The sequence below is a fragment of the Antechinus flavipes genome, chromosome 2 (assembly GCF_016432865.1).
Source record: "Antechinus flavipes isolate AdamAnt ecotype Samford, QLD, Australia chromosome 2, AdamAnt_v2, whole genome shotgun sequence".
NCBI lineage: Eukaryota > Metazoa > Chordata > Mammalia > Dasyuromorphia > Dasyuridae > Antechinus > Antechinus flavipes.
This window is the reverse complement of record NC_067399.1, coordinates 110,336,877-110,462,360: the sequence shown is the minus strand read 5'-3', so window position 1 is coordinate 110,462,360 and position 125,484 is coordinate 110,336,877. Positions and strand designations below refer to the sequence as shown.

Genomic DNA, 125,484 nt, shown 5'->3' with positions numbered 1-125,484 from the left:
GAGATCACTCAGTTCTCGCTTCAATATTATGAAGAGAAATCAGAATTGTAGACATTAAGCAACTCCTCAAAATCTGTCAAAAATAGTTGCCAGTCTATATTAGTAGAGTCACCTCTTAGCTTTGAACATGTTTAATAAAATATATAATTGATAATAAATGTTAGTCATTATGAGGAAAAATTATGGCCATTACTATTGGGGGGAGATGATTTTTGTTTTTTTAAAGAGGTTATTTACTTAAAGAAAAAGAACATTGATAGGTCATTGAGAGACGGTCATTTCACCTACTAGGGTTTGTCGTCAAGTGGCCATTTGTTTGGATGTTTAATGTTCAGAAGAGTGGTGACTAGATTTCATAATGAGCAGATCTTGCCTTCAAATTTCACTTTTAAGAGCATTTTCCATTGTAATTTCCTTTGTCCCAATTTGAGTACCGAAGCTTATTTTAGAACACGTGTGACTTTTACATTGCTGAATTAGTCATTTTTTCCCATCTCTGCAAAAAAAATAGATACTAAAAATTAAGCTTGTTCCTTTGAAAGTGAGAGTGTATTTTACTGTAGCTGAATATAGCAAATTTAAAAATTTACCTTACCACTCACAAAATGTTAATAACCTTCAAAGCTTGAAAAGAAAAAAATAGAAAAGAGCTTTTAATGTAGATAGGAACTTGATTACTGAATATTGCTTATTTTCTAAGGAAAACTTTATAGAATTTTTCAATCTTTCATAAAATTAAAGTTTGCAAAACTGTGTCAACTCAGCATAAGGCCCCAGAAATGGAAGAAGTGACCTGAGTTTGATAAGAAGAAATCTTAAATTTTTTTTAATTACTTAGAAATTTGAGTAAGGATTAAAGAATAACATAAAATACCACATTTCTGTCAATACTTACATGTAAAGCGAGGCAGAGATTGTTAAATTAGTTTTCCCAAGTTTATCTCATATGCAAGAATTAGAACAGGGAGAATGAAATTCACTTTAATTTTTGTCCATAAAAGCAAATTTTAAAAGCATATTATGAATTGTTTTATGATTTCTTTATGAATTTGTTTAACAAACTTTTAAATAAAATGTTCATAATTCTTTAGGCCTCTGCACTTGTATAATATCATTTTTATTCTATGACTAATTATCTCAAGTATACTTTGTAGCTTAGCTTTTAGAAAATGGAGAGGGAAAAGCTTATATAAAATTTAAAAAATCATAACATTGAAAGGCAATTTCACTTCATTGATCTTTCTGTGTTTACATGTTAGGTCAAATTCAAGAACAGGAATAGGAATTTGAGCTTTCTTTGGGACAGAAAATTCTCAGAAGAGAAAACTTCCCTTCCCATTGCAGGTTTAGCACCTTCTCTGCAATACTATAGTCTTGGAGATTTTGCCATAAGATAGTCACAGAATTGTTAAATTCTGAATAAATCACAAATTTCTTTTATTACAAGAGTACCACATCTGAACATTTTGTGAAGACTAGTTAAGACAATAGGATGATAAAAATTATTTACAAATTCTATAATGAAAAGTACAACAAAGAATGAAGTATAGGCCAATATTAGTAAAATTTCATTTTGGTGAATAATGCTTAAAATTAAAATCTAAAATTATTATTTTTCCTTTAGGTTTATGACTTGTTCATTAACAATTTACTAAGCATCTATAATCCATGCTAGGTACATTGGAAAATGTAAATGAATGTAAGACCAGATCTAAGCCTAAAGAATTTGCAATCTAGTAGAAGAATTATATGTACTTGAATAAAAATACAGTACTGAACTTTCCTGAAAAGAGATGCTACCATTCAGCAGACTTTTTTTGAAGTGAATGGTAATGACATTCAGAGAAGGGAAGAAAAAACTAGTAAAGGTTATAATATCATAATGAAGATTGTACAACGGATTCCTGTTTGTTCCATGTTGTAAAACAAAAGCTTGACTGTGACCAATCAAACATTTATTAAAGCAACTTGCAATTAGCTAAAATCTTGGGATTAATTGGAAGTAAGATTATGAGAAACCAATTTTTCCTTTTTCAATTCAATTTGATGATAGTTTACCAGAAACTTGTGTGTCCAACTGGTTAATCTGAGCATTAATAGCTGTAAGTGAATGGCAAGTCAATTTACACAATAAAAAATTGATTTAAATATTTTTTTAAAAAAAAACCTTTTAAAAAAAGAATCAAATGTCATCTTTAGCTTAACCTTGGGAAATTTTTTTTTCCTATTAAACTATAAGAACCAATTTTTTTCTTTTTTGGACTTATATAATGGTTTTTTTTTTTTAATTTTTCAAATACCAGCAGAGATAGTTTTCAACATTCATCTGTGTAAAACTTTTGTGTTCCCAGTTTTTCTCCTTTCCTCCCCCTCCTCTTCTCTGGACAGCAAGCAATCCAATATAAATTAAACACGTGCAATTCTAAACATTTCCATGTTTGTCATGTTGTGCAAAACATGAAAAAGGGGAGAAAAAAGCAGCAACAAAAAAGGTAAATTACTATGCTTTCACCCACATTCCATCTCTAGTTCTTTCTCTGAATGCTAATGGATCTTTCCATCACAAGTCTATTGGAATTATTTTGAATCACCTCATTGTTGAAAAAAGCCAAAACTAGTTGATCCATCACATAATCTTGTTGCCATTGTGTGCAATGTTCTCTTGGTAAGAACTATTTTTTAAAGAGATGCTTGATTATATTAATGGCCATACAACAAAAAACTTTTAAAGAAAAACATTTGGAAAAAGTCATAGAAATTCAATAGAACTTGATATCTAATACACATATACACAACAGACCAGTTTAGAAATTAACAAAACTCCTAGTCCATGATACATAAAGTCAGAGGATATTGGCATTTTCATTGGAGAAAAAAATAAATTATTGATAATTATCAATGAAGAAATATTCAGTCTCATTTAGTAAAGAATTAGTTTACCTGAAAGCTATGACCAAAAAAAGAAACCGGAACAAAATAATACAAGAAATAGAGAAAATTATCCTGAACTTATAGAACGGGAGGGAAAAATAAAAATAGAAAAAAAAAATCCACCAATTGCCACCTCAAAGAGCTACAAGGAAAACAGGAACAAGACTACTAAATTTCAAAACCCCCAGATCAAAGAGAAAATCTTCATCAACAGCAACAGTTCAAGTATGTTGGAGCTACAATTAGAATTGCACAGAATTTAGCCCTGGCTACAATAAAGACCCATAAGCCCTGGAATATTATATATTGACAATCAAAAGAATGAAGATTGTAATAGAAAATATATCAAACCAAATTATAATATTGAATGAAAAAAATATTCAGTGAACTGTCAGATTTACAAGATTTTGTCTCAAACCTGAACTCAATAAGAGCCAACATCAAAGACTAATTTTTTTTATTAGTTTGATTTTCGATAAACATTGATATTTCAACATAATTTTCAAATTCCAAAACTGCATGTTCCAAATTTTTCCCTCTTCCCCCCACTTCCCTAGGGCAAGCAATTCAACATATATTAAAAAGACTAATTTCAAGGCTCAAGGCAAAATGTTTTATATGTGGAAATGTAAACCATATGTCTAAGACTGTCATTAGTAATCGAGTAGTCCAAAGGAAAGATTGGGGTAGAGTTGAGTATGTTAATTCTAAAAAGCAGAACTGTGGGAAAAAATAAATCAACACAAAGGGAATTAGATTGGGGAGGAAGTTGGTAGTTCTGAAATCCTACTCTTATCAGGAAAGGCTGTAAGAGGGAACAATACACACACACACACACACACACACACACACACACACGTATAAAAGGATATGTCCTCTAAATCTGCTGAGAAGGGGGGAAAGTAAGAAGGAACGTAGAGGTGTGTATAGATTAATGGGAGTGTAAAAAGATGAGATGTATGGATTATTGAGTATGGAATAAAGAGGAAAGGAAAAGGTGTGGGGAGAACATAAGGGAGAGTGTAGAGGCGTTAAGTAATAGCTATGCAAGTTAACATATAAGTGAAGTAGAAGAGTTAGCAGGGATGGGAAATAAATACTAACAAAATAACAATGATAGGAGTAGAATTTGTTAGAAAAAATAGGAGTAGTAATCATTTATCTCAGACAAAGACAAACTAAAAAGATTCAGTTGAGAGACATCTACATTATATGTGTAGGGGCAAGGAAAGGGGAAGAAAAAAATAAAAGTACATAGCAAGGAAAAAAAGTCTATAAGGAAGCAAAGATGGACAGTTGGAACCATTATATGTGCTTTCTTGAAATGGAAATTTATTATTTTGAATTTTCCCATATGTTCTGCTGGGCACATGGCAATGTTTTTTTTTTTTTCTTTTTCTATTTTTTTTTAAATTTTGCTTTTAAGTTTCAAATAAATACATATTAAAAAATTCTGATAGCATCGTAGAGACACTTAAAACTTATCTACCATAGTATAATTTCAAATCGGTCTCATTCTTTTAGATACCAACTTAGAAATATGCAAAAAGCAATACAAAATAGCCATGCCCTTTAACTTAATATACTCTGAAATTGTAAATAATATACTCTGAAAGTATTCGGTTTGGAGTTTTTTTTTAAGAGTTAATCTGTTCAAAGATTTTCATAGGAACACTATTATTTTTGTGGAATATAGTTTACGGGAAATAATCTACAAGTCCTGTGATAAAGAAATGGTTTGATAAATTGGGCTACCTTAATATAATGGAGTTTTCTCTAATGTAAGACCAGTGAGTATGAGGAATGTAAAAAAAGTCTTGATTTTTATGAAATGATGCCAAGCTTAAAAAAAAAAAGCAACAATAACATTATATATGACTAAATAAGAGGAAAATTGAATGAAAATAGACTTAGAGAAAATAAGTAGAAAGTTGTTAGTCTTTTATTATACTGAAATATAAGTCACAAAGAACCTGTAATTGTATTTGATGTGTAACAATTTCTTAATTTTTAACAACTTAAGTCATGAATACCTCAATGCTTAAGAACTGGAGGATGTTGATTTGCTTAAATTTTCTGTTTATCTTAGGTTTGGCCAGAAAAACATTTCAACCCAGTTGTTTTAGACCTTTATAAAAAGAATCGGAAATAGCAAATACAAGTACAAAACTAGACAATCTGATTTTTCTTTGATTATTATTCACGGTCATTGTTACAAATTTAAGTGTAGAATATTGAGCTTTAAATATATGCCAATTCTGATATATATTTTTAAAAATCTTTGTTACAATTTTTAATAAATCCTTACTATCACTTTGTCTTGTGATTTTGCTCTTTATTCCAAAAGCTCAAGAAAGGGGGCCGGGGAGAGAGTTGATTGAGATTTCCGGTAAATTGTATTCTGGGCATATGATAAGTTTCATTTATGTCCAATAATATCAAAACTAGTACTTAAAATTTCTTTCCCCTTTCAAACTTCTAGGAAATCAACAAAGTAAGAATTCTCAATCCAAAAGCATTTATTAAGTGCCCCTGTCAGACACTCTCTGCTGAGTATTGCAGATACAAAGACAATATGAATCAATCCATGCCCTCTGGGAGCTTACATTCTAATCTGGGGAAACAACATGTATACATATAAGTATATGTAAAGTAAATATAAAACAGTTTAGGGTTCAGTGAAGAGCTGCTGATAGTTAAACTTCCGAATCACATAAAAGGAACAAGGAGTAAATGAATTTGAAAGAAACACTTTTGAACCATCAATGGCTTTGTACCCCTATAAGTATATGGAATTGCATTCCCATCAATTAAATACTTAACGAAAGCCTAAGAATGCTGGTAGACCTAGAATTAGAATAATAATCTAATTAGGGACAATGTAGGGCAGAGTACAGTGGTCATGAGAATTGGGGACTAAGGAAAGAATAGAGGTCCTGCAGCTTCTGAGAGTACTCTCATGTAATGAGTGAACAACTTCAAGCAGAAGGGAAAAGTCTCCTAACTTTTCCTCTGACCTCTTGTATGGACCCTGAAGGGTACTTGAATAAGTAGAAGCTAGCTAGGGAGATCAGCATATCCTGGAAAGAAGAACCAGTTTATGGGGACAAGAGGCTGTTCCCTCACTAAACGATTTCTTGAGGCTTGGCCCCTGGGGTTACAAGAACAGTGAGCCTCGAATGCTATCTTCCTTTGGAGAATCATCTTCAAGGATGCTTTCTGTAAATTTAGGGTGATCATCAAGGCATTAGAGCCAGGACAATATTTTTGTTCTGGAAAAAATTTCCACAGGATAACTGGGCTGGGATTTATTATTGGGAAATTACTTGAGATGTGTGGCCTAATATAATTCTGTCAGTCTAGGGAGAATCTGGTGCTCTTCTATGCTGCTTATAGGTGCTGTTCTACCTAGACTATGAGATCCCAATGGAACCACATATTCCAGTTCATGAAGAATATTCTGTTCAGGAAAACATATGACAAGGTAATTCAATAAATATTAATTGAGCTTACATCTTGTTCCATATTCTACTATTTCTTAAATGAAGAAATCGTCTTGAAAAATCCTGATGCCATTTTTGACTATTGCACTATTCATATATACAAATGTACATAAGTACATATGAGTATATAAATATATAATGTATCGCTGAGATAACCCACTAGAAAAGTTTCTGGAGGATTGTTCAAAGTGTCAATTGAAATACTAGAAATGTGACAATCATAAGATATTTTAGAAAAATATTTTCAAATATTTTAGCCAGTATTACAGATTATATTTTAAATATACATTCATGTGATTTGATTTTTCACATCAGTTGCCTTTAAGCAGTTCAATTAGCAGTTACACCGTTTAAGGTTATATTTGTCTCCTCTACCAACTGAAATGCCAGCTTGAAAAGTTTCCAAAAAGTGGAAATTTAAAATTAGATATTATAAAATTCCAAGATGCATCTCTACCACTAGGCTCAAAGACAATGAGATAAAAAAAAGCTTTGTATTTAAAATACAGAAAGCACCCTATGCCAAATTACAAATGCAAAACTTTCCATACTACAAGAACAAGACTGTAGTCCTACTCTACGGTAGCTGATTAGATTCATTTTGGCTTGGCAAACATTTATTAAGCACTTGTCAGCATCTAGATACTGTGCTAAGTTTGGGGATACAAAGTCAACAACATTCCTTGTGCTCAAGGAGCTTACATTCTTCTGGTCAGTCAGTATCAGCTTCACCTGATTTAAAATTCACTTTTTGGTGAGATGAAATAATTTCACTTTCAATTACATAAAAGTCATTTATTTACTCAAATGAAAAGTGGGAAGAATTAAAGAATCTGAGGAAAATTAGATAATAAAGGTCTCTAAATCATTTCCAGAGGTGAGAGAAGCTATGATAAATGCTTCCACCATAATACCAAACATAATCTAACTTCTTTGAAGGAGCAGTGAAATATTAAAGAGACATTCAACAATTACAAAGAAACAGCTTTATCCAATGAACAGCCAGTTATGAAATAGTATAATTTCTTGGAAACTTGCTGCCTACTCCAGATGATCCCAATCCTCTATTCTTCAGGCCCAGGCTTTATTAACAACCAGCAAATCTACACATTATATCAAATGGCCACAAGAGACCCCTTGGGGGCACCTGCTGCCTATAATAATAATGCTGAAATTTTTTTTTCAATGACATGGTCATTACAGTATCTATGTAAAATTTGCTTCAAAGCAAATTTGAGATAATTCATTAAAAACACAGGCATATATAAAGTTGTTAGAGTGAAATGTCTTTGAAGTACCTTTTTTTGGGGGGCAAGTTTATTTGCTTGTGTACTGGAACCTTGATATAAGCACCCTCTTCAAGTAATCCCTTCAATAAAACCAAAGCCATAGGTGAAACCTTATTGCAAAGAATACTTTGGACACTTCTATGGCAACCTCCTCTGCTACATGATCCATTAAAAGACATCAAATTTATATACCATATATTATAGCATCTATATTATAGCAAGGCTCCAGTGCATAAGATAAGTATAAAATGATGCATCTTAAAATTCAAAACAGAATCTTAAAATGATATGCAATTATGTATTCAAAAGATATACACTCCATTTCAATTAGACAAGTCCTGCACTAAAAAAATCTAAATTGACTTCAAAGGAATTAAAATGATCTTCACTTTGCATATTATCATTAACATAACACTGACTATTAGGCATAAAACTTGGGTTATTTGAATTAGGATTGCCTGATGATTTAGATTCACTTACTGTACTGTTCTCTAGACAAGTAAAATCTACGGCATCAAACACATCTGCCTGTGGCACAAGGAGAGGAGGGCTGGTGCTGGAGCCCACTGCAGACACCCTGGCAGAAGATGTCAGATGCAGTGGCCGCCTGTAGTCTCTTGGGGTTAACACAGAGTTGTACGATGAGCTCTCAAGTTTCATGCTCACAAATGGCGTCTCGGTCTCCATCATACTGTCACTGTTGGGCGTCGTAATATTCATGGGACGATTCTGCAACATACTGGTATTCACACTAAAAAGGTCAGCCTGGGATAGGGACTGAGCTCCAATTCCATTTGTACCATTGTTGAAAAGGCAAGGATCAGAAGTATCTAGACTATTTGAAACATTAGCTGTTTCCAGGTATGACCGGCAACTCTGTGATCCAGAGGAAAGTGTCCCTGTTGGAAAACCATTTGGTGAATGTGTATTAATTGAGTTTATTGATGTAGGAAGAGTCATTGAAGGCCAGCTTGAAGAAGGATAAGTTCCCATTGAAGATAAAGATGAAGCTGGATGTGACATTGTATTTGAACTTGACACAAAGGATGAAGGAAAGTAAGATGGGACTTGATGCATAGTTCCTGGAGTTCTTGACATTTCTGTTAGAGGTACAAATTTAAATTTTTTTAAAAAAATAAGTCATTTTTATGAAAAAAGTATAAAAAATTAAAAGAATATTTTCAAAGAATCTTAACATCCAATTATAGATAAAAGAATTCATAACATATTATTTAAGTAATGTGGTTCACATACATCTACAGTTCATATACATCTTTGGGCACAAAACAGCCAAAATCCCTTTAGGTAAAACTATTCTACTAGTCTTTGAATATAGCTGTTTACACTGAATTTAAGCAAATGTTTTTGTAAGAATATATTCTAAGTATTAAAGTGTAATCTCATTTAGGAAATTATGAAAATCTAGTTCTTGAAGCCCTGTGAGAAAATTGGGCATATTTCACATAAATATTTAAGTGGAACCATTGTGAATTCAAATCTAAATAACCAGAAATGTTTTACTAAAAGACAGCATCAAAAAAGTAGATGAAGCATGACACCAATAAATTTCAATATGATATGTATTTTAAATTTGTGGGGAAACATCAAATAAACAATTTTTTCTACATCTAGAATGATGTAAGAATATATAAAGCACAGTGGTCTTTCTGATTTTCACATCTGTACAAAAGATCAGCTACCTTTTTTGATGATGGTAAATACCTTTTTTGATGATTCTCACTTCTCCAGTTGATCGGGGAGGACCAGCTTTTGATCTTTCTGGAAAGCTAACTATAATTTTAAAAATTTCAGTTAGTAATTTACATTTTAAAATCAGATGACTTTAAAAAAAAAGTTAGAAAAACCTGTCATTTTGTGGCCCTTTTCAACAGTAAGGTGATTCAGGCCAGTTTCAATGGTCTTGTGATGGAGAGAGCCATCTGTACCCAGAGAGAGGACTGTGGGGACTAAGTATGAATCACAACATAACTTTTTTTTGTTGTTCTGTGCTTGCATTTTGTATTTTTTCTCATTTTTTTCCCTTTTTGATCTGATTTCTCTTGTGCAGCATAATAATTGTGGAAATATGTATGGAAAAACTGCACATATTTAACAGATATTGGATTACTTGCCATTTAAGGGAGGGGGTAAAGGGAAAGGAAGAAAAAAAACATTCAGAATACATGGTGAATGTTGAAAACTATGCATGTATATGTTTTGAAAATAAAAAGATTTTAAATTTTAAAAAAGGAAAAGAAAAATCTGTCATTTGATTTTGAAAATTTGGTTAAGTGATTAAAAGTTTAAAAAAAAAAAAAGCCTTACCTTGGAGCAGCTTCTGGAGATCTAAAGTTGTTTTTTGTTTCTTTGATTTATTACCATATGGATCTGGTTGGGTAAGGAAGGAGGGGAATGCATTAATCACACAATTATGTTTCTACCCTTTTAAAAATAAATGTGGTGCTTAAATCCCAAATATGTAGAAAGTATGCTTTAAATCAGTGCACATAGGAAAGCAGGAGAAAAAGAGAATAAGCATTTATTTACTATATGCCAAGCACGGTGCTAAGCACTCTTTAAATATTTCATTGGATTCTCACAATAATCCCATAAGGTTGGTGTTATCAATATTGCCATTTTACAACTGAGGAAATTGAGATGGACAGAGGTTAAATAATCTACATAGCTAGTAAGCGTCTGAGGCTGGATTTGAACTCGGGTTTTCCTGATTCCAGGTCCAGCACTCTAGCCATTGCACACCTAGCTTCCTAGGAGTAATTTAATAACTACTGATACATTAGATCAGTGTCAACATAAGATTTTTCTCTTAATTGTAAAAAGTATTCATTTCTTCTGTAGGATTTGTTGGGGGGGGTGAGGAGGAGGGAAGAAAGATTTAAAAGTTGGTATTGGAAAAATTCATATACAACATTCTAAAATTTATAGTTTGTTAAAATCACAAATAAGTTGATAGTTGGAATCCTAATATAATCATAAAGGCTCTTTCGTCATACATACGTACAGAAGAATTTCTATCAAGCTGACCCTGATTTACTTTTACTTGTTTAAAAAGGTTTAAAGTAAGTATTGTTAAGAAGATAGCATGAATTAGTTTCCAAAACATCTGCAGCTTTTAAAAACTGTTATGTTTTGAATCTATAGTTACTTAATAAATTATCTTAATTCAAAATGATTGTTTAAAAATTGAACTTAGATAAAAATACAAGGTTTCACCTGACATCTAGGGGAAGGAGTCGGGGGAAGGAGGGGAAAAGGTTTTGCAAGGGTCAATGCTGAAAAATTACCCATGCATATTTCTTGTAAATAAAAAGCTAAAAAAAATTACTGAAGATCCTCAAAGAACTTTTGTTTATGTTGCATATATTTATTAAAAATGAAAAAATCTTAAAAAAAATAGAAGGTTTCTTTTTCACATAAGAAAGTAGTGCTTTTCTCATGTTAGCTACATAATATGATCTTTATAAATAAATGGGTAGGGGGCAGCTAGTTGGTGCAGTGGATAGAGTACCAGCCCTTTAGTCAGAAAGACCTGAGTTCAAATCTGGTCTGAGACAACACTTCCTAGCTGTGTGACCCTGGGCAAATCCCTTAACCCCAGTAGCCTCAGAAATAAACAAATAAATAAATAAATAAATGAGTAAGATAGAAATTTAATCAGTGCAAAGGAAAAATAAGTACTAGGTACTTTTAGTAATGATTAATTCATAAATGTATATAAATAAGTTAAAGAAAAGATATTTTATCAAGTATTTAAAATGTTTATACTTACTTGGATTCTTTCCCCAAAATTAATTTTAAAAGAATTTAGGATTAGTGAGCTAATTAATAAAGAATTATTAAATGTCCATTATTCAATTAATGAGGACAAAGAATCATAAAAAACACTACACATGTGGCAGCAAATAACTGCTACTGATTTGATGAATGTTCATTTCAAAAAAGTAAAAAAGAATTTACAGTGATTTTGTTTGCTTTCACAAGGTTAGTGGGAGGATCACAGACTCCTATATTTAGAGCAAGAAGGGACCTCAGAGCTCATGTGCATGTGGTTCAATCTCCTCATTTTACAAATAAGCTCTCTGAAGTTGAAGGGACTTGCCCACAGTGGGCACAGGTGGTGGAACTGGAATCTGAATTCACAATTTCCAAAATCAATTGCTCTTTCCACTACACTAAGAAAATAACACAGTGTACATAAAAGTGTTTTTTAAAATAAGGTATGATTCTATATCCAAACACATAAAATGCATAAATGTGATCTGTAATCAGTTAAATGTATTATATGTGTGTGTGTATATGTATACACACACACACACATATAAAAAATTAGTAGTTTAATTTCCTAATTGCAAAAAAAAAGCAAATGCAAAAATTTGCTTTACATCATATATATATATATACACACACAAACACACACACACACATATAAAAAATTAGTAGTTTAATTTCCTAATTGTAAAAAAAAAAAAAGCAAATGCAAAAATTTGCTTTACATCTGATAAATTCATCTTAAGTAAAAACGAAAGCCATAGATTATTTTCAGTAAAACCCTTTTTAGTACCTTCTTAGCTCCTAATTCCTAACTCCTCTTTTCCATGACCTATCTACCTGGCTCAAAGCCTTTCCCAATGACATAGATCTGAATCCTATTTGACACACCAGAGATATGACTAAGCACAAGTGATCGAGAATTCTTTATATGTAATTAATGTGGGAAAGGCTGCATCTGGAAGACAAACTTTACTAGATATCAAAGAATTCATACTGGAGAAAAACCCTTTCCATGTCATAAATATGAAAACACTTACTCAAAAGCCAACCTTTTGACCTTCATGCTCATCAGAGATCTCAAACTAGTGAGAAATCCCTTAAATCTGATCACTGTAGGAAAACATGCATCGAAAATTAAGCACTCCAAAGCCTTCAGGAAACTCAGACTGACACAAGCCCTTTGCTAATTATGAATGTGGGGAAGCAGCATGGGGCAGTGTGGCAGAGGCCGTTTCCCTCTCTTATCTCTGTGACCTTTCACAAGTCCCTTAAGTTACCGGGAAGGGGGAGGAGGTTGGACATGATGTCTCTAAAGTCCCTTCAAACTCTAAATCCTTGCTCCTCAGACGTCTTTGAGCCTCAGTTCTCCATCTGTAAAATGGAGATCATCATGTGAGTCTGTTAATGCTAAGCCCACAGGATTGTTTTTAGGTTCAAAGCAAATGATGCACTTCAAGTACTCTGAAAATCTTAAAGCTCTTTAAATCTCACTTCTTAATAACCCTAAACTACAAAATCTCATCCAACTTCCTGTTTCTTAAACCTGTCCTATACTTTACTGGCCCTAGGCCTTAGCCTGGGGCTTGGCTTCTCCCACCCTGGACTCTCCCCTAGCACATTCTCCTCACAGCATGATGTCGAGCTCAAATTCCACTCCTTCCATGGAAGTTTCCCCACTTCTAACCCCTCCTCACTCTGGACGAGACTGCTTTCTCTCTAAGAACTCTGTACCTCTCCTATGCTCTTTGTATTTGTTGTTCTTTGGGTCTACAGATACTCTTCCTACTACAAATTGGAAGCTCCAATAAAAACAAGGTGCATTTTTTGTTTTATATATGCCTCACAGCAAATAAGAGTGCAGTGGCCTTATGATGTAATATTTATAATATTTAGCGGTCACATAGTTCTTGAATGAATGATAATTTGCAAAGGAAAACAAAAATACAGGGAGTACTTCCGAACTCAGATTTCAATCAAAATCATAAGCAAAACTATCTTTTAGGTGATAAAACTTTTCCTGTGGCAAAATAGTACCTTTTTCATCTGGCAGATATCGAAAGTCCATGGATTCACTAACTTCCTGGTCCGAAGGTCTTCGAAGCTGCATTTTTACTGTTATGGGTTCAGTTATTTCTTTATAAAATGGTGGTGTTCTGAATACAATGGCTACCTGCCGATGTACATCTGCTTGGGAAAAGCTACCTTTAGCTTCCCACTCATTCAACACAAATCGAACTTCTATGTCATCTAGAAAATAAGAAGCAAAAATATTTAACAGCAGAAGATTAAGATGTAAAATGTGTATATTCACATGAAATAAATTCAATGAAAGAACACAAATAGAAGTACCTTTCTGAACTTTGTCACAGAGTAGGAATATCTCATCCCCTCCTTTGACACTTCCACAATTCTTGTTTACCCGACAGATCCTTAATTCTGCAGTATTAGGTGCTCCTAAAAAAGAAACAGAGAAAAAACTGAATGGATATTTCCACAAAATCTTCTACATTTCAAGATTAAAGCTGTAATAATCATGATGATGACAGCTAACATTTATATCATATATGTTTGTGCAGCCCTTTTCACAGTGGCTAGAAACTGGGCATCCATTCCATTTCCATCAAGTGGAGATTGGCTGAGTATATTAGGGTATATGAATGTATTGGAATATTATTGTTCTGTAAGAAATGACAAGTAGGATGATTTTCAGAGAGGCTTGGAGAGACTTACATGAACTCATGCTGAGTGAAATAAACAGAACCAGGAGATCATTATACACTTCAACAAGAAGACTATATGTGGATCAATTCTGATGGAAGTGACTATCTTCGGTAATGAGAGGATCCAGTTCAGTTCCAATTGATCAGTGATAAACAGAACCAGCTACACCGAGAGAAGGAACACTGGGAAATGAGCATGGACTGCTCACATTTTTGTTTTTCTTCCCAGGTTATTTTTACCTTCTTTCTAAATCCAATTTTTCTTGTGCAACAAGAGAACTGTATAAATATGTACACATATATTGTATTTAACATATACTTTAACCTGTTTAACATGTATGAGACTGCCTGTCATCTAGGGGAGGAAGTGGAGGGAAAGAAAGGAAAAGTTGGAAACAGAAGTGTTTGCAAGGGTCAATGTTGAAAAATTACCCACGCATATGTTCTGTCAATAAAAAGCTATGATAAAAAAAATTTATATCACACTATGTGCCAAGCATTGTGCTAGGTGCTTCCTAATCATTTCATGTGATCCTCACAACAACCCTGAGAGGCAGGTGCTGTTACTATCCTATAGATGAGGGTTCCACAGACATGAAGGGACAAGCCAAGAGTCACCCAGCCAGCATGCAATGGAGGCTGGATTCGAATTTGAGTTTTCTGGACTCGAGGCCCTACACTCTCCATACACACCTAGAGGCTGGCGACTTGAACATCAGATAAACAGAATCACATCTTTTAAACAATAATAAGGCATTAAAGATCACGTCTGCCTCTGCTAGCTTCAGGATACTCCCCGAGACCGCCAGGGCCCGCCAAATCTCACAGCACCCTCCTAGCTGGCCCCCTGGCTCTCCTCCTTCTAGCTGCTGCAACACCACCTGAGCTGCCCTCAGGATAAGGTGATCCACTGAAATCCCATCTTTCTTGTGGCCTGTCTCAGTTTCTGATCCTCAGCACGCTGCTGGTCTCAGCTCCCCGGGGCTGCCTCTCCCGCGTGATTGCAGGGAAGAATAAGAAGCTCTGCTCTTACAAAGGGCTCAAACTTTCCAGAGAACTCTCCATTTTCCACCAGTGGTTCTGCTTAATTTCTGACACAAGCGTCATGCCCTGGCCCCAGTCCCCACTTCCCTTTCTGCTTCCTCTTGTATACAGTCTCCTCTTGCAGGGTACAATGGTCACTCTTTTTATCACTTGTATCCCTAGAACTGAACATATAATGCCTGGCACAGAGAATTCAATTCAAAAAACTTTAATGAACTGAACTGAAAATTACCATAACTGACATTTCTGCTACACTTTTAAAATTTTACAAAATTCTTTACAATGAGATCCTGAGTCACTGGTGGGGTTGGCCCTGATAGGGATGAACTTCATCTTAGAGGCCCATCCCCTGTGGGGTTATGGGTAATCCCACTTTCCTATATCAAATGAGAAAGCCAAGTGATGATGTCAGACCCTGACATCCCCATGGATCCTCCCATCTTTGATGAGCCCCTTTGAAGTTAAACTTTCCATGGTGTTCTGCCTCACAGTGTCTTTTTCTTTCTAGCTAACTCTTAGAGTGCTAAACTCCTCTATGGAGTTAATCTGCCAGTAAGGACATACTCCTACCTCAAGGAGTATTCCCTTTCTTTCAGTTAATTGTGAGTTTCAATGGGGAACTTGTCCTTTTCACTGTGAACTGTTAAAACTCCAATACTATTTCAAATTTACCATACCTGATGTCTATTGTATCTCTTCATTTTTGTCTGCAACCTCCTCTCATAAATGAGCCTACCTTTTGCCAAAGAGAATGGCTATTGTGAATTCATCGCATGACCAAAACCCAAACTTAAGTACCAATTGCTCCCCCCAATTTCATCATTTGGTGCTGTACTTCAATCATGTAACTTTACATATATTATCTCAGTTGATCTTCGCAACAATCCTATAAAACAGGCACTACTGGTAATTTTTACACCCATTTTATGGATGATGAAACTAAGTTTCTTTTATTATTATTATTATAGCTTTTTATTTACAAGATATATGCATGGGTAATTTTTCAACATTGACCCTTGCAAAAACTTTTGTACCCAATTTCCCTCTCCTTCCCCTTACCTCCTCCCCTACATGGCAGATAGTCCAATACATGTTAAATATGTGGAAATATATGTTAGATCCAATATATGTATACATATTTATACAGTTATCTTGCTGCACAAGAAAAATCAGATCTAGAAAGAAAGAAAAAAAAAACCTAAGAAGGAAAACAAAAATGCAAGCAAACAATAACAGAAAGGGTGGAAATGCTATGTTGTGGTCCACACTCATATCCCAGTGTTCTTTTGCTGGATGTAGCTGGTTCTGTTCATTATTGATAAACTGGAACTATTTGGTTCATCTCACTGCTGGAGATGGCCACTTCCATCAGAACTGATCCTCATATATTGTTGTTGAAGTATATAATGATCTCCTGGTTCTGCTCATTTCACTTAGCATCAGTTCATGTAGGTCTCTCTAAATCTCTCTGAAATCATTCTGCTGGTCATTTCTTACAGAAAAATAATATTCCATAACATTCACATACCATAACTTATTCAGCCACTCTCCAACTGATGAGCATCTACTCACTTTCCAGTTTCTAGCCACTACAAACAGGGCTGCCACAAACATTTTTGCACATGTGGGTCCCTTTCCCTTTTTTATGATCTCTTTGGGATATAAGACCAGTAGTAACATGCTGGATCAAAGGGTATGCATGATTTGACAATTTTTTGATCATAGTTCCAAACTGCTCTCCAGAATGGTTGGATGTGTTCACGATTCCACCAACAATGTGTCATTGTCCCAGTTTTCCCACATCCTCTCCGACATTTGTTATTATCTTTTCCTGTCATCTTAGCCAAACTGAGAGGTGTGTAGTGGTATCTCACAGTTGTCTTAATTTGCATTTCTCTGATCAATAATAATTTGGAGCACCTTTGATTAAACTAAGTTTCAAAGAAATTAAGTGACTTGCCCAGAGTCACACAGATAATTGTCAGAAACTGATTCAAACCTGTGTCTTGTCTACCACCTGGCTGAATCTTTCCCCAGAATACTGCCTTCTGCTAAATACTATACAATTCCACAATGTGAAAACCTTCAATGTCTCCTCAATGCCTTCCTAATAAAAGACCTTTTAGTCAATCTATTTTATTTACTGTTTTTCCAAAGTACCCATGACATTTTCCTGCTTTTGCTTATTCTATTTTTTTTTTAAACTGGGACTGCCCCCTTCTGACTCCAACCCAGAAATTCTACTCTCCTTTGATGTCTGAAGAGATCCCTCTTTGTTCTGTGCTATTAAAGAACTGACCCCTCTCTGTAAGTACATCTACCCTATTTGTCTGTAAGTTCCCAGAGCCTATGTCTTTCACAATTTGAGGTGGTGGAGTTGGCAAATATATTGTTGGTTTAGTCTTGTTTATAGTTGCATAACCATTATAAGTATTCAAATATTCAAACAATAACAAGAAAGTACAAATCAAAAGCCTTGAAACCATAAAACTACACAAAAAATTGTAAACTACTTTGTGTGTGCTGCTGCTTTCTGACTGTTTAAAGGAAACAAAAGCTGAGCATATTAACTTTAATAAGAGTAATCAACTTATCCAATGTATTTCATATGGATTATATTTCTGTTTAATGTCAGAGAACACATTCTATTGCATTTTTTTATTCTGTAATTCTTCAGATTCATCATTTATTATAACACAATGATATTATATTTATAAACCATAACTCTTTCAACCACTCCCCAACAGCTAGATGTAGAGTTAGCTTCTAGGTTTTTCCAAGTTATTATTAATAGTGACGGTGCTCCTACTTATCTTCTCATTAAATTTTGTATCAGTTCTAGTACCTTGTGCAATAAACTTTGTTACTTAATAAACATTAGCTGAATCAAAGACTATTGATTATATGAATGAATGGATGGATGAATAAATTTATTAAATATTGAACAGTGATTATGATTTTAAAACTTTATTAACAGCTAGAAGAGACACAAACCCAAGTCTTATTTATATTACTGCTCTCACGGTCATATACAGAGTCAAACATATGTAATAACTGTCAATACAAGTATGTTAACATTTCATAATCTTTCACTAGAGAAACTTACAAAACAAGAAATAAAATTATATTGAAAGAGATGGCAATATCCTAGTAAAACATCAATTCCTCATCTATTCTGAACAGAAAATATGGACAGACTAAAAGTCCAAGACACCATAAATTACAACTGAAGAAAATAAACACTTATTTAACATGAAATAATGTTCAGGAAAAGAAGCAAACAGCACAATTTAGAAGAACTGTGTAATTTATTACTTATACTTGTTACCATAAATCTTAACATTTAATCTGGCTTTAGAGGAAAATAAGTAGCAAATTAATGAGTCATATATATATATATATAATATATATATATACACATATACACACACACACACACACACACACACACATATATATATATATATATATATTATATATATATATATATATATATATATATATATATTCAGTGCAGCAATTCCCTTTATAGTATCTCAAATGGAAGCATCTCTACTTAATTATAGCTAGTTCCAACTTTTCATGATCCCTTATGGGGTTTTCATGGCAAATATTCTGTAGTGATTTGCCATTTCCTTCTGCTCATTTTATAGACGTGGAAACTGAGGCAAACAAGGTCAAGGGATTTGCCCAAGATCACATAGCTAGAAGGTGTATGAGAATTTATTGAGTTCATTATTTCATAAGGCATCGCATTCATTTTAAAACCACTAATTCTTTTGACATTACTCTTTATTGCTGAGTTGCAATCTGCCTTGTGACTTCTATCTACCAGTCCTATTTGATCTGATTACATTATCATAAGTTAAGAGGTAGAAGGGATCTGGAGACAACTGAGGTCAGATCCTCATTTTACAGATAAAGGAAACTAAGGCTCAAAGAGATTAAGTGCCCAAGGACACAACAGCTAAGGAGAATCATAATTCAGATCCTGACCCAAAACTAGTGCCTTTTCTACAATACTCTAAAATGACAACAAAGTCTTTCTTATTAATCAGACTGTCAGTAAGACAAATTAAGAATTTATCAGATGTCCTGCTGCTCAGTGAGAGGTTTTCCTGTAAATTTCCAGAGTTTGACGTCTCCTATATCTTATCTCTGTCCATTTTGTAATGAAGGTTCAGAAAATATCAAGCATTCCTTCCATCCAAGTAAGCAGCCTGAAGTATACTTTCATAAATATTACTTTTATTATCTTCTCCTTTTACTTTGATATTTCAATGGATTTATAATTTGAATGTGGGCAGTCCCCCCACCAATGTACTACAGCCCATCTATGCCTTCATTACTGGTAAGAGTCCATATCTTTTCCTAAAATTCCCAATAGACTCCCAATGCTCAGGAGGTTTTCCTGTTGTTTTTAAGGATTTGTGTGAAAAAAAAAAAAAAAAAAAAAAAAAGGATTTGTGTGGACACACAGTACAGTGGTCAAACTGCCCATCTATTACGCCTTCTTGTTACATAACCAGTACTCCTTCTCTGGACTCTCATATCTTTGATAGTGCTTTTATACCCTTTTTTAAATACAAATAAGGGATATAATGTAGCCTATCAACACTGACTATGTGTCTGTTTCCATTGCCCTTCAGGCCATCTGTGACTTTAGTTTTCTGAGACTGTGGTTTTATGCATTCACACAAAATCAACAGGAAAAATACACGTATTAAAAAAGGGGGAGGTCATTTCTAGTGGTTAGCAGCTCCCCTAACTCAATCCACTCTGATGTCCACTTCCTATTCACTTCTGGACCCATGTTTAATTAAATGGCACAATGTGGACAATAAGCAGTGCACCAAAGGAGTTAGCTGGCCTGGGGGACAGGAATACAGTGATTCAAGGCCCATCTCTAACACATACTGAGTGAGGGATCATGAGCAGGTCGCAATGCCCCCAGCAACCCCCTCAGGCCCTATGTTGTAGAACATGTGCTAATCAACACAGATGGAGGAAGCTTCTCTTCAGGAACTCCCTATACTTAAGTATACACTTAAAATCACACCTCTCCTTACCAAAAAATTAAGACAATATGTATTTTCAACCATTCTATTTTTAAATAAGGTATACAAAATAGTTTTTTACAACCACCATAGGAAGTGAACAAAGAAGAATTCAAGCCCAATTCTTCTGAATGCTGTTGACACAATTTACCAAGATTTTGGGAAAGCATTTGACAAAGTCTCTTCTCTTAACCTTGTATGTGGGTGTGATGGAGCTATGGGGGCCAGATTGATGGTTATGGAACTATCTGACTGGACTCAAAGAAGAGCAACCAGAGAGAGCTATTTGACCCGAGCTTGCTGAATTGCCTAGGGCTGAGGAGGGCACTCTTGGGTCAGACCTTACCTTTGGAATTATGCTCAATAAGAAACTGACCAAAAGAAAGCAACAAGCTCAGTGGAAGGAACTTTAACCCAGACAAGAGAGTTTTTGAGGAGCATGATCACCACCAAATACATGATGGGCTGTCATATAGAAAAGGAATCAGACTTGTTCTACATGTCTCCAGAGAGCAGGATTAAAACAAAAGGGTAAAAATTACATATTTTGGCTTGATATAAGGAAGTTTAATTAATAATCTTAATGATTAGAGACACTTGGAAAGAACTATTATACAAATAGGCTGTTAAACCTTTGCCTTCATTAATGCCTGTTTTCTATTATATAAAATACAAATTTGTATTTCATATAATACAATTACATTAGTCATACCTACCTGATTGTGCCTTTTTAGGTATCTAGTGGAAGCCATATTTTCATAACTTGCAGGGATAGATTTCAGTTTCCACCACTTAAATACATAATTTGCATCAATAAATAAATCTGGGTTCCTTAAAGATAATTGTTCTGAAGTTTCTAGTAGCAATAACATAAACTGTTCTCATAAACCTCTCCATTTCTAGTAACAAATAGGCATAGCTCCAGTTATTTGTTCAAAGCTCCTTTGCTGACATTATCTATTGAATTCTCAATCGAGTATGTGTGTTTTTGTTTTTTAAACTATGCTCTTACTAGATGCTTGTGTATCTATCTGCACATTACAAAGAATGAAATATCTATTTAAAAGGAGCTTGTACTCTAGAAGGGATACAAGTACATATAAAAATATATGCAGTACAAATATGAAATTAATAAATATATACATCCACCAAAGTAGTCAAATACAAAGCACTCTGGAAGGGAATGTTGAAGAGTTCATATGGATGTTGCCCATGGAGCTCTGTTCAATCCCACTCTTAGATATTAGTCACTTCACAGGATCCAAATGGCAATAAACCACCGTGGATTATATTTCACAAATCCAATGGTTTATAACTGTTATCATTTTTTGCATTTTCTTTTGGGAAGTAAGGTTTGTCTGTTCTTCCAATTCATCTCTGACTTCAAGATGCCAGTAAATCTCTTAACATAATCCATCACAGCATTCTCTTTGATATGTTTGTGCTGAATGTATCATTTTATTATTTCTATTAGTAATTTAAATCAAATAATAATTATAATACATAAACTTCTAAATCAAGCATTTAAATCTACAGCATACCTCTCAAGCCTTATTTACATTATTCTCTTATGTAGCATATGAGAACCAAACTAGAGTACTGGCTACTTCCTAAACCTGAATGCCATCTCCAACTTCTATGTACTGATGTAAGTTGCTCCTTATGCCTGAATATATTTCTTTACTCCTTTTAGCTTCTGAGAATAATCATTCTTTAATTCAGATGCTATCAACTCAGTGGAGTTTAGTTTGTCTCTCCCCTTCAATTGATATCTTTTCCTTCAGAAAAAGCCTTCTGTCCTAGTCTATCCCCTGCCCTCATGATTGCCTATTTTGTGTTTACATGTGTACATTTTGTATTCTATACTCCTCCTACAACATTAAATGTAGGAGTAAGCTCACTGAAGGACAGGATGATATACTGTTTTAATCTTTGCATGCTTAGCACTAACAAACCCTTTGCATATATACTAGGCACTTAAATTGTTGTTGAATTGGAGTGACTCTTCAATTAGAAGAATGACAAAAACACCAATTCAATTCTTTGAATCTTTCAGGAATTCAAAGTTATTATGCTTAGCACAAAGTTGATGTTTAATAAATGACTAATTGAATCCAGATATATTCATTTTTTTTTTTCTGGCTGTAACATTTGTTCTTAAATGATAAGTAAAAATAAATATCAGTTGGTAGGCTGCTGAATCTTTCAATACTCTCCATCACATTTCAGATATTCATTCTAGTAAGATGATAGACTTGCCTTTCAGCCATGATAGGCACAGAGATGACCAATTATGTATCTCCCTCAGAAAGGAGTATAATCACAATTAATAAACAATATTATGCTTGCATCTTATAGTCTAACAGATAGTTTTTGACAGTTGTAGTGGCCAAAAAATTTGTCACGTGGCTAACCTGAGAATGAGTTATTCTGAATTTAGGCAGACTGGTCTTCAGACATACAATTCTCCATGGGTTTAGGTTTAAGTATTTCAAACAAGGTAGAAATCTGCCAGACTTTGCACTTCAGGAACCCAGGATCACCTCTACTTGTTATGAGACATCTGATTAGAATTTATATTTTCCTTTAGAATTTTTACTTTTTATTTGTAGACCACAAGCGAACCAATTCTTCCTTTCACGAATTCTTATGACTCAAGAGGTCTGTGCTTTTTTTTTTCTGAGTGTTCGGGGAAGAGTTGAGTCATCAGTTCCAAAATTACATCCTCCACCTACTCAAGCATACAAAATTATCACTTTGCTTATTTACTTGTTTGACATAAAAGTTTAAACCAAAGTTTAAAAGAGAGTATAATCTAGAAAACATTCAATATACAAATTTTTCATACAGATCAACTCAAAAGAATATATACATTAAATTCTTTCATATTTTAAGAAACAGCATTAGATTTTCATTAAATTTCATTTTATTTGAATAAAACTGAATGTCGTACATATTATGAATCTTATTTTTAGGCTCGGTAGCTATTAAAATTATGAAAAGAATAAATGTTTTAAAAGCAGGCAGAATTTTCTTTTCAGGACAAATTCAATTTCTAGCTCTTCAACAGAAATGACAGAACCAGAAATTTGTTTTCCAAAAAAGAAATCAATAGAATCTATCACAAACACATATTCAACTTATAGACATCCCCACAAAATATAGAGTTAAAATAACAGGGTCTTACTTTTTGGGACATATATAAACTGCAAATTATATCAATGAACCACAAATTGCATACCCAATTTTGTATATTATATTAAAGTTTCTTTTATCAAAAACTTCTCAGAATGAAAGGGCAATTTAGTTGAAGTTCAACAGTCTTCTCTTAACTGAAAATGTTCATTATGATGTTATTTGTTATGTAAAACCTAATCAATCTTTTTAAACAATCCAATTTATGTCATTTTGTAAAAATTATATAAACTTATTCATACAATGTCTGTGGATACCATTAAGTTGTCACTGAAACATATCCATATCAGTTTAAAAAGTAGAAAGCAAAATACAGAAAAAATAAACTAGAATATTAGAAAGCAAAAGAAAATATGATCCCCTTTGCAAATACTATATTAAAAGAGGGTGCTAGACAATTTCTCTAATTTGTTATGTACTATGCTTGTCCCAAATGAATGAAAGCTTTAATAAAAATAATTTGTAATTGGCAATTCGTGACAAGTAGATTTTTATATGGAGAATCTTCTTTGTATAATCATTTCCTATTAACTTTTAACATTTGATACTTAATTCATCCCTTCTTATAAACAAATTCTATATAAATCCAATGTGTCTCATTAGGAGACCTCCAATGATATAATGAAATATCTGTCTTCCTGTAACCAAAAGTTCATTTCCTATTCTATTGTCATACTAAATTAAAAATATCTGTTGACTGTCATGAGCTCTACCACTTCATCACCAACATTAAAATCATAATTTTGCTCATTTTCAGTCCTGAATTAATCTGTATAAATTCTTGTATTATTTAGTATATAATATATAAATTTCTTATAAATGAACGTTTATCACCCTTTTTTTTTTTTGCACAATCTTTAATTCAAATTCTAGTAATCAAAGCAATTTAAAGAGAACCAGGAATAATCTTGTGTAAAGAAAATCAAGACAGTGTGCCACACAAATCCAATTTGCAAATGAGAGTTAAAAAACTACTGAAACATTTTATTTTACAAAAGGATTTCTGTTTAGTCTACCTTTAGGGAATAACTTGAATCAAAAGCATGAAAGGGATGACTTTGACGAAAATTCAAAATCAGTAACACAACTGAACTTGTGGTTAAAGGCAGATAACATTTATTTATGTCATAGATGAAGTGTAATGGAGGAAGACTCTAAATACCCCAAGTCACCCACATAAAAACCCAGACTAAGATAAAATAAAGCTGAACCTCCTCCACAATACGTACAAATTTCTCTTGCTTAGGAAGTGATGACATCAATTCAAATGTGTATTTAATAAAGATAAGATATTTTCATGTTAAGTTCATAGTAAATTATTTAGATTTCTTATATGCCAGAGTAAAAATTATATAAGATCTGAACATGGATTGTTCACTTATTCAGTAGTTATAACTAAGTTTTAAACCAATAAAATTACGAAAAATCTCTTATTTTATCATAGTCATAAAAACTCTTTTTTTTTTTTAAAGCAAACTTATAAATCAATCATGGACTTTCCTCATCACTAACCTAGTAAATTACTTTTAAATTCCTTGTTACTGAAGTTTAATATGACATGGCATGATTAGAAACTTATTAAAGCAAGACAAAAATAGATGGCTTCTCCCCAATGTAATAAATATAAAAAAGTGAGTTAAAATCAAAACATTACTACTACTTCTTAACTAATGACAACATTTATTTAATTTACTTAATCACATTATGATTAATAGATGTATCCACCTTTCAATGTGTTGAGAAGATCTTAGGGCAAAAAATTAAAATAATTACAGCTAGAAACAAGAAACTTTTCAAAAACATGTGGCCAAGAGTGAGAACAAGGACATCAGGATGACAGGCCTGATTCAAGTCATCTAAAAATGTCTTAAACATGTCACAATGACCATGAAGTATTAATTTTTAATTATTCTTGTAGTGCTAATATGACCTCAACATAGAATAATTTGTCAGTCCTAATCCACTTCACCAATAAACACAAAGATTCAACCTTCATATCATTTTCATCTCATCTAATGAAATTAAAATACAAATCCCTCTTTTTGTTTTTAAAAAATTTTCCTAATCTGGACTACCTGCCATCTCTCCAAGTTTATTTCCTATTGCTCTTCTTGTATGCATTTATGGTCCTGTCAAAATATCCTACCTGCTCCTCCCTGAACACAAAATTCCATCCCCTGTCAAAACCTTTGTACTGAGTACAGCTCCCTTTCCTCCTAATTCCAGGACTACACTGCCTATTCATCTGCCATCTCCTGTATAAGAAGTCTTATCCTGATTCTCTTGACTATCTTCTCAATAATTCTTTATGGAAATTTCTTTGTCTCTCCTTTGAATGTATTTTGCCATGTATTTGTCATCTTTCTACTCCTCTCACCAAAGAATGTACAAGACTTGAGGGCAAGTACTGTCTCACTTTTGTCTTTTTATTATCAAATCTTAATTTCTAGACCCCATCTTAGTATCTAGGGGCCATCTAGATCCCTATGCTTAATAAATGCTTGCAGAATAAATGGATCTTCTATTGACTTTCAACGCACTTGTCCACCTTCTCTAATGACTTTCCCCATTAGTAACTCCTGGTGATTTTGGCATTCATAATGACAATTTTTCTAACATCCATCAATCTCTTTAACTCCTATGACACCAGCTTTACAAAGATGGTAACCACTCAGGATACATCATCACTTGTAAATCCACCTGTTCTACCTCCAAGTTTTTAACCTGTAGATTTTCTCTGATTACAATCTCCTCTCTTTCCACTTCTTCCACTGTCCTCTCCTCCTGAGACTGCTGTCCACATTATGCCTTCTGCTCTCTAGGTTCTATCCCACTCTCCCAGAATATTCTGCTATCAGCTTTCTTCTTTAAGAGCCTTTGCTTTACAGCTAGTCATTTTAATATAGTGTTATCCTTCATTCTTGAATCTCTTTTCCCCTTTTCCTTCTACTATTGCTAATCTAACCAAATTTTGGATCACTCAATCTTGATCTATCCTCTTTATTCCCAATCCACTAATGTTGCTAGAAGAAATCACAAAACCAGGCCAACTAGATGGTGTAGTGGATAAAGTGCCCCTGAGTTCAAATCTGGCCTCAGACACTTAAAATTTCCTAGTTATGTGATCCTGGGCAAGTCACTTAACCCCAACTGTCTCTAAAAAAAGAAAAAATAAATCACAAAACTGTGTTGACTGGGTCCATTACAAATTTATATGACCTAGCTTTAATCAGGCACTTACTGCCACAGAGCAAACCTTTTTAGATTGTTTTAGAATCCACTCAGATTGAGATGGTGGAGAAGTCATAGATTTGTCCTGCCATGAATTAGAGGGCAGAATGAGGAAAGGTTGATAAAAATTCCAGGTGCTGAGGCAAACCGGTTTGATTTAAGAAATACCATTCTAAACCCTAGACCGAGGGATAGAGGGGATATTGATTTATATAAATAAGAAAACCAAGATGCAGAGAAGGAAGTGTGTGTCCCTGGCTTTCAGGCACTAAGGACAGAGGGAGGAATTGGTGCCCAGATCCTCTGACTCTGTATTCAGAGTCCTGGGCTACCCCAGGGGATGAGAGCTCCTCTCTACTCTGGGTCCGCCAGCAAAGGCAGGACGCCACTTGTGAAGGATGTCACTGAAATGACGTCACGTCAGCTATTGCTTAGACTAGATGGTGTCTAACGTCCCCTCCAAGCGCTTAGAAATTTTGTTATACAGTTTTTGAGTTTACTAATAATAACCCAGTTGGATTTTTCTTCCCAACAATTCTCTTACCTACAGTGTGACTGAAAAATGTTTTCTGGATATGGAAACTAATAAACAAAAGCTTCCTCTCTCCTGATTTTTTTACTACACATATAGATCACTCTTAAAGGTCTTGAAGAACTGAGAAAACAGGCATATTGATCAGGAGACAACAATACCTTTGATATTGTGACAACAATATGACAAATATGGAAATATGTTTAAAAGAACTCACATGTTTAACCTATATCAGATTATTTGCTGTCTTGGATAGGAGGGAAGCAACGGAGAAAAATTTAGAAACCAATACAAAAATGAATGCTGAAAACTATCTTTACATGTATTTGGAAAAATAAATACTATTGAAAAAATATTGTGACAGGTAATTATAGAAGATTATAGAAACTTATTTTCTAAAGAACTTCAAAACCGCAATAGATTCCCATTTACTTGAGATGGTATAGGTAGAAATAATTGTTAGCTTCCAGAGAATCCTCAGAGTTCTTAATAACACCAAACACTGCTCCCATTTCCAGCTAATGAAGCAAAAGATATGACTAAAAACAATCCATTTATTTCTGCTTTCTAAATATTAATAAACATCTAATTTAGTGTAAAACATATATCTATCCAGCATTAATTAAAATTATGGAAATGTCACTACAATTCCAAATTAAACATCAAGAAAACAAGCTGGGGCAATAAACACAAGATAGAAAATAAATACTTACGATTATCATAAATTGGGTTGGAGACAACAGGAGGAAGAGCTGATGTTAAATTGCCATGTTCATCCAGAAGAAAAACTTGAAAACAGAGTCTTACCACATTGAGATCACAGTCTTCGATGTTGAGTAACTCTTGATCTGGAACTGCATAAGAAAATTATTTTAAGGAAATTTAAATAATCATGAAGATTTTTTAAATATACAAATTCTTTCCTCCTATAATTCCCTCCAACTGATGTGAAAAGAGGTTAGATAAATATGTTCTTTTAAAAAATGAATAGCACACTTTAAATTCTATAATATACCATTTTCCTGCTCCTGACCAATCATTCATCATTCAATTACTTCCAATCATAACCACTATGCTAGGCATTGTATAAAAGTAGAAAAACAGAAACTGAGCCTTCCCCTTCTTGGAAGAATACAGAAAAATAAAAAATTAACATTGGTAGTATAAATGCTGATTGTGATATATCAAAAATGGATATATATATAGATATAGATATAGATATAGATAGATAGATAGTACACAGTGGTGACTGTGAGATATATATATATATATATATATATATATATATAGTACACAGTGGTGACTGTGAGATATTCCAATATAATATAGAGGAAAGAATGCTAGATTTGGAATCAAGGATTTGGTTCTCAATCTTAAGTTTTGCTACTTATTACTCTGTGATGTTCTTGGGAAAATCACTTAAAGATTTGATAAAATAATTTACTCTAAGGTATTAGTAATACGATTTTTAAAAACCACTCCAACTAAAGAGGCAGCAAGGCACCTTAGAATGAATCTGAAATCAAAGGATGGATTTAAATCATTTCTGATTTGGCCAAACACTTAACATATCCAGGCCTCTCTTCCTTGTCTGTAAAGTGAAGAGCTTTGGACTGCCTTCTATCTATTCCTTTCCCAGTTCTAAATCTATGATCCCATAAGATGATTATATTGTATGTAAAGATTTAAGAAGAAATTATTTGCATACAGGATAAAAATAACTAGCATTTATACAAGGCCATCTATGTGCCTGGCACTTTACTAAGTGTTTTACAAATATTGTCTCATTTGATTCTCACAACAACCCTGGGAGGTAGGTGTATTATCAATCACATCTTACAACTAAGGAAATTGAGGCAAACAAAGGCTAGCCTGAGATTACATAGGATATACAGGAATGACGAGCACTGTGTTTTGGGAGATAATGTACAGATGTTTAAAGAAGACATACTTAGTTTACACATATGAGGAAAAAAATCAAGATTTTATTATGGAACTTTTAGGCACAAATAAAAAATTAAGAGAAACAAATTTCTAAAGTCAAAAGCTAACACTTTTGTAGATTTGCAGCAATAGAAAAACCTTAATAATGAACCAAAATATGTATTCAATTTGTATTTGAAAGCAACTCAGTTCCTATTAGAAATATATTTCTGTCCTTTTTTTGTCCTTATACTATTATCATATAAACAATTACTAAAATTCTGACTTTTATGGCTTTTAATACTGGAAGAAACAAGTTCTTACATTGTTTACATTCATTGTCTGGAAGAGTACTTAAATTGAAAGCATATACACATTCATATGTGTGTGTATACATGTGTATATATACATATATTTATAAATTCTTTCACTAAAAGTCCTACCTTTGTATGTTATAGTAACTATTAAATAATTGTGACTTTCTATTAACATTTTCATGGCTGTATACAGCAAAAAAGCATATGCAAATCTCAATATGACAGCTATATAAAATGTTTCTCATTTTTATATATCCCTAACTTTTTACCAGAACTACACTATGGTGCAGAGATCCTCAAGACTAGCATCTGAAATATGAGATACTATGAGTTAGCACATTTAAACACCTAAAGGTCAAAACAGTACCATTATCTGCATCATAATGGTGTAGTCTGCCCCCTCAATATGGGGGTGGTAAGAATGCATACTCACTAAAACATTTTAAACAATACTGTAGCATAATGATATGTAGAAAATGTAAATGATTTTGTTTTTGAATTAAAAATACTGAACAATAAAGATTAACCTGACATAAGATAAATATATTTGTAAATTTCCTATATATGCAAAATAACTTAAAATAATGGTATATCTAATATAAATATATAACATAAAAATATCTAATCTTTTTATAAAATAAAAAAATACAATCATCCAGTTTATTGAATTATAAAATTCTTAAATCTGATCTCAAAATCAGAATTAAAAGATATCAGAGACCTGTATTTCTTTTTCTGCCTTTTCATTTTGTAGGTAGAGTGAAAAAATTAGTTGCTTTTGTTCTTCATAAAACAATTATGCTATGAAATTTAGTACTTGATAACTATTTATACTAATATACCTTTTACTGCCCTTTTCACATTGCTAGGCTGCCATCAAAATGCAGAAGCTTCTTTTCTTTCTACATCAGGTTGGTAGCAAATTCACCTCTGAGTATCATAACCTACCATATAAGTTTAATGAAACACCACTTTTAATACTTTAACCACTTTGACACTTTTAACATTCTCCTCCTCTGCCTATATGATAAGATCCAAACTCCTTACCATGGCCTTACACAATGGAATTCCAAGTTGCCCTTTGAAACTGCTTTCTCACTATTCTGCAATATTAATCAATCAGTAAGCTTTTATCAGAAGTTTACTATGTCTAACATAGGTATTGTGCCACTAACAATACAAACTAAAATAGAACTATTTCCTTCCCCTAAAGAGCTTACATTCTATTGGGTAAGCAAAATGTACACAAACAAATGACATACACTCTAGGTGACCAAAGGGGGAAAAGACTAGCATCACTTGAGAAACTAGAAAAGGGTTCCTTCCAGTAAATGTCTTTGAGTTTTGCCTTAAAAGAAGCTAGGATTTTAAGAAGCCAAAGTGAAAAAGGGGAATATTCCAAGCATTGAATGGGAAAGGGCAGTCAATGCAAAGGAACAAAGAAGAGAGATGGAGCATCCTATGTGGAAAAACAGCAAACAGGTCGAGGTGACACAATTGCGGAATTTGTAGAGGGGAATAGTGTTTAAAGACACTGGAAAGATAGGGAGGGTCTCGATTGTGACAAGTCCTAACCAACAAACACAAGTTTATCTTTGATCCTAGAAGTAGCAGGGAACCACTGGAATTATTGAGGAAATGGGGAGTGTCATTAACTTTACTCAAGTTAGACTTCATGGTCCCTTAAGCAAATTTCACACTCTTGCCTATGATGCTTTTTGGTTAGCTCCACTTTTCCTCTCCACTTTTCCACTATTATTCATGTTTAAAGGACCTATTCAAGACCAATTCCTCTGTAAACCAATCTTAACCCCTCCCCAATCCAGACTGCTCTCTCCTATATTTCTATTGCTATCAATTTCTGTATTTCACATACTTTTCACATACTACTCAATTAATTCTCAATTATGATTATCATCCTCCAACTAAATAATATATTCCCTAAGGGTAAGGTTACCTTAGGCATCACTCTAACTCATATAATGCCTAATTATCTTATATATATTTATATGGGTATGTGTTGTTTCCCTAGAAAACTATTACTGGCTTTGTATTCCCAATGCCTAGCATGGCATACACCTAATAAATGTAAACTAGCTGAATGCCTCAGCCAAAGTGCCTTAGACAATAAGCATTTTTTGTTTGTACCTGGCCTGTAATTACACAGGTTTAGGAAAGTCCCTGGGAGGAAACTTCCTCTTCCAATGTAGATCAGCATCTATGCTGCAATGTATAGTCTTATAGAAACTGCTTTCAATTAATACTAGTAAATTCACAATGCACAAAAATAACTTAAAGGAATATGAGGCTCTAGAGGACTATTAAATATGTTTGTCAACCTTATGCCAAAAAGGGACATGACTGAAGAACAGTGAGAAGAGACTTTCAGAGAAGAATTTAGTTATAAACCCAAAAGGTAAGTAATTTTAAAATATGACATAAAGGTTATATTTCTGGGAAAAGAGGGTAAAAGAGTTGTCTGGCTTATATAATAATATTAAGGGTACTATAGAGTAATTCCAAGCATGAATTATTCTTAGTAAATTTTTATTTATAAATAACATTTATTAACTATTTATTAATTTATGTATTTATTAACTTCATTCAGTTTTGCCCCTACAATACTCATTCTGCCTAGTCCCTTTATGATATCCCATTATTTATGTCCTAAAAGGAAAAAGCGGTAAAAGAGGAAAATTTTAGTGAAACCAATCAATATAAAACCTGCCATTATGTTCAATGTCCCATCACTACTTCAGCAAAGAAGCACCAGATGTAAGGGAAAGTGGAGAGAGGGGTCTTCCCATGGCTCTTCTCTGGGGCCAACCTTATTCTTTATAATTTCTCAACATTCATTTTCAATTGTTTTGTGGTTATTGTCCTTTCTATTTATGTCACTGCTATCACAGTGTATATTGTTTTCCTGGCCCTGCTAATTTTTACTTCCCCTTTTTTACTTTATGTCTTTCCATGCTTCTCTGTATTCATCATCTCTACAATTTCTCACAGCACAGTAACAATCCCCAATCAAATGAGGAGCATCTACTTAGTTTCTCAAAAAAAAAAATACTGCAATAAGTATTTTTGGGGTATAATAAGACCTTTCTTTTGGACAAAATAACTCAAAATAATGGCACATTTAATACAAATTTAGGGCATAATATAAACATATTCAATGTTTACACAAATATAAAGATACCATACCTTAACTTACCTATTAGCAATAATACAAAAGATTCAATCAACAAACATTTATTAAATGCTTACTATGTTTAAGGCAAAATAATCAAATATATCAAGCTATATACAGGAAAAATAGGAGATAATTAACAGAGGGAAGGTGCTGAGAATTAGAATGAGTTAGGAAAGACTTCCTTTAGAAGATGAGATTTTGGTTGGGACTTACAGGAAATCAGTAATTGGTGTGGAGGAGGGAGAACATTCCAGGCATGTGGGATAGACAAATAGAAAGCAATTCCCCTGAGAATTTTATTCATATTTATTGATCACATCTCGACTTTTCAGTCTCATTACCAGTTGTCTGTACATTTTAGGTACAAAATTCTAAAAGTTAAGCATCAATAATTTAAAAGATCATAGATTCACTGTTCTAGGTCTGAAAAGGAGCTGGGAGCTCAACTAGTTCCTAATCTTGTTTTACAAATAAGGAAGAAGCAACATTGAAAGATTTGGTGACAATGATCAATAAATATCAAAGCTGTGATTTCCACCAGATCCTTTGCTTCCAAATCCAGTCGTTTTTTCCAGTGTATTATAGTGCTTTAACATGTTTTAAAAACTGAAGTTGAACATGAAATTATGATAACATAAAGAAAAAGAAAAAAATTGTCAAGAAATCGTAAAACAGGTAAGTTATATAACATAAAAGAGCCAAGTTTAGATTACAGGAATGTTTGTGTGTATATGTATATATACACAGATATGTCACCTATGTAGATCTAGATATGTAAACATATCAAGATCTATACAGATATGGATATGTACCTACATAAAATGTTTATACACACACACACACACACACACACACATTGCTATGTGTGTATGTATGTGGGAATGTGTATATAAAACTGGCTGTGACATATTAATCTTAAGTTTATAAAAATATAATGTCAAAGTGTTAAAAATTAGTGATGTGGAGAAAATTCTGGGAAGATGGAGTAGGTTGGTAGATTTCAAGCTCTCCTGATTTCCTTCACAAATAAAATAAATTTGTGCTTCAGGGCTACTATAGACTGGTGAAAAATGGAGAAGACTTGGGGCAGAAAAAGGGTTCTTAAAGTACAATCCGAGAAGAAGCACAGGTTGGGGATTCAGCAAAAACTGGGTATGACTGGAGTCTCAGCAGGAACCATAGAGAGTTTCACCTAAGACTGTGGAGTCCAGGGTTGAATCTAGGAAGACTGAGTGGCCAGACCCAGCTGTGCTGCAGAAAGGAGATATAGTACTGGGGGAGAAGGAATCAGCTACCAATGAGTGCAGAGACAATGGGGCAGGGACACTGCTGGATAAATTGTTTCAACACGGACAAATTATTTATGTTTTTTCATACATGTACATATGTATGTGAAATGTTTAAAATTCACAACAACAATAGCGTAGCTCAAAGGAAAGATTGGCAGAGTTAAGGTAAAAATAGTAATCATGTTATACAAATGAGGTACAGAGGAAGAATAGACACAGAGGCATGGGGGATAAGGGGAGGGCTCATAGTTCTGAAAATCTATTCACATTGGAAATGGGTGCTATAGAGAACCCATATATATTTCATATATATCATGAAGAGTATAGCACCTCCAAAATCTATACAGAAATAAAGGGGGAGGGATGGGCAGATGGGGAAGCAAAGATTGAGGGAAGGAGACAAGGAAGGAATCTTTGGGTGAGGGAAGGTTAAGAAAATATTAAGAAAATAAAACATTATAAAGAATGAGAATACAAAACAGAATGTGAAATAGTTTATAAGAAAAACAACATATCTAGATAATAGAGCAAGAGAAAATATAAGAATAATTGAAATTCCAGAAAGTTGTGACCAATAAGAAAATGTTGACACAACAACAAATGTTGACAAATAATCCAAAGAAATTATCCTGAAGTGATAGAACACGAGAGAAAAGTAGAAATAGGAAAAAAATCCGCCAATCACTACCTCAAAGAGACACTTTGTGGAAAACACACAGGAATATCATTGCCAAATTTTGAAATCCCCAGGTCAAAAAAAAATTTACAAGAAAATAAAGCAAATACGCTGGAGCTACAATTAGAATTGCACAAGACTTAGTAGCTACAATAAAAGACCACAGATCCTGGAATCATATCTACCGACAATAAAAAGAACCAGGCCTGTGGCCAAAAGTATCATATCCAACAAAATTATTTATAATTTTGAATGAGAAAAAATGGACATTCAACGAATTTGCAGATTTTCAGGACTTTCAACCAAATCTAAAATATTGGAAATTTAACATATAAGAGGCAATATGAAAGATAAATTTTACGGAACCTCAACATTGACAAACTATTTCAACATGGACAAATTATTTATGTTTTTTCATATGTATATATGTATACTCATGTTTAAGATTCACATCAATAATAGTGTAGCGCAAAGGAAAGATTGGCAGAGTTAATGTAAAAATAGTAATCATGTTATACAAATGAGGTACAGAGGAAGAATAGACAAAAAGGCACGGGGGAGAGGGGGTGGTGGTGGTGGTGATGGTGGAGGGCTCATAGTTCTGAAAACCTATTCACATGGGGAATGGGTTTAATAGACACCACCACATATATATCATGAAGGGTATAGCACCCTCCAAAATCTATAAAAAAATAAAGGGGGAGGAATGGGCAGATGGGGAAACAAAGGAGGAGGGAAGAAGACAAGGGAAGAATCTTTGGGTGGGAGGAGGTTAAGTAATAGCAATGCAAGTTATGGAGCAGAATTAATTAAGTAATCAACAGGGATAGGAAAGACATGATGTTCTTCTGGGCACATAATAATGTTCTTTTTTGTTTTGCTTTATTTTGTTTTGTATTTCTTTTTTTGTTTCTCTCTTTTTCTTATTCTGTTTTTCCAAATAAAATAATTTTTTTAAAAAGGGGGAGCAGTTGGATGGCACAGTGGGGCAAAGCACCAAACCTGGAGTCAGAAGGACCTGAGTTCAAATCCGGCCACTTACCACTTACTAGCTGTGTGATGCTGAACAAGTCACTTAATCCCAACTGCCTCACAAAAAATAAATAAATCTTTTTTAAAAATGAGTGATTTTTAGTAATTTAGTAATGGTATAATGAAGTTTAAACTCACACACATTAGCTATGTGGCCTTGAAAAAAGACAATTTCTCTGAGTTTTCAACTGTAAAATGTCTCACAGGGTTGCATGGAAAAGCTTTGTAAAACAAATTATCATTACAAGATACCTCCTGCAAGAAGTCTTCCCTAACAATTATTGAGCACTTTTTAAGAGCAAGGTAGTGTTAGCCTGGGAATAAAAGTAATAGTCTTTACCCTCAAGAAACTTACTGTTTGCTGGGTCCATGCCACAAGCACACAGAGAGGTGTGATAGAGCAAAGAAGAAATGTAACAAAATGTTCTAGGAAAAAAGAAGTTGAGAATACCTAAGGGGAAACCTTCATAGAAAGAAGCACCTACAACGAAGACTTTAAAGAAGAGAAGATTGGCTGATTGGAGGCAACAAAGGTGTTTTTTCAACACATAAGCCAAAACTGGCACAAATCCTGAGAAGTTAGAGCTTTAGTGCTGAATTTGGGAAACAATGGTTAATCCAGTGTGATTATGCCCACAGGTTACAAAAACAGAATGTGAAAGAAGGTGGAAACATCACAGGATTTCACAACTGAATCAGCTGTCCTGTGCACCAGCAACAGGACCTGGAGTCAGGAACTTAGAGAACTTCTACTGGCTCCCTCTTCTCACCAGCCTCCTAAGGTTGTTGTAAGGATCAAATGTAAATTTGTAATTGTAAAGTGGTTAGCACAGTGCCTGGCATAAAGTATGAGGTATATAAATGTTAGTTATTACCATTATTATTATATCAATTCCTTCATTTTACAGATGAAGTCACAGAGGCCCAAAGAAGCTCAGGTCTAAAGGTTATGCAAGCAGCAGTCAATCCAATGGGACTTCAAACCCAGCCCTTTTCCCACTGCACTTCTCTCTTAGAAAAAGGGAACCAAGGATGATGGAGTTGCCTGGATTTGAACTTTTTGGTTGGCAGTCCAAAGCTCTTCCCTGGAGCCATACTCCCTGGCACACTGAGGCCAGATTGTGGAGACTACTTTAGCATTAAGCTAAGGAGCTTATATTTTACTATACAGATAATAGGCATCAGGGATTGTCCAACTTAATCCACTCCTTAGGTAGGCAAACAGGGTAGGGTCAGGAATGGTTTAGCCTTCTTTAATAATTCCAACCTTTCAAAATTTTTACATTCTTTATTTAACAAATTTGCATTAATTTAAGTAACTTAAAAACTGAAGTTACCACACATGCCAAATATTAATTCCTTTTTTTTCTGTCAACATTTAGACAATTCATATTGAAAGCAGATCAGTGTCAAGTTCTCACTAGCCCTTACCAGTTCTTACCAGACCCTATAAATGTATTAAAGAAATCTATAAACTATCATGAAAGAGGAAGCATGCATCCAGCCAATTCCTCTTAAACTATTTTTAAATTCTATTTCATACTTGATCAACAGAATATGATGTAACATTCATGTTCTCTCTTTTTTAATTAAAAGTTTAAAACATGCCTTTAAAACCCAAATAATATAGAAATGCCTTACTCAAAAACAATCATAATACACATATAGTGACAGAACAGGAAAGAAAAAAAGTAACTTTTTATAATGCATCACTATGCCAGGCTTTTTGAAATTGAGAATGTAAATTAAAAACAAATTAAAATATTCCCTAGCTTCATAGACATAAACTTTTTAAAATTCTAAGAATACTAAATATCATTAGTGTGAAACAAGATGAATAGAATTGGGTATACTGTACATTAATAAAGCATTTTATAAATGTTATAAGAAAAAAGTAAAGTTTAATTATAATTCAATTTATTCTTATTATGATACTAATCTTTTGGAAATGAGAGGGAAGAAGGAGAACAGACTCCACAGTAGAGTACAAGGGGAGAGAGATGAAGATATTGGCCTAAAAGCAGAAATTAAAATGTGTAGACTGCCACAAAGTGATTTGGAGGCAAGATAAGTATTCATCTATGTGGGGAATGAAAAGGGAAAAGAAAGGATCTAAAAACAGAATCCAAAGTTACAGGGGGAGGAAGATGAGGGTGATAGGTAGAAGGCAAAGTATAAGAGATGACCAGGAAGTGGTGTGATTTAATAAAAGCTTATTGATTGGTATCTACATCAATGTGGATAAAAATTTCTAATGCCAAATTGCTTTGCTGAAACAACACAAACATTAATATACTTGCTAAAAGCCTAAAATGAAATTGAAAACTGATCTGATTAAACTGATTCAAATTAAGAATTGATTAGAAACATTTTTCAGTAAATCATAGAAACTTCAATAACAACAAAACAACTAAGGATTTTTGGTTTCTATAGTCATATTCTTCAATGCTTAAAAGATCTATGATTTAATTTGTATAGCTATTTCTAACAATGCAAAACAAGACAAAACAAAATATAACTACAAAAACAAAAACCACTCTGATTTAGTAGAAAATGATCTTGATGAACTATGATCAAGAAAAAAAAAATCCCTATGACTTATTTGGTGATCTGCCTCTCTGAATGTAACTAGACAGGTCCAAGAAGACAGGTACATCATCTATTTTCAGTACCATATTTAAATTCTTTCTACCTTGGTAAGATGGGTTGAACCCAGGATCGCCTCCCTATCATAAGAATGTAAAGGAAGATCTTAGCTTAAAAATGTAAAATGAAATTACTGGTCAGCAGTAACAAATGTTAAAAGCATCCTATATTTCAAACTATATAATAAAGATTCTATTTTCTCTTTTCTATATACAAGGTTACCAAAACCATCCTGCACTGCCCTCCCGCCCATTACTAGGAGGAAACAAAGCCACTATCTTGCACACTTGGAAAACAGAAAACTGAAATATAGGACAGAAGTGCAAATTCTACAGTAAAGTGTCAAAGAACATGCTAGGTCAATGTTATATATTCCTCTCCTATGTATAGTGTCAAAGTGTCCTTTGAGAACTTAACAAAGAGACACATTAGTGTAATAAACAGAACCCAGTTACTAAATATTTACAAATACTGAGAGTTGACTCTAAATATTTAAGATGAGGCAACCTTCAACAATAATACAGTAGTATTACCACATATGTTCATTTTCAATATATGCTGACAGTAGATTCTAATTAAAATAGGGAAGAGATTTAAATTAAAGATCTCAAATACCAAACTTTAATTCTGGAAAACCAAATTTGCAACCCTTGTGAGTCTAGTATATAACACTTCACAAGAAACCCCAAACTATGTAACCTTGATGGGTATCAGTTGACAGGACCTAGTTTCAAATCTAAAACAATTATGACAAGGCACTGGCCTCAATTCATGCTAGATGCCATAATATATACAAGAGTAACTGATCCTGGAGGAAACATAATTTGGTCCCCAACTGTAACAGGAGCCTTGTGGCTTTGCTTGGTTGTTTTGGATTTTTTTTTTTGGGGGGGGTGGGCAGGGAGAGATAAGGGTGTATAGGTTAATCTGGTAAGATAAAAGGTTTTTTATCCTGCCAGAACTGTACACAGATCTTATTCTGGGTTTTACCACATATGTTCATTTTCAATATATGCTGACAGTAGATTCTAATTAAAATAGGGAAGAGATTTAAATTAAAGATCTCAAAACACGTATCACACTTTTGAAAAGGATCTACTAGTTATTCTGACCAAATTACAAAAGACTACAGTCACTCATGACTTGGCCAGTAAGACTATTTTTGCCTATTTGTTGAATTGATTACTCATTGTGATCCCATTTGAGGTTTTCTTGGCAAATGGCAGAGTGGTCTGCCATTTCTTTCTCCAACTCATTTTAAAGATGAGGAAACTAAGGCAAACAGGTTAAATGACTTTTCCAGAATTACCCAGTTAGTAAGTATCAAGTCTCAGGTCCTCCTGATTTCAGGACCAATGCTCTATATCCACTGTGACAACTAGCTGCCCATTCATCTATTTAAAAATATACAAAAAGAAAATCCATTTCTTCTCTTACCAATTGCTATAGAAATAAAGCTTCTAAAGATAAAATTTGCACTATTGATTACAGAAATGCAAACTAAAGCAATTCTGAGGTACCATCTCAGACCTTTCAGATTAGCCATTATGACAAAGGATAAATATTGGAAAGGAAGTGGGGAAAGTGTAACACTAATGCATTGTTGGGAGAATTGTGAACTGATCCACGCATTCTGGAGAGCAATTTGGAACTATGCCCAAAGAGCTATAAAACAATGCATAACCTTTGAATATCAGCAATACCACTTCTAAGCATTCCAAAGAGATTTTTTTAAAAGGGAAAAGGATCTATTTATACAAAAATATTCAGAGCAGCACTTTTTGTGGTGACTAAGAATTGGAAATCAAAGGGATGTCTATGAATTGGGAAATGACTGAACAAGCTGTGGTATATGATTGTAATGGAATATTATTGTTCTATGAGAAATGATAAGCAGTATGAATCTCAGAAAAACCTGGAAAGACTTACACAAACTACTGCAGAGTAAAATAATCAGAACCAGGAGATCATTGTACACAACAACAGCAACATAAGAATTGTGAACAACTTAGCTATTTTCAGCAATACAGTGATCCAACTTGGCTCTTTTCAACAGTGAGGTGATTTGGGCCAGTTCTAATGATTTTGTGATGAAGAAAGCCATCTACACCCAAGGACTGCAGGAACTGAATATGGATCACAGCATAGTATTTTCACTTTTGTTCTTGTTGTTTGGTTGCATTTTGTTTTCTTTTTCATTTTTTTCCTTTTTGATGTGATTTTTCTTGTGCAGCATGATTATTGTAGAAATATGTGTAGAAAAATTGCACATGTTTAACATATATTGGATTACTTGCTATCTAGGGGATGGGATAGGAGGAAGGGAGGGAAAAAAATTTGGAAGACAAGGTTTTGCAAGGGTCAATGTTGAAAATTATCTATGCACATGTGTTGAAAATAAAAAAAAGCTTTTAAAAAAATACAGTGATCCAAGACAATTCCAAAGACTCAGGATGAAATATGGTATTCAACTCCAAAGAAAGAACTTACATTGTCTGAATATAATTTTGAAGAATATTTTTTCTTCTCTCTCTTTTACTCTCTCCCTTTTTTCTTCTTTCCTTTCTCCATCTATACTTCCCCTTCCTTCCTCTTTCCCTCTCCCTCTTTCTCTCTCTCTCCTATTCTTTCTTCCTTTCATTCTTTGAGTCTTCTTGTAAAAAATAATTAATATGGAAATGATTGCACATGTATAACTTATATCAGATTGTTTGCCATCTTAGAGAGGCGGAAAGAAAAGAATAAGAGGAAAAATTTGAAACTCAAAACTTTTTTCAAAATGTAAAAAAATTGTTCTAACATATAATTGGAGAAAAAATAAAATATTTTAAAAAAATAATTTAAATTAATGGATGACATCTATATCTTGAGGATATCAAAAACATTTTTAAAAACCTCACCTTATCTGTAGTACAGGAGATATAAAATAGCTCAAATGATCAAGAAGAGAAATAAACACAACATAAAACTAAGTTCCAAAATTTTTAGAATTTTGAGATTTCAAATAAACATTTTAGTCTTTTATCCTAATTTTTTTTTTTAAATCACATGATAATCATTACCACAACTATAAAATTCCTATCAGAATACAGAATGAAGCCAACCTGGGGAAAGGTAAGTGACTTAATGTGACTTCTTTGAAATAAGATCTACTTAATGAATTTTCTACAAAAACTCAATTTTTCACTTAGATAAAAATAATTATCAAAATATATCATACAATTTGAGAAACCACTCAACAATACATCTAGATGACATACTACATATATGAGGACAGTCCTACCCTCATTTTGCAATTTCTCTGTCACCACAAACTCACTGTGACTTTGAACAAATAAGTTAGCTTCTCTAGGCCTCCATCTCCTCATCTATAAACATAAGAATACTGGGACTAGAAATGATCTCTAAGGCTCAGCTCAGCTCAGAATAATGGTATGATTCATATCCAGAACAAGCATCTTTCCTCCCACAAAACTGCCTTTCCATCCCAATTATTGTCCTTGTCATTAGCAGTTTCCCTAAGCACCTATTGGTACCACATTGGAATTATCATCAAATTAGCTTTCTTTTCTATTAATCAAGCAAAATTCTTTTTTATCTATTATGTGCAGCAAATTCTTAAGTACTATGAGGAATACAAAAAATTAAGATTTATAATCCAGATGAGATAAGACAAATACATGAAAATCTAATAACATAAAAATTCAACAACAATAAAATAAAGTTTATATGTGACTAATTTGACAAGTGAGCTATATATTAACTAGAGGAAGCTTCATGAGGGAGATGGATCTTGAGCAAGGCTTTGATAATGTCCCAGGCAGGAAAACAACTGGAGTAAATAAAGCACAGCAGCAAACAATGTTTGGGAGAAGTAAATGGGGTGTGTGTGCGCAAGCGCGCGTGTGTGTGAGAAATTGGAGGCAGATAATCATCATGGCTTTGAATGCCAAGCTAAGAAAGTCACACTTTATTCTGAGGGCAAGGGGAAACCGCAAGCAGAAAAATAATATGATAAAAGTGTTGAAGAAACTTAGTCTGGCAGTAAGGAATAGGGTATTTTGAAGAAGGAAAGACTAAAGTACATAAACTAGTCTGGAGGTCATTTCAATAGAAAAGGCCTCAAATGGAAGTTTCTGAATTAAAGGGGCTCTGCAGCAGGAAGCAGGCAGAAGACAAAGCCTGGGACAAGTGCCCAAGACCTGGTGAATGGTGCCCCAGCCACACAGGCCTGAGTACTGCATCATGTAGTTGACATCATCCTGGCCTAGAAACCCATTCCCAAATTATTCATTATGAGATTCTGAGGGTTCTCACTTGCCTCCAGCTTCCCCCTCAGTCATTCTGCATATTACTCTCTGACTGATTTTCACCCAAAGGCCATGTTTATCATTCTATTTTCATGGTCAAAAACATTTCATCTTACTTTCTCCTGCATCAAATTTAAATTCAAATTCTAGATTTTCAAGACATGGTTCCTCATTAATTGCTCAAATCTCATTTTCTACTCTTCCTCAACACATTCCCTTCATTCAAAACAGAATGATCTTGTCCCTGTAAAACACAGTGCTCATTCCTGCCTAAGCTTTGCCTGGAAGATTTATTCTCAGAGTACTGGCCTTGAAGTCAGGAGGACATGAGTTCAAATCTGTTTTCAGACACTTAACACTTCCTAGCTGTGTGACCCTGGGTAAGTCAAAAAAAAAAAAAAAAAAAAAAAAAGGCATTCTTCCCTTCTGCTAACCATCTAAATCCAACCCAATCCAACCAAACAGGCCACTTCAAATCTCATTTCTGCAGCCAACTAATCCAGACCTCACTAATCTACTTCTTCTGTGGGTTTCTATAATATTTGTGATCTGTAATATACAATTTAATTACTGATTAAAATATCTCATATCATTTACTATCAATTCATATGTTAATCTTGTCTCAACATTAAGACCTATATGCTTTTTAAGGACAGAAAGGTATGTTCCTGTTTATAACAATATTCATTTTCTAAAACTTTTTCTTTAACTTTGAACCTTGGCAGTTCAGAGAAAATGGTAGAGAAAAAAGGAATTTGGTTCATCTTACACAGCTATTGTAATACTCATACATTTCTGAGAAAAATTTTGCAAAACATTGCCTATCAGATGAATCATGACATCAATAAGTCTTGTAAAATACACTTACCATTGAAAGGGTTAATTTCTGCTGAAATTCGTGAAATGATGGCTTCTTTAACTTCTTTTTTCTTTACACATCGAATCCCCAAATTCTGAAAACTAGAACAGAGTAAAATGAAGAACTATCAAGTAAATGTTTTTTAATCACAAAAACAAAAGGTCCTAAGACCTACTGAATACTGCAATTAGTCAATTTAATACTAACAGATGTAGAACTAAGTGACAGAAAGCAAAAATGATGTTAAATTTCTAAAGTACACATTAAAAGGAAAAAAACAGAATATACATTTTTGCATAGAGATATTTGTAACTGCATTCTCTCAGTATTTCCAAGTCAAATTTACCAATTTAGAAAACAAAATGTAATCCCAAAGATCAGAAGGGACTTGAAGGTACTTGCAAAGAATTTGAATAGTTGACATTATGTTGCCTTTGAATGTGTAGTCCAGTCCTAGACAACAGTGGAATAGCTTTTGTTGCACTCAACTACAACATTATTTATTAGAAATATTATCAGAGAATATAACTCATTTTGAAAAATCAATGGGAAATTTAAGAGATTTTTATATTTAAAAATTAAACATTTATAAAGTTTCAAAATGTCACATTTATGGAAAAGTTCTGAATAGCTATCAACACTACTCATTTGCATGTGACAAGTAGAGATCACTGCCAGGGGACTCCCCCACCACCACCACCAGCAGTAATACATAGTCCCACATGGAAAAACCATTACATCATTAAAGTTTGGTGGATATGAACAAGGAAGCAAAGTTCTACTATCATAATACTATTGTTCTTGTAAACTTTACTTAGCAATTCACATTAAGCTTTTCTTATGGATCCTCTCAAAATCAATAATCTTTTCCTCCAAATACTCTAAAAAAACACCCAATTCATATGTACTAAACTTTGCTTAATAACACCTGAAATTAACTTTGACATTTCCTTTCTCTATATCTTCTAATGAAGTTGTGTTTTCTGTAAAAGATTTTACTCTTGTTGAAATTCCTGAAACCATATAACTTTTTCCTCATGAATATTCCTAGATTCACCCAGAGGCTCTAAAGATATTTTTTAATTTTTCTAAACAAAAGGGCTCTTCGGTGAAATACTCATTCAAAAACAAAGTCAAATAATTTCTAATATATTATTTGATTAGACTTCACTGTTTTTCACATAATTTTAGACCAATAATAACTGTAACCTCATAGATTAAGAACATATATAGTCTGACCTCTTTCAGCTATGAAGACATTGAGACTCAGAACTTAAATAATTTATTAAGGTCCAAACTTCTTTAACCCATCTAGTTAGTGGCAGAACCAGAATTCCAACCTCTATTCACTGTTTTGATTTTCAAGCCAGTGCTCTTTCCATTAGATTATACTGCCTCTCACTATATCCTTTCAGGTAAATACACATTCAGATTTTATTTTTTTCCAAAATAAATGAATTCATTTTTTCCCACAAAAGATAAAAGATATACCACTAGTATTACTGATATTATAACAAGATGTGTGTGTGTGTGCGTGTGTATTGTGTGTTCACAAAAATCAACTGAAAATCCTAAGCACTGTTTTACCAGTATACATTAAAACTTTTTTTTCATCTTAGGAATGGAAAAAAGAAGGCAATCTAATCAACTCAATATTTCAGTAACAAATATTATACATTCAGTTAACAGGAATATTAAGAACAGTGTTTGTTCATGAACCAGATTCTCCTTAGTTCTATTCATAGTTGAGCATAACCAAAGAAACATGGGATATGAAATGAAATGAAATGATATCCAAGCAACTACAAATCTACAAAATATTTATACTAATAATAAATTATAAAGTATAAATATCATATCCTCTATATGGATAAATAGTTGATGTGTTATGGCTAATATATATACAAAGCCAAAAATGACAAATTAGCAAATTCATTAATTACAGTGCTATTTTATACTTCTACTATCAATTGTAATATTTGCTTGAAAATAGTCTGCTACTCCTTATTATAGTCATAAGTACCTGTCAGGAATATCAATGCACAAGCTTACACATTTTGTTTCTGCAGTCATAGAAGCATATTCATGGATGGAAAAACAAATGCTTCCTAATAAAAACAATTTCAAAGACTCCAGGCTAATTTCCTGGTCCTCTAAAAAACATCAGTTTGCTAGAACAAAAAACTTGTGTTTTGGGTTTTTTTTTTTTAAAGCTTTTATCACAATGAATATGCAAATTCTTCTACTTCTCTTTCTTCTCCTTCCCAGACTACTCTTACAAATACTTTAAGTATTATAGTTATTAAACCTTAGCAAAAATGGATTTTAAATATCTTTCTAAGAACTGGTTTTAACTAGGAATGGAGGAGCCTGGCAAGAGTGAGGAAGAGTGGCAGAGATGAAGGAGAAAAGAAGATGAAGATTCGAAGGACTGGAGAAAGAGGGACATGGAAGAGAGAGAAGGGCACATAACTGAGAGCCTGAAGGCAACAGACACTAGCTAGATTCGTTATTTTCAACAATGTTGGCCAGAGTGAATTTCACATAATCTAGGCACAGGTTTTCATATAAGTCACTGAACCATTACACCTTAAAGAAAAGAATGAGGCTTGAATTTGCTAAATGCATTGTCCTGAATGGATTTTAACTTTTGATAGGTTATTTTAGTAAGAATTATGTAATAACAGAGTCTAAAGGACATTAAACTAAAAGATACTTAGACTAACCAAACATCATTTAGTTAACATTTAGATATCAAAAAAAAAAAATGTCTATAGTAAATGCTACTACTCTTTTCACCAGTCATCTACTACAATCAGTTTAGTTTTTAGTACTCTGATTTCTAGAGATGAATAATTTATTTTCAAAGGCAAATCCATGGATTAGAAGAAACAAGGCATTAAACTAAGATTAATAAAATGAAAAGAATTTTGGAGGGACAAAAATTAGAAAGGATTGGAGAGATAGATGAAGGTAAAGAGAGAAAGGGATGTGATAAGAGTAAATGGATATTCACAAAAGAAAACAATCAATTTAAAAAGTAATCAACATCTAAAAAGTATTTTTAATGTACAAATACTCAAAAAAAAGAAAGGAAAAATAACTCATAAACATGAAAAGATATTCAGTGGAATATTTACTACACTAGAGCAAAATATTATTGTAATACTTTTAAATTATGAATCTTCTTAAAGATTCAATAGTATTTTCATCAATGTATATCACAATCATTTCAAGCTTTAGTAAATTCACTTATTTAAATTCTCTAGAGAAAAATAAAACGTGACTTACTAATTTACTCCTTTGCACAATGTCTATGCCAAAAGAGTTCAAGCTTTGGCAGGCCATATACTAAATTGGAAAGGCTTTAAGTTATTTACTTAATAACTTAAGTTATTAATATTTATTATTAATTAACTAAAGTTATTTATTTGCTGGTTATCTCACTAGAAAACTTAAACTCTTAACCTAGAATTCACATGTATGCCTGACAAATCATGATAGGAGGAAATGTCTTGTTCAAAATAGGTAAATCTTTAATTTTATTATTAGGGATCCTCTGTCTCCATCAACGTTCCACATTATCCTGTGATCAAACTAGTAAACAGATTATGATTTAAGTTGTGATATTTTTATAGCTTATTTAGGTCAGCTGTCAAACACATATCTATTGTCCATCACAAGGTCTAAATTATTTTTAAATGCATATTTTTATTATCAGAGAAATCAGTAGATGAAAGAAACAAAAAAAGATAAAAGATAGTTCATATCAAATATTAATCAACTTAAAAAAATCAATTCATTTTGTAAAACTACCATTTACATACAAAATTTTCAAGTCACATGGTTTCTTTAAAGATTTTAAAACAAATTTAAGTCTCAAAAAAGTCCCTGAAATGATATAAAAAGATATAATCTCTTAGTTCTTCAAAATAAATAACGTTTATAGACTTAGAAATCTAAATCTATTTCAAGGAAAGTTAAATCAAATATCTAGGTGTAAAAACAGGATAATGTGTATAATAACTCCTAGTAATTTTATGATGTAACATTTTAAGTGCAAAGCAATTAATCACTGGCCAAAGTGAAGCAGGAAATTAGGAAAAATAGGAGGCCAAAATTTCAACACTGAGACATGTAGAATATACCATCAATCACCAAAAAAATATTAATCGCAGCTGCTATGTTCCTTTCATTTCTCCCATAAGATGTATGGTGATTTAATTCAGCTACTGTAGAAGGAAAAAGTAATTAGAATACAACAGGAAAGGAAACATTGCCTATTAGTCAACAAGAATAATTATCTTCTTAGTGATGAATGGACATGGGAGGAATTGGTTTCTAATCATCTTCTTGCTTCTGAAAGTTCTGGGAGGGTGTATTTCACACAAACACCAGCTTATGAGAGAGAATGGTCACTTACATCAGAGCTCTGCGTTCCTGACCAAATTCAGCCTCATAGTAGCCATCTTTACAGTCTTTTCCAACTAGATCGTGGGGATGTGGTTTGTATGGCTCATTCTTTGTTACCAGAGTTATCCTCACTTTTCCTTTTCCTTTCCCATAGCAATTCATTATCTGAAAAAGGAAAGAAATTTCAAGTAGTAAAGTAACTTCATGAACAGCTGATCTATTCACTACTGGAATTCTCTCCTCCCCCAATAGTTTTATTTAGGCTATATTCAAATACTACATGAATGGAACTAAATAGAGATTTCTAATAATGTATCAGATTGGAACAATTAACCTTTTCTTGGCTTTGGGCTCTTGCTTCTAATGTTGAACTGTAAAGACACCTGACCCATGGTGTTTTGATGTCCTGACTTTTAAAAATGGATAAAACAATTTAAAATTACCATTATATAAAGTTATGAGAAACTCAAGTGTAATAGAGAATAAATTATCACTGCCTAAATGTATATGAAAATAAAGCAAGCTGATTATAATAAAGAACATTTACTGTGATACCCCAAAAATTCCTTGAATTTGTGTATTTAAATGACAGTAACTATCAATTTCACCTCAAAAACTACTATTTAAATATAGCTAAAATTAACCATTTATTAAGATGATTTGGGAAAATATTTATGGTAGTCCTCATTTATTGAATACTAAATATAGACTCTTTCAAGATAAAGAAGTTACCAGAACAACAAAACAAGTAAGTTTTCCAAAAATTGTTTAAATAAAATATGACTTGAACAGAGTTTCAGTAAGATGGTGAAGCAGTTTGGTGGAGATAAGGAAAGACAATTTTAGAACAGTGGTTCTCAAACTTTTTGGTCTCAGGATCCCTTTACATTCTTAAAAAAATTTACAGAAGCTCTCTAAAGAGCTTTTATTTTGTGAGTTAAATTACCTATCAAAATTTGCCATATTTGAAATTAAACATCTTATCATAATTAAGAAAATTATTTTGACCTTGTAGACCCTCTACCAAGAGAGATGTGGATCCTTTGGACTCCCAGGAGTCCCAAAACCATGCTTTCGAAAGCACCAATTTAGAGGAAGGGATAGATGGATGAAAGTAGGAGTACAAACTTGGGAAGAGCAAAATAGAGGTCAGTTAGTGATGTAAGGGGAAATGTATGATAACTTCAAAACTGCAAATTTTTAACTTAACATTTCAAAATTCTATAGGAATTTGATAATGGGAGTGGCCTAATCACAATGACACCAGAAAGATCTAGTAAAGAAGTTGTTCTCGTTATGTTCCTACATCCTATTATAAGGTCTAAATGCCTGTATATAGGTGAAGAGCCTAAAGCAAAGAATGAAAAATGACTCTTAGAGGACTGGGAGAAACAGTAATATTCCTGATAATAAACTGACGTTGAAAAGAGATAAGAACTTGGGTATGTATACTAATGGAATAAATGAACTGATGGAAAGTGAAGAAAACAAAACTAGAATATACAAAATGACTACCAAAAAATAAATGGAAATAATGGGAGCAAAAAAATACAAAGGGGCATTTTGTAATTACAATAAATAAGTTTGGTCCCAGAAAAAAAAAGATATGAGAATACACTTCCTTCCTTACTTCCAGACATGGGTAACTATGAAGGTGGGACAAAGCACATACTGTCAGACTTGACTACTGGCTGGTTTTGATAAACTGTTTTTTTACTCCCTCTTTTAGAGTTCTCTGAGTAAGGAGGTAAATATTAGAAAGAAAAGGTAATACAGAAACAAATCAATAAAAATTTAAAAGAAAAATTAGTTTGGATATTTTAAAATTAGATAAAAGTCATCATTGCCTAGTGGTTAGAAAGCTGGCCTTGGAACCAGGAAGGCCTGGGTTCAATTTCTACCTCTCATACAAACTGGATACATGCTTTGGGAAAGCTCTATAGAGGTCTGAGAAGTTTTTTAAGATTAAAATTTTCAGGAACGATACTAATCTGTGTTGGTACATAGATTTTCCTCATTTGGAAGTTCCCTGTACCAATGAAATTACAGATCTGGCTCCTATCACCTCTTCTTATATTAAGATTTTGTTGTAAAAAATTACTATTTGAATAATCACTTTAAATCAAGAATTTATTCTTTTTTTTTATTCTGGATTGGTATAAAATAAATTCAACATATATAAAGTGATAATATTTCCAATCAGCAAGTGCAGGCATAAGTCAGAGACAAACATGTAGGCAGGAAAAAAAAAGAAAGAATTTTTCCTCTTCCTTCTCCTGAGACCAGATTTTAGGAAAAAAGAACAGGAATTATGGCTAAAACAGACACTAACTTTTTTTTTAGCTGTAGAGTAGCTCTGAGCCCAAGGGGAAGGAAGATGTTTTCTTTCTATGCTCTTCAAAAAAGGTCATGATGTACAACTTGTTTTAATATGAATTGCTTTACCATACTACACTTCTAATAAAACAATTCATGTATCAAAACATACCATGCCAGCCATAATCTGTCTATAAAGAAACCTTGAGAAAACATTCCTGAACATCTAGTCACTTGGTATGCACTATCAAAAACTCACCCAAGTTCTCACCCAAAAAGAATGATATCTAATATCTTAAGCATACAGTATTTTAAAAAGTTGCAAGAAGAAAATTATTGGTGACCATAAGAAATGTACCTTTTATAAAATTGTAATGCTAAACTATGAAGCCTGTCTGACTGTATGAACAAGAAAACAGTAGTCAATTACCTGTATAGATGGGTATGTTCGGTTATTATCTGTACTGTGTTCTCCTGGAATGCTCCCTGCTGACCGTCCTTCACATTTATAACGAAAACGCATGCCCCTTTGCCTAGGCTGTTCAATTATTTCTACATATGGTTCATGTCCACCTAAAATGAAAACAAAACAAACAAAAAAAACCTGATGATGTTGGAATAGTAACAGCATTACATTTTTAACAATCTTTTTCAACAGACAGAAATGTAAATTTTTTTTACAAGTAAATGGAAAGTTAAAAGTCAAATAAGCTGTGATATTGGGAGAGGGAAGAGTGAGGAAAGGTTTTTGTTTTTGTTTTTGTTTTTTAATAAAATCAAGCTTTTATATAATGGCAAGGCAAGTTATTTTTAAAAATTAGTTGGTAGCATTAATTTGTCCCTAGATATCTCAAAAATTTATGCTGGTATCAATTATGAGATCATCTTATCTGAGTTTTCCAAATGAGTGCCAGAGGTTCCCCCAAGATTCTCACAAAAATGCTGAGAAGATAGTAGTGCTCAAGTTTTTTTTGTTTTTTTGTTTTTGTTTTTTTTTTTTAGCACTTAGCAAGTCTTTAGGGGAAATCAGTTCACTAAGATTTCAGATCAAATGGATTTTTCAATAAAATTCCTTGAAATGCTTTGTTACAAAATGTAGGAGAAACTAATACACACACACACACACACACACACACACACACAGACACAGATTTTAACTTGTATAATATTAAAATTCATAATATACATTTTTTATCCTTTTTTTTATCAGTTACCAAGTTTTCTTAGCAAAAAAAAAAAAATTTTGATCAAGAATACTGGTTTTACTTTATAAGTAGTTGGCTACTTTCAATTATTCCTCTTAACTCCCCAAATATACTCCATCACCCTATCTCACCCCAGTCCCAGCCCAGGGAAATCTGAAATGGACAAATTTTAATTCAATCAGTATTAAGACTTACTATATATAAAACTAAGGGTTATCAGCCATCAACTAAGCCAAACAGTTTCCTTAGGCATAAAAGGAGAAACTGAAGATCCTTATGATTTGGTCTTTCCTTCAAAGAGTATATTCTATTTGGAGGTCAGACTATGTACACAAAGAAGGATCCTAAAGAAGAAGAGGAATCAGGAAAGGCCTCCTTATTCCTCATAGGCTCAAGGTTGGTAACTGATTTTGTTTCAAGATTTTGGCATCTGTTAAAATGCAAGGACTATTGAAAGAGATACCAAATGACATTATTACTAGGAGAGAGGTAGCACTTAATTTACTTTAAGAATATAGTAATTTGTGCTATAAGATATAATGTGCAAATATATATAGAAGAATTGGACATGTTTAACATATATTGAATTACTTGCCCTCTACGGGAGGAAGTGGGGAGAAGGAATGGAAAAAATTTGGCATACAAGGTTTTACAAGGATGAATGTTGAAAATTACCTATGCATATGTTTTGAAAATAAAAAGCTTTAATAAAAAAAGAAAAAGTTGTCTATAAGTATAGAAAAATTTTTTTAAAGAATAAAAAAAGAATACATAGCACTACTATAGTTTTATTATATAAGAAATGAATAGGATTTGTGGCCAAAAAGTTGATTATTAAAGAACACAACATTAACTTTCTGTTATTTCTATAAATTTCTAAAAATTTACATGCATTTTATTTTACTGATTGTGAATCAAGTTTTTTGGGGCCTTGTTGGCATTTTTACTGAGGGGTTAGTGCTTCAACAGGTTATGTTATTACTTATGTGTACCCCATTAGCACAAGAATAAGTAATTACTTAAGAGATACAACTCAGGAGGACAAGAGATTTGAGTCTTGGTTCTGACACAAAAACAGCAAAGTGAAGTCATAAGCAGGCTCCCCAAGCAACTCTTTAAGACTAAATTACAGTAGGAAGAAGTTTCCACACTGAGAGTCCTTTATACTGATGAAATCACAAGTAAAGAAGCAAGAAGTTCAGAGAAAAATACAGTAAAACAATCTCAGTAAGCCCATTTAAAGCAGTATTTGCATTTGCTGAATTCAGGTAGCTTCAGAGTGTATGTATATGTGTGTAAAATGATGAATTGGGTAAAGGTTGTCTTCTGGCCTTCCAAAAGACATTTCTTTACTTGGTGAAGCTGCCTTCTCCTCCTCCCCAATTCTCAATCTGTCTTAGTGCTTCTCTCTTTACATGATAAAAACTTATGCTTGAGAAAAAAATTGAATAAACTCATTCATGTTAAGTTATAATAAGGAAATCTAACCATTTACTTTTACTTTTAATCATATCATTAGATAGATAGGCCTTTTCCTCCTAGGCAATTTTAACTAGGTAGTGTGAAAGAGTTATTTGACCTTTAGTCTGACCATATAATACATTTTGCTGATCTTATCAGTTAATAAAGAAGAAAGTAGGTTTTTTTTTTTTTGGGGGGGGAGGGGGGAATGAGGGTGGGAGATGTAGATTGGATCTATGATTTCATCATTGAAGGGAAATCCTAGTATGGAAACTCCATCTATGATAACTTACTGTCTTATTGAACTGCTTTGGGGGATCTGAGAGGTGGTGACACTTGCCTGTGGTCACACAGCTAGTTTGTATTACAGTGGGAAATTTAGAGGGCACTAAATTTGGGAGGAATGAAAGTCTTGGCTTAATAACTCTGCTCCTTCAGCAGAGTAGAAGGGGAGGAGAGGTAAAGGCAGAGAGAAGGAGGAAGGTGGTTACAGGCAGCTGAAAGAGTATAGCAGCCTGTTTGTTCCCACAAAGAAATCCCTAATTCACCATGCTCTACCCTTACTCTCCCTCTTTGGGATTTCCCCTTCTGGCTCTCCCTTACAGGAAGAAGAACCTTTTTCTGGCCCTCCTTCTACAAACAGCGTCACCTTCCCCACAGCCTCTGGGGTGGGAAGAAATCTTGCTGGGTCTTTTATAGTGGAGCAGAAATTACAAATCATTACAAAAATCCATTTATTGGACCAGAAGAAATATATCATCCTTTCCAAAATGCAGATTCTAAACCATTCAAGAAATTATAGTAATTTTCTCTCACTCTAATGAATTTGTCTTTATTATTTCTTTATTTTTTTTCAATGATGAATTACTGATTTGAGTGTACATTTCTTGGTGCCTCCTCCAAGCAGCATTATCCTAGAGTCAAACTACAGGTTTAAACTTCCCAGTGCTTTAGTTGCATCCATAAAATGGGGAAGTTGAATTAAATAATATCCAGAAATATATCTCTAACATTCCAAGGTTATCATTCTTCCTCTAAAACTGATGTCTAATTCTGTGGAGGCCATAAGAGAAACTAAACCTATGATTAATAAGACCTTTACTTAATAAAAGAAAATTTAAAGTTTTATATAAGAAACTGTCTATATCCTCATATTTTCACATCCCACCCTTGTCTTGATTTCTTTATGTCTATTCCATTATATTGAGATATGTTTACCTCTCTTAATAAACAAGTTTTTTTTTTTAATTTCCCAACTATAAATCATTAACCATAAGGAACAAAAGAATAACATATACCGGTTATTTCCACCAGATAATTAAATATTTTGTTATATCAAAGCACTTTTCTTTGAAAGAATGAAAAGAAGGGTGCTAAAGTATATCTGTCTGTGGAACAGAGAAAGAAAATACTTTCCATAAGCCAGTAAAAAACAAGAAAAGTGAAATGTTTTACCAAGAATATTCCCAAAGAATCACAAAATCTTAGAGTTGAAGGAAAAAGACAAGTTCACCTTTAAAAGTGATCCTACATACGGCTTTTCCTATGAGAATTATGTTACAGAGCAAAATGCCACTTATATTAGAATAAACGGTTATAGAAGCATTTAGGCAAATAATTAATAGGCATCATTGGCAGTGCCTTCCTCATAAACTCTAAAGAATATGAAGAATCAAAAATATTAATTTTCTTTGATACTGATTTTTAAAAATACAAAACCCTCTAAATTGGAAGAAATATGTAATACTATACTAATGAAACATTGCCCAGTTATCTATATTTATAACTTTGGAGCCAGTTTTGATCCCTCTATCCAGTTGAAAGCAATAATTCAAATACACAAATCAGTTATCCTATCTCTGAAGTATTTTTTGTAACAACCCTTACTCCCACTCTCCTACTTTAGACACTCATGTTGAATTTAATTGCCAGGACTACAAAAACAGAAAACTACTGAAACTGAGGCAGCTAGATGGCTCTAGATAAAGGGCTGGGCCTGGAGACCCAAGTTCAAATTTCGCCTCAGGCAAAGCCAAATACTGTTTCCTTTAAACCACTGAAGAAAAAAAAATTGGCATTCCACTCCGGGATCTTTGTCAAGAAAACCCCATGGCTATTATGGTCCATGGGGTCACAAACAGTTGGATATGACTGAACAACAAAACTTGAATAGCTAAATAGGTCTCCCTCTATCCCATCTCCATCCCACCATAACCAATCCCACACTTCTATTCCCAGACTGATCTTGTCATTGCTCAATTCTGACTACCTTAAAAGGCTCCCTATTATATATCAATTTAGACCCAAACCTATATGGACAATCTGATTTAACATCAGCTTCTCTCAGATACTTTACAATCTAACAAAACCATACTACTTGTTTAGTGAAAAACTGAACCATTAAACGAGTGCCATGCTTTCCTATTTCCATACCTATGTCTGTGCTATCCCCTGTGTCTATAATCCCCTTCTCATTTATCTTCACCCATCATCTACCTATCCCTCCATGCTCAGCTCAAAGATGACACCTTCCAAGAAGCCTTCTCTAATTTCTCCCTTATCTGTTCTCATATCACTTTGTACCTCTCTTACAAATGAACTACATCCTAACTTGGACTGTGTACTTTACTACCTCTGACCTGATAACTATAAACTCCTTGAGGAATGGAATGAATATTGATCTCTGCATCTCCTTCAGCACCATCACAGCTCACTGTATGCTGGAGAAGCTTCCTAAATATTTGCTGAATAAATGATTAACATTAGTGATACAGTAAACTACATCAATATATGCTACCTCCTCCAGGCTAACTGCCCAGCTAATTATGACTGCAAACTCTAATACTGAAACCTGGCACATCCATGTTTTATAGCTTTCAAAGCATTCTCACATAAATACCCTCCTCAAAACCTCACAATAATTCTGTGTTACCTTAAAGAACACGTTTCATTTCTTGCCAGTTTAAAGCTTGAAAAGCTTGAGTTTCTGATTTGCTCAAAGTCCCCTTAACTAGTAGTGAGCTCTCTTAGAACCCATATATTCTGACTCCTAGTCCCGTGGAACTCTTTTCTCATATCAGATAGAACAGGTGACTTTATCTGGTAAGTGATCCATTCCACCAATTTCATCAACACACCTTACCACTCTTTCTTATGCCTTCTCATATTCCATTCATGATATACCATAAAGAATATTTACCAAAAGGGATCTTTCTAGACTGATTCATCTTATCAATTCATCCATAGCTGGTTAATTGCTAAAAAGAAAAAGCACAATGAAAGTGCTAATAGCTAAACTAATTTAGCAGGTCTTGAAACTATAGCCTATTTCCATATTCCATAAGTAAAAGAGAACCATGTTACTATGGCCAACTTGTAGCCAATCTATTGATAATAAGAACTGAATTTAACTGAGCTGAGTTCATACATAGTCCATCACCCAAATCCTAAACTCTTCCATTTTGGAAAGACCCACCAAATTTTGTATTCTGCTTCTATGGCAGCCTAAAAGAATTCAAGGTCACCTTCACACTTTCAGGCCTTTCTAAAACAAAAAAGTATTTCCCTTCATATGTGCAATATAAATTATAAGTGACATATTAGAGAATTGATGTTCTAGGACGATTAATTTTCTTTAAGCTAGAATAAAAATTGTTTCAAGAACAATGCTTATTAATAGGTAACTAAAATGGAATCTAATCCAAGTGCAACTAATGTTGAAAGTTTTAGAAGTTGAAGCATTTTGGTAGCAGTAAGATACAATTTAGTTTCTGTACAGACCTTGAAACACAAAAGAGAAGAGGCAGCAACCTGACTGAGAGAGATGACCCAAGTTGTAGAGATGGAGCTTTCCCAATCATCCTATACACAAAATCTAGAGAAAGAAGAAATGACTGATTTCAATCTTCCCCCTAAGACCCAGGAACTAGTTTCATTAGTAAAGATCAGTTTTCTGTTACCTTTGCCTTTTTTGGACGTTAAAAACTATCTTTCTTTCTCAGTTTCTTCTATAAATATGAAGTACCTACCATAGTATTATGCTAGATATTGAAGAATATAAAAATATAAATAATTCCTTAAGAACTTCTCACAATGTGGGATGATAAAAGTAAAAGAAAATAATATATGGTAAGTGGCCAAATTAAAATACAATAAAGGATGTACTAAGAAATCAAATTAAGGAGAAAGAAAAAAAATCATATTGGGAAGGGAGGGAGAAAGATCAGAGAAGCCTTTATGAAAAAGATGGCTTTTAAACTGGACCTGATAATGATTTCAACAAGTAGAACTGAACAGAGGAGAGCATTCCAAGTATAAGGAATAATATGAGCAAATACAGAGGAGTCAGGGAAATCCCTGAGTAAGGTCAAAGGGAGGGCAAGTAATCCACTTTGACTACAATGCTGCAGATTGTTATTTTTGTATCACTGTCTATCTATCAGAAGTTATTGTGCGTTATGGAATATTATTGTTCTGTAAGGAATGACCAGCAGGATGAATACAGAGAGGACTGGCGAGACTTACATGAACTGATGCTAAGTGAAATGAGCAGAACCAGGAGATCATTATATACCTCAACAATGATACTGTTTGAGGATGTAATCTGATGGAAGTGGATCTCTTCGATAAAGAGAGCTAATTCAGTTTCAATTGATTAAAGATGGACAGAAGCAGCTACACCCAAAGAAAGAACACTGGGAGATGAATATAAACTTCTTGCATTTTTGTTTTTCTTCCCGGATTATTTATACCCTCTGAATTCAATTCTCCCTGTGCAACAAGAAAACTGTTCGGTTCTGCACATGTATATTGTATCCAGGATATACACTGTAACCTATTCAACATGTAAAGGGTTGCTTGCCATCTGGGGGAGGGGGTGGAGGGAGGGAGGGGAAAAATCAGAACAGAAGCGAGTGCAAGGGATAATGTTGTAAAAAATTACCCTGCCATGAGTTCTATCAATAAAAAGTTATTAAAAAAGAAAAAAAAAAGAAAAAAAAGAAGTTATTGTGAGCCACCAACACTTGGAGATAAAGGACTTGAATCCAAATCCCAGCTCTATCACTTATTAGAATATGACCCTGAACAAGTCATTTAATATTCTGGGACTTGATTTGCTCAAATGGTAAAACAAGAAGAGAGGGCTGCACTAAAAAGGTCTTTGAGTTCTACAATGCACAATTTATATCACCTTAATTCCCTTTTCCCACTCTTAATTTCCATGTAGTTTTCCATATTGATCCATTTCTGAAACAATATTTCAATTTGTTGCCTTCATCCCTTTCATATAACTCTTTAAACTAATATATCCTTGAAGTAGCCTCTCCTAAAACATCTGCTCTAAGGTACTTTACCAACAACTACTTTCTGTATTTCTCAGAAATAACAAAAAAATAATTCTCTTGAAACCTAAGACTACTTTTAGTGTATTAAGTATTTACAGAAATAATTTCTTGATGTATCTTCTATTAATACATGACAAAACAGAATTCCAAGCAGGAAAAAAAAAAAAAAACAAACTAACTCCTTAACTAGATGGGGAAAAAAAAATTATTTGGATATTTATCAGAAAATAGTGCTTCAAATATGATGTTTTTGTTCTCCATAATTAAGTAACACAAAATTAAAAAGGAGACAAATTTCTATTAGATATATTAATGCATAGGACAACAAAAACAATTTTCTTCCCTTGTATTTCAATGAAGTTCAAAAACAAACAGGAACACTAATTGCTCAACCATAATACCTTAGTCAGGTTTGGGAACATTTTTCTTTATACTTCCTATCCTAATTAATTATGTCAACAGATTTGAAAGGAAGTTTTAAAATCCTTATTTAAACTAGTTTAATGGGCTGCGAGATCCTAACCATCTGTCTTAACCACTTAGAAAAGCTTGAACTTCAGAGTAATTTGCAAAAATTATCCATTTTTTTACTTTCTCCAGAAATTTTCTGATACTTAAAAAATTATGATCTATATGGTACTTTTATATTAGCTGAACTATACATAACTTAACTATACAGACTTGCTTCCATGTCAAAGTCAGTAAGAAATAAAAGTATTAAAATCTGAGAAAGTAGTATTACCTACTTTGTTACTCTATTAAAATACTTTGAAGATTTTTTGTTATGGCAATGTTAATAGAGTCTTACTACAGATGATAATAAACCTTAATCAATTAAGCAAAGCTTTCTTATAATTTTCTAAAGATACATGAATAACAAATGTTGAAATACAGGTACAAAAGCTTTCACCAATGATAATGGTACCAACCTGCCAAAGTTGTTGGAAGGAAGAAATGAGATAAGAATTTTAAAGTTCTTAATGGCATCTGACACATTTGTTGTTCTGTTGTTTTCTGTGTCTGACTTCATGTCCCCATTTGGGATTTTCTTGGTAAAGATACTGGAATGGTTTGCCATTTCCTTTTGCTCATTTGACAGATGAGGAAACTGAGGCAAACAGGATGAAGTGACTTGCCAGGGGTCACATAACTAGTAAGTATCTTAGGCCAGAATATGAGCTCTGGAAGATGAGTCTTTCTGAGTCTTAGCTGGGCCACCTAGCTGCTTTTATACTTTGTACTCTAGTGAGCAAATCTGTACAATTGTTTTCTCCAGTATCTGTTAGAATCACTCTAATGAAATCTTTACTTGCTGTACTGTTGATTCTGTACAAAAAAAGATTGAGTAGTGCTATATCACCAAGGGCAGCTAGGTGATACAAATGATAAGATTGCAGGGCCTGGAGTCAGAAAGGTTCATCTTTGTGAATTCAAATCTGGCTTCAAACACTTTGTAGCTCTGTGAGCCTGGTTAAGTCACTTAACTCTATCTGCTTCAGTTTCCTCATCTGTAAAATGACATAAGGAAGGTAATGACCAACACTATCATTTCCAAGAAAACCCCCAAATAGTCATGAAGAGACAGACACAACTGAACAAATATCATTATAAAGATCAGAACAAAGCAGCAGATTTTTCCTTTTAAATTACTGTTTCAGACTTCAAGGTTATGAATCAAACCATAATTCATTCTAAAAGATATTTTCTTTGTTGACAAATTTGTTTTTAAAATATCAGATTACATTTAAATAATTTTTAAAATACTCCTGTAGACATCCTTTTTGTTTATTTATAATTTTGGCACTTGTGGGAAAGAAAGAAAACCACCTTTAGTTTTGAATTCTTTTAAAAAATCCCATCAAAAACAGTATATTGTTACAGTAGTTTTTTTAATAGTATGAAACTCAAATCAGTCAACAGATTACAAATTCATTAAGAAAACTACTTGACCATCATTTTCATTATAATGTGAGGTTTTAAATACATTACATATAAATATGGTTAATTTTATGTTGCCCATTTAAAAAGTATCACATACTTGACAAATTCATACTTCCTGAAAAGGTTAAATTTCCAGCATGTTGCCCCATTTTATTTGTGAAATATGTCTTCTATATTCTCATAGTATTTTTTAGATAATCAAATGTTTAACACCAAAAGTTAGTTTTTTTCATGCTAGTCATCTTAATGTATTTTAATATTATTAATCCAATTATATAGTATTTTCAGGTCAATGATATGGGCAAAGGGAAAGTTTTAATATTTTAAACTATACACATATTCTCACACTAAAACCGCAAACACAGCCAAAAGCATATGTCATTTGAAACAATCTTACTTCCTTTTCAGCTTACAATGATTGCAATAATATAGTTCTGTTTAAAAAAGAAAAAAAAAATCCTTTCTCCTTTTACTTCCTCTTCAATACTTTAAAACAGGGGTGGGAGACCTTTTTTTATTGAGAGTCACTCACAGCAGTGGAGGGGAAAAATCAAAAACCATATAAGTAAAACAAGTGTCCTATATTTTAGTGGAGTTTAAGTGTTCCATGAGTTTTTTTTTTTTTTTTTTTTTTGTTTTGATATAGGGGACAGAGGAGATAAAATATATAATGTTCCTCTCAAATACTTTTAAAATTAAGATTAAGAACTATAAAAACTATTTCAAGAAAAGTAAATAATTTCACTACTTCAGTTTTAAAATAATGTCTAGTTAGGAGAGCCAGGGGAATGGAGAGAGAACTAAAAGAAAAGAATATAAGATAGATAGATACAAGCAAGATTAATATTTGCCATGAGACATAAAGCTCTAACTCATTTATTAATCTCAAAGCAGTCAAATGGAGCTCAAGAAGTAAGTGTACTCTCCAATGATGCAGTGAGATCCATCTAATTCATATCATCCTATACAACTCTTCTATAACCTCTCAAAATCTCACCATGAGAGTCACACCTTTTCTCCTGACCCTTAAAAAAAACACAATTTTCTAGATGGGAAAAAAATTAATATTGGCCAAACTGGTTATTTTTAAAATGTATATATTTCTAAGCATGCTTTGAATTCTCATTTTCCTCTCCATTTTAAATAGAAAAACCTTAGCTTAATTTAGGGGAAAGTGGATACAAACTATTTCATTTTACACATTTCAAAAAAGATGCATTCTTAATATTACTATCTCATATCCTTTTAAGGACTAATACAAAACACTTTTAGAGCCAGGCTGGTTTAGACAATTAATGGCATAAATAGGATCAAACATACTATCATCCGTCCAATGAAGAAAAAAAGAATTTTAAATTATGAAAGCATGCTTTACTGCTTTTATGCAATGGCAAAGGAACTAGAGGGAATTGCCTCTTGTGGACCCCCCTGGGGAGGCCTTAAGGGGAGACCATGGGTTAAAAATCACATGGGATAAGAATGTATGAAGGGTCTGCACCAACTGAGCCAAGTACCTGTCTGAGATTTCTCAGACCCATTTAGAGATCCAAGAATTATTATTAGATCAACTCCCCGAAGTTATAAAAAAAGTTTACTTTTTCAAAGCACTTCAAAGATAAGGCAAGGCCGGAGAGGCAAGTTAATGATCGCCTTGCCTTCCCTCTGGGACCACCCCCAAAAGATGCAGGGTACAGCTTGTTTGTACACACTGGTTTGCACGCAGACTAAGAGCTCCTGGGGAGATCCGGGCTGTCTTTTACTGCTCTTTGCATCCCCAGCGCCCGGTACATAGTAGGCGCTTAATAAATTCGTCCTCAGAAGCAGGACTGTCTTTTATCTTTGTACCCCTAGAGTCTGGCACAAAGTAAGCGCTTAATAAATGCTTAGTTGATGGACAAATTATCTTTGTTTTCACTTCGCGTTTTCCCCCAACGTCCCCTTCCTCCTTCTCCCCCCCCCCCCCTCCTCGATTCCGGGAGCCGCTGCCCGAGGGTAGAGGGGAAATCCCGGGTAACTCCCCCAAACTTTTGCGCACGACCCCTTAACCATCCCCGGGAGCCGGACCTGTCCAAGGGCTGTCCCCGGGGACACTCACCGGCCGCCATGGCTCCACTCCGCTCCGCGCGCCGGGCTCCCTTCGCAGCGTTCGCCAGGCAAGGCAGGGCAGGGTAGGGCAGGGCAGGGCTGGGTTGGGGTGGGCCGGGTACGGCGTCTCCTCTGTCAGCACTTGCCACCAGCCAGCCAACTCAGCCCGGTCTCAGGCTACGCGGAGCCCCTTCCTCCAGGCCCCGCCCCTTGGCCCCGCCCCCTCCCCAGCAGCTTCCCCACCCGCGCGGGCGTCACGGTCTGAGACGTGGAGAGGGGGCTGGACCGAGCCGAGGAAAGGGCCGGGGAGCCGCTGGAAGGGAGGGGGATTTCCCGGAATATGACGCAAGTTCTCGCCCCACGCCAGCCTTCTCCCGGTGGCGGATGGGGGCGAGCCTCGCGCGCTCGGTCCCTCACTACCGAGTGCTGGCGCCCCGCCTCCCACAGCCTTTGCCTTCAGTGATAGGGTATTCCTAGAGACAGGAGGCGTGGTCTGGCGGTCCCGGCAGCGGAGGGGTGGTCCTGGGGAAGTGGAGGAGGAGGAGGAGAGAAAACCATAGCAAGCTTGTTTAAGCCCCAGGCTCCAGGAGAAATCCCCCTCCTCCAGTTTCTTCCGCGAGTGTTTTTTTTTTTTTTTTAATTTTTTAAGAACAGGAGGGGGCGGGCGGCTGAGGTGCACAGAAAAAGGAAGACGCACACGCACGCACTACGTTATATACAGGCCCTAGCTCGTAGTTCTGTTCCCACACCTCCTACCTCCTCTGCTCCTCGCCGCTGGCCCCACAGGTCCCCTGCTGTGCTCCCCAGCTAGGGAGAGTGAGCACCTTAGCTCAGTGAGAGCGGCGGTGAGAATCCTGTGGCGAAGCCCCTTTGAGTTTCTGGTGGGACTCTGGCCCGGCCTCCTGGATGATGTAGAAGCCCGGGGCTTTCAAAATGTAGTTCCCCTTTTCTCCTCTTTCGCAAATGCAAATCACAGCCCCCGCTGTGGGCTCTGGGTAGGAACGACTTTGTCCGGGTTCACCCTTTGGGGAAGTGCAGGATCAGCGTCACTACAGCATTTATTAATTTGTAACAAGTTTATTTGCATACGTAGAATCTTCAATTACCCTAATTCTTAATTTTTTTCTCCCACGGAAATATTACAGTGCTATTATATGTATATACATATATATGTATTATATTATACATTAATATGTATTATAGTGTTTATTAATTATGTTATTTCCAACAGTGGAAGTAATATAAATTGATAAGGGCACTGTTACATATATAGAATGTGTAATCACGTGATATATATAAAATATTACGTGGAGTGCGGAATTTTCTATTACATATTGTTCTATATTAAAATGTTATTAGTTGAAAAGCAGTCAACAAGCATTGATGAAGGCAAGGCCACTAGAAAGGTACACCCAGTGCAATGTGGGAGACAATATACAAGCAACTAAGGACTTAGAAGTGTGTAAAGTATACAGTGATATAAGCTTACAGTATACAATGTGTGAGTCCAAAGAACAGGGAGAAAAATAAAATCATTTGAATCAGTCTTGTGCAGATGTCTTCAAATTCGACTTCCACAGAACAAAACAAATAAATGAACAATCTGTACATAAATTGAATTGTATTCACATTCTAATTTTGACAAATCTACCTATAAAACTGCACCAGGAAAAAGCTGTGGATAGGCTCCTTCACAGTGGAATAGAAGGATGAGAGAGGAGAGACAGATGATAGGCTGTGGTATTACAGGAAAGAACTAAAGATAACTTAAAAGTTTCATTTATTTACTCATTTATTCAATAGCATTTATTAAATGTAGTGCACTGTGATAGGAAGCCAATGCAACAAAACAAAACAAAACAGAATTCACTAAATGAAACGTCCAGAAACTTAGCTAAAGGTTAAATAACAAGTTAAGCTTAAAACTTTTAAGGTTAAAACGCCTTTTTAATTTAGTCCACTTAGGCTATGCTCTCAACCCTTTCCCTTCCCATCAGGATCTCAAGATATCCTTGATTTAACAATGGTTTCTATATAGATGATTTCTGAATCAAAATAACTCTAATCCTATGCTTTCACCAGTGCTCCAAGTCAACAAACATTAATTAAGTTCCTATCATGTAGAATGGACATTGCTAAGCATTAGGAATACAAAAAAAGCAAAAACAAAATTAAAAACAGTCTCTAATTTTCAAGGTCACAGTCTAATGGGGGGAGGAAGACAATATGAAAACAACTGTGGGTGTGGTTGGATATGTGTATACACATATAAATATATACATAAATATTCTTATTATATAATCAGTGATTATATAAATAATAAGATATTCAGTGGAATTAAGGCACTAGACTTAAAGGGGATCAAGAAAAGCTTCCTTCAGAAAGATGAGATTTTGGCTGAGAGTGAAAGGAATCAGGGAAGTGAAGAGGCAGAGTTGAGTAGTTCCAGAGTAAATTTCCAGTTGTTTGGGAAATTTCCACTTGGATATTTTCACAATGACTCTAACTTACTCAATATGAATAAAATAAAATATATCATGTCCCACCCATCCCCTCCCAAATCTCCTCCTCCAAATTTCCCCTATTTTTTGCTCAGTGGTGCCTTCCTTCTCTCTCAATTTCAAAAGCTTTCCTAATTTCTCCAGATAGAAAATATTTCTCTCTCAATTTCATAGTCTTTTATATTACTATTTTATTCTCTATTATTAGAGTAGAGAATAGTAATAATAATAATAATAATAATATCCTAGTTGAAGCACTTAATCCCTTAGTGCCTTAGCAACTCTCTAGGACTATCGAATTGCAGGGACCTGGTCTGTTTTGGCAGAGGAAATTCCTCATTTTGGCAGAGGAAATATAAATTCCTCTTCATCAATGAAATCAGTGCTTTGTACATTATCATCACCATCATCATCCATGTCACCGCCATTCACAGCTTTTAAGATTTGCAAAACGATTTACATAAATTGTCTCTTTTGATATTTACATCAACCCAGTAAAGTCAGGCGTGTAAGAATTGCTATCCTAATTTTTAGAGATAGGGAAACTGAGATGAAAGGTTGTGATTTGCCCATGCTTATACAACTATAAAGTAGTGGAGGCAGCATAGTAAAGAGTTTGGATGATGTTTCTGTCATACTTACTCAACCTCTCTAACCCTCAGCCTCCTCATCTATAAAATAAAAGAACTGGATTAGATAGCATCTGAGGTCCCTTTCAGCTATAGATCTATGATTTAAACTTTTGTCAAATCTGTTACTTTTTTTTTCTGACACCACATTTACATACATATGCTCGTAAAATAGATCTAAGGCTAGAAGGAATCTTAGAAGTCTATTCCACTCTCAGTTGAAGTCCCACAATCTGCAAAAAGGCTTTCCTAGCTTTTTTATTTCTAAGGGCCTTCCCTCTGATATTAGCTCCAATTCATCACGTATTAAATCTTATTTATATACAGGTTATTTTCTTATTGTCTCTTCCATTCGATTGAGATTCTTGATGTCAGAAGTTGTCTCTTACCATTCTTTGCATCCTCAATTCTAGTATAGTACTTAGTAAATACATAGTATGAATTTAGTAAATGTCCTTGTTGATTCCTTTATTTACTTAAATAGATGAGGAAACAAGGACCCAGAAAGGTTAATCAATTTGCCCAAGTTAATAAGCCACAGAACCAGGATTACAAATTCAGGTCCTGATAACTCCAAGTTGGGGAGATGATAGGGAAACCAGACATAGTTTTCAATTGTCTCTCATTTTCCCTAGAGTAGAGTAAGGGCGGGCCACAGGTTAAGATTTTGCAATTATGATGTTAGGACTATTATTCCACAAAAGACCCACTCTTATAATACATATTCATTCCCTGTTAGATCAGAGAGCAGAAATGTCTCTTTGATAAATTGCAATCAATATTCACAATTGTTCCCCATATGAGTTACCATAATCTAATTTGCGTTAACAATTAACTGCTCCTATTTCTTATTCCCCTCAAATTGGAAGCTTCTTGAACACAAAGTATATATTTTATTTCTCCTTGTGTCTCTTCCAGATCCTGTCACAGTGCACTATACTTAATAAATGCTATTGAATGAATGAGTAAATAAAACTTTTAACTTATTTTTGGTTTTTTCCTCTACCCCCAAAATCTATCATCTGTCTCTCCTCTCTCATCCCTCTATTCCACCCCCTCTTTTTGCTCTTGTTAAGACCCTAATTACTTTTCCCTAGGATCCTTGTGATAACTACATAGCTGCTCAACTTATCTTCAGTCCTTTCTCCCCTTCAGTTCACTCTACACATCCGTTAACCTTTTAACTCTTGCCCCTTCTCCAGTATCTGTAGAGTAAAATCTAAAATCTTTAGCCTGGCATTCAAAACCCACTGCAACCAAACCAAACTATTCACTTTTCCCTAAATGTGCCCAGAACTTTCCTGCCTCTGAATTTATGCCTAAAACAAATTTCTTCTCCCTGGAATAGCTTTCTCTCCACAATCATGTCCAACTTTTCATGACACCATTTGGGGTTTTCTTGGCAAAGATATTGGAGTAGTTTGCCATTGCCTTTTTGAGCTCATTTTACAGATGAGGAAACTGAGGTAAATGGGATTAAGTGATTTACCCAAGGGTACCCAGCTAGTATGTGGCTGAGGTCAAATTTGAATTCAGAGTTTGCCTGAAAGAGTTTCAGTCCTGTGCACTACCTCGCTGCTCTTTCTCTCCATTTTGCCTGTTTCCTAACTATTCTTCAAGACCCAGATCAAACACGACTTTCCCCCACTATGATGCCTACTCTAATTACTCCAGCATAAAAAAAAGGCTTTCTTTTATGTACTTAGATGTAAGGTTTTGTCTAAACCTTTGTACACTGTTTATATGTAATGGGAATCAAGTGCATGCACAGATTGTTTTTCTCTGCATAAAGAAATATTCATGACTAGTGCTGTTTGTCGGGTCCATAATAATAAAAACATTTAAAAGAAGAAAGAAATGTTGTTTTAAAGGATAGAAGAGCTTTCCTCTACTCCTTACTCCCATCAGAGAAAGACCTAGGATTCGAACTGGTCTCCAAGACTTCAGTCAGAAAGAGAGGAGGAGCATGGTTCAGTCTGGCTAAGCTCGCTTTCGCCCCTTTTAACCAATCTCCAAGAAAATGGATTGGCTAGTGGGTCATGAGTAGAACTGCTGACCAAGTGCTTGCGCCTGGCCAAGGCTGCGGTCCCTGCAGCCCTTCCTTGACTATTCCAGGACCCTGAACAGCGCAGTGCTCACTGCCATGAATGCCACGAAACTGGAGTATGACTGCATCCAAAGGAGAGCACTTTGTAACGTGATTCCTCGTTTGAGAGACAGTGGATCAGCTGCAGGCCGTGGAAAGAGCCTCAGATGCACCTGAGGGTCAGATGGGCAGCCCCCAGATGGATGTGTCCATGTACAAAGCAGAGGCTGACTAGCCTTGGTCTGGCAGGACCAGGCCACACAGAGCATATGCTTGTCTCCAACCACCCCGGATTCTGAAATTCTGAACACTGGGCGATATATGGAGTCTCACAGTTAGTGGATGGTGCAAGTGAATGGATTGCAGCATCTCTTAGACTAATTGAAGGGTGAGCAGACTATGGGGCTGGAACCCTTAATTAACAGAAACCACAGTTTGCAAAGCACTGATTTGCACTTCCTGGTAGTGCAGAGGCAGGTCTTGGTAACTATTAGTTCGAGTAACTGCATGAGTAGCAATAACACTTGAGTCATGAAAGAGAAGCCTAGTGGTGACCTTGAACCCTAGCTCTCTCTTTACCGGTTTAAAAAAAAATGAGAAACTCTGGGAAAAAAAGAAAAATATAAGAAGTATATTATTTGTGCAGGTTCCATGTAGCTTTTTTCAGGAATGATCCTGGAAAAAAAAAATTAGTATACTAAACTAATATCTTGCCCATCCATCTCCATGACTTCCCTGGCACTGAAATACCCACTGAAAGAACCAACTTTATTTTTCCCTATTTTCAACAAATATGCTTCAACCCTGAAATAAAGGGAAAGTAGGAAAATAACACTAATGTTAATCCAGGGAACGTGAAAATTTAGCTCCCTTTGTCATCCCATGTTTCTAGGGGGAAAAATGATTTAAAAACTGGCACGTTAAAAAGTCAATTAAGTGGTACTGTTTGGGCATTATTCATACTTGCTAATAATATGTGAGATGCCAAGTTAAAGAGGTGAAGCGAATTCTTGTTCTTAAGCACAAACTTTTAAAGAAGAGAGCATCCTTAGAGAATATCTCCTCATTTTACCAATGAATATTTTGTCATCTGGCTCAATTTATGATTTCATCAATGCAGATATGATTTCTAGCGATCTAGATTCAACTCCTCTTTGTCCTGTCATCTAGCATCAGCCAATCAACTTGCATTTATTAAGCACCTAGTATGTGTCAGGCCCTGTGCTAAGTACTGGGGATATAAAAAAAAATACCAAAAACACCCCCACCTCATAGTCTAATGGGGAAAACACAGACAAATAACTATGTTACATATGTGTGTATCTATGTATACATACATATATGTATATATAAACACATACATACATATAGAAAAGGACAAATTTGAGACAATTAATAGAGGAATAACCATCCATTAAAATTCTTGTCTATGTCCTCTCATAAAACTTCCACAGGAAATTCACCTGGAGGTTCAAAAATCTTTTTCTGGTTCTCTTTAACATTATATAGTCCCTTGGGTCTCCTTCACTCTCATATCTGGCTCATTTTCTCCTACTCCTTCTCCCCGACTCTTCCTCCCCTGCCTTCTTCCCCTCTTTCTATCCTCCTCCTACCCTTTCTTCTTCTCCTCCCTATCCTCTCCCTCCTTCTTCCCTTCCTCTCCCTTTAACTTCCCCTTCTCTCCCTCCCTCTCCTTCTTCTCTTCTTCTCCTTTCTTCTCCTTCTCTTCTCCCTCTCCCCTTTCTCCTCAGCTTCTTCCTCCTTCCTTTCCCCTCTCCTTCTTTTTGGTTCTACATCATTCTGATATTATTTAAGCTTTTTTTGTTGTGTAAGTTTGGAGGCAGCTAGGTGGTATGGTGAATAAAGTACCAGACCCAGAGTCAGGAAGATTCCTCTTCCTGAGTTCAAAACCTACCACACATCCTTAATAGTTGTGTGAACCTAGATAAGTCACTTAACTCTGCCTCAGTTCTTTATCTGTAAATTGAGCTAGAGAACGAAACCACAAACCATTTCTGTATTTTTGTCAAGAAAATCCCAAAACAGGGTCATGAAAAGTAGAACATAAATGTACAACACTTGTGCAAATTTTTGGTTAACAAAGGTATTGTAGTCTATACCTGAAGTCTTACAATAATGGCAGGTATCTGAAGTGGAGATAAGGTAAACTATTAGAAAGTCTTAAAGGCACAGTACTTTGAATTGTAGAAAGTATACAAACTTTGAAATGTGAATGTTTACCAAGATTAGAAAGGCAATTTGCCAGTAGGTGGGATATCCCACTGAGCATATGCTAATTACATTTAATCTTCTTTAGCAAAAGGGAGAGAGACCTTTTGAATTTGTAACTCAAATAGAAAGTCAACTATAAAGATAGTAAGTAGAACAGTAAACTCTGAGAAGCAATTAAAATGGAGAGAGTGTATAGAGTGAGAAATGCCTCCAAGAATTGAATATGTATTTTTTATTTTGGTTATGAAAAAAAAGAAAACAAATTTTGATGAATTGTTGGAATTTAGTTTTTCATTTTGAATGAACCTTCAACTAATACTACTAGTTCAAAAAAAGCTTCCTAAGAGTAGAATTCAAAATCTAAAAGAGGACAGTTCAGAAGATGTAGATTCAAGATCAGAAATCTATCAACGTCCTATTGAAAGATGGACCAACAGACTAGATGTATTAAACTGAAATAAAAAATGACCATCAGCTACATAAGCATCCCTTTATCCCACCTATTGGCTTAGTTTTTAGATACAATATTATCCATGTTCTTTTGTAATTTTATTTATTTCATTAAATATTCCTTGATTGTATCTTAACATGGTTCAGGAATATTGTGGGCTACAATTAGCCTGTGATCACATAAATGACACCTCTGGACCATGTCATATATTTTTTGGAACCAGGAAGCAAGAGATCAATCTAGACTTTTTGATATATTTCCATCTATTTAATACAAATTGAAAAATAGCAGTAATTCTTTATAACTGTGGTTTAGATGGCCATGGGAGTTATGTGGACAGTAGAAAGAGAAAGAGGTTGAATTACCAAAATCTATTATCAATAATAAATATTAATATTTATTATCAGATAATAAATATTAATATCTGTTATGTTAATATGATAGATATTAATATGTAAAATAATCTAATATGAATATCTATCAAATAGTTAGCAGAGATAAGATCAGGGACAGAGCTTGTCTTGTATGCTGAAGAGAATAAAAATAACCTCATCCTTATCCAAGTCACATGAGATGATGCAGAAAAACGCCTTTTTTTTTTAACCATCAAAAAAAAAAAAAACTTTTTTTCTTTTACCATTATGGACTGTGTTAAATGAATAAAGGGTTTGGAGAAAGCTGATGCCCATAGATTTAGTGTTGGGAAATAGTATCTCTAATAGGAGGAGTTTATTTCCAAGGAGTAAACCAAGGTAACAAAGTTTTGAGGAAGAAAGAACTTTGTTGTTCAGAAAATGTCAGAAAAACTTAGTAATCAATGAGAGGCTTTAAAATGAAGATCTAAATTCAAGAAAAAAATAAATCATTTTCACAAAAATCTTACAACTAGAATTAGTTCTGTTAAAACAGCAAATAAGAATTATTAAAGTTCAGTATTGTCCAAAGTCAGAAAACAAAAACCAATTTTAAAAAATATTGCTTTGGGGAAAGAAAAAAACTGACCTTAGAATTGAGGAGTACTACAGTTCAGATGATAATGGTTAGATTGCATGCAAAAAGTTCAGGTAGTTATGCCACAGTGTCTCAGTCAAAGGGAAATATCAGTTCAAATAATGAGGACGAGATTAAATTCCAAAGCAACTTTAATTGTAGAGAGAGAACAGAGGGACTGTGGGAATCTGCATAAGCTTTCTATGATTTCAGAGTCATCATAATATGATTCTAATAATCAAATACTTAGACATTTAGAAACCAAGTGTAAGTGTTATGTGAAGATGGCAACATAAATCTCTGTAAATATCCCAATAAGACTATAAAGTGTACCAAATTGTTTTTTAAAAAATAAAGAATATCAGGTTAAAAACTCATCCAAAACGTTCAGTACTACCCCCACCCCCCCCAAAAAAAACACAAAAAACACAAAACACAAAAAACAAAAAACAAACCACGAACAAATAAAAAACTGTCAGAAGTCTGGAATGGAAAAAAAGTAAGGGAAGGTGGAAGTTGTGATATCCTGAGAATGTGTTTAGTTCCAATTAGCTAATAGATAAATAATGAATGGATGAAATATATATAAAAAGACAGATAGTTGTTTATGCTTAGCTGTTTGCATGTTATCTCACATATTAGATCACGAGATCCTTGAGAATAGAGACTTTTATTTTGGTCTTTCTTTGTAAACATAGTATTTAACACAGTGTCTATCACATAGTAGGCATTTGATAAATACTTCATGACTTGACTTGAGAAACAGCTTAGACCCAATAGACATAGGAACCCAGAATCTCAAATGAAAGGAAGTCCAACTGGGGGTGGGGGTAGCTTTTGAGCCCCTGAAAGACCCCTCAAAAGGCCCCAAGGTGAGTTTAATAGCAGTGGGAAAAAGAGGAGGAAAAAATTCTAAGCAGAGCCCAGAAATTAGGCATCCTTGGATCCCTATAACAGAAGGAGAAAAGTCCCTTTGGCAGAATGTCCCTGGAGTCCTGGTCATAGCAGAAGAAAGATTTATAATCTTCCAAAGAAGAGAATAATTCTATAACAAGTTCAAATAGGTCTCAGAGAAAAAAAATGTTCTGTCTATAAGACTGACAAGAGGAACTAGAAGAAATTAAATGAGATACAAAATGGAAGAACTAGAAAAGAAGGCATGACAAGAATAATTGGTATCTTAGAATAAATGGTGGGAAACTTTACCCAAGAAATGAATGGCATAAAACATGTCAATCAGTGGTGGCCCTAACCAGATTAAAATATAATTGGAAAATATTTAACAAAATAGATAAAAACACAATATAGCATGGGTTAATATGTGGCATTCTAAGTATGCATGAAGGCTTCAGTATCCTTATCTATGGCCTAGTGTCCCTTTTTTTATTTGAATTTGACATTACTGCAATACAAGTTAAAAAGGGCCAAATACAAAACAACAAATCAATGAAACAACAGAAATACTAAGATTTTATTAAAATAAAATCAAAGGAAATCAAATCAAAAGATTGAAAAAAAGAAGTAAAATGTAAGGAATACAATATTAAAAATGACCTAGAAAATATAAGGAGCTATAATTTAAAAATTATCTGTCTGAAAATCATGAATGAGAAAAAAGGTGTGGGTATGATATTTCAAAAAAAAATCATAAAAGAAAACTGCATAGGAGGAAGAAATGAGGAAGGACATAATTGTAGTCATGGAAGACAGCCAATGAATTTGCATACACGGGAAATGATGTGTCTCGTGTGAAAAACAAGAAGGTAGCCAGTATCATTAGATTGAAGAGTAAATGGAAGGGAAGATGCATAAAAAGACCAGAATGGAGGAAGGGAACAAGTTATGAAGGGCTTTAAACACAAATAGGATTTTATATTTTATCCTGAAAGCAGTAAGAAGCTTTTAGCATTTGTTGTATCATGGGTGGTGGTTGGGGAAAGGCGGGGAGGGAAGTGTAAGTGCAACGTGATCAGACTTGGGCTTTTGTAAGATCATTTTGAGAGCTAAGTAGAGGATGAACTGGATTGAGGAGGAAGCTGAAGCAAAGAGACCAATCAGAAGGTTGTGTCAGAGGAGAAAAGGGAGTATATACAAGAAATAAAATTTCAAGGATAGAAACAACAGGATTTGGCAACAGCTTGGATTCAGTGAAAAGGTTTGAGCAAAACCTATTATTCTCCTATTGAACTCAAAGATTTCAGATAAGGCAACAGTAAATATAAGTATGCTAAAGCAGGGAAACTATATTTAAGGGTGCCATTGATAAAGAATTAATATCAATACTTAAGATATATGCATTGAAAAGCTGAACTAAACACTTAAAGGAAAAATTAATTGCAGAGGGAAAAAACAATACTCTAATAGTGGAGAACCTAATTGTATCCCTTTCAGACCTAAAGGTAACCAAAATAGGAAAAAAGTTAAAGATCTAAATAGAACTTAAGTAAAATTAGAGATGGTAGATGTTTTGTATTACAACATAAAAACTATATCCAAAAAACCCTCAAAAAATCAGAAAAGCAGCAATACTAAAAATATCATTTGCTAATCACAATGCAATAAAATGACAGTCAATAAAAGAATCTTTGAAGAAAAAAGTAAAAACCAATGGGAAACTACATGATTTAATCCAAAGGAACAAGTGGATTAAAGAACAAATTTGAGGTAGTAAATTTCATTAGAGAAAATGACAATTATTAAAATTTATGGGTTCTTCAGAGAAAATGCATATATTTAAAGACTTTTTTTCTTTATTAAATCTTTTTATTTTTAAAATATATGCGTGGACAATTCTTCAACACTAGTCCTTGCAAAACTTTGCTTTCTGATCCCTGCCCCCCTTCCCCAGGCCTTCCCCTAGATGGCAAGTAGTCCAATATATGAAAAACATGGTAGAAATATATGTTAAATCCAATATATGCGTACATATTTGTACAATTATCAAGCGGCACAAAAAAATAAAATCAAATATTAAAGACTTTTCAACATCAAAAGTAGAAAAGAATAAATCAATGCACTGGGTGTACAACTTAAAAAACTTAGAACAACTAATATCCCCACCCAATTAAACAATAACATAACAATTCTAAAAAATCAAAGAAATGATTAATGAAATTGAAAGCAAAAACTTCCATTGAATTGATAAATAAAACCAGGAACTGGTTAAATGCATAAATAACTAATCTAATTAATAGAGAGGAAAACCACTTTGTTCATATCAATGGAAAAGGATGATTCATAATTGAAGAGGAAATAAAGAAAATTATCAGAAATTATCAGAAACTATTTTGCCAACTATATATGCTAATATAACTAATAACTTAAAGGAAATGATGAATCCTAACAAAATATAAAATATCCAGATTAGCAAAAGAAGAAATAAATCATTTAATTAATCTAAGATCAGAAAAAAATTGGACAAACTGCAAGTGAATTCTCAAAATTGCAAGATCAGAGGAATGTACACATGAATTATACATAAATTTCAAACTCTTTTAAAATATGGTGTTCAAATGGAGAAAGACACCAACAAACCCAAATTCCTAAGAACATTTATGCAAAAATTTTAAACAAAATATATATACTATAACCACTATATCAGGAATTCAGGGTTTATTCAATTCTAGCAAGACTAAAAATACAACAGTAATACAATACATAATTTTTAAAATACATCATATCAATCACTGCTGAAAAGACTGTTTTAAAAAAAGAAATCCAACACTTTTTTTGTTTTAAAAAAAATTAGAAAATGTAGGAATATGTAGTAGGAAATATAATAGTGTCCATCTAACATTAAGAGCAAACATATTTAACAGAGAAAAGTTTTAGAGGCCTTCCAATAAGGCCAGATATAAAGCAACGATACCCATTATCACTCCTATTATTTAACGTAATTCTAGAAATAATAGCATAGTAATAAAACAAAAAAATACAGGAAATAGGCATAGTCAAATATAATGATCTATTTGGAGTCTCCATAAGTCAACTAAAATATTAATTGAAGTCAATAATAAACAGCAAAGTTGCAGGATATGAAATAATCTGAATTATCAGCATTTTTTGTGTATTATCAACAAAACCCAGCAGAAAGAGATATAAAGAGAAATTGCTTTCAAAATAATTGCAGAATGCAAGAAAATATTTGGGTCTCTTATCTGCTAAGACACGCATATAACTATATGAAACCAAATGAAAACACTTTACAGAAATACAGACTTAAATAATTAGAGAAATATTAATTATTCATGGGGAGAATTAATTACATTATGTCAATGTAACAAAATGACAATGCTACCTAAATTAATTTGCTTATTTTGTGCTATAGCGATCGAATTACCAAAGAATTATTCTATACAGCTATAAAAAATAAAAGTAAAATTCATTTGGAGGAACAAAAAATCAAGATTTTAAGGAAAATATAAAAAAAATTCAGAAGGGAAGAAAATGGAAGCAGTTGGGGATGGTCTACCAGTACCAGATCTTAATTTATAGTACAAAGCAGTAATCATCAAAATAGTTTGATACTGTTTTTTTAAAAAGGGATGACTAATCAAAACAGATGAATACACCACATGCAGAAGCAAGTAAACATATGAATGTAGTGTTCAATAAACCTAAAGACCCTAATTACTGGGGCACTATTCAACAAAATCCTTATGGGAAAGCAACCTATTAGAAATTGGAGCAATTCACACCTGATATCGAGATAGACTCTAAAAGGGTCTATGACTTGGATATAAAAGGTGACATTGGAAGCAAATTAAGGAGTAAGGAGTAAATTACCTTGGAGATCTATTACAAGGCTAAATGAGATAGAGATAGAATCACAGATAAAGATGGTTAATTTTAATTATAAAACATTAAAGTTTTTGCAAAAACAAAGTCAGTGCAATTACTTTAAATAGAAAGAGATACTTGAGAAAAAAATATTTGTAGCATCTCTGCCTGATAAAGATCTCATGTCCAAGATATATAAGTTTCTGATTAAAAATTTTAAGAATCAGAGCCATTTCCAAATGGATAATTGCTCAAAAACTCTGAATGATTAATTCTCCAAAAAAGATAACCAAATTGTAAACAACATGAGAAAATGTTCCAAATTGCTAATGATTAGAGAAATGCAAATTAAAACAAATCTGAAGTTCCATCTTACACCCAAAATGACTAAAGAGAATGAACAATGTTGGGTCAGGCTATAGGAAAACAGAACACCAATGACAGATATGATAAAATTTCACTGCTTGCTTGATTATGCATATTTGTTAAGACAGTTTTTCTTTTTCTTTTGTTATTGTTCATTGGAAAAATAATAAAGTTACATTTGTTGGAAAAATAATACAGTTAAGTTAATTAAAAAAAAAAAAGAAAGAAACCAAGGTTAAGAGTGTCCCAGCTGTTAAACTAGGGTTTATCTTTGTATACAATGCACCAATTAAATCAGAAGAGATTCCCAAAGCCAAATGCAATTTTATAATGAAGTATATGTAAAATTTTTACAACTGCATTTTTATTTGTATTTTGTATTATCCATTACTGAAATTAAAAAATGCTATTGAACTGTGTTTATTAGTTTATAAAAGTGTTGATTTGTACTCTTTTATGTAATGTTCTTTACATATAATTATTTTGGTGATGCATATTATTTTTGCATTTATGATGCATATTATTTTTGCATTTATGTATAGAGAATTTTACATATGTGACACTTATTCACTATGTGCCATATATGCATTTGTGGGTATATGCTATACATTATACATTATACACAATATATGTTATGCTTTTTATATAATATGTAGTGTATATATATATTATATATATACACACAAATACATACATGGCACATAGTGAAAAAGCAATACTCATGTAAAATTCAATATATATAAATGCAACAACAATATATGTTACCACATAGATAAAAATATATAAAGAACATTACATAAAAGTTCAATTTCCTCATCTGTAAAATGAACTGGAGAAGGAACTTGTGGATCACGTCAGTATCTCTGGCAAGAAATCTCCTTATGGAGTCACAAAGAGTCAGATACAACTAAAAAAATGACGGAAGAACAACATACACTATTCTCTATAAACCATACTCCATATGTTATACTGTAGATACTATTATATAATACTAATACACATATATAATATGTAATAGATACTTTTTTAAAATAACTTTTTATTGATAGAACACATGCCAGGGTAATTTTTTACAGCATTATCCCTTGCATTCACTTCTGTTCCGATTTTTCCCCTCCCTCCCTCCACCCCTTCCCCCAGATGCAAGCAGTCCTTTACATGTTGAATGGGTTACAGTATATCCTAGATACAATATATGTGTGCAGAACCGAACACTTTTCTTGTTGCACAGGGAGAATTGAATTCAGATGTAATAGATACTATTATATAATATAGTATTATATATGCACATAATATATGGTGAATACATGTGTATAACTGTGAATAATATACTCCCATAATGTAATAATGTACATAACCATATATGAAGGATTATGAACAAAAATATTAATCGTTGCTAACCAAATTCTTTAGAGTGATTATATATTCACCTATGGAGTTCTGCATTGCTCTATGGCCTGTTGAAATCTGCAAACAGGAGCAAATAGAAGACCACACCATTTGAATTTTGGGGACTCTTCAATGGACAATCTCCAATACTGACAAAGACTTTTAATTGTCATATAAACTCTTCATTCATTCCTTGATTGAATACAAGAAGAAAATTGGAAAATGAACTTGTTATAATTTACATAGAATTTTATATGATTTTTGCACAGAAGATATCTTGTTGGAAGAGAGATTTTAATGTGGAATTTTGCTCTCTGAAATAAAAAACTTACTTGTAGTCAATAAACAATAAACACAATGGAATCTTGTATACTTTTACACTGTTGGTCACTTGTATGACTATAAAAAGAGTGTTTGCTAAAGGAAATCATTTTTTAAAGTTTACTTCTTCATTTCTTATGCCTTTCGTAAGGTTGCCCTCAAGACAAACATGAATTAAAAGGTTTGCAGAATTGAGTAGACATATTCATCAGTAGTTATAAGTCACCTTTTGGTCTTATAGTAACAATAGAGAATAAGATTGTTCCAAATTCTTTGGAATTTTCTCCTCTTTTATTTAACTTGACAATAGATCCCCAAATATCAAATAGTTTAGGTCGCATAGTGGCTAGTCATGGAATCAGACAGACAACTTCAAGTTCAGATTTAGATACTTATTATCTGAATGACTCTAGGCAAAACACTTTAACTTTGTCTACCTTAGTTTTCTCAATTGCAAAATGAGAATAATTCACCTACTTCATAGGATTGTCATGAAGATAAAAGGAGATAATATTTGTAATGTATCTGGCTCATAGGAGAGGCTTAATAAATTTGCTTACTATTTCTCTCAAAATTATGTTGCCTCCATTATGGTTCCTCTCTGTGTAAACTTTGTATATTTAATACAATCCAGCTGTTTTCTCTACCTTGGTCTACTATAATACCATTTCTACTTCTTTGTTAATAATTTCAGGGACAGTGACTTGAGAATACAAATGTCCTTGTTCCACTTGGTATAGAAAATTGTTTGCTATAGATTTTTTTTTTCCATTTCTGTTGTCCTTCCAGTTTAATCCTTAAATGCCCTGAGGATGATTTCCTTAAATCAATTATCTTGTCAAGTTTTCTGCAAATGTGATTTTCTCTTTCTGTTTTATAAGGTTACATTACTCGTGATATTCCATTAATCTTCTTACTATCTCACAAATGAATTTCTATTCTAAACTAGAATTGTCCTTTGCTTTCATGGCTGTCTTTTTGTTAAGAAGATTAAGAATTTACTAATAGAGATGCTTTGGGGGCTTTTTTTGTCTCCTTGTGGTGTAGAGTTAATCTTCTTTAGAATATGATAAATTGTGTTGATAGTTATTTTTAAAATTTATTTCCCATTCTTTTATTTTTGTGCAGGTGATTAGCTTTAGCAAGGAAAAGGACAATCTCTTTTTCAAAAACAGCACTGAGAGAAAGAATAGGTTGAGAAACTGAGAAATTTTGAAGTTGGCAGGAAGTTAAGGAATGTCAAAGTTACTCTGCAGCAAAGTAAAGGTCATCTGCTATAAGAGTGAAAAAGCAGAACTTGGATTAGGAGCTTGAGGAGATATAGAAAAGTTTAGAGAAATAGTTGTAGACACTGGGATAACAGAATCAACAAGAGGAATGCAAAAAGATTGTTCAGAGACACTGAATATCCAAATAGATTATATAATATACATTTATACTGAATGAAATCATCTCTATTTCTTAGACTTTATCTACTAATAGTTAGAAGCTTGGAGGCCAGAAATAAATTAGTTTGAGATCAATGATAGAAGGTAAAAAGGAAGAACAATTCTAGAAGGATAGTTAGCAAATTATTCTAGTGGCTATGGAATCAAAGTAAGGAAATAGACTAGTGAAGCTCCAAATGAGGCAGATAGAATATATATACACACACACATACATGTATATGGATAAGATGGATTCTAGGCTCTATCTTCCAATCTTCACTGATACTGGCAAGTTGGGCTTCAAAGGGTATTGGGCTACTATTCCTTTCAGGGTCTTAAGAGTAAGTTTGATGGGTCAAATTTGTCTTAACAATATTATTCATGAGTCCTCATCCAATGTCATTTATCTTATCATTTAATAACTTATCATTTAATAAGTTGGGATTTCCCCAGTATCAATTAACTTACATTAATTGACTTTTACAAAGGGGATATTTACTGAGAAAATATAGCAATAACAATGTAGATCAGGACCACAAGCTCTTTATATGCCTCATTCTCTGGCAAAAGTGGGATCAAATTTAAAGCAGTGGCTATAAAAATTATCCCCCTCTCTACTTGTGGGGCAGGACATAGCACTTCTTGGTTTTGGAGTCATTTTCTTCTTTCAGAGAGGTTTATTTCTGGGTATAGAATAGTTGATGGATTAGTTGCTTATCCTATTCCCAAGCTGCTAATTGTTATTAGAGAAAGTCTAATAAGTAGAGATGCTTACCTGGGATGGGAGAAGAACAAGGGATGGCAAATATTTCATTTTGGATAAAATGTACATGAATTTAAGCCCAGAAAGACATGTGGAACCAACCTTTGGAGGACTTTAAATTCCAGACAAAGGAGTCTATGTCATATTTAGTAGACAACAGGAGCCAGTGGAGGTTTTTAGGCGTGAATGATTCGATTACAATATTTCCTTAAGATTGCTTGGGCAATCTGTGAAAAATAAATTGGAGTAGGAAGAGACTTAGATACAGTAGAGACACTAGGTAGATTATTAAATAGGCCAAGTGAGAAATGATAGACTTGAACTAAGTATAGTTGGAGTAAAAGCTGAAAAGAGTGGTCATATTCAACAAATATTCCCGGGATAGAGAGAGATATGGCAAATAAAGAAAAAGAAACAAAAGTGATCCCAAAATTTTAAGCCTGAGTGACTGGGGAGATGGTGGTACCATCAAAAATCAAAGAACAATCTGAAGATGATCAGGTTTGGTAAACAGGATTGAGATGTTCAATTTTTAATACGTTATTTAAGGTATCTGCCATATAGAGAGCAATGCTTATTTGGGGTAGTGTAAGTTTCAAGATTGTAGCTAGGAGATGTAGTAGATAGAGCACTGGGCTTGGAATAGGAATTCTCCATAAGTTCAAATATGGCCTCAGACACGCATTAATGTAACCCTGGACAAGTTACTTAATCCTGTTTGCCTCAGTTTCCTCACTTGTAAAATGAGTTGGAGAAGGAAGTAACAAACCATTCCAACATCTATGCCAAGAAAACCCTGTATAGGGTCACAAAGAATCAGACCCAAATGAAACAACTGAGCAATAACAAAAGTTCCATGATTAGATATTTTTCCCAAAATAATTAATCAATTCTCAAAAATTTCCTGTCTTAAGATTAGCAGGGAAGCAATGAACTGGGAAAATATTTTTATAATCAAAGGTTCTGATAAAGGCCTCATTTCCAAAATATAGAGAATTGACTCTAATTTATAAGAAATCAAGCCATTCTCCAATTGATCAATGGTCAAAGGATATGAACAGACAATTCTCAGAAGAAGAAATTGAAACTATTTCTAGCCATATGAAAAGATGCTCCAAGTCATTATTAACCAGAGAAATGCAAATTAAGACAACTCTGAGATACCACTACATATCTGTCAGACTGGCTAGAATGACAGGAAAGATAATGCGAAATGTTGGAGGGGATGTGGGAAAACAGGGACACTGATACATTGTTGGTGGAATTGTGAACACATCCAGCCATTCTGGAGAGTAATGTGGAACTATGCTCAAAAAGTTATCAAACTGTGCATACCCTTTGATCCAGCAGTGTTTCTACTGGGCCTATACCCCAAAGAGATACCAAAGAAGGGAAAGGGACCTGTATGTGCCAAAATGTTTGTGGCAGCCCTGTTTATAGTGGCTAGAAGCTGGAAAATGAATGGATGCCCATCAATTGGAGAATGGCTGGGTAAATTGTGGTATATGAACGTTATGGAATATTATTGTTCTATAAGAAATGATCAGCAGGATGAATACAGAAAGGCCTGGAGAGACTTACACGAACTGATGCTGAGTGAAATGAGCAGGACCAAGAGATCATTATATACCTCAACAACAATACTATATGATGATCAATTCTGATGGACATGGTCATCTCCAGAGCAGTAATGAACTGAGTCAGTTACACTCAGCAAAAGAACTCTGGGAGATGACTAAGAACCAATACATTGAATTCCCAATCCCTATATTTTTGCATACTTGCATTTTTGATTTCCTTCACAAGCTAATTGTACAATATTTCAGAGTCTGATTCTTTTTGTACAGCAAAATAACGGTTTGGTCATGTATACTTATTATGTATCTAATTTATACTTTAATATATTTAACATCTACTGGTCATCCTGCCATCTAGGGGAGGGGGTGGGGGAAGGAGGGGAAAAATTGGAAGAAAAGGTTTGGCAATTGTCAATGCTGTAAAATAACCCATGCATATAACTTGTAAATAAAAAGCCATTTAAAAAATAAATAAATAAAAATTAAAAGAAAAAAAATATTTCCTGTCTTCATTGTGCTTTTAAAAAAAATTAAATATATTATATATTTAAATAGTATAATATTCACTTAGTAATATAAATAGGCATTAAATTAAACCCTTTAAGTTTACAATAAAGTAAGTACAAGAAAGAGCTAGGTTTTAAACTAATCTAACTAACCAAAAAGTAATTAGAGGTATCTATTTAATAACAATTTTTAATCACTGTTTAAACCAGGGATTCTTGACCTTTTTTGTATCATTGATCCCTTTGGTGGTCTGATAAAATCTGTGGGCCACTTCTTTGAATAACATTTTTAAATTCATAAAACAAAACACAAAAGAAATATGAAGGAAAGAAACAATATTGAAATAATCATTATAAAAATATTTTTAAACCAAGTTTATGAGCACCCTGAAATCTGCCCATGAGTCATAAACACTAGGTTACAAAAGTTATCCCTGGGCAGTGTTCTTGTGTTAACTATACTTTCTTCAGTTTAGATTTCATAAGTCCAAGAGGCAAGCTCCCTAGAATTCATTATTCTTTTACATTCCAAATGAAGAGTTCTCTAATTTTCCCCTCACCCTCTCCTTTCTGCATCTCTTCATCAATCTCCTAATTGTCTTTAAGTCTCCAGAAAAAGAAAGGCAAAATTTTTTATGACTATCTTTCTTCTGATTAGGGGGTAGCTATTGCTTGGGATGTACTACTAATAATTTACTTTGCTAGCAATTGGTTTAGATTTTTAGGTTCCAGTAGTGTAATAGGCCATTGAAAAGGATTATTTTGTTAAATTTCTGCAGTTCTTAGCATTTTAAAATTTGGTTTTGCTTGACCTGATCTAAAGGTGAAACCAAGTAGCTTTTGTAATTACTCATAATTGCTTGGGAGACTTCTGCAATTTACTTCTCTCATTTTAACCTAACACAGGAAATTAGAAGGTCATGAAAGACACACACACACACACACACACATACACACACACACACACACACACATTCTGGTTCTAATCAAAAACAGTTCACAAACTTCCCAATATACTGGGTCACTCTTTGAAAGTGAGTGAAGTAACTGTCTCCCCAGTGATTTTGGAAAAAAAAAAAAACTTAAGATGAGTATTAAAAAGAATGCAGTCAACTTACATAACATTTCTTTTCATCTCTCTCCCTCTCCACTCTCTTGTGACCCTATCAACTTCTATGGATTTAGTTATGCTCCTGATGCAAATGATACAGGACTCTATAACCAGACCAACTTTTTCTCCTGAGTTCCAGATCATATAGAGCATTTCCCATTGGATATTCTAGAGATACCTCAAAATTTAATATGTTCACAGCAAAACTCATTTTTTTTCTCCTCAAATATACCTTCCTAATGGAGGTTTCCCATTTTTGTTAGGGACCTTGGTTTTTTCAAATCTTACAGTTTTATAAATAACTCTAATGGCTTCGTAGATATAAGATTGAATTTGAGTTCAATCCAGCTTCGTGCACTTACTAATTATGTGACCAAGTCACTTAACCTTTGCCTGCCTCAGTTTCCTCAATGCTAAAGTGGGCAATAATAATAGCATTTGGTTTTCCCAGGGAGGTTGTGAGGATGAAATGAAATAGTATTTGTAAAAGGCTTAATGCATTTTGCCAGGCACATAGTAGATGCCTTATAAATGTTTGTTCTCCTTCCCTTTTCCCTTTTCATTTCCTTATAATATCCATCTGCATAAATGAAAAATCTTTCAGTTCTGTGAGATATCCTTTCAGATCTTTCAATTTCTCATTTAAAAAAATCTGCCTTTCTTTTTCTGGAGACTTAAAGACAATGAGGAGATTCATGAAATGTTCCACTTGCACTTAGAGATATAAACTGGAACTCAGGGGAGAGACCTAGTCTGAATATAGAGTTCTTTAATTATTTACATCAAGATAATAATTAAACCCATAAGAATTGATGAGATCATAAAGAGAGTGGTACAGAGAGATGAAAAGAGAAACATTATGTAAATTGTAAATGTAAATGTAAAATGTAAATTAATATTCATCTGAAGTACTTTTCACATTACTGGAGAGACAGTCACTTTAATTACTTTCTAAGAGTGAGTCAGGCCCTCCCTCTTTATTTGGAATATTACAATAACCTCCTAATAAGTCATGCTGTCTCAGCCCTCTTGCCACTCCAAGGCATTCTCCCCACACCTGCTAAATTGATTTTTTAAAATATCAGATCTGATCATGTCACTTCCCCATGTGATAAATTCATTGTTCTCTATTTGTTTTAGGATAAAAGATAAATATAAATTTCTGTTTATCTTGAAACATCCTCATAGTTTGGCCCTACCTGTCTTGATAGACAGTGTACATTATACCTCTTTTCACATTCTAGGATGAGGTCAAACTGTTTCTCACCCATAAATTCTCTCTTTATATAGGTATAGGTGTGTGTATGTCTCTCCTAGGAAGATACAAGCTCATTGAGAGCAGGAATTGTTTCTTCTTTTGTGTGTTTTTGGAGTCTCAGAGCTTAGCATGGTTCCTGGGATGTAATGTACACTTAATTAATGCTTGTTGGTTAATTAATTGCTTCATACATATAAATCCCATATATCTATCAATAGTTGGAAAAAGCAAGTAGATGAGTACTACTTTAATGTGAAGTTGTATGAAGAAATTAATTAATAAGTCTTTAATTAACACTAATGGAGAAGAGAGAATTAGCATTCATTGTTCTAAAAGCTAGCTTTTCATCCTTTCTCTCTCCTATCTATAATTCAACACAATTTAACAATAATTTACTCAATATTTATCATGATATCTCCATTGTTTTGGAAGCCTTGAGGAATAGCTAGCTAGATATAGCTATAATATAGATATGTGTATATATATTGCTATAATTGTAGACACTGGTTCCTTGCTTTTAAGAAATAACTTTTTTTTTTCCCAAGGCAGGAGTTGCATAGCGAATATAAGATTTTTAAAAAAGAAACCAGACCTATTATTTCATTGATATAGGAAACTACCCTTGGGAAAATCTTTTCTCTGAATGCAGAACTACAACTAGTACTCTTAGGCAATTGTCTAAGTGAACTTAGAAGTTGTTGGAATCTATCTAGCTGGGTATGTGTAGTGATGACCAATGTATCCCCGCAGGGAGGGTTGAAACCCACTATGAGGGGGTGGGCACAAAACAACGGTAATTATTGAAAATGTTTAAATGCAACTCCTGTAGAAATACCTGCACTTTTTCCCCCAATGAAAGCAGTGTTCAAATCAAAATTAACAAAAGTGAAACTAACAAAGCGAATTTTCTCCGTTTGACAGTGGATACAACACAATGATTATTTAACATGGTATTTCTGAATAAGGTCAAATTTGAAACCAAATTAGTATGATCTGCTGCTATCACTGTTAGTCAGTTTAACTTACTGTAGCAGCTTTATGATTTTGTCAGACTTTTTGTTGTACACATGCAGTATGTAAAGTTGAAGTTAAACAAATTTTGTGTGGGAATTTGAAGTACCATATTTCTTAACGTCATTTATTCATCTCAATATTATCAAGAATAATTGTTCTCATCCGTTCACTCCCCCATGGGACATTTCCACATGTTTGGGATAGACATCCCCCTAACTCACCGTGGGGTCTGAAACGCCCTCATCCTGGTTTAATACTGCCCAAAAGGTTTACCGGGGTGTGGCCAGTGCCCATGCTATGGAGCCACAGGGGAGAACTAGGTGGATCAGGTGATCACTAAAGGTGGAAAGCAGCCCTGTCTCTGAACACATCCTACACCATTCACACTGGAACCTGTGGAGAAGTTTTGAATGCTGTGGCTTAAGTTCACTAATCTTGGCAATATACTTTCTGGGGATGTCCACGTGGATAATAAGGTTGATGCACGCAATGCCAGAGCTAGCTCAGTGTTTGGGAAGCTCCGAAGGAAAGTATGGGAGAGGAAAGGGATTAGGATTGAAGGTCTAAAGAGCCGTTGTGTGATCTCACTGTGAAACCTGGACATCTTCCCTCACCAGACCAGGAAACTCAGTTGCTTCCATTCGAATTGTTTTGGAAGATTCTGAATATCATTTGGCAGCATACAATACCAGACACTAAGGTCCTTTTTCAAATTAAACTGCCAAGCGTTCATACTCATTGCAGAGAGTGTCCCCCTCCACGGGCTGGCCACAATATTCAAACGCCAAAAGTAAGCCTTCCAAAAAGACTCTTGTGGAGAACTCACCCAGAACAAGCGCTCACCAAGTGGCCCGAAAAAGTGATAGAAGGACACCCTCAAGGTCTTTCTCAAGGACTTGAGAATCGATTGTATGACATGGGAGACACTGGCACAAGACTGCCCAGCATGGCGTGCCCTCATCAGAAGGTGCTGTGCTCTGTGAGGAAAGCAGAACTGAAGTAGCTCAGAAGAAATGTGAGGTGAGCAAAGTTAGAGAATTAACCCTAAATGTTCATAGGGGCTATCTGATCTGTGGCACAGCAATCCGAGCCACAATTGGAAAAACACATTGACTTGATTCTAACATAGTGATGTCATTTGAGAAACGAAGGACAACAACCAACTAACCAACCGTCAAGAATTATATAATTAGTTGATTTCCTCCCCAAAAAATCAAAACTACAACTCTAAAAAATTGAAATAATTCAAGAACATTAATAGATAATCATTTGGAATTTTCAAAAATTAAATTTAAATTTTACTGCCTTAAATTTTTATTGTCTCTAATTCTTAAAAAATAGCTTTCATAATTGGTTTGATTTTATTATTCAGCATATTCTCCAACCCCCTAGCTCTTTGCCATCTGAAAATTTGATGAGCACATTATCTATACCTTTATGCCAGTCACTGATGATAACGTTAAACAGCACAGGATTGAGGAGAGATCCCTGAAGTACTCCTCTATAGAATTTCTTCTTTATTGACACTGAACCATTAATAACTAGTCTTTGGGTTAAACCATCCAAACATTTTCAATTCACCTAATTGTACTGTCATCTAGTAAACATATCTCAATATTGCCAACAAGTATAGCATGAGAGGCTTGGTAAAATGCTTTGTCAAAATGTAGATAAACTTTCTATAACTGATGAGCTTCCAAGACTGGCTTCAGTTATGAAGGCATCTCAATAATTTAGTGAGGGATCTCAGAGCAGTTAAATTTTACTTGTTTCTAATTCTTCATTAGAGATTTTAAGTTCCTCTGCTATCAGCAAATTAATAATGAATAGAGAACAACAGGTTTACTAAAGGGTATGTAAAGAACATAAAACTATCTCATATGAAGAATTTTTTTTAAAAGAACAAAAGAAAAAAAAGATGAGAAATAGAAAGCCATTAGGAAAATGAATTTATATATAGAAAAGAAATCTGGAAATATCTTTAATATTCCACACACATGGAAATTTCACTTCTGCAAAGGAGGTGAGGGAGATGTCTTTGCATATTGCTTCTTTGAGGCCATACTTATATTTTTGCAACATCTTTTTCAAAAATTGTTTTGTGGTTGTCCTTTCCCTTTACATTGTTTTCGTGTATATTGTTTTCTTAGCTTTATTTGCTTCATTTTATACCAGGTCATGGAAGTTTTTCCATGCTCCTCTGTTTTCATCATACTCATTTTTTAACAGTACAATAATATTCTAGCACATTCATATATCACAATTTACTTGATTATTCTTCGATTGATGGGCTTCTACATTTTTTCAATTCTTTGCTATCACAGAAAGTACTATTATAAATATAAAATAAATAAATAAATAAATATTTTTAAAATTATAAATCCAGTAATAGAATCTAAAATTACAAGGATTTTAGTCTTTTTATTTACATAATTTCAAATTGCTTTCCAAAAATGGTGTTATCATTTCACAGCTTCACTAACAATGTATTAGTGTGTCTGTCATTCTAGAATAGATTTAATATTCCTATCTTTTGTCATTTTTATCAATTTGCTGGCCATAAGGTCAAACTTAAGGATTTTTAAAATTTTCGTTTCTTTTATTAGTTATTTGTGGCATTTCTTCATATGGCTGTTAATAGTTTGCATTTGCATTAAAAATTTGTGATCAAAAAGAGAACCTTGGCACAATAATGCAGGAAATAATCCAAGAAAATTGTCCTGAAAATAATAGAATATGAGGGGAAAGTAGAAATAGGAAAAAATGCACCAGTCCCCACTTCAAAGAGATCCTTTGTAGAAAACACATAGGAATATTATTGCCAGCTTTTGAAACCCCCAGATCAAAGACAAAATTTTGCAAGAAACAAGAAAAAAACAATTCAAATACACCGGAGCTACAATTAGAATTGTCTACAAGACTTATCAGCAGCCACAATAAAGGACCACAGATCCTGAAATCATATCTACAGACAAGCAAAAGAACTAAGCCTGTGACCAAAAATATCATACCCAACAAAATTATCTATAATTTTGAATGAGAAAAAACAGCTATTCAATGAACTTGCAGATTTTCAGAACTTTCTATCAATCAAACTTGAACTTAACAGAAAATTTAACATATAAAACCATTATCAAAGTTCAATTTTAAGGAACTCAACATGGACAAATTATTTAAACATGAACAAATTATGTTTTTTTACATAGGAAATGTATACTATATGTTTAAAATTCACATCAACAATAGGGTAACTCAAAGGAAAGATTGGCAGAGTTAAGGTTAAAATAGTAATTAGGTTATACAAATGAGGTACAGAGGAAGAATAGACACAGAGGCATTAGAGGGAGATGAAAACCTACTCCTATCAGGAATGTGTTCAATAGGCAACATATATATCATGAAAGGTATAGCACCCTCCAAAATCTATAAAGAAATAAGAGAGAGGGTTGGACAGATGGGGAAGCAAAGGGTGAGGGAAGAAGACAAGGGAGGAAGGTTAAGTAACAGCAAGGCAAGTTATGGAGCAGAATTTAATTAAACAGTCAACAGGGACAAGAAAGACACATGTGTGTGTGTGTGTGTGTGTGTGTGTGTGTGTGGTGTATGTGTACATATATATTTACATATGTACACATATATTTTTTTTCTTAACTGTAGTTTGTTTGGGGCTGTTGGAGAGGATAAAAAAGGGGTGGGGGGGAAGAATCAAGTAAATAAGATATGCAGCAGAGAGCCAAAGAACAATTTACAAGAAAGTAAAGAAAACATGGACATTCATAAATATGATTTCTTCTACTAATATATATATATATAAAATATACTTCCTTGATCTGGTAATTTATTGTTATATATCTTGAATCATCCCTGATGTTCTGATGGGCTCATGACAATGTTCTCTTTTGTTTTATTTTATTTTGTATTCCTTTTATGGTTTTCTTTTTTTCTTAATCTGTTTTTTCAAGAAAATTTTAAAAATTGGTTTGCATTCCTTCTTCTTCTTCTTCTTCTTTTCCCTGAGGCAATTGAGGTTAAATAACTTGCCCAGGGTCACACAGATAGGAGGTGTTAAGTGTCAGAGATCAGATGTGAACTTAAGTCTTCCTGATTTCAGGACTAGTGCTCTAATCACTGTGCCACCTAGCTGCTCCTTTCATTTCTTCTTTTGACAATCGTTTGTTCCTATCTTTTGACCTCTCATTTTGAAAAAAAAAATGAATAGTTTTTGATCATTTATTTCTGTTAGTTGTCTATGTATCTCGAATACCAAACCCTCATAAATTGGATAGAAAGACTTTCCCCTGACTTTACTACTTTTCTTCTTTTCTAGATGCATTTTTTGTTTGTAAAGAATCTCTATTATCTTTCAAAAATCACTAATGATGGTTCAGCAATCTATCAGTTCTTTCTTCTACTAAGTATGTAGTTCATACAGGCCAGATAGCAGAAAAAAAAGTAAACAAAATAGGAACTGTATCCTTCTGCCTTCTTTCTTCTGTTATGCCATTAATTTCTTAATACTTATGCTTGTGGATAGTGATCCCACACCTCCTTTGAGCCTCCTCTTCTCGCCAATATAATTTTCTAAAAATACCCTTTTTTTGTCCTATTATTCATTAACTTCAGCTTTAACACATTGGACACTAATTTTTTTTTATATAAAGCAAGATTTCTTTTTTTAATTAAAGCTTTTTAATTTTCAAAAGATATGCATGGATAATTTTTCAACATTAATCCTTGCAAAAACCTTGCATTCCAATTCCCCCCCCTTTCCTAATCCCTTCCCCTAGATAGCAAGCAATCCAATATATGTTAAACATGGTAAAAATATATGTTAAATCTAATATATGCATACATACATATATATATATATACAATTCTCTTTCTGCACAAGAAAAGTCAAATCAAAAAGGAAAATAATGAGAAAGAAAATAAAATGCAAGTAAACAACAACAAAAAGAGTGAAAATGCCATGTTGTGATTCACACTCAGTTCCCACAGTCCTCTCTCTGGGTGTAGCTGACTCTCTTCATCACAAGATCATTGGAACTGGTCTGAATCATCTCATTCATCAGAATTGATCATTGTCTAATCTTGTTATTGCCGTATACAATGATCTCCTGGTTCTGCTCATTTCACTTAGCATCAGTTCATGTAAGTCTCTCCAGGACTCTCTGAAATCATCTTCCTGACATCAGGGCTGGTGTTTTATCCACTGTACCATCTAGCTGCCCCTGAAATCATCCTGCTGATCGTTTCTTATAGAACAATAATATTCCATAACATTATTTAGCCATTCTCCAACTGATGGGCATCCACTCAGTTTCCAGTTTCTGGCCACAAACTTTTTGCACAAGGTCCCTTTCCTTCCTTAAAGTTTTTTTGGGATATAAGACCAGCAGAAACACTGGTGGGTCAAAGGGTATGTATAGTTTAATAATCCTTTGGGTATAGTTCCAAATTGCTCTCCAGAAGAATTGGATCCATTCATAACTCCACCAACAATGCATCAGTGTCCCAGTTTTCCCACATCCCCTCCAACATTCATCATTATCTTTCTCTGTCATCTTAGCCAATCTGACAGATGTGTAGTGGTGTCTCAGAGTTGTCTTAATTTTCATTTCTCTGATCAATAGTGATTTAAACCTTTTCATATGATTAGAAATGGTTTTAATTTTTTCATCTGAAAATTTTCTTTTCATATCCTTTGACCACTTATCAACTGGAGAATGATTTGAATTCTTATAAATTTCAACCAATTCTCAATATATTTTAGAAATGAGGCCTTTATCAGAATCTTTGAATGTAATGAAAGTAAAAAACATAAAGTTAAACTTGAAAAAGAGGGAGCTCAGTCCAATGGTTTTTGTAATAATCCAGAAGTGAGGCAGTGAAAAATAGTCTTCATTATGTGTCAGGAAGAAAGAATCTATGATGATCTACTAAGAGGCTGCCCCCTTCCTCCAGATTTGATATACCAAGAACTTGTGTTTGGGGGTTGGAACTCCTGGATCTGTTTTAATTTTAATCAATATAGTATCTCTGGAAAGCTAAAGAAGGCCTTGAATTTTAAAGGAAGGAACAGGGCTTTGCTCAAGACAATTTGATTGTTTTTCCACTTCTGATGTCATAGCAAGAATGTTCCCATCAGCTAGAAAATGAGGTATTTCTAGCATGAAATGTTCCTGGCAGATTCCAAAGAGGAAGGGGGAAGCCAGAGAGGAGATGAGGATGTGGCTAGGGCAGAGATGGTAGATCAGAGAAAAATGAGGAATTCCACAACCCCCAGAAAAACAAAGTTCTTCCAGACTACAGTAATAAAGGAAAGGAAAAAAAAGAAAGAAAGAAAGAAAACCAGGCAGGAGATGAGAAATGCATGGCACAATAAAAAATACAGAAGAGAAAAATAGATTTAGGTTCCAATGAATTACCACTAATTCTTAGATGAATCATTGTTTTTTGAAGGGGAGAATTACAAAACTAAAGGAGAGTTGGTGACTGTGGTAGAGCACCAGAGGTCAGATGCTCAAATAATTCCTCTTCCCACCCCTATACCCATATACACACCCACCCACACACCTGCAATCAGTTTTAGAGTGAAAAATAGGGGGAAAGGGAGGAAATTGTGAGAGTAAATATGGCAGTGATCATGAAAATCAACTCATCTATTTACATTTAAGGAAGTGAAACAAGAGAATAGTGAACACACACACATACACACATTGAAATCTTATGTGAATTCTCCCTGTGCAACAAGAGAATTGTTCGGTTCTGCAAATATGTATTGTATCTAGGATATACTGCAACATATTTAACATATATAGGACTGCTTGCCATCTTGGGGGGAGGGAGGAGGGAGGGAGGGGAAAAAACGAAACATAAGTGATTGCAAGGGATAATGTCGTGTAAAAATTATCCTGGCATGGATTCTGTCAATACAAAGTTATTACTAAATAAAATAAAATTTAAAAAAAAAAAAGAAATCTTATGTGAAAACTCAGAAAAGTCATACAATATAAAGGTTTCAGAGTAAGACTTTCTTTTTTTAACCTTGCTGATTAGATCACATAGGTTCTATAGTGTTGCATTTCTTTCATAATGCTGATTAAATTGAGCTTTAAAAAGTGAAAGTGTTCTTGATACCACAGTCAATAAGGTTTTTTTTTTAAACTACATGAGTAAAATCCAATGTTCACAAACATGGGTGCCACAAATGACTAGTTGAGATTTTAAATCAGTATATTTCAGAATTAGTAATACAGACATTGTCATTTTAAAAGTTATGTACTATCCTTCAAAAAAAGAAAAAGAAAAACAATAACTTCCCCCTATAAACACCAGATTTAAAATTATGAAAATCAAAGAAAAGAATTAAAAAATTAAGAGCAAAAATTGAAGAAAAAAGAAGGGAAATTATTAGAAACTATTTTGTTCACTTATATGCCCATAACCTAGATGAAATGTATGAACTTTAACAAAAAATATAAAATTTCTAGAGAAACATAATAAGAAGTAGGTAATTTAATAATTTAATCTCAGGGGAAAAAATTGAACAAGTCATAAACAAACTCCCAAAGGATATTGGGAGGGAAGACTCCATACTCTGGACTACAAGGATTTATAAATGAATTCTACCAAACATTCAAAAAGAAATTAACTTAAGGATTATATATGCTATTTGAAAAAATAAGAAAAAGTTCAACCAAATTCCTTCTTTAATACAATTATGGGAAAATTAAAAAAGAGAAATAATCTTATAGACCAGTAATTCTAATTTGATAAACTTAGTTCTTTTAAAAAAAATGATAATTGTATTTCAGCACAATTAGTTTCCTTTGTAATCCTATATATTTTATTTTATACATTTAAAAACATCATTCTGAAAAGGAGACCATGGGTTGCATTAAATTTTCAAAGGAATCCATGACACGAGGTTTAAGAGCAACTGCTATAAATGAATATTTCTAACAAACATTGATGCAAAAAATTTAAATAAAGTATTAGCAATAGCTATAACAAAATCACAAAGATTAAATACTATGACCATTTTGGAGTTATGTTGGAAAAGAAGGGTTATTTTAATATTAAGGAAAAAAATCAACATAATAGATCATATTGATAATAAGAATAATAAAAGTCATATCAACAAATGCAAAAAAAAAATTCCAACAACCCCCCCAAAAAATCCTTTTGACCAGACATGGCATCCATCATTCCTAAAACACTAGAAAACATGGGTCTTTTCCAAAGTAGTCGCATCCATTAAAATACCAAGAATTAGGATAACATATAATAAGGCTAAACTAAAGTCCTTTCCAATAAGATCAAGGATAAAGTAAAGATGTTCCTCATCATGACTATTAATCAATATAGTTCTTGAAATTCTAGCAACAAGACAGGAAAAATTAATTGAGAAAATAAGACTAGGCAAATAAACAAACATGAGTTTTTATAGTTGATATGATAGTGTGCTTAGATAATCCTAGTAAATGAGCTAAAATTAATTGAAACAATAACTTCAGCAAAATTTAAGTATATAAACCATTAACATTTCTATATATTACCCACAAAGCCCTACAAAAAAACAGGAAAAAAAAAACATTGGGACAATTCCATGTAAAATAAGTACTGAATTTAAAAAAACTAATTAAAATTATATATTGGCACATTTCAAAACTCATATAGTTAATTGTCATTTTAAAATCATGTGATGTCTCCCCCACAGTACAGAAAAGCAACAAATTAATAAATCCAAGCTAATCACCAAGTTTGAAATTCTAAAGCTCAAAAAATAGACTATCAAAATGAATGAAAAAATCTCTGCAAATTGATCAATAAAACCAGGAGCTTTTAAATTTTATGCATTTAAAACATTATTCTGAAAAGAGTCCCATAAATTTTACCAGAATATGAAAGGATTTCATGACACAAAAATGTTAAGAACCCATCATACTGAAGAATAAAGAAGCATAACAATAAAAAAGAAAAGTGAGAAAGAAGGCATTTTAATAATATTAGATATCAAATTATACTACAAAGTTTTAACCACTGAAATTATTTGATATTGGTTAAACAGTAAGCAGATTTATCACTGGTTATGTACAAATTAGGTACATAACATATAGAAGCAAATAAGACATTGTAACCACTGATCTGAATAAACGCAAAGACCCTATTCAATGAAAACTGCTGAAAAAACTGGAATGCAACCTGGTATAAATTAGGTATAGTCAATATTTTATGCCATATACCAAATTAAGTTCTGAATGGATGCAGACATAAAAGGTGACATCATAAATGAATTAAAGGAGCAAGAAAGAAATGATACCTTAATATCTGAATAAATTTGATTGGGTATAGACAAGATAGACAGACCCACCAACAGGCTATTGCAAAAACCCAAGTGTAAGGTGATAAAAGTCTGCACTAGAGTGGTGATAATGTCAGAGGAGAGAAGAGGGAGAGAAAGTAATATCAGAGAAGAGATGTTACAAAGGGGAAATCAATAGGCCTTGGCAAGAGCTAGGCTATAGAAGCTGAGAGATAGTGAGAGATAGTCAAAATGACTCCTAGATTGTGAGTCAGAGACTGGGAGAATGGTGTTGCCTTCTATGGTAATAGCGTAGGAGGGTTTAGGTAAAAGATAGTAAATTCTATTTTGGACATACTGAATTTAAGATGTCTGTTGGACATCCAGTTTGAGATGTTTCAAAAGGTAGTTGGAAATACAAGATTGGAAATCAGCAAAGAGATTGGAATAAGTTCAGTAAATTTGAGAATCATCAGCATAGAAACGGCAATTAAATCTGTGAAAACTGATGAGATCACCAAGCGAAGTAATATAGAGAGTGTAGAGAAAAGGTCCTAAAATACAATCCAGTGGGACCTTTATGATTAGAGGGAATGGTCTAGAGAAGGATTCAATGAAAGAGGCAGGAAAAGAGTAATCAGGTAGGAGGAGAATCAGAAAGAAGAGTAGTGTCCTGAAAACCTAGAAGAGGAGAAAATGAAAATAACATTAAAGGTTGCAGAGAGATAATAATGAGAATGAGGACTGCGAGAAGGCTGGTGGATTTGGCAACTAAGAGATTAGTTATTTTAAAGCTGGCAATTTTGGTGGAACAATAAATCCAGATTGTAAGGGATTAAAAAGATAATGAAAGGAGAGAAAGTGGAGGCACCTAGTATAAATTTTCAAGAAGTTTAGCTACAAAGAACAGCAGAAATATAGGACAAATAATTATCATTAATGGGAAGATCAGATGAGGATTTTTCAGGTTAGAGAACATTTGTAGGCAGTAGGAAAAATGTAGTAAAGAGGAAAAGATTGAAAATAAATTAAAGAGAGGGATGATAGAGGGGTTAATTGGTTGCAGGAGATAGGATGGAAGGGGATCATTTGAACAAGTGGATCTGTTATCTTTGGTAAGGAGTAAGGCTACTTCATCATGTGAGACAGGGGTAAAGGAGAAGAACATGGCAGAAAGCATCTGAGTGATAATAACAAAGAGGGAAGAAGATGGTCTTTACAGGGAACAGTTTAAGTTTTTTTTTTTCTGTAAAATGTGAGACAGCATTTTCAGCTTACAGAAGGAGGGGACGAGAAGTCATGGGAGGTTTGAGAAGGGATGTAAAGGTTTAGAAGAGTTTCTGTGGTGAGTGAGATAGTGAACTGATAAGGGAGATATAGTAAGATTGTCTAGCAGCAGTGAGGACCCAGTTAGAGATTATGTAATAGATTTGTAGTGAATCCAGTCAAAATGGTACTATGATTTTCTTTACTTTCACTGGATAATATTTGTTCAAAGGTGATGAATGGTGGGGATGATCCAAAGCTGAGCCTTGGCTTATTCCATCAGCAAAGTGATAAGGGGGCTAGGGATATAAGAGAAGAGGACAATGTAGACTTGAAATGATTCACCAAGGAGTCAAGATGGGGAGAAGAGGAGAGCCTAGCTAGTGCAAGAAAGATGGAATACAAGAGAATTAAGGGGCCAAGAGAGCTCATAGTGAGGATGAAGAGTAGGGTTATATAAGGGAAGACAGAGGGAGAGGTGAAAAAAGCAGTATATTATGGTCAAATAAGGGGTTCTCAGAATGCCATGGAGATGGTACATTTGAGGGTGAAGACAAGATGAAGTTATGACTGTTCTTGAGTGTGACTGTGTGGGGTGGAAGAGTAGCTCATGGGAAGTGAATAAGTTGAAGAATTGCGTGGTTAGGGTATTTAAGGGACAGTCAGTTTATATGTTGAAGCTCCCTCGTATGAGGGCAGGAGTCAATGAGAAGAAAAAAGCTGTAAGCCAGGTGTTAAACTTATTAAAGAAGAAAGGGGAATGACATGAATGTCTATAGATCACAGCTACCAGGATTTTGGTTGGGTAGTAAAAATGAATAGCATGGTCCTCAAAGGGAGAAAGGTTACTGACTGATGGAGGAAAGAGGAGAACCTGGAAGCAGCAATGGGGACCAATGAGTATTTCAATGTCTCCATCTCAACTATTGAACCAAGGAAAATAATTAATAATGAAACCAGTACTGGAAAGGCTGGTCAGGGAGGCTGTGTCACTGAGAGAAAGATCTAGTCTTCCTTTCTGAGGAGCAGAGGATATAAGTTTTTTGCCCAAGCTTATATATCTGGGAAGTAGGAGTTCTCAGATAAAAGTGAGCTCTTGTGCTTCCCAAGTCCAAGCTTTTTCCACCATGCCATGATCCCTCCCAATATGCACCTCTGATATTAAATAGTGCTTTTAAATGTGTCAACTAAATAGGAAATAAGCATAGTAGTAATATTAGCATGGGCAAGTAGGGGACACAGTAGAGAGAGAACTGGACCTGGAGTCAGGAAAAACTGAGTTCAAATCCAACCTTTGACATGGGCTAGCTGTGTGACCCTGCACAAGTCACGTAACCCAGTTTGCCTTAGCTTCATCGATAAAATGAGCTGGAAAGGAAATGGCGGACCAATCTAGTATCTTTGCCAAGGAAACCCCAAATGGGGTGACAAAAAGTCCAACATGACTGAAAATGACTGGACAACAATCAATATTGTTATAGTATTTGATTCAATGCTTTATAGAAAGTAGGTTCTCAACATAACTTGTTGAAAAAAGGAATGAATAAATAGATGAACAAAAGTATGAATATTTATTATTCATGGTGCTTTTTACTTTTTGAGAATCTTTAACTGCTGTTCAGTATTAAATTGCTGCTCTTGTCTCTCTTGTAAAAATAAAGGGAGATTATTTTTTATTAAATCCCCTATCCACCTTGATGTAAGGGTAATCTGTCATATTTATCAAAGGTAAGAAAAAAAATTTCTTTAGGAAAAAAAGAATAAAACTATTTAAAATTCTGAAATAGTTTAGTTATTGATTTATTATGGAAATCATCAGTAATAATAGCAATGACTTAGATTTATGCAGCATGCTACTGAAAATGAATTAAAATATTTTTAAAATATGTTCTAAATAGATTTTTACATAAAAGTAGAATATCTTTTAGGCAATCAATTAATTCACAAAATACTCAGCAGCTCCTCGACATTAACTATGTGATAAGAATCTGAGAAAACTGAAGATTTCTGCACTGGGCTCCTTCATTTTTCTTAGTCTAAATTGAGAAATACTTTATAATTTTACTCATATCTCTTCTGATCCTGTTTCAGAGGATGGGGTAGCTCTTTTTGACAAAGCTAACATATTAACTTATGTTCTCAATTCTTATTCCCTTCATCTTCTTTGTTTTTGCAAGGCAATTGGGAATTGACTTGCCCAGGATCACATAGCTAGTAAGTGTTAAATGTCTGAGGTCACATTTGAACTCAGAGCCGGTGCTCTATTCACTATGCCATCAAGCTGCTTCCCCACCTCCCAACTCCTTTGGATTTACTCCCTCTGTCTCTTTCACCATGAATTTTTCCATACTTACATAAGCCTTTTCTGTGTCAACTACATACCTGTTTTGGTATTCCCTGTCTAGATAAAGCCTTCCTTTGATACTGAAATTCTTTCAAACTGTATTCTTCTACATAGCTTTTTTCCCTTCCACAGCTGAACTTTTAACATCTAAACTTGCTGCTTCTACTTCCTTAACACTAATTTACTCCTCAATAACTTGCATTTTAATTTTTCTTGCTACCATTCAGCTGAAACTGCTCTTTCAAAAGTCATTAATGATTTTTGGTCTTTTTTTACTCATCCTTCTCCTTGACCTTTGTACTGCTGACCATCTCTTTCTCAAGATACTGATCTCTAAGTTTCCATCTTCCTTTTTCTGATTATTTCTTTTCTAGCTCTTTCACTAAGTCATCATCTTTTTTTTTCTAATCCCTAATTGTTTAAGTCTCTGCCCTACTCCCCTTCTTTTCTCATAATCTTTCCTTTGACAAATTCTTTTATTCTCATAGGTTCAATCATCACAGCTATGCAATTATTACTGCCTATACCTAAAGGAAACTAGATAGTTCAGCACTGAACCTGGACCTAAAGTCAGGAAAATCTGAATTCAAATCTGGCCTAAGACACTTAGTAGATATGGGACCTTAATTTCTGTCTGCCTTAATTTACTGGTAGAGGAAATGGCAAACTAATCTAGTATCATTGCCAAGAAAACCCCATGGATAGTGTTGATATGCTATCTATTATCCATCGAGTCATGAAGAATCAGACATAAGTGAACAATAACATACCCAAAGATATAGGAGATAACCAGCTTTAATCTCTCTTTTGAACTCCACTACCCAAATGCTAACTGCATTCTGGGAGTTTTTTTCATTATAAATCCAAGCTACATAAAATTCAACATATTCAAAATTGGTTCAATAAATAGAGCATCAAACTTAAAATCAGGAAGACTTGAAATCTGGCTTGACACCCTAAGTGAGACACTATTTCTGTCTCATTTGTAAAATGGGTATTATAGTACTTATATCCCAGGGTTGTTGTAAGAATAACATGAGATAATATTTGTAAAGTGCTTTGTAAATCTTAAGGTGCTATAAAATATCAATTATTATTATTGCTATTATTATTATTATTTTTGTAGTTGTTATTGCTATTATCCACCCCTGCAAATGTTCCCAATTCAGTTTCTATTGATGTTACCCCATCTTCCCAGTCATCCAGAATCAGCTTTAATAGCTAACATTTATATGAAATGTTTAAAGTTTCCAAAGTGTTTTATACATATTATCTTACTTTATACTCACCATAAACTGTGAAGAAGGTACTATTATCATCTCCATTTTATTTTATGAGGAAACTGAGGCTAAGTGAAATGTGAACTGCCCATGGTCACATATAGCAATTTTGTGAGATAGTATTCTGTAATGTAGGACCTTCCAGACTCCAAGTCCAGAACTTTATCAATTATGTTATCTAGTCTCTGGCTCTTCCCTTTCCTTTATCCCTCATTCCCAAGCAGTTGTCAAATCTTGATTTTATCTTTGTAGCATTGTCAAATCTTCTTAATTTATCTTCGTAGCATTGCTTGCATTGTGTTGCTTCTCTTCACTGATATGGTTACTGCCTTGTTTGGATTTTCTTTATATTTTTCCTATAATGAAGTAATAATAACTGGACTACTTGTCTCCAGTATTTTTATTCTCCAATTCACTCCTTATAATTGCTAAAATGACATTAAAAAAACAATGTTATTTTAAAATTAAATTTTATTTTTTAGTTCCAAATTAACTCCCTTTCTTCTCCTTCCTCACCCAAAGAGAATACAAGAAAACAAAATCATTACATATTTATAATCATGCAAAACAAATTCCTACATTAACTATATTCAAAAGAAAGAAAGAAAAAAGAAAAGAAAATATGCTTTAATTGATATTGAGTTTATCACTTCTCTATCTGGAAATGGATAGCATGCTTCATCATGAGTACTTTAGAATAATGATGGATTATTATGTTGATCAGAAGTCCTAAGTCTTCCAAAGATGTCTTTACAATATTGTTGTTATGGTATAAAATGTTCTTCTGGTTCTGCTCATTTAATTTTGCATCAATTCATACAAATCTTCCTAGGTTTCTCTGAGACTTTGAGACTTTGTCTCTTTCAATATTTCTAATAGCATCCTAGTATTTCCTTTTTTTCCATTATTGCCCAAATAGATGTGGGATAGAAATTCATGGTTCAACAAATGACTCATGATAAAACATGACTCTTCCTGACAGAAAGGTAATGGACTCAGGATACAGGTTGAATTTTCAAAAGTGTTTTTTTTGAACATGGACAATTTTGGAATTTGTATTGTTTGTACATATTTTATAGCTAGGGTTTTATATTTCTTGCTTTCACAGTAGAGATTGGGTGGGAAAGAAGGTAGATCTTCATGAGAATAAAATAAAATTTAACTTAAATGAATACTTGCTCATTTCATTGATAGATTAGCAATGAAGAGGAATGGAAAGTGGTTTTTTTCCTATTTTTCCTGCCTTCTTTATTAAATGCCTGTTTCTTTGATCTGAAAAAATATCCCAATTCACCTTCACAGATTGGTTCCCTGGGGTTCCCACTCCAGATTCAAATTACTAAAATGGGTTGTACCCATATATCTCAGCACCCCCTACTAATATATTTAATAAACTCCAATAGTCAGCCAGAACAGACAATGAGCTCAAAACAAACTTAGTGATTGATACAGTATAGCAAAAACAATAGCTACAAAATATCCCATACCCCTGTGAACTAGTCTCTGTAATGTGTGTACTAACCAATTAAAGATATTAAAGTTTCCTTTTTTCACAAGGAAACCAGACAGTGGAGTATTACAACAATTAGCCAATCAGAAGGCCTTCAGATGGCATGGGCTGCTTGATTTGCCAGTGATGGTTTGCAAAGTAAATTTTAGTGTACCTCAGAGATGACTAAACCAGCCTTGATCACCACAGAGAAAAAAGCAAATATTTTGTTTTCTGACTTATCCAAAGAGCAGCAAATGCCCTGCTTTCTGACTTCTAGTATTTATAGATTTTTTTCTCCCTAGATCCATTCACTTCTCAACTGACTTCCCAATATATTATGTTTTTTCCTTAACCCCGACTTAGCTAAAAATACCTCAAATATGTATAAATACCTCACTCTTTCCCACTCTGCTTTGAGCAGATCTGAACATAGTCTCACTACTACAATTTTCAAGCTTCTCAGGCAATTAATGCAGTTATAATCTTTGCCAATTGTGACAAGACTCTGGTCCATTCCAGATCCTCCTTTTGGACTTGGGATTTCTTCCATTTTAGCAATCCACAAGGGTTTTTATTACAACAGTCCCAAGGTAGACTCTCCCACAAATTCATATAGTTCATTAGTCAGAACAATGGACATACATATGGAGTTCACCAGCAGAGAGGAACATACACAGCCAAAGCAATTACTTTCTCTTTCTATTTTTACTTCCAGTGTTTATACCAGTGCCTGCACACAGTGCCAACAAGTGCTAGTTGACTTGTTTATGTTCTTTTGATATCTTTGCACTGTTTCCCATTGGGCAAGACATCTTTTCTGAGCAGATCAGCCTGTTGGAATCCCAGGGTCTGCTCCTCTTCTGCTGAATGTTAGATGTGACATCTTTTACTGGGTTATCTACACAAAATCTTTGCCAGCATGAGGAGGAAGAGAGCTCTCCTATAGCACTCTGAGTGGAAACAAGGGAAAAGGCAAAGGGTAATTACTTCTCAATTAACCAATCAACATATGGCACCTGTTATGTGCCAGACACAGTGCCAGGCAGTGGGGAAACAAAAAGAGATAAAAAAAAGTCCCTGCCCTCAAGGAATCGATTGTAGATTTGATTCTACAATCGAATGAAGAGAGAGACAATATGGAAGCAAATATTTATGAAGCAAGCTAAATACAGGATAAATAAAAAATAATTAACAGAAGAAAGGCACTGGAATTAAGAGAGATTGGGAAAACTTCCTGTAAAAGGTGAGAAGTTAGATAAATCGATAATTGGAGTGGAGAAAGTTGAGTATTCCAGGCAAAATGGACATCCAGAGAAAATGCTAGGGGTTGAGAGAGAACAGACAGAGGCCAAATCTTGGTTCTTTTTCCTTAAACGAGGAACTCTATTTACTCTTCAAATCTTGTTCTTGCTTTTTAGGGCCACCAGGGACATGGCCAATGCATTAGCTATTAATACCATCCAATTTATTGTGGAATTTCTTTATACTTCTTTTATATTGGCCTTACCAAAACTGCAAGGACTATATCCTTTCCAAGGGGAAAATGGGTCACTTAAAAGTCAGAAAGGTATTTCAAGCATAGGGAACAATATTATTAAAGATGAAGAGGCAGGAAAAGCTAAGGGACATTGGGAGAGGAAGAGATGGTGAGTAGTTCAATTCAGCTGGAGTATAAAGCATATCTATATAGGGTAGGAAAGTTAGGTTAAAACTGAAAAGGTAATGTGGCTCCATATTGTGGAAGCCATTGTATTCTAGGCAAACGACTCAACTGTATTTGGTAGGCAGTAGGGAGTTGCTTAAAATATTTGATCTGAAAATGGACATGATCAAATTTATGTATAGATTATTTTGACATGGATTAGATGATGTAGAAGAGGTGGAGAGAGCTGTTAATAAGTTATGAAAATTGTTCAAGTGGATGGGAATGAGATTCTGTACTAGAATACTAGAAATAGAAAGGAAAGGGCAGATAAGAGATGTGGAGGTGAAAATGACAGCGGTTTGTAAGTGTCTATATATGAGTGGAAAAAAAAACAGGAAGAGTCAAAAACAAACCCAAATTTATGACCATAGTAGATCAGATGAATGATATCATTGCTGGCAAAAATGTGAAATCAGGGCAGATTTAACAAAGGAAAGGTTAGCTATGAATATGATGAATCTGAGATGACCCACCTGGGTCATCCAGGTGCAAATGTCCTGGAGTTGCAGATATGGATTTGTTGTTTAGAAAAGAGGTTAGTAATAGGAGGATAGATTTAGAAATCATCTAACTTGAGATGGTAGCTAAAGCCAAGGAATCCAATAATATTGGGGGGAGAGAGAGAGAGAGAGAGAGAGAGAGAGAGAGAGAGAGAGAGAGAGAGAGAGAAGAAGAGAAGAAGAAGAAGAAGAAGAAGAAGAAGAAGAAGAAGAAGAAGAAGAAGAAGAAGAAGAAGAAGAAGAAGAAGAAGAAGAAGAAGAAGAAGAAGAAGAAGAAGAAGAAGAAGAAAAGGGAAGGGAAGGGAAAGAAAGAGAGAGAGAGAGAAGGGAGAGAGAGAGAAGGGAGAGAGAGACAGAGAGAGAGAGAGAGAGAGAGAGAGAGAGAGAGAGAGAGAGAGAGAAGAGAGAGAAAGAGAAAGAGACAGAGAGAGAGAGAGAAAGAGACAGAGACAGACAGACAGACAGACTCAAAGGCACATCCTTGAGGAATTTCCACATAGAGGAATCATGAAGAGGCCAAGACGTCAGTGAAGAAGATAAAGAAGAAGCAGATTAAAAAACAGGAGATTCAGGATAATATGGTGTTTCTAGAGTCAAAGAGGAAGCCAATAATACCAATAGTCTCTATCAAGAGACCAGAGAGAATGAGACCTTTAAAAAAAAAGACCATCAGACTTGGATCAATCAGTGGTGACCTTTGAGAGAACAGTTTCAGTAAAGTGGTGGGGTAGAAGCCAAATTATAAGAGATTGAGAGAGTGATAGTGAGTAAACAGAGGCATAGGAGTTTTCTAAAAAAGTTTAGTAACAAAGGGGAGAAAAGATAGTACCTGGGATGGGGAAGGGAAAGTTTTTGTTTGTTATTTTTGTTTGCAGAATTGAACATATTTGTAGGGTGAGGAGGACTTCATAAGGAGGAAGAGATTGAAGATTCCAGGGGAAGAAGGAATCAAGATCCTTTAGGAATCTGGAGTTGGCGAGGGGGAATGGGATCAAAGGTACAGGCAGATGGGTAAGACAATGAGGAGAAGAGAAAATAGCTTGTGCTGTGAATAGAGAAGAATATAAAATTGTTATTGGAATTAATAGAGTTTTAAAATGTAGGGAAGGTGTTGAACTAGTTCATGTCGGGACCTTAAACTTCTCTTTGAATGTGGAGTCCAATTAGTCTTGTGCAAGTGAGGGAGAAAGGAAAGTGGAAGAGATTAGGTTGGGAAAAGATTAGGAAAATAAACTGAAGGGAAATTGGGAGTTTCAAAGATTTCAGAGTAGCCTAAAGGGCCAGTTGAAGAAGATGCTTCTTTGGCTCATGCACAAATGCTAGTCTTGTTCGATGGAAAGAATGAACCATGTTTCCAAAATATCAAATGTACAACTGCTCTAATTTATCTTTCTTTGGGGCTGATTTTATTTGTTTATTTAATGAATTTTGTTGGTAAACCCTTACTTTAAAGCTTCAGAGTTTTTATTCTTCCATTTAAATAACAGAAGGAGCAAAAAAAAAAAAAATGAAGTAAACAACAAACAGTGCTCATGACAGTGCTGTTCAGTGGTTTTCACTTGTGTCCAACTCACTGTTATCTAGGAACTTCGATGAGTCCTGCCTCAGATATTAGCAGGCTGAATAGCAATGGGCAAGTCATTTAATTTCCTAAATATCCCAGACAATTCTTTCAGGCTATAAATTGTAGAACATATGTCAACTGTACTTTTTAAAAAAAGGAGTTTTTTGACTACAAGGCAAGATCCATCCACCATTGAAATCATAGACCCACCAAAAACAATCCAGCAAAATTGGCAATGTGACAATGTTGTCCACCAACATTAATTAATTTAAAACAGTCCATTTTCTTTTACTAGCTTGCATAAGAAGGCCTGAGATCTCCCTTATTTTGATTATTTACATAAAAGACAACAATATTATTGTCAATGGACACTTCAAGGGAAAAAACTCCAAAGTCTAAAGTTCAGTTCCTTGCTCATTTTTGGTAAATACATCCATAAAGAGACATAACAGAGGCATATTGCCAAATATCATGGTTTAATCATGTGAAAAGGGTCATCTAAATACAGAGTAGTGGGCTTAATGCAGTCAAAAATCCCTTGTGCCATTATTTTCTATTACAGAAGTTGCTAACTTTGGGGTATGGGTTTGGTTTGGGTTTTTTTATTTGTTTTTGTTTTTGTTTTGTTTTTTTCCTATGGAGTCCTTTGGCAGTTTAGTGAAGTCTCTGAATCCCTTCTCAGACTAATGTTTTTAACTAATGGAAGGAAATGTTAAATTTCAATTAGAAATTAGCGAAAATTAGGATGCAATATTTTTCCCATTGAAGTTCCTGGATTTCCCACAATCTACATATAGACTCCTTAAGAATCTATGGATCTAGTGAAGAATCACTGTTCTAGTGGTATTTTTATGCTTACCTAAAAGGGCATCCAATATTTCTAATTTTTTAGTCTTCCCAAAAGAAAAGAACCCAAATCAGACATGATTTGTGAATGAGGGTAGCAGGTTACATTCTTAAACTAGGCAAAGTACCCAATCCTTTCCTTGCCAAAATGGGAAGTGAATTAACTCTTCTAGATCTGAACTTCAGAGTGGGGTTACTTACTGAGTGAACCCTCCTGAAAATAATCTATGCCCTCAAAGTGAACAACACCTTCTCTCTTTTACCAGTGCCTTGAGACTTTTATTCTTTATTTCCTGTGTTAAAATGTTGTTTATGTTTTTGCCCCAGACCACAGAACAAACCACTGACAGACAGGAATAGATGGCAAATCCTGGGTCAGTGTGGAGCAGTTTTGAAGTTTTAAAGTTTGTAAGAGCCCAACAGGATTGTTCTTAACACTACTAATGACCATGCAGGAAATAAAAAGCGACCAAACAGGAAGTAGGAGGAGTAGACCATAGAGGCAGGAAACGTTTGAGCCAGGTGAAGTTTTTGCCTATCCAGAGAATACATTATTAGTGCCAAACAACAAGTCATGTAGAGTCTACCCTAATTTGTAAACATGTGCAAGGGGGAAAAGAGGAGGAAAGAAAAGTTCTTAACAAAGAAAACAGCAGGAGGAATTACTATTTATTATCATATTAGTAATTGCCTGAGTCAAAGAATGGGCATCCACTGATGAGTGTTTTCTACAAAAGGCAGTTTATTTAAATTTTAGGTGTTTAACCACCAGTAAGTGGAGAGAACCCATTACTTATTAGAGTCATTGTATTTAGTCATTGTATTATATGGAACAAGAAGCTTTCCATGTAAAGGACCATTTATCATACAACTAAAAGAATTATTAATCAGATTAGCAAACAAGCACAATTAAAGTTATCTTGGCTTCAAAGGGCTTTTATTTCAGGCACTACATAGGTCATCCCACATGTGTCTAAATGGCAATTAGTTTCATTTAGTTTCTTTTTCTTTCTGCAGAAAAATGATAAATATCTCCACCTTTTCATTCTACTCCACAGATTCATATCACCAATAAACTATGATAAATATTTTGGGGTTTATACCAATCTGCTATAAAAAATACCAGAAGTCTTAAGTTGGAAGCCTTGGGGTTCAAAAGATCATCCATTTAAAGTTAGAAGGAACCTTAAGGGATCAGCTAATATAATCCCTTCACTTTTAAGAAGAGCAATCTGAAGGCTAGAAATGTTAGGTGATTTATTTTCCCAAGAAATGGGGAGAACTAGCAAGATTCTCTTCATAATATTGTTGTCTTCCTCTTTAACCATTCCATCTTTATTCACTAGCTTTTTTTCCTCCTCTCTCCCCTTTTATATCAGTGTGAAGAAGTATCAGGTAATGAAGTACCCAAGTACCAGGTGATAGGAGAGCAGTTTGCAATGTGAAGAATTCAAAGGAGAAATTTATCACAGTCACAAAGGATCCCTTTATTGATATAAAAGGGAAATAGACTAAATCAATAGATTAATAAAGATGCTTTAGATGATATGGCTTTTTAAAGTCAGAACAAAGAGGGGGAGGGAAGTAAGGGCAGGTTCTAGTAAGAGAGGAGTTAAAAGGAGGGGCCTAGTCCAGAACAAACTCACACACACTTTACTTGACCAGGTAGACCATGAATCTCATGGTCCCTCAGAGTTCTGAAATTTAGATCTAGAAGGGACCTTCAAGCCCATCCAGTCCAACTCCTTCATTTTATGTAGGAGGTAAAGTGACTTACCCCAAATCACACTGGGATCTGGGACTTGAACCTAAAGCCACTGCCTCCTAATCAAGAACTCCTTTCATAATTGTGTAGCTTACTTAAATCTTCTCTTGCAGGGGTCCTCAAACTACGGCCCGCGGGCCAGATGTGGCAGCTGAGGACGATTATCTCCCTCACCCAGGGCTATGAAGTTTCTTTATGTAAAGGTCCACAAAACAAAGTTTTTGTTTTTTACTATAGTCCGGCCCTCCAACAGTCTGAGGGACAGTGAACTGGCCCCCTGTTTAAAAAGTTTGAGGACCCCTGCAACCTTCATTTCAAATGATGAGATACACACTGTGAAGGTGGGGACAGAGTCTTTTGCTGGAATCTATTCATCCCCAAACAGTTGTCAAATCCCATTGATTATAACTTCCAGTACATTTTGTATCTGTTTAGTTGGTCAAGCCTCTCACTGTCTCTTGTCTGGATTATTATGCTGTTGTTGTTCAGTCATGTCCAACTGTTTTTGGCTTTTGGGTTTTCTTGGTAAAGATACTGCAGTAGTTTGCCATTTCCTACTCTAGCTCATTTTAAAGATGGGGAAACTGAGGCAAACAAGGTAAAATGGCTTGCTCAGGGCCACATAGCTAGTGAGTATTTGAGGCCAGATTTGAATTCTTTAAGGTGAGGCTTCCTAACTACAGGTCCAATGCTCTATTTACTGTGTCATCCAGATGCCCTCTGGATTACTGCAAGGGTCTCCTAATTCATCTCCTGGCTACAAACTGGTTTCCATGCTACCTTTATTTTTTATTTCATTTTATTTATTTATTATTTATTTTTGCTGAGGCAAATGGGGGTAAGTGATTTGCCCAGGGTCACACAGTCAGGAAATGTCAAGTGTTTGAGGTCAGATTTGAACTCAGGTCCTCCTGACTTCAGGGCTGGTGCTCTATCCATTGAGCCACCTAAATGCCCCCATGCTAACTTTATATAGTTAACAAATACTAATCCTTTTTGCATATTTTATGTTATGGTCAAACTAAATGACTAATCAGTCCCCATTCTCATTCTGCTCCTTCAAATTGTTTTTAATGTCTGGAATTTCTACCTGTTTAAATCCTTTCCTTCTTCCAAGGCCCAACTCAGGTACCACCTGTCCTATCAAGCCTTTTCTGGTTCCCCACTACCCAAAGAGATTCTTCTCTCCTCTAATTCCTCATAGTATTTTAACTGGATCTCTCTGTTGCTCTTATCATGGTAATTTGTATATATCTTCTTTCTCCTTCCCACAAATAACTACATGTTGCAGTAGATAGAGCATTGGGCCTCAAGACAGGAAGATTTGAATTCAAATTCAGCCTCAGCCACTTACTAGCTGTATGGCTTTGGGCAAGCTATTTTTTTCTTTTTCAAGGCAATTGGGATTAAGTGACTTGTCCAGGATCACATAGTTGGTAAGTGTTAAATGTCTGAGGCCAGATTTGAACTCAGATTTTCCTGACTTTGGGCTGGTGTTCTATCTACTGCACCAATTGGCTGCCCCTATTTTTTTTTTTCCCCTTGAACTTTATACATGTTCCAGTATTTTGCTCACCAATCAGAAGAGAACTAAAAAGAGGACTTGTTTTTATTAGTGAGGAACTTTATGGTTGCTTTTCCAACCATACTACTTGTCTTCCTTTGAGCTAATTCAAATTTTACACTAAATTAAATTAATCACCAAATCACCAAAAAATATATATATATTTTTTAGATTGTGTTCTGCTACCAAAAGAAGAGCTGACTCAAAATAGAACAGTCTTAGAAACTAATGAATTCTCTCCAACTATTGGATTTTATTTGATCAATTGATCAATCAACAAATATTTGTTATTATTTATTAAGTGTTTACTATATGCCAGTCACCATGTCCAGAGTAGAAAAATTTTAAAAATCCAAAAACAGTCCTTGCCAGTCAAGGAGTTTACTTTCCAATATCATTTGTTTGTGGTATAGATTCTTGTTCAGTTATAGGTTGGATCAATGGTATTCAATTAATCTCTGTCACAACATGTTGACTTAGAAAATCCCAAATTAACATTTTCTATGTTACATTATATTTTTTTGTTAAGCATTTTCCAGTTGCATTTTAATGTAGTGTGGGCCAGAAAAGTGCCTTATAGCTGTGGGCTCTGAAACCTCTGATTTAGATTGTGTTTGAAAATTCCTTAAACATAGAGACTGTTATTTTGTTTTGTTTTTTGCCTTTCATTGTATCCCCAGGACTTTGATATTCCTGGTTTAGAAGGCTTTTATGGGCTCTTCCTACTCTGGGATGCTGTGAAATTAAGAATTTAGTCTAAAAGTTTACTTTTCTTTTACCACAATATAAATATTCATATTTTCAAATCCAAAGAAATAATTTTCACTGTTCTTCAGCATACTGTTAGGTAATGTGCTTTAGTCTGTTATCCAATTATTTTGTTATCTTCTTGTTAAGAGCAGAAATGAGTTTAAGTTAAAAAAAAAAAGTATCACAGTGAATTAGATTTCTTAGCATCTGACACCATAATTATAAATCAATTAGTCAATAACTGGGGGTTAAAATCTGTTCAATTTTTCTGTGGCAAAAGAAATTGCCAATGCAAAAATCTATTTTCAAAAGTTTTATTGATGCTTTTTTCAGTCATTAGGCTGAATACTGTATTTCCCCCCTCCATCTGCAACTTTCCCTTATGTAACAGGGTTTTCTTTTATTCATTCCCAGATGACCAAACAGGGAGGCATCCATGTAGGAGAACTTTGGAACTTAATTCTAAGAAAAGAGGTTCTGCATTTCCGTATCATGTGGGTGGGAATTATTCCTGTTTATTGGATGCATAGCTGGAACAGGTATGCAGATCTTTAAAACTATAAAACTATCCTAGTCTTTCTCTTTTTCTGTTAGCAATCAAAGAGTAAAAGGTCCTGTTCTCCAATAGTCTGGACACCAGGAATTGAGCTGAATAAGAGGAAAGACTACTTTCCCCTTTTTTACTTTTACGCACTATGGCTCTGAGAAACTGGCTTTGCTTTGGTCTATTTTGTTTGTCCTTTTTTTTGGGGGGGGAGGGTTCTAGGTGAAGGCTGTAGGGTTCTTGAACCTAGCCACAAGCCATGGCAATCATGGAAGCAGATTCCCAGACCAAATAGTGCTGCCAGCCCAACAGAAAACCTGAGAAAATAGGGTGCCCAAGGTAGGCTTTGGATTTGGAAATTGGTAGAACTATATAGAAATTGAGCTAAATATGTATTAATCCTCCTCTCCTCTCCAGAGAATGAGATGATATAAGTGAAGATTATGCTTTCCAGGTGTTAGAATTATGCTTGTATGGCTGTTATTGTCTGGCTGATACAGTGCAACATAATGAATTCGAATGGAGCAAAATCAATCAGGCAACAAGGATAGAGAATACTATCTGAAAAATATTGAAAAAAATTAGTTAAGGAAATAGGATTGTTAATTAGCACAGGACAGTTACAAGATTTCTTGGAATCTGTAGAAATATGCTGTTCCTGGTTTCCTTAAGAAGGAACAATTGATTTAGAAAAATGGGACAAAGTAGGAAAAGACATGGGAGATTATCTAAAAGAAAAAGGAGCAGGAGCTCTTCCATTCTCTGTATTTTCTATTTGGAATATTTTAAAAATATTTCTTCAGCCATTAGAGACAATTCCTTTACATAAAAATATCCTTAAAATAGATTTTTCCACCAATACTCTGGAGGAAGAAGAAATGAGAACAGTTGTGGAAAAAATAAATGATAAAAAGAAGGAAAAATCAGAACCTTTCTCTCTCCCCCTGGGTTTTTGTTTGGGATCTTTCTCTCAAATACAAAGGTGAAGAGAAGCCAAAGTCCTCTGAACCCATAGGGCTAGTTGAGGAAGCTATTAAGGCTAAAGAAAACAGACTATATCCCAATTGAAATGCAATTAGTCTTCCCAGTTGTTAAGGTTCCTGATCCCAATAATCCGAATCTAAATATAAGAGAATAACAATTTCTAGATTTTAGGCTATTGAAGGAATTACATCAGGCTGCAAACTCCATAGATGCATGTTCTGTTGGACTCAATCCGCTCCGACACCTTTAGACCAGTGTTCACTACCAAAAACCACTCTAGATAGAGGAGACTATTTGATATTTTTGAAGAATGTCAAGGACAGGCTAGGATCAATGACTGTACAGGAGTCAGAATTTCTTTGGAAATGCTTATTGGAACAGGGATATATAATCAGTTAAAGGATCAATTAAGTTATGAACTTATAGCTTATGAACAGGAAATGAAAGCAGCTAGAGCAGCATGGTTAAAAATACCAGAAAACTTGATAGGGGTACATCATATACAAAAATTATGCAGAAATCAGATGTAAATCGCTTAACAATGGCCATTCAACATTCTGTTAATAATGGGGAAGCAGCTCAGATTTTATTGAGGCAACTTGCTTTTGAGAATGCAAACAATTTCGAGAAAGCTTTCGCAGGAGGAAAGCCAAAAATGACTTTAGTAGAGATGATTCAGAGATGTCAGAATGTAGGAATCTCGACTTTTCAAGCAGCAGTCACGGCTGCCGTATTAGATAGGGAAAAGTCATGATCTCAAAAATCCTCAAATTCTCGTAGATGCTATAATTGTGGGCAACCTGGTCACATAAAGAAAAATTGCACTGTTGCAAAAGTTGAATCTCATAGTAATTCGGCAAACAGACCTTCAACTTTATGTCCAAAATGGGCATCAGAGTGCTATTCACAGTATAATAGGGAAGGTGAGCAGAAACAGGGAAACTGCTCCCGGGGTCAGCTCTGGCCTGTCGGACAATAGGAGCTGCACTCTCACTTGTTCCCTCTCAAACCACTTTGAATCAGACTTTTTGACAGTGCAGGATTTAATGCATGCTACCCTGGGAAGTGCTGGTCTAGATTTATCTTCTTGGTCCCACACCGAATTACTGATGATATGGGAAGATGCTCTCTCCCTATGGGCATTACAGGCCCATTTCCAGCGGGTACTCTAGGGCTTATTATAGGTCAGAGCTCACAATCTTTGATAGGGCTTATAGTTGTGGCTGGAGTAGTGGCTGCTGATGCAGGGGTCCTCAAAATACAGCCTGCAGGCCAGACGGGGCAGCTGAGGACATTTATCCCCCTCACCCAGGGCTATGGAGTTTCTTTATTTAAAGGCCCACAAAACAAAGTTTTTGTTTTTACTATAGTCCAGCCCTCCAACAGTCTGAGGGACAGTGAACTGGCCCCCTATTTAAAAAGTTTGAAATATATATCCTTTGCTATGCTGCTTCTCACTAGGATATCTCAATTAAAAAGGGGAGAGGATAGCACAGTTATTAATAATACCTTTTAAAAAATAGGAAAAGAATATTAAAAAATGGTAGTGGTGGTGAAGATTTTGGGAGCACAGGAAAAGAGGCCTTCTGGATGCAACCTGTAACTGACTCCAGGCCATTTTTAAACAAGAAATAGAAGGGGAAATATTTGAAGGATTAGTGGACACAGGGGCTGATAAATCAGTCATATCACAATGCTTCTTTTCACAGACATGGCCTAAGATACAGGTACATATGCCTTTACAAGGCATAGGTGATGTTCAAATGCCAGAACAAAGTGCCAGATGGTTAGTTTGGAGAAAAGAGAATAAAGAAGGATGGTTCAAATTTTATATCCTTCAGGCACTGAGTGCCTTATTAATTTATGAGGGAGAAATATGTTAAAAGGAATGAATGTAGTCGTACAGAATTTTTCATAGGGGTCACTGATGAGAAAATACAAGTACCTAAAATCAAATGGAAAGAAGGGCCACCCATATGGATTGATCAGTGGCCCCTAACAAATGAAAAATAAGAGGCCCTTTGGGAAATTATTAAAGAACAATTACAGGCTGGTCATAGAGAATAGTCAAATACTCCTTGGAACTCAACATATTTGTGATAAAAAAAGAAATCAGGAAAATAGAAATGTTAACTGATTTAAGACATATTAATAATAGAATGGAATCTATGGACAGTTTACAACCAGGAATTCCCTCACCCAATATGATTCCTAGTGAATGGCAAATATGGATCATTGATATTAAAAACTGTTTTTAGTCCATTCCTTTGAGAACTGAAGACAGTCCTTAATTTGAATATTCATTACCATCTACAAATTTGAAAGAACCTTACTTGAGATTTCAATGCAAAGTTCTTCCACAAGGGATAAAAAATAGTCCCACTATGTGTCAACAATATGTGGCAGAAATTATAGCTCCTATTAGAACTAAATATAAAGAGGCATATATCACATGTTATATGGATGACCTTTTGTGTGCACATTATGATCAGAATATTGCACAACAAGTATTAAGGGACACAAAAGAGGCTTTAGAAAAATACAGATTAAAGATAGCCCCAGGGAAAGTACAATTAGCCCCACTATATTCATATTTAGGTCAGATTATTGAAAAAACATTAATAAGGGCACAAAGAATAGAAATTAGAAGAGATAAGCTAGTTACACTAAATGATTATCAAAAATTATTAGGAGATATTAATTGGATAAGACCATACTTAAAGCTAGGAACTCATGAATTGACAAAACTATTTGAAATTTTATGTGAGGATCCTAACCCAAATTCAAAGAGAAATCTTACGAAAGAGGCTAAAACTCCATTGCAAGCAGTAAAAAAAAGCAATAAACTCCTGTTATTCGGACAGAATAAATTTACAAGAGAAAGTACAAATATTAGTAATGGCTACTCCTAATATTCCTTTTGCAGCAATGCATCAGACACAGACAATTTTAGAATGGGTTTATTTGGCTCATCAGACTCAAAAAAGCCTTTCTACTTACCTTCAGATGGTAGCTATATTGATTCAAAAAGCTTTAAAAAGACTTTTGCAATTAACAGGAGATGTCCCACACATAATTCACCAGCCATACTCTAAAAACCAGGTTGATTTTTTATTAGCCTCTAATTATGATTGGCAAGTTTTACTATGTACCAAAGTCCAATTGATAATATTTTTCAACTACCAATTTTACAATTCATGGCTAAATCTCAATGGATATTTCCACAACTAACCAGAATAAATCCAATCACTGATGCAATTATGGTATTTACAGATGCTACTAAGAAACTAGCTTCCTTATGTATACTGCCCAATACTAAACATATTATTCACACTCCATTTGAATTAACACAGCAAAATGAGTTATATGCAATTATTACTGCATTACATATTGTTCAAGAACCTTTGAATATTTTTCTGATAGTAAATATGCTGTGCATATAATATAGAACAATATTATATTATAGATAATATAGAATATATTAATAATATAGAATATATATTCTAATAATATAATATAGAAACAGCCCAAATAAGGTTTTCTAGCAACTTATTAGTTTATCAATTGTTTGAGCAATTGCAACATGTCATAAGAAATAGGAAAGCACCTTTTTTCTGTACGCATATATTCTCACATGCTGACCTTCCAGGAGATATAACAGCAGGGAATGCTGTTGCTGATTTGCTAACACAACCCTCTTTACTATGTCTCTTTTTGAGGTCCCAAACTCTCACTCACAATTTCATCAATCTGCACAAAAGCTGTGAAGTCAATTCAAGATTACTAAAGAGCAAGCAAGACAAATAGTTCGATCTTGCACTCATTGAATTCCTTATTTACCTTTTTTGAAACCTGTTGCCAAAAATCCCCAAGGCTTGGCCCCTCTTGATTTATGGCAAATGGATGTAACCCATTATCCTTCTTTTGGGAGACTGAAGTATATTCATGTCATTGTAGACACTTTCTCTTCATTCACACTTGCTACCTGCTATACAGGGGAATCCACTGTTATGGTTTTCGATCATTTATTATTTTGTTTTTCTGTTTTGGAAGTTCCATGTGTGATAAAGACAGATAATGGCCCTGCTTATACTAGTATTGTTTTCAAATAATTTTGTCTATCATTCCATATTCGGCAGATGACTGGAATATCTTATAATCCGACTGGCCAGGCCATTGTGGAACGAAAGTGTAGAGACCTAAAGACATTTTTAGAAAAACAAAAAGGAGAAAGAAAGATTAACAGACGATTAACAATAGCATTGTATACTTTAAACTTCTTAACACCTGATTCATATGGTATTACACTAGCAGAAAAACAATTTAAATTTCTAAAACAAAAATATGACATGGCAAAAAGAGCACCAGTAATGTGGAAAGACCCTAAAACTGGAAAATGGAATGGTCCAGATAAATTATTAACTTGGGATCTAGGCTATGCTTGTGTTTTCCCAGATAATGCCGAAAAACCTATCTGGTTACCAGAGAGATTCCTGCGACCCTGTGAATTTACTGACACTTTGAATGCAATAGCTGGGAATCCAGCCTGGAAGAAAAAAGAAAGGAGAAGAGAAACTGGAAGCAGCAACTGAGGCACAGGAGAGCTAAAGGAGAAAAAACTTTACTTACTTTGCTCACATTATTGACTATTCAAGTGGCAGGAGGTCAAAATATCAACTACAAATTCAAAACTCTTGGGAGGAGTACAGAACTCTTATATGCAAGAACCAAAGACTGTTATTAATATTACACAGGCAGTTACAATCAGGAAACCTATATTTTTTATAGAGTAGAGAATGATATTATGGAAAGTAATGATAACCTTGTACATCAAAACAAAAAGGTTGAGGAAAATGTGGGGGTGATACGGTAGTGGTATATTTCTTAATTGTATATTAATTACACAAATACGGTAGTGGTATATTTCTTAATTGTATATTAATTACACAAATAATGATGAGAATATGTCTAAACCTAGTTATCCATCATGTCCTAAGAAAAATCAGAATTTATGGCAAGAAGTAACTTTTCCTTCCTGGAACAAATGTCTCATGACTACACAAAGGACTTCCGATAACTTATTTTCTGGTCAGGATATAATAGAGAAGCTTCTATAGGAAGCTTTGTGGAAAATATCATTTATTCGAGGGAAGGAATAGTTTATGAGAATTTATGGAGAATCATGGCAGCTATGGGGACTATTTTTACATCTCAGATTTGGGATTTTACAGACTTACAGAAGATTCAGAAATATACTGTTCAGGCATGTTTAGAATATCCACAGATGTTTCTCACTACAAATACCATTTTAAAAAATGGCAGGGGGATTTAAATCAGGAATGTATCGGGAGGATTTATTATAAAATGTTACAATTGTTATTGAACATCCATCCTATATGATGGTACCAATCTCAATTAAGCATAACTGGTATAGGTCAGCAGTATAACAAACTTGGGATAATATTAAAAAAAAAAAAAAGGTTAGAAGACATTAGCAAGAGGAAGAAGAGATTTGTTGGGCTACTTACTATTGGACTCCTAGCAGCTATATCAATTAGCACATCACTTGCTGTTTCAGCTACAGCTCTTACAGAATCTTGTGCTTGGGATTTGTAGAGGGCCAGGAGGTAAGAATCCATTCCAGGTCTTAAATCTTATTGTAACTTGGCTCACCAACATCTCTTTTCTTAATAGCAGTGACATGTTTGATAATACTATAAATTGGGATTCTAGTAAGTGAAAAAAAAAATGCAAACACTACTCAACAGACTAAAGATAAACTTTGAACTTAGGACAGGAAAGGATGTCCACAAGGAAACTAAAAGCATTTGGGAGACGGGTACCTGAAATAATGGTATAATAAATTTTACATTGATGTGTATCTCAACTATTTACGTTTCTAAGTGATCAAGATTCAGGGTTTTATGATTTACATCATAGTATATTTTGTTAGACTATAAGTATTTTAATAGAGTGTACTTTGTATCAAACCTATAAGCATTTAAGGTATATATATTCGTGGTCCTGATCAATAAAATTGAAGAGTTCTAACTGAATTCTTTGACCTGGCCTCCTGATTATCACACTCTTCATCTCACTACAGGAGCTGGACTCCGACAAATATCTGTACAGCATTTGGTTGTTGCATAGTTAAGAGGTAGCCCCCATCTCTATACTGAGAAAAGAGAGGTATGTTTCATTTTCTGTTCCTTATGGTTAAAATTGGCTATTATAATCAGAGCTTGGATGCTTTTTTAGGGTCATTTTCATTTACATGACTATAATTGTGTTTATCATTCTCCTGGGTACATTGACAAACATCCCTTTAAGAGAAGATTTAAAAAAAGAGATGAGAAGAACATTTATGAAGAAATATAATTATTGCAGTTTCTTGTTGTTCATCCCACATAGCCCTCTATTTCCCAGTCTTTGCAGTAGCCATACTTTATACCTGGAATTTACTCCCTTTTCAACCCAGTCTCATAGAATCTCTCTTTTTTTTTTTAACTTAGCCAAGGCACTACAAAGATTTTAAGTGCCTATTGTGTACTGGGGAAGATAAAAAGTTTTTTTGGCTTGGGAGGAGGAAAAAACAAATGCATATAATTGAACCATAATCAGAGATAGTGTATGAGTGAGGGTACAAAACTGTTTGCATAAGGGAAGTGAGATGACACAGTGAATAAAGTACCAGCTTGGAGACAGGAAGTTCTAAGTTTTAAACAACTAAACGTGCTAGCTGTGTGATCCTGGGCAAGTCACTTCACCCTATTTGCTTCAGTTTCCTCATTTGTTAAATGAATTGGAGAAAGAAACAGCAAATCACCCAGTATTTTTGCCAAGAGAACCCCAAAATAGATCCTGAAGAATCAGACATGACTGAAAAACAACTAAACAACAAAACATCAGTGTATAGGTCTAAGAGGTGATTTTTAATGATTAGCTAATCAGAAAATATTTCAGAAAGTAGGTGGTTTTGAGTTGTTCTTTAAAGGACAGATAAAAAGCTGAGGAGAAGAGGATCTATGGTACAAAGAATTAGTTTGAATAAAAGCACAGAAGCTAGAAAGCCCATGGATGTTTGGGTGGCAGAGAGTAGTTTATTTTGGCTGGAGGGTACAATTCATAGGTCAGGGGCTATGCATCCTTTGAATGGGGTCTTGTGGGAACTGAAGGAAATGGTGTAGCAAGTACTTCTGGGAATTAAGTGACCCACACTGACTCCATTTTGTGACTCAATTCTAGATTAAGCCCAATTCTCTTTCTCTTCAGTTATAGGTCTAGTCCAATTTCTGTATTATGAGAAAATTGAATTCAATTCTGAGAATTGTGAGAGGGCTTTGTTGCATTGTTTGACATAGTCCTCAAGGTCTGAGAAGCTGGACCACTTCTACCTGCTACTTAGAAACCCTTACCTAAGGATCTAGGTTATGCAGAGCAAAACTCTGTCAGATCTAAAGACTGATACAAGGAGTTTTTTCAGTATTGTATATCTCAAAAAACCCCTATATCTTATCTAAAAACAGACCCCATATTTATCAATCGGTTTGATTCTTCGCAGACACTTCTTTTTCTAACTTTGAAAAATCCTAGCTACTTAGTCTTCCTGTTCCAATTTGGAAAGACCCTAACCTTTCCTCCAATTAAAAATCAGATAACCTCATTTTGTATCCTGCTTGTTTCCTTTTAATTAATTGGTATTATTTTATTAATTGTTTTTAACATATACAAATTTGTCTCCTTCTGTATTTGGGAGGATCAGACTGGCATACTACATAGATCATCTAAAACCCAAAGCAAGTATCATTTGCGATAAAAATACACTAGAACTTTTTCCAAAAAATATAATAGTGAGTGAGGACGCTCTCTCTCCTTGCCATGATTTAAGATTGCTCTAGAAGTGATAGTAACAGTAACAAGGCAAGAAAGAGAAATTAAATGTATAAAAGTAGATAATGAGAAGATAAAACAGTCCTTATGTTCTAATGATGTGATGGTAATACTTGGAAAATCCTAGGGAAGCAGCAAAGATGCTAATTGAAACAAAAGTTTCTGCAGTTTCAGGCTATAAGATAAACCCTTATAAATCAATAGCATTTCAAGATAATAAGAACAAAACATAAGAAACAAAAAAAGAAAGGGCAGTGTTATTCCAAGTAACTATAAAGAGCATAAAATATCTGGGGATCAATCTACCAAAGCACACAAAAGATTCAACTACAAAAATGCTCCTTAAAGGAATAAGAATAACTTAAATAATTGGATGAATATTTAGTACTTTTGGCTAAGTTGTGCTAATAACAGTAAAAATCATAATAATTCCAAAGTTAATTTATACTTTTAAAGCTGTTCCATTAAAATTACCAAGGGGATACTTTATATAACTTGATAAAATAGTAACAAAATATTTAATGACAAAATTTATTTGAGAAAATAAAAGATATGGAATATTAAGAAAAATGATGAAAAGAAATACAGATGAAGGAGGAATAGAACTATATTATTAAAAATAATCAAACTATATTATAAAGTATCAGTTCAAAACTTTCTGGTACTGGGTTTAAAAAAATAGAGCAATAGATTAATGGAATTGACTAGACAAGAAAGAATCAGAAACAAAGGAATTCAGTAACTGAGTCAGTGTTTGATAAGTGGAAATCAAAAATCAGGGAGGAACCTCCTTCCTTATTTGATAGGGGAAAAATGTTCAGGAAAAACTAGAAATCAATCTGGCAGAAATCAGACTAGGACCAACACCTTATTCCATTTACCACAATGAATTCTATATGGATATATGACCTTAATATTAAAGATAAGACTATAAGAAAATTAGAAAAGGATCCTATAATATACCTCTAATAGGTATAGGTAAGAGATATATTTCTAACTAAACAAAATATAGAGATAATTACAAAAGATAAAATGTATAACTCTGATTATATGAAACTGAAATGAGTTAGCACAGACAAAATTAATGCACTTAAGATAAATAGGGAAGAAGTCAAATGGGAAAAATTTTTCTATCAGATTTCTCTAAGATTTTGATATCCAAGAAATATTGTGTATGTATGTGTATGTGTATGTGTGCGTATGTGTGTGTGTGTGTAAAACAATCATTTTGCATTAGATAAGTAAATTATATAAACAAAAAGCTCTCAAAGAATTGCCAAGTCTTGATAACCACATGAAAGAATACTTCAAATTACTACTACTAAGAGAAAAACAGACTAAAACAACCTTAAAGTTTTATCTCACACCCTGCTAGTTGGTAAAGGTGAAAAAAAATGACAATATTCAATTTTGGAGGGATTGTGGAATAAATAGGTACACTACTACCTCATTGGTAGAGCTATTGAATGGTACAACCATTTTGGAAAACAAGCTGAAATCATGCAAATAAAGTGACTAAGATGCCCATACCCTTTGAATCAGATACTCCATTACTAAGCTTATACCACAAGGAAAGCATCAATAAGAAGAAAGCCTTCATAAACTCCAAATATTTATAATAGTTTTTGTGATAGAAAAGAGTTTTAAACAAAGTAGATGGCTAGCATGATGAATATATTAAACACTAAAAAACAAAAAGTGAGTGTAACATAACTATCAAGCATGATTAGAATGAAGATACATGAGCAAAGTAGTGAAGGTGAGAGGTTCACAGGTATTAAACATTACATATGTTTTTGGCCTTTTTCTATGTCACAATCAGCGATGCTGTTGTATTTTTTTCCTTAAAAAATCATATTTGTCTTTTGGACTGTTTTTTTGGGAGGGAAAGAAAGAAGGACACTAAAGATAACATCAATAAAAATTTATGTTAAAAATCTTAGATGTTTTCCATTTTTCTTTCCATTTGCTATTCTCCTTTAGTTTTATCTTTAGATGCCTTCCAGATGACTTTACTCATTTGGATCTCTTGCCAAACTTTCAAACTAATTTTACTCTTTGCTTCTTTCTGCTTTATGAGGCAATGTTTCTTATAATAATCCATCATCTTTTTTTCATGGGATTTCATAATATAAATGAGTTTTTATTCTAAACCAATATTGCCTTTGGTGCCATCTCTCTCAGCTTGGTAAGTAAATCAAATATTTGCTGATTAGGGTACTTTTAAGGCTCTTTTGTTCTTATTATAGCAATTGATTTACATCAGTTAAACTTCTAAATAAAATTATTATAGTAGCTGCCAGTGTCATTTCTGCTGTCTATTAGTCACTGTCATTATCAATTACTGATTTAACTAGTTTAGCATGGAATTGTTTAAATTATATGACATGCTTTCATTATTATTATTCTTTCTTTTAGATCATGCCTAATTCTAGTCTCTGCTATGACAAGTTAGTGGTAGGGTTGTGTACAGATAGCTGATTCAAGAATGACTCTTACATCAATGAGTTCTTTTCTGTATGTTAAAATGAAATACATTTCATTCTTTATGATATTATTTGATACTCATTTTATCTAAAGCCTACTGATTCTTTTCTTAAAGAAAATATTTAAAAGATACAACACAAACTTGCCCTGGTTCCCCCTTCCTTTTTTTAGTGCCACAGAGATCCCAGATCCTGAAATTGTATTCAAAAATTCACAACAAACTTGGCCACAGCCCTTCAGAAGCAAAAGCTTATTGGATATTACAAACTAAAAGCCCCAGAGCTGTAAAGTAAATTTCTGGGGAAAATGGACTCTGAACTGATAAAACCAGAAAATTGAAAACAAAAAGAATGGAATGGGTCAGCAGGGCAGGACACAGTATATGTGGGGGTCTTGTGAAGCACTCTGCCAAGCCTGAGGAAAAGAACACAATACCCCTCTGGAACCAGTTCTGGCCATCCAAAAGTCAGATTAGACCTAGACTAGTGAGCTATAAATTGCCCAATGAGAGGAAGCTGAGATTCTTTGAGATCCAATTCCCAACAAAACCACAATCAAAGGAGAAAGAGTCAGGAAGTGATTAATAAGGAAAATAAAGGGGAAAAAAGATTAAAAGTTGTAGAAGGCAGAACTTCAGAGAAATATACTTGAAACAAGATGTTAACTCAGTGGAACTGATAAGACAATGGTTATTTAGTTTACATATACTTAGTACTTAGCATGGTGATGAAATAGTTCTACAATTGATATAATTGTAATAGGGTATTTAAACTGAGGACAAAGTCAGCCACAGACATTCTATGTTTGACCTTCCTCTTGGTGGCCAAGTATACTTCTTTCAAGTATACTTCTCCAAAGTTCCCCCTCTACAAAAAGTACCAAAGATTTCAGAAAACTCAAAGACCTTGAATATAAACAGATAGATCATCAGGAAAACTGTAACCATAGTAGGAAATAGGGACTACAGATCTAGTAAATGAGTTCAGGCATCTATGAAGAAATATTGCAAAATAAAGGAAAGTGATTCAGTAAATCATCATTTACAGAAGATCCTATGGAATTTGAAAAGAACATGAAACTACAACACACTATTCTTGTTAGGTTTAAAAAAGAAATTAGAATTTTGAGAGCAGAATTTATATCCTACAAAGCAATAATAATAAGGGGAATAGGAAAAAACTTGTATCTGCCTTGATAAGCCTTACCAAAGTGAAAAAAAAAAAAACAGAAAACAATAGATTGGGAATGCAAATACATAAAAATAAAAGAGAACATAGAAAAAAAAGAAGCAAAAAATAATTACCTCAAAAGGAAATATGCTCACTATGCAAGCAAAATATACTGAACTCAGACAGGTTGTGCAGAGACAACCTAAAGTAACATAGCAGGACAGAAATTCTTAACACCAGAATAAAAGAAATGAAAGAAGAGAAATACTTAAAAATTCTAAGTAGAGAAAATGAAATTCTCATTAAAAGAATTCATACATCAACTCCAGAAACAAAGTCAAAGCTAAAGACAAATGTGGTTAAATCCAACAATTCAATTCAGAAACAAGTTCTGTAAGACATCATGAGACAAAGGAAAAGAAATTGGAAAACCTAGGACTATTCCATACCCACTAGAAAAAGAAAAAGGAAATGAGAGCTATGGAGTTCAGGATGTAGCACAGGGTGACTTATTCTACAAATTTGAGCTTCACCATACAGAACAAAAGATGGATGTTAAATAATAAAGAAGAGTTTGAAACATTTTAAGAAAGAAAACCATAACTGAAAGGATTATTTTCTTTTTAAATAAACTTGGACAACAGATGAATCAGAGAATGAGGGTCTAAAGTAACCAGAAAAAGCAGATGAATAATGAAGAGATTGAGAAAAATACTTTTTTTTGGAAAGGGGCACAAAAAAATAAAATATAAAAACTAAGGAACAGGACTGGCTGGAGAAAAGGGGATCAATAGTGAAGGGAAAAAAGTTCATGGAAATAGAGCCATATTTTTTAAAAATTAAAGCAATTGAAGGATTATAATAATTTGTTTATAGCAGAGCAGGGAACTTGAAACTGAAAGGCTTTTGCAAAGATAACATTAATAAATCTAGGAAAAAAGGGAAGTGGTTGAATGGGAAAAAAATTTGTATCAAATTTCTCTGATAGGACTTTGCTATCTAAGATAGATGACTAAAAAATATTCAAAACTAAGTCATTTTTTAACCAAAGAATATGAACAGTTTTCAAAAGAGTTGAAAAGTATTCATAACTACAAAGTACTCCAAATTCTTTACAATAATAGAAATGCAAATCAAAAGAACTCTGTTTATTTTATACCCTGCAATTTGACAAAAATGACCCCCAAAATTGACAATAGTCAATGATGTGGAAAGATAAGTACAATTATATTTTATTAGCAGAGCTGTAAAATTATCCAACTATTTTGGAAAGCAATGTGAAATTAAGTAAACAAAGTTACTAAGATGCCCATATACTTGCAATTTAAGATTCCATTACTGAACTGATACTCCAAGAAAGTCACTGATAAGAAGTCCCTACATATGCCAAAATATTTACTTTTTGTGATAGGAAAGAATTGGAAACAAAGTAGATGACCTATGAATTTCCAAATGGCTAAACAAACTGTGATACTTGAATATAATAGAATATTACTATATTTTAGGGATATCTGTGATGAGTACAGAGCTACATGGAAAGATTTGCATGAACATGCAGAATGAAGTAAGCAAAGCCAAAAAAAAAAAAAAAAAACAATAGAGTGACTACAATAGTATTAATGGAAGGAACAACTACATATTTTTTAAAAAGTAAATATAACAAAATTATAAAAGACAAGTAAGACTCAATGAAGATATATGAGAAAAATCCCCTAACCTATCTCTCCATGGAATTGTGAGATACACAGTGCTCCACATGGCATGTATTTTTGGTCTTTTTCAATTTATCAAACGTTTGGGCTGACTTTTTCCTTCCTTTTCCCCTCTCCAACAAATACTGTTAAATGGGGATAGCTTATGAATAGAATCATGAGGCTTCTGTATAGGATATACAGAAAGAAAATCAGAAATTCTGAGAGATAGGGTTGAAGAGGGAGATGTTTCTTGTTGCCTTTGGGCATCTGATAAAACCAGTTCTACCAATCCCTTCTTTTTTTGCTCCTCAGGAAGGAGGTAAGCTTGCAATCTCTTTTTGTGGCTGTTATTTTGCTTGGAATTAGAATGTCAAAACTCACACAAGATAGCTCTTCTAAAACTATTTCCACTGAGTTATTAGAGAATATGTTCACATTAAGAGAGCCAAGTTAAGTTAAAGATTGTGGATATGTAAAATCTCTACCCTTTTCTGCCACTGTCTGCCATGATCATTGCTGAAGAGAAAGAAGGCTGCACTGAGTTGAGAGACATTTTCTACTTTCATCTTGTTGACAAGAATAGCAGGAGAGACTTTGAGAGATACTTTGGTGAATCTCTGGGTAAAGA

The 125,484-nt window shown here is 34.0% G+C and overlaps 1 protein-coding gene across 2 annotated transcripts; it reads right to left on the bottom strand.

Annotated features, from left to right (window-relative positions):
* Window positions 1–4,851: 4,851 nt before the first annotated feature.
* REL (REL proto-oncogene, NF-kB subunit) lies at window positions 4,852–63,342 on the bottom strand. 2 transcript variants are annotated; one of them, XM_051975335.1, is made up of 10 exons: window positions 62,316–63,342; window positions 50,699–50,841; window positions 47,963–48,117; window positions 43,549–43,640; window positions 28,008–28,148; window positions 13,865–13,969; window positions 13,550–13,762; window positions 10,049–10,111; window positions 9,446–9,514; window positions 4,852–8,823 (listed from the first exon to the last, which is right to left on the bottom strand). In XM_051975335.1, exons 1-10 carry the CDS (start codon window positions 62,323–62,325, stop codon window positions 8,051–8,053), a joined length of 1,764 nt encoding a protein of 587 aa, XP_051831295.1. In that variant the 5' UTR covers window positions 62,326–63,342; the 3' UTR covers window positions 4,852–8,050. The 2 variants fall into 2 exon arrangements, with proteins under 2 accessions (XP_051831295.1, XP_051831294.1); XM_051975334.1 differs by lacking the exon at window positions 62,316–63,342 and having other exon boundaries at window positions 50,699–52,670.
* Window positions 63,343–125,484: the final 62,142 nt, after the last annotated feature.

What these genes read in the sequence shown, in the direction of transcription:
- REL (XM_051975334.1), bottom strand. Translation starts at nt 50,899, where the DNA reads ATGCTGTTACTATTCCAACATCATCAGGTTTTTTTTGTTTGTTTTGTT. An exon ending in GAACATACCCATCTATACAG is followed by an intron (nt 48,118 to 50,698) that starts GTAATTGACTAC and finishes TTCCTTTTTCAG; the next exon opens with ATAATGAATTGCTATGGGAA. An exon ending in CTGTGACAAAGTTCAGAAAG is followed by an intron (nt 13,763 to 13,864) that starts GTACTTCTATTT and finishes CTTATTTTCTAG; the next exon opens with ATGACATAGAAGTTCGATTT.